Source organism: Poeciliopsis prolifica, unplaced genomic scaffold (assembly GCF_027474105.1).
Source record: "Poeciliopsis prolifica strain line A6 unplaced genomic scaffold, Auburn_PproV2 SCAFFOLD004, whole genome shotgun sequence".
Taxonomy (NCBI): domain Eukaryota; kingdom Metazoa; phylum Chordata; class Actinopteri; order Cyprinodontiformes; family Poeciliidae; genus Poeciliopsis; species Poeciliopsis prolifica.
Window position 1 is genome coordinate 11,517,378 of NW_026562379.1, and position 144,179 is coordinate 11,661,556.

A 144,179-nucleotide genomic window follows, 5' to 3' on the forward strand; every position below is an offset into this window, starting at 1 on the left:
TGTTTACTTCGTCACATCTGTCTGCTGAATAGAGAAAAGGACAACACAGAGTCCCATTTATGTCTAACATTGTTCCCATCCCCCCCCCAAAAAATAAAAAATTCAGATGGCTTGTTTCAATTTATTTCCTCCAGACATTGTTGTACATGAGTTCAAATCCTTAATTGTGCTGCGTTTTTGTCTATTTTTCGTCCCTGTTCAGATGAAAATAGGGAGCCCACTGTAGATCAAAAATAATTTGTATATGCACAGGAGCATGAGTCACTCTGACTCTCTGAGCAGAATGCAGCAGAACCAATTAAGGCACTTTAGCTTCTTATGGAAATCAAAATGAAATGGACCGGATTTGTGTCACGCATAAAGAATTGCAAGAGGACCTAGGGCTTAAAATCATCCTCTACAAACAGGATGTGAAAGTTTAACCAGGTTCTGTTCCTCTCCACACCTGCTTTTATTTTACTATTTACAGCTGCAGCAATATAACATAACACCAGGTTGTAAAAAAATATACATTTTGATTTGGTGGGCAAGGCAAAAAAGTAATTAATTGCATTTACCTTTTCATGCTGTAACACTTTGCTTATTTTTAGACTTAAATGTCAATTTCACACACACACTATCTTCAAGTGACAGTTTATGTCAATATCTTTTTATGTTACCTTTCATGGTGTTTTATTACATAAAGCATCATTTTTTAAATTTTTTTGGCACTAGAGTGACATTGTCACTTTCACTTCTCCTCACTTGTCAACTATCCACACGCGCCCATCAGCAGCTACTTCCTGTTAGCCAGAGAGCTGTGTTAACTCATCTATGAGCTTGCAAACTTGTAAGCAAAGCCCACAGTGCAAGAGAACAAAGGTGCTTTTTAGGGCCCCCAAAACACCAGGGGCCTCCCATAAATATTAAAATTTTAAGACCATTAAATGTTTACATTTGTTTATTGAGGATGTGGATACAAATAGATTTGATTTGAAGGACCTCACCAAGCAGCTGAAGCGAACAGTCAATAATCTTGATGTTTACATATAGTATCAAGATCAAGTTACCTATAGGTTAATATAGCTATAGATTAATATGAACAGGGCTTGCAGTGAAGAAGAACTCTGAAGTGTGCTGAAACACGTACCACTCTGGGATGCACAAAGATCACTTGTTGAGAGACTGAAAAGTTGTGAATTTTGAAGCTGCAGCGTGAAAATTATGTTTTCCACACTGTCAAAAGTAAGTCTTATCGTTGTATTCACCAGGACAGGAAGAGGAAGAAGAAAACGTGAGCCGCAGCTCATAGCAACCAATAAAAACTTTCTTATCTAAAAGTAAATATGCAAGTTTGTGAGAAAGTTATAGGATGGACTGGAAAGGTCATATTTTATCACGGAAGATTTGGAGCAACCCTCTAAAGGAAAGTTAGTTTATCCCCAGAGCCTGAAACAGAAAGATGAATTTCAAGGTTTATCCTGCTAGAACCTGCAGAACTGCTGTACACTCACTATTGGACCCGACGTACCTCCACTCACCTTACACCCTATGTAATGTCACAAAGAGAGCTGCTAACTCGGTAAGGCTGAGTTGGAGTTCATTGTATTTAACTCACAAAGTGAGTTTGTCTGCTCTGTGAACTGCATTGGATGTGCAAACAGTCCCAAGCTGCACACAGAATAAGAAAATGAGGCCAAGAGGAAGACCAAAAATTAGATTTATGGATGTGGATAATGAGGGCATGAAGTTAGTTGGTGTGAGGATTCAGAGGACATGACTAAATGAAGACAATTGGTTCATTGTAACAGCAAGAGAAAATATAAAAGAGAAGAAGAAGGACTACAATACTATGTTAGAAAATATATCATAAAAAGTTTAACTCTTGACTGTAGGATGAGGGAAGTGACCCTGAGCAATTGAAGAATACAAACTATTCACCTCAAACTTTATTGTTTTGCATTGATTTTTGCCACCTCCCTTCAAGTCACGAACCTGAATACAAACTAAATCAAAGTTGCAAATGTTTTAAAATTTAAAGAAATAATTTTATATTTCTGAATTCCTGCAGTGGATATCCATTTTTAAACAGTCAGTATTGTTGAAAAGTTGTTTGTGAAAAGGAATACACACCTCCGGTCATGAATTTTAATGCATACAGAACAGATCTCAGATCAATATTTGCTAAGTTAGAGCAAAAACTGTGTGAAAAAAGTTACTTCCCTGTTGAGGTGAATTACAGAAAAACCGAGCCACTGAAATACCTGAACTGGGGGTTGATTTTTTAGGTCTCCCAACTTCCCTCAAACAGCTCATGACTTCTTCCTCATAAACAGATAAATCAGCGTATAACCTGCACACATATACTTAAATTTAATCTTCTGACTTTGCCAACTCTACTTGTGTCATGATTCATCATTGCCATCTGCACAGAAACATTTTCAAAGTATCACCTGCTGCACTCTTATTTGTTTTGTGCCTCGTGCCTCCTTTTTAAATGTCTTTTACACATTTCTTGACGGAAATTAAATTAAAGATTTTGAGCTACAAGTGTAAAGATGACAGAAAATTCAAAGTTGTAAAAATGATCAAACACATTTTTAATTACACCTCTGAACCAATGTTCCACTCACATCACTAAACAGCACGGCTTTACCACAGTAATAGCACAGTGGTGCATGATCTTTGCTTCTTAATGTGTTCTACATCTTTTCCTCTCTTTGCTTTTCTTGCCTAAGGCAGCTAATACGATTCATAAAAAGAGGGAAGCTGGAAAAATGTGATGAAAGGAAGTTGTCTGAACGGATTATCAAAGGGAGGACAGTTTCTCCTTAGCTTTGCTTCATACTCTGCTAAACTTAACGCATAAGCAGCTTCCTAAATATAACAGTGCAGAGTTGCTAGATTCACTTATTTTGTTTCATAAGCAAATTGTTGCTTATGAAAGCAGCCCAGTTCTTTTGCATCCAGTTGTCTTGTTATGTCACTGCTTTCAAAAAAACTTTAAGTCAGAAATCAGCTTTCCTCTTGACATGTAAGGAAGTATTTTTATTTAACTCTCTCTGATGTGCAAAAATAAATTTGACCTCGTTTCTTCCTCTCAGACAGGATTTGTGTTGTTACACGTCTGAAAATGCTCTGGATGATTGTAAAACTCACCAGTAGTGAAGTTTCACTTTGCAACATTTTCAAAAAGGAAAGGCAGATGGAATAGAGTAGTTTTTCTCCAATGAGGTCCATTTCTTTTAAAGCTGGATTCCACCTTTTGCAACAAAATCAGCAACAGGATTTCATAACAGACTGTATAAAAATTAATGGGGTCCAAAGCTCCAAATGACTAGGAAATCGCTCAGTTACATTATTTTGTGCTCTCAAGCTTCATGTTATTCTTGCATCCTGAGCTGTTCAGCTAAATTTCCTATTCCATATACACACTATCTATATAAAAATACATTGCTCCCAGTGCCTTGGGAAGAGAAACAGGAAGTCATGCATTACTAAATAGAAACCTCTGGAAACTTTGATCTGTTTAAGAAATGCATATAATGCAAAATGCGACTGTTACATTTATTTTGAGTTTTAACATAAACATGCTCAAATTAATGATTGGATTTTTCTAGCAAGTCCAATGCAAAGCTCTGGTACTATAATAAATTTGGTTTATTTTAAGGCTTTTTTCACTTAATTTCCTGGGACGCTAATAATTTTGGCTGACACTGAGTACAATTGTGAAATGTATCTATTGCTCATCCAATGTTAAGGTTTTACTTGGAAGTAGAAATGTAAATGTCGAAGCTCATGCCTTATTGAGGTATCCTTGAACCACAGGAAGAGCTATAATGATTGAAAAACTTACAATTTCAACTTTCTGGTGAAACTATCAATGAAACAATGGATGCTGCAATGTGGCTTTACCAGGCCTGAGGGGTTGCTACGCTATAATTGGCAAGATAATTAGTGAGCTTTGATTGTGTGACCATTTGTTGGAAGGTAGCCCTCAACAACCTGCTGTTTTCCTGTAAAATCTAAGCTCTGCCCTCCCTCACTGTCCCTGTGTAGTAAAAAAAAATTCCAATTTAATAAGGTCAAACGTCATGTCCAGTTAGCACATCTGCTGCTGTTTGTCCTTCCATCTGGCAGGTGGGTTATATCAGATACAGGACTCTGATACCTTCACCTAATATTTACCTCTTGTCTCTACATTGCCCTCAATTAACATGGAGAAGATCACAGTTTCCTCACAGATACCATGGGGTGTCTGTAAGTTGCAGGTCTTTGCTTCTCTTGCTCGCCAATAAAATGTTAACAAAAAGCAGAAAAGAATCATTTTCAACCCAAAAACATCCTCCTAGGGATTATTTGTGTGGAGTTTCCTTATTCTTCCTGTGGTTGTATGGATTTTATCCTGGCTTTTCCCACACAGTCCAAAAAGATGTGTTTTAGTTTAGCTGGTGATTCTAAATTGTAGGTGTGATTATGAGAATGCACTTTTTTTTTTTACTTTGTCATGTACTGTTTGTGTGAGCCGAAACAATAATAACAGTTATGCAATTTATCTGGGTAGCACTTATAACTACTTAAAGACACTTTACAGGAGTACAAAAATATAAAATCAAGCAATGCAACATAAGAGAAAAACACACAAAATGAGCAGATTATACATTAAAAGTAATTTACAAGGTATACCCAACTCCTGTTTAGATTCATTTAATCTTCCAAAGATTTTATAAACCCTGAACATACAGCCAGAGCTACAGTGAAATGGTACCTCTGACCTCAAACCACTTCTGATTTAGCAGGAAGAAAACTGGTGTCCTTAAATGCTCTCCACCGACTTGATAAAAAACTGGAACACTGATGTGTCAAAATGTGAAAGTCTGAGGGGAATAATTACTTTTTTGAAGCTCTGTTCACAGTACAGTTAACAATAATAGCTGCTTTGCAAGGGTGTCAGTCACTTGCACCAAAGAGCCATTTTCACTCTAAGCAAACACTTTTACCCCTTATTTCACACCTTTTCTCTCCAGGCCTGAGGTATTATTGACAGAAGACCACTTTGTTTTGGTTTATCTGCTCCTGGTCCTCGTCCACGATGACAAATTGGTCCTTTAATTGCTGGTTGAGCTCCCCCCAGTTAGCCGAGCGGTTGCTTAGTGCCCAGCGAGAGACAGGAAGGAGCATTAGACTGCGGCTGTCTGCTGCATCCATCTGTAACATCCAGTGTGTTAGAAACACAGAGAGAGACAAAGAGGGGCGTCTGGTAGCAGAGTCAGGATGACTCATAGGTCAGATTTTCGTGAGCGAATGTGAAAAGCGCGTTCCTGTGAGCGGATGTGAAATTACATTTATGCCTGTGCACATTATGCAAAGTTGAGCTTCATTGTGAGGGAGTTTGTTTATGAGAGGAAAATGGAGAGCATTAAGGCTTGTTCCTCCAGCTGTGGGTTGAAAACCCTGATTAAAAAATACATTAGAGACGTTTCTCTTTGATGCAACATTAGCTTTTTAAACATGTCTCTCTAATCTGAGTCTCTTATCGGCACCCATTGCCACTTAGAGTGACTTGACAGACTTGAATGTTATGATTATGTAGCTGTGTGAATTAGACCACAAGAAAATTTACAACAGGGCCAGCTGAGTAAACAGTGCCTGCAGCTTCCTCTCAGTTATTCACCACTTCCTGCGGAGGTCACACACTGGATATGTGACCTTTTTGTGCCTCTTCCTCAAGCTTTTGCCTGTTTACTGTATGATTTTAACATCACAGAAACATGGGCCTATATTGTCTTGCGTGAATAATGCTCCTGCATAATGTTTCTTTCAACAACGTGTCAAACAGATTGATCCAAAATGGCCGACTTCCTGTTTGGTTTGGGCCATGGCTCCAAGAAACACTTTTGTACGTCTTGGGAAGTTACACCTGCACCAAATTTCATAATCCTCGATTAAAGCTGGCTTGAGCTGATTATTTTATGGCGCAGTAAATAACTTTTACAAAAATATGTCTTATGCATGTTTCTTAAAACTGTCACAATGTCCTGCAGCACAACACAAGACAGTCAGACGTCTGCAGAAAGGCAACGCTCAGATTTGTGGAGGGTCCAACTTACAGTTCTCCTGTCAGATTCTCCCACCTGACTTTAACAGTTCTTGGGTGTTTTGCTTTGATTAGTGCTCTTTGTAAGTTTACATTTGAGCAATACTTTGGCCATTTTCAGATAACACATTGAACAGAGCTGAGTGCAATTTTCAAAGTTTTTTATAATGCTTTATAACATGAAACTCTGCTTTAAAATTAAAATCTGTCCACTGTCCCTGGTCTTTATGAAGCTCTTTGTTCAATGATAACCTCTAACAAATCTTTGAAGCCTATATTACTTCCTTCCACTTCATAACTACACACTTCTTTGTGTTGGTCAGTCACATAAGATCCCAATACAATACATCATTATTTGTGATAGAGCAGTGGAAGATAGTAAGTGATATCTTTAATCATTTCTTTCCTTGCTGCCTTCATTCAAGCTTTTATTGAACTTAATTACTTGCATTAAAAGTGTCTAAAACAAGAAGCAAAGCTGATTAAAACAGTGACCAGAACTGAATATTACAATCCCCTTTACTTCAACCAAACCACAAACTTTAATGGCTGACTTTTGCCCACCAAAGAAGAAGCTTATCATGATGAATAGCCTTTTCAGGAAACACTGGAACCTTTACAAAAACTATTATGGCTCATCTAGCGGAAGGACAGCAGCTCCTCTCTGCAGAAGGAAAATGATAATTAGAGTGGTGGCCCTAACCCACCACTGAATGGATCAGCCTTCAATACCAAAACAAGGAAACGAAAGATGAAACACTGAATAGATCTGAGACCCTGAGTGAAAGATATGGGTGGTTTGTGTTTGTGGCTCGATCAGAGAGACGAGACCTGCCACTGAACACAAGCTTTCCCCTGGAGTAATAATTATTGTTATTGAATAATTATGACTTTGATAATAATTATTGATCATATCAAAAAATAGTAATGAACAATTAAAATAAACACAAAGTATATGAAGCTGTTTCGAGAAAAATATGTTTTGAATGGAGTAAGGTGAAGATGTTATAAACTGGTTTGTTTTCTCACACAAAAGCTGACAGGTGTGGAAAAAGTACCACAACTCATAGTGTGACTGTCAAACACAGAATCTCTTTATTGCTTTTATGCTTTATCCCACTGTTGTCCCTTCATGTGATGTGTGATATAAAAGCTGTCAAGCACTTGCCTTCTCTTTCATGTTAGTCAAAATAAGCTTTTTTTATAAATACCAGGGAGAATTTGACGCGGCCATGCAGCATGACAAAGAGGCTGAGAGATCCCTAGAGTTGTGTGAAATTGGTGTCCATACAAGATAGATGGCAAAATGGAGACATAAATACACAATACACCAAGGCGAATACTTAATTTGAGGAAATTACATTTAATTAATTCTGTCAGTTTGAATGGATTTTGCTTTGAAAACCTAACCCTAATCTGTCTGTGATGATGCTTTACTTCTTGGTTTGCTGTTTGTTCACTGACATTCTCTAATAAAAAACAGTTGAACTAAGACTAAACCTAAGATTAAAAGTGAACTCTGTTTACTAATTAGAAGGCAATTGGTTACACGGGATTTTGATTGAGGGTGTCACAGTAAAAGAGGTCGAAAACTAATGTATATGCCAGAAATGTTATTTGCAGAAACAATTCAATTCACAAATCCCTTTTTGCCCCCCCTTGTCAATCTCACGTCGATTTGTGCACGTCTGAAAAAGATAAGAACTGAATTCAATAAAGATTAAAACACAAAATGGACACTAACCTCTGTTGACAACGCAAAATGTTTCCTGGTCCTGTCAGGACTCTTAATGAATTGAAACTGGAGGCTAAAATCAATCTGTCCTCCATATCACTCAGCTGTCTCCTACTGAACAGAAAAGGTAGAGGAGGATCTCTGTTCAAACATTACATTTAGATTAAGACGTTTGTTTACAATAAAGAGAGAGAATTATCTCTTAATGTGCTTTAGAGGCACAGATGATCATGTTTGCAAGCTCTGTATTACTTTTGTTCTTTATATCAAAGCACACCATTTTGGAAGAGGTGTCAAACTAAATGAAATAATCAAATGATGTGAAAAATAAATCTGACTAATAGCATTTCTTTAGTGCCATATGAACAATTGTAAGAATGCCTGTTATGACTCTGCCCCCCTGCCGTGTTGATGCTCATCTCAGTGATTAAGTAGGTTAGCAGATGGCTAATAGAAACTTCAGCTGAGGGCATCTGGGCAACTAAGATGAGACTGAGGTGTGAAGTGGGAGGGCCACAGGATGACACAACAGTGTCTTCTTTAGAAGAGTTGAAAGAAAAGGCTTCAAAGACTCAATAGTTCAAAAAACATGAGAAGGAAAAACACTGGGGAGAAGTAATAAAAAAAAAAAACGATAAATTTAACCAGAATGGTTTGTCACGATAAGAATATAAGCTGCAGAATTACAGCATGAATCTTATACAATGAGCTCTCACTCATTCTACAGAAACATTGTCACAACAGCTATAAATAAATTATCACTAAAGATAAAAATTTGAGAAAATATGGTGGTAAAGTTCAATGATCCATAATACAGGCTATTAATTAATTCTTTATAACGATCCTTGCAGCTTATGTTCTGGTTGACATGTTGCTGAAGTGGAAAAGAGAAATAAAACACCTCTCATTCTTAGACATTTATTTTTACGAGTTAAATTACAACAACAAAACAGCATAATTTTTTCTGAAGTAATGTCACTGAATGCTTGGATTGTTTATTGATCTGAACCTTTTCCTTACGGATGAGTCAGAAATGTGAAGATGGATGATTTGCTGCGTCTCAGATTCTGATTCTCTGACTCATCCTGTGTCTGCCTTTAAGTTTAAAAACAGAGTTTCTTTTCCTCTCTTCCCCTACTTGTTCCCTGAACCTCAGATTGGGAGAAATTATGGTTGGCTAGAAAATTAGGTATACTACCCATGTTGTTATATACATCAGCCAGTAAAGTATTTCTTTTGAGCATTCAGCTCAAGATTGTACAAGCAATCTTAACAAGGGAAGGTTGTTGGCAGTGCATACATGAGCTTAATTGTCAGAGCTGAAGCCCTCCTTCTGTCTCTGATTGGTTGTTTCTAATGGTGTATTTCTGCAGATGCCAGGAAGATCACAGGGATTAGCCTGAGAAGCTTGATTTTTTTTCTCTCTCTAATTATCTGTCTCATTTTCTACTGTCATGACATGGAGACAGTTTTAACAAATATCTAACAGACTATACATATTTATAAAAAGTTACAACTGCAGTTTCATGTATGTTAAACTAAAAACAGTTCATGTGGAGGTTCAACAATAGAGTGTCATGTCCTCTGATTACCAGTACAACAGACACATGTTTCAAAGCAATGGCTTGTTCTTTAAGTTCTGACTTTAAAAGTAAATTTTTTATCCTGGGAAAAGTATGATTCCAATAAATCAATAAAAGTCAGAATGTGACTTTGATCTCATGCAAAATGTGTGCAAAAAGTGAATGTTTCTTCAGTCAGACTCCCACAAAAGGCATTGATAACTTTGTTTTGCACATCAATGTTTGTATAGCAGATGCTATGTGAAAAGACTCAGTTGTGATAATTGATCTTTAAAAAATTATTATACAGACGAGTCCACCCTTCATGGGATTCAAATGATATTTTGCTGCTTTTGTGGAATATGGTAATTACTCATGCCGCTTTCACCTGCACCTCTGAACCTTGTCCATATTTCTCCAATACAGAAATACAGACAGTCAAAGACTTCCTTTCTCTTCACGGGTTGAAAGCGAGTCTCCTGTGTCTCATATGGCACGCATAGTATTATTACTGGTGTGCTCAAATTGTGACTCAGACAGTTGACACGTCACCCCAGATAGCCGCAGGATCAGCCTGAAACTGCAGCACGAGAACCGCTTTCTTGTTTACAGCCGTTATGTTTACCAGCAGCATCGACCGTGTCCGGCTATCATAAACGTAATAATGGGGTTTGGTGTGTGGTTGCCATGGAGACACATCTATAGGGACACGCTATTTGAGAGCAATTAGCCTGTAGAGCTCTATTCACAGAACAGGTGTGTTGAAGCTGTCCTGCTTTTCTTCCGCCCGCTTTGTGTGTCTCGCCGCGGTGTGTGACGCCCGTCTTTGTTCCAGCAAGACCAACAAAGAGACATTTTCTAACTTCCCAGTCCACTCACCAGTGATGTTGACTGGTGGAGATCTGGGCACAACCTGGCAGGAGTCAGCAACACCTCCCACAGGCTAAACGAAGACTCACTCACGGTGTGAAGTGGCGAGCTTTTTCAGACCTGAACTCCCCACGCCTGGTCCGCCGTCTCGTGTGTCACCGTGTCCACACACTCGTAATATCTCCTGTTAGTCACGGTCCTCTGACAGGACCAGTTCGTTCAGTGGGTGAGATTATATTATTTCAGAAAGGTCCTCATTATTTGAAAAGGTGGTGGAAAAAAAAAAAGTACATGAATATTTTAAGTTCTGCCTAATTAAGAGACTTTGCTGCCCTCCACTATCCTGGGAGGTTGTTTCACTTTCTGGTTCATTCTTTAAGATGATGGGTGGAAATCACAAATCAATAAGACACATTACCAACAAAGATTTAAAGATATTTGGCTTTTAGGTAAAATTTTAGGGTGAACCTAAAATGCACTTCAAACTTCACAAGTGAACTTAATGTTATTTTTTCTGAACTTTTAAATTCACTTGTCCAACTGTTTAATGTTTCAGTACTTTTTCTCTGAGTTTTGACAGAGTTTGATCCATGGTTAATGTGCCAATGAATCAATAATAGATGGGTTTTTTTATTTTATTTTCTGGAACAGTTATTTTTTTATATATAATGCATAATTTTTGCACTGATTAAATGTACTCAAATGAAAGTATGCCACCTCAAGAAAAGAACAACTTGTTTCAGGTTTTTTGCACATGCTCACTAAGATTGCAGATTTACATGAAGCACTGTACCGAGCGCTCTTTGTTTTTTGTTTTTCTTACAAAACAAGTAAAAAGTAAACACAATTGAAAATGAAGTTAATAATCAGAAGAAGCATCATTACATCATAACTGACCTGTTTGCTGAAATGTGTTCCTTTGAAATCAAAAGCCGCAGCTTTGTATGGAAATCAGCATAAAACATATCCATTGCACTGTTTTTGAACTTGTGCTGTGAAGTTAGAGTTTTGTGCTGTGTAGCTGTGTTTCTAATGCTACCAGATTAGTTTTATTTATGTGACAAGATGCCATTTCTTTACCCAGAGATCTCATCAGAAAAATAGTTGAGGTGCCTTCCTCAAGTCATGCTGGGAATGACGCAGCTAAATCTGAACCTCTCCCGAGAAAAGCCTTTGGGAGGGTAAGGAGGATCATGTGCATTTTTATGTTTCCTGTGAACATTAGTGAAATTAATTAACTGAATGGCTTGAATTTTCAAGTTGGCAATGGCCACAGTTCTTCGTCTCTAAATGCAGACTCTGTGAATTCATCCTCGTTTCTGTCTTTTCCAACTTGTTTAAACGCTAAGGTTCATCTCTTTCTCTACTTTTAGCAGTAATTCTTCCAGACAATCTGCACAGATGCAAATTAGCTTTGGGCTTACGTTTCCATAGTAACACTTATAAGGTAAAGGCTTAACTCCAGAGTATTTGAGAAGAAGAAAAAGTAAAAAAAGAAAACTGTCCACAGTGAAAGAACCAACAATCGGGCCAATTTTCTGCTTCTATTGTTGGTGCTGACAGATTGTGTGAGCGTATTTACTGACTGACTGTTGACAAGATGTATCTGACACCCAACTGGTAATAACCGTGGAATAACAGAAAATGCTGGAGGAAAGCCTCGTGATAACAGCGCAGGGGTTGCAACAGAAATAATTCTTGGAGTCTGGCACTTTATACAAGCAACATATAATGAGAAGCTGCTGGAGATCAGATACTAATGGTCTCTGAGATGAAGCTGAAAAAGGTCAGAATCAATATCAAAACACAGAAGAAAGTTGTGTTTTTTGTATTAAGCTTCAGCAGAGTTTGATAGTATCTCTAACTCATTTTCTGCATGTTTGATTCTTGAGCCTCGGTTATTATAGAATAGAATATTAGATGTGCAGTCACAAAACATCTAATAAACCTCTAGTTTCTGCTGTTAAAGTTTTACTTTGCATCACCACACAAAGTGCTTTTACATCAGTTCTTGTGTTTCTTTTCTGTTTATGCTCTTTCTCAAATCCCCAGTTGGTCGTTGTTGATGTACTTGTACTGAGCCAGGTTCTGCTTGAGATTTCTTCCTGTTAAAGAGGAATTTTCCTCTCCACTGTCATCACATCCTTGCACAGTAAGACAGATTGCTGTAAAGTCAATGCAAACGATTACATGCCCGTTCAGGAATAATCGGTTTCCTTGGACAGAAAACGTTTTGTTTAAACAATAAACCAAGCTTATTGCGATGTTTGATGATTAGGTTCAATTGGAATGTATGTGTGATTGAAATGAAATTACTTGTTTGTGACATTTGTATTCCTCTGACTTTCAGACATAAAAATGCTTTGAACTAAACCAATTCACTGAAGTTCTATGCTTAGAGCCACCAATAGTGATGGATGATGTTTCTCTCACTCAGAGTTTATTTTTGCTTAAAACAATAATCTGACAGGTAGCTGAAAAAGACCAATGTAGGAGTCTTAAACCTTCTTATATGTCTGTTGGATCAGACATATAAAACCTCATGTGACATAAAGATGCTAAATGAAACATAGGAGAGGGGAAGACATGGGTGTGAGGATGAATACAGGCAGATAGATGGTGGTTTTTGACGTGACTCATTTCCACATTCATTTGTGTGCGTGTGCGTGTGTGTGTGAGCCCTGGGGCTGCACACAGAACCCACCACCGACTCCCACAGGGGGACATTAATGACAAACATCCTGCTCCACAGTGAAAGAGATGCTCCATGCATCGCATTTGCTCCTCACTCCGCCCCCCGCTCCAACACATCTGCACTTACCCTGCTCCCATTTCACAGCAAAACAGAACAAGGCGGCGCGAAAGCATTTTTCATGCTCCTCGCAAACAACACAGCAGTGTATCCTCTTCAGCTTCCTCGTTGATAACAAATGAATGGTTCTCAGTGTGATTTGCTGCACTTCTTGCTTGTAAATTATTCAGGGTTGGGTGTTTTTGTTGTGTAGGAAATTAGATTTAAAATGCGTCAACAAGCCTGTATCTGTGTCAATTTGTCTGGGAGATTGGAAGAAAAAGTCTTCCTCTGATGCTCGTCTTGTTAGAGTCATTCCCATTTATTTAATCCCTGGGGTAGCAAAGCAACAGATGACCTATATAAGCCTTCATGTTGAAGAGGATGTTTTCCTTAAGGACTCGGGGCAATAAACATGTTAGATAGATAGACAGACAGAAACAGACAGAGAGACAGATAGATAGATAGATAGATAGATAGATAGATAGATAGATAGATAGATAGATAGATAGATAGATAGATAGATAGATAGATAGATAGATAGATAGATAGATAGATAGATAGATAGATAGATAGATAGATAGATAGATAGATAGATAGATAGATAGATAGATAGATAGATAGATAGATAGATAGTAGATAGATAGATAGATAGATAGATAGATAGATAGATAGATAGATAGATAGATAGATAGATAGATAGATAGATAGATAGATAGATAGATAGATAGATAGATAGATAGATAGATAGATAGATAGATAGATAGATAGATAGATAGATAGATAGATAGATAGATAGATAGATAGATAGATAGATAGATAGATAGATAGATAGATAGATAGATAGATAGATAGATAGATAGATAGATAGATAGATAGATAGATAGAATAGCATTTATTTTCTTTACCAGGGTTTCTTCCAGTGTATTATAAGCCTTGCCAGACTCAGCCATGATTGGTCAGACCAAAGAATATTTCTCAGTTGGTCGACACTGCATACCATGCATTCAGCAGCTCAGCCATCCTACTAAGCTCTTTAAAGACGGTTGTTCAAAACTAATCTAGAGCTGTGAACTTGGCAGAAACTCAGTGCTCTGTACGCCTCAGCATCCAGGGACATCCCTCTGTGTTTGGCTTAATACTTTGCAGATGAGTTCTCCTTTTCAAACCACTGACAGCTGACTGTGGAATATTTAGTTGAGAGGATATTTCACTGCAGTAACTATTCTTTATAGCTTATTTATAGAAGCAGTCTGCATGCCTTGCTGTTGGTTGGAAGTCATTTGAACACCAGAACTGAACTCAATGTCTACATTGTCATTTAACATTTAAACGCAGGACATGAAGAGAATAAGATTGTATTATCCCAGGTCACTCAGGGCAACAGTTTTTCAACTCCTACTGGTTTTTCTTCTTGGAGTCTGAACACGGTGTAGAATGTTATGGCAGATTCTGGAAATCTCTACCTGAAAAGTCAGAGTTTAGAGCTGAGAATAGCAGAAATGAGTTCACTCCTTGATCCTAGTACTCATTCTTATCTAATTCCAAAAAAACAGGCTTGGAGGCAGCTAACTATTTAATGTTCTCAGCATTTTATGCAGTCAAACACTAGAGCTGTTTCTTCATAAATAAATGTCTTTCTCTGCAGTGCTAAAGGTGTAATTATTATTGATTTATCAATATACAAAATGTCAGAAGTGCAAATAAACAACTTACTGTATTTCTGCAACCTTGGCAACAGTTTAAGTGCTGCAAAATCAAGTGTCTTTAGCTCGAGGAAGCGATCCTGCTGAACTGGGAGATTCAGATTTCTGAGGTAACTAGGGATCTCACTTCCCAAATCCCAGTTGGATGTTCAGAGGCAGACTGTTCAGAAAGTAAAGGAAATGGCCATCACGAGTTTTCTATTCTGAGAGACAAGGTAGCGAAATGGGAAGTTTTCAAGTTTTGTCACATTACATCCACTGACTTCAGTGTAATTTTTCAGCATTTTCAACTGTTTTTACAAATGCAAATGTGCAAAGTGTGACATGCTTTTGCATTCAGCTCCCTGACTCAATGTGTCGTAGAATCACATTTCACTGTGATCACAGCTGCATGCGCCAAAGGCCTCTACCAGCCTTGAGCATCTAACAGAGAGCAACTTTTTTTCAAATTAAATTCAGTCAGATTATATGTGTCTGAAGGTCAATTTTCAATTCTTTGCAGATTAAAGTCTAGACTTTGACTAGACCATTTTAACACACGAGTATAATAGGATTTAAACCATTCCATTGTTGGTCTAGTTGCGGGGAGTGAAGGTCAAGCCATTTTAGACATTCTTAACTCTGATTGGAAAAGTATGTATCGAGTTCAATGAATTACCTCAGATGGTAAGTAAACACCAGCTTCAATGCCAAATTTCCTCCTTTCTTCTGACACTTCTGTTTAGTCCTTTTCCTGTTTAGTCCAGCTCTCTCGCGTCTCAAAGAAACCAAGCTCTAGCAAATTTGGACAAGCGAGGAGTGCTGAAGTAAAGCCCATGAACATTGTTCACGTCAAAGCCCCAGAAGCTCATTAACTAAAGCCAAACAGATTTTTATGGTGTAAAGCGAATGAAACAAATGAAGATACGAGTTGTACACCCTCGTGAATCCCCAGGCAGGCTGTAGCAGACACCGCTGGGATTGTGGGGGCTACTACGCTGTCAATAAATGTACGTCACAAAGTCTGTGCATGTGTTCCCAGAAGCCATTAATGTCATCGATGATGGTGTGGCGAGCTGTCGTCTCACTGGTTTGTGGGATTGAGAGCCTGCGGCACTGCTTTTGTATACATGTGTGCGTGTTAGAGAACGACAGAGAGAGCGAGAAAGAAAAAAAGAGTGTGAGGCAGGGCTCAGTCTCGCAGATGGGGAAAAAAATGTAAAGATTGGACATCAATAAAAATAATCCTAAAGCTGCCTGTTGGCAAACTGTCGCTTTTCAGACGGGATGGAAGCTGATTAAAAGCGAAAAGGAAAACATGTTGGTGAATCGCTGCTGTGGTCTGCTGGGTTTGCATCAAATCAACATGTTCTAATAGAGACTGATGGGTTTCTAAATGCTGTCCACGATCCCTTAAGGTTTGTTTATTTTTATAAACTAAAAGGCATCAGCAAGTACAAGATAAAGTACTTGAGTCGACCTTATTTGTGAATAGGCTCATCCAAGAAATAGAACATTCCTGGGTTATTTTAATGATTTACCAGATTTCCAATTTTGTCTCCCATTCATTTGCCTCTTTCTGAGCAACTACAAAATGCCCATCAACACTGCCCTCTACTGGTGAAGCAACAAAGTTAAATTCAAATAAAAGAACAAAGAGAAACTGCTTCCATTTCACACACATTTATTGTTTACATGAACACTCCAAAAGTCTCCATTTTAAATTAAAACTGTAGAAGTGACAAATACAAACATTTATATATCCTACAGTGCGTTGCGTTCATCAAGTAAACCTAATCTAGTGCTTGTTTGTGAACAGTTATTTGTCCACCATGAAGCTACAATTAACAGACGCTTTCCATTTCGGACAGAACTTTCAAGTGGGTTCCAGGTATGTTTCAGTACTTGAGACCTGTGTCGGCCGGAACAGGTCAAGTTCTGCTCAAGAACAAAACACAAAACCAGTCTTCCATGCAAGCCTCCTGCAGGATGAGTCATCAGCCCAAACCAGTGAGGTGGCAGCAGCAGGGAGGGGTGAGGAGGTTTAACAGCAAGGAGGGAGGCACCGCAAAAAGAGCCCATCATTCACACACTAAAATATTAACTAGTCAAAAAGAACCGCCTTTAATATCTAACAAAAATCTGGTATATTGTCCATTGCAAGTTATTCTGATTTTTGACTGAGTTGGAAACTTGCAGCTGATACGGCCTGTGTGTGTTAAGGTGTGGCGTTGTGCTGAACTTGTCATAAGGCTGAAAGCCGCAATTGACGTTTGGTACATGCAAAATAAAATAAAATTTAAAAAATGTGGATCTGTGATCTAGAGACCCTCGTCGTTTCTCTCCCATGCATATGATAATGATTTGACTTTCACTAACAAAATTAGGGCTTCACAGCTGCCCACTGTCCCCTTCAGGGTCCCAATAATAACGCGTTTGAGGCCATTTTGATATTCCCTCAAGTTGTCCTTTTCGCCATCTTTTGTCCTGCAGTCGAATTTGAGTTTTCGGGTCGGAAGTTCAGCCTGAATCGTCTCCGCTGTGCTCCGCTTGCGCTGCCTTCGGGCTCGCCTGCGGCTCCTCCGCCGCGCCGCTGTCGGCCTCCTCCTCCTCTATGGTCAGGCGCGTATCTGCGGAGGAGCCCAGGGAGCTGACGCTGCTCTGCTCCGCGCACAGCGCGCAAGCCAGCGGAGACGGCAGAAAGCCCTCGTGGCGCAGGGCCCCGGAGTGGTTGCCGCAGAACGGCAGGGAAACCTGCGTGGCCCGCAGCCCCGAGACGGTGGCCGGGAAGGGGGCGCTGTGCTTCTTGGGCAGAGCCCCCCACTCCCTCCGCTCCTCCTCGTGCACCAGGCGCGTGAAGATGTTGATCCTCCTCTTTTCCTTCCTCTTGGAGCGAAAGTAGCCCAGCATGATGCCGCAGAGGAACACTCCATAGAAAGACATGACTATCAGGATGTAGAGGTATGCGTTCCCGTTGCCTTCTCTGGCGGCCTCTGCATCCGAGAAGAGGCGCTCTGATGCTGCCGTGGAGTTTTCCAGGCGATCCATTTCTTTGAGGAGTTCGCGGTGAAAGCCTACAAATGACAGAAGAAGATGCACAGAATGGACGAAAGTAAATCAATAGTGTTTATTAATCGATAAGCATACTTTTTTTTTTACCATCATTTCCGCGCGTTTTACGCACGGACACTGACTTCCAATTAGATGTTTTGTATGCATTTTATCGAAATAGCCTATATACACGCAGACTTTATATAATTGTTTTGTTTGGGTTGATTGTGCAACTCAAATTTAAATGTATGTTTTATCAAATCCAAATAAACCAAACAAAATGAAATAAAAATAAAAATGATCGTTGCACCTTTTGATGTGTAAATTCAATAAATTCAGCCTGATTAAATATGAATGTTTATCCTATTTAATTTGACTTAAAGTGTTTCCACTTTTTGTTTTCTAGAGATTGATTTTCAGCTACTTATAAAAGTTTTAAAAAGTTTATCCAAACTGTAGGGAAAAAAACTAAAAAAAGTTTAAATAAATAAATAAAAAAAGAACTCACCGAGCTGCGGATCCGTGTCTGCTGTGAGACTCTGCTGTCTCCGCTGAGGTTTGGGCAGAACTCTGACACAGATGAAGTTATTTATGCAAAGTCCTTTTAGCGTCATCAGGAATCACATGGCCTGGTCCGATTGTAAGATGAACCCTGAGCAGACCCACTTAGGAATCATAGGGTTACAAAAAAAAAAAAAAAAAAAATCAAAGCACAACTTTAAGAGGATTCACAACACTTGGGGATTCTTCTAAAACTGTGAGCTCATTCATACATCAGATTCTTACTGAAGAAATCTCCAGGGTCTAGAGGAAAGTAGTCCAGAGGGGATGTAATGGAAAAATATTTTTACAGAGTAATGGAAGTCCTAAAAAGTGTTCACACCCCCTGAAGCTTGTTACATTCTGTTACAAGGAAAAAGTTCAACATTCATTATTTTGATAGCCCAACGTACTGTGAAAGTAATGCATAATTTTAAGCCAGAAAAATGCATAAAAATATTTTTTGCAATTAAAAACGGGAAAAGTGATCTAATAATCATTACTTTCTAGGTACTCATTTTGCTGAGATTACAATTTTTAAATGTGCCTCCAGCTTGACTCATCTGGAGACTGAACCTCTCAGTTTCCAAAGAAGTAATTATGCAACTCAATGACAGAACCTAAACGATCAAGAGCTTTGACATCTTGTTTAAGTAAATCACTGACAAAAGTAAAATTTCCATTGAACTGTGACTCAGCTGTAACTAACGAAGCAATTACCATTACCAAATGCCAGTTGGATCTTATTTTACACTTTTATGAGTTGAACTGTTTCTAATACAAGTTTATCAAGAAAATAATGTCCAGTGCACGCAAAATGTCTTCAGCTGTATTTCGACAATGATTATGTCTACTTAGATTTGAGATCTGAGATTTTTGAAGATTTCTTACATATTTTTTTTCATGCTTACTGAACAAAAACATAATTTACAAATATCTGACAATCATTAGAGTAACATAATAATCTAATTTCAGTCTTCATGATTTATTAACCTGTAGATCAAATCTTAGCAAAAATTCTGTATGACCAGATCTCTTACTTATATTTCCATCAAAGAACAATGTATCAAACGTTTTTTGTAAAAAATATATTTCAGCTCATTGTGTTTGACAATTAGAATGACATGCTTGTGTTTTCTCCAAATGTGATGAGGTGCAGCGGTCCAAAACTCTTGTATTAGTTTCACATGTGTTGAGCTCCATAGAAAACATTTTTAAAATTGATTTTATACAATCATTCACAAAAATGACATTCAATCAAATTTAGATTCAACACAAACTTTATTTAATTCATTTGATTTCTTTTTTCCAACAGCAAAATGGCAAATAAATAATAGGATGTGCTCATGTTATCAGGCAGACCTCATACAAAGAGGGAGTGGAGGAGCTACAGCAGCCATTTGCTTTCTTTATCTATGTATCCACAAATCTGCATGTGTGATCAAGTATGATTCAAGAATCAGTTCAAAACAGCAAAGGCATGTTTAGAATAACCAAAAGGCAACATGTGACAATCTGTGAGGAACACTGAAGTTGGGTCTGTGCGATCCTCTCTATGTTGACAAATTTGGAAAACGGCTTCAGTCTGAAGGCAAGCATGGCACACTGTGTGCTCCTCTGACTCAGGGTTTACACTGCTGCCTTGTTTGACTGCTCTACCACAGTACTGTTGACATGCACATCACATCTCCAGATGCAGAATTGCCTGGTTTTCTGTACACATATCTCATGATCACAGCAAGGCTATAAACCTTGAAGTGGTTTTTATAGGTAACACCGTCACTATTTTAAACCTGTATTATGAACCCTATTATCTGCTGCTCACAGTCTACATTTTCCATATGTGCTACAGGTTGAAAAACTCACAACTTCTCTTAGCCCCTCATTGCAGCTACCCGTCTTGCCTAATTTTTGGTTTACTTCAAAAACACAAAATCTAACCAAATATTTTTGGTCGAGTTTCTAGAGCAAATAATTTAGTACACTTGGAATAAAAAAGTCAATATTGACGACCTTACTTCTTAAAAACCATTCGAAAATTTACTAGTTTTGTCTCATTTCAAGTGTACTCAGATGTTGGCACTACAAACCAGACTAAAAATACTTGGGGGAATTTAGGAATGTTTCTGTGTTTAATGCAGGAGGAGTCATTAAAAATGCTTGCTGTTATTCTTTTCGTTCCAGTCAGAGCAGCAGTGGGACGCTAAAGAGCGTTATGATAACCTAGTTGGAGTGCTGCCAGCCTGATGTAGATATGGTGATATTGGTGTAGCCATTCATGCTCAAATTCTCAGTTGACCATCACGGTGGTGCTGCTGCTACCACACTCCTTCACTCTGGACCCTGATATGTTGCCATGGCATCACAGAAACAACACAATCACATCACAGAAGCCTTGTGCTATTTAAAACAGTTTTTTGCTCCATCTTAATGAGACGCGCATTGCTCCTGCTCTCTTCAAGTCCAGAAAAACAATCTGACTTCTGGTTTATAATATTTATAATATCTCTATTTTGTATTAGTCTGATGTAAGGTGTGACCTTACGTGACAATGAATCCAAATTTCTCTCACCCACATAAGACATAATTCTGTTGGAATGCTTGAGACACGATAAACCATGGAAGGAAAAAGCTCTACTTTTACTAGTGTGTTTACACTCCAACCACTTCTCCACGCATACTGGGAAAGCTTGAATCTTTCATAGTCCTGTTTGAAATCAGCTGCCTTACTTGGGCAGAAATAACATTTTCCTGTTGCGATCAATTTTTCAAATACAGCGACAACTAAACATTAATTTACTCTGTTATGCAAGCATTTTCTTTACACTCCTGAAAGTTGCTTTCAATAACTGTAAGAAAACTCAGGAGATTAAACAAATGTGTCTTGTGTTTCTTTAAATTATGTAAGTTCTCTAATAAAACTTGTCAGGTCAGACACGGTCATTATACAAGAAGAATGCTTCTGAGTTTTTACCAACCTACTCACATTTGCCCGAAAAAGACCTTGCGCTTTCTGTGTCAGAACGTTCTGTTGTCCCACGATCAGGCGGAGCCACAGTCGGACTGTGGGTGGGAGACAAAATAAACCAAGACAAGAAATCCAAACAACGTGGAGACAAAAGGAAAATGAACAAAAACGTTAACTGCCTCCTGACCTGCAGGATACACAAAGTCAACGTTGGAGGAAGCTTAATTATTAAGTTAAAATGAATATAATTAAAATAAAGCAATTTTATGAAGCAGCAGACATGAATATATTTATATCAGAGTTCAACACCTGCTCTGTTTCATACCTCTCATATGCAAGAATAAAAATTTCACTGAAAAAGATTTTTTTTTTTTGGAATTAAAAAAAAATCAGTTGCCAAGATCAGAATCTGCAGATTTCCTCATCAGCACTTGACTCGTAACACAATCATAAAGCTATTTCTATGGTTCAATTAAGTCATTGAGAGCTCAGAAACATTATGATTCTGTGACTGCAGGTGAAGGAGTGAGAAGTAGCAGAGAGAGCTACTGAGTCAACTGGTGATCTGCTGCTCCCGGTTGTTATTTTCCACCATACATTCTCTCAATATCGTCTTTGTAATGAGTCTTCAGCTCCTTGCGTTTGAGCTTGAACGCGTCGGTCACCAACCCCGTCTCAGGCGTCCAGGGGTCTGGGCTCAGGCAGATCTTGCGAGGAATCTCAAAGCGCTCCAGTTGGGCTACATTGAAAGGAAGATCATGTTAGCTCGCAACCTGGTTAGGTCCAGCCCTTATCGGAGGAAGTCTTCAGGTTGCTCTCACCTGTCAGTGCAGCCTCAGTGATGACCTTAAGAACCAGCTCCTCCATGGCCTTACTGTTGCACAGCTCCTCCCATGACCCACGGATACTGTACTGGCCAGCCAGAGCCAGCAGCTGCTTCTGATTGGGCACCACAAAGCCAATCACGTATGTTTCATCACTGCAAAGCAGAAGGGTCACATGAAACAGAGTTGAAGGGAGATGGAAAAAACCCCCACAACAAACGAAAAAGGCCTTCAGCAACAGTATAGTGGGCCAAATAAAGTGATGGAACCACAAAGATATGCATGCATGTGCATTATTCCAGTGAATATGTAACCTTATAAGGAGCTGGGAGCCACACATGCCTGAATTGAATGTGAACAAATTGTTGAAACTTCAAAATCTAAAGGCAACATTGTTACAGAGCTTAATACACACTGAAGCAACAGAAATATGCTCAGAATCAGAGAAGCTAATCATCATGTTCCTGTTGTGCTTTGCAAAACTATTCAGACCCTCTAACTTTTTCATGTTTTGTCACCCAAAACTAAAAACTTCAATGCAGTTCATGGTTACTCTGCTACTCTAGGGTAAAATCTGTGTTTGATTTTATTTTAGTAGAAATTCAGTTGTTCACTGAAAGCCTCGTCACTGTTAAACAGACAGCATTATGAAGGCAAAGGATCACAACATTTAACGGCCTAGTTAAGGTCCACTTTTAACTCTCTGTCTCAAAACATAAAAAGTTGCTCTCAGATGGTCCCCACCCAATCTGACTGACTCTATACCACCTGCAATGACAATCACCAAAAAATGCAGATGCACTTTCACTGTATATTAATTAAAATATCAAAACTGGCATGTGATATCTTATGACCTGTGATATTTTGATCAATTTATTATTTTATTACAATAATGTTTTTATTAACACTATAATGTTTCATCAACACAAACCTGTTGGCATAAACACAAATGTTGTCAACCAGAGGGCAGTTCTTCAGCGCGGCCTCCACCTTTCCCAGGGAGACGTACTCTCCTGCCTGCAGCTTCACCAGGTCCTTCTTACGATCTGGAGCGCAGCACAGGGAGCAGCTTGTAAGATGTGCACAAAGAAACTGAGAGGTATGGGTCAAATTAACAAATAATTTGAACATTCTTGGCAGAATAATGAAATCTGATTGGTTAAAAGCTTTACCACCGCTCCTCTAACTGTGGTGGTAAAGCTATAAAGTATGTGTTCAGTTCTTTTATAAGGAGAGTCTAATCAATTCCTCGTCTTCGCCGTACTCCCCAACTGTCAGGCATGACTTCTCACCAATAATCTTGAGACATCCATCTTCATGAATCTCTCCAATGTCCCCAGTGTAGAACCACCGCTGGCCGTTTTCATCGACAAAAAAGTCCTCCTGTTTTTTTGCCTCGCAGTTGTAATATCCCATGGTGATATTAGGTCCACCAACAAGAATCTCTCCCCTGGGATGAGGCTTGTCAGTACTCCGGTAACCGCCTAAGGACAAGGTGAAAAGTCAGCAGATTTGACATCAGGACTGTTTGAGGCAAAACATTTCCTATGACAGTGATGAAGATCATGCTAGCTTTAAATTTTCATTTTGTTTGGCGTGCAAAGAGAGCAGTAAACTCCAGTTGATGCACATCGAGATTTAGCAGAGCACCATAAAAATAAGTTATGAACCCTGACATAAAATGATGAAAGTGGGAAGAGAAGTGCGCTGTGGCTTCCTTATAAGGTTTTGGAAAGACTGCAGGGAGCTTTCCTACAAGACTAACAGCCAAACCAACCTTGTAAATTTGGAAAGGAGTGCTGGAGAGACTGATAGTATAATACAATCTGCGTAAAAGACAGGATGGACGATAAAGAATCATAAGGACAGTCTTGTCAGTCCCTCTTACCTTCCACCCAGTCTTTGAGCTTGATCTCACAGCAAACCAGCGGCCCTCCCACTCTACCAGTGCTGTAATCCCAGTCTGGAATAGACAACAGGCAAACAAACATAATCAGAAAGCCAACAAGCATCAAAGTCCTGCATTTATTGCCATGGCAACAAGACCTCACTTGCCATGGAAACCTCCTCCCAAAGGAGCTGTTACAGTGTAGTGCTTTCCTGACTCAGATGACCACAGATAATTGGAGTGGCAGTGGGCTGCTTTGTTGATTTAGTCTTCCTGGGAAAGCCTGATGAAATGTATGTGCTGAAAACCAAAACACTGCTGTTTCTTTGAGAACAGATCTGATGTATAACTGGTTATGGAAATTAAAGAGAGTTATTTTGTGTTTATATGAACCTTTGAGATATGTCTGGATTTTCACAAACAGGATGGACATTTTAGCACTAAAAACCTAAGAAAACATCAACCCTTTCACTGCAGCTCCAGATCGTACTAGGTCCAGTGTTTTGTTTTCTCTTGTCAGTATAGAGTATCTGTTGAAAAGAATTTAGCTTTTATGAAATAGTGACAGAAAAAAATACATCTGCAGAATGTTGCATCTGTAGTTCACCGCTAACTGCATAGAAGAAACTGTAATGAACAGCAATAAAATGTTTTAAATCAGAGCATTTTCTTCTGCTAGAGTGATCTAGTTAAAGTCCAATGGAGAATATGTTGCAGAACTGTTGATCATTTGGTGTAACTTTATGAGTAAATGGTTGCAAGTCCTTATGTTGGACTTATTCCACCTGGTTAAGATCCCGTCAGTGTCCTCTGATTATAGACATCAAGCCATCACTGACCCTGAGTGATCAGTTGTAGCTGATCTAAAGTAATAAGAACCCATTTTCCAAAGGTCAATATAAGAAAAATATATGTAATATGAGAATATAACCTTTGCCAGTCATCTACCAGAATAAACCATGAACACTAAGATGAGAACTTATTAAGCTAATTACAAGGCACTGTGTGGAATGCAAGCAGTCGGAGCAGAATATGAAGAGAAACTTAATGTTTTTATACGTTTTATACATTTGTGCCTTGTTACATAACTTCAAAAGAATAATTTAGCTTGAGAGTGGAAGTTATCTTCCGAGGTAAGGGAAGAACAAACCCTCATATCCCCTCTGTGTTGTTCTATTTCATAACAAATGCTTAACAGATCTAAAGTAATATGAGGTAAATGTGTGAATAAACAGTTTGGACACCAAAAGTCACTTCAGCTTACATTCGCATATCGTCCCTGCACCACAGGTCTCTGTCAGGCCATATCCCTGACCCACTGGGCAACATAAACACACATTCATGAAACGCTGTGTGGCGGCAGAAAGTGGAGCTCCGCCTGATAACAAGACTCGTGTTCGACCCCCGAGCAGAGAACGAACTTTCCTGAACACAAGCCTGTTGAAAACAGAAAGTAAAAAGCTCATTGATCTCTGCTGACATTAAACTTACATTTCCAACAACTTTCAGCGGGACTAGAAATCAACACCTCTGCTACTCACCTGTCACACAGTGGTGTGCTGTGTCCTTTTGAAAGCTGTTCCAGTTTGTAGTTATATGCTAAAATGAAGAGAGTTCGCTGGAAACTGTTCATCTCCTCCACCTTAGTCATCACATTCTTGTAGATGCGATCCATAATTTCCTGTATTTACGAGACAGCAAGGAGGGGAAAGAAATAAAAGAGACAATATAAAGCAGCACAACGAGAAATTGCAACAAGACCCAAAAGTCCAGTTTTATATTGAGTCCAGGTTTTCATCCTGTTTATGCACAGATAGCAGCCAACAGAACATTTTGTTCCCTCCTTACATTAATTATGCAGGAGAAACTTTGTAGGCTAGTTATTGTAATGCTTCAGATATGGTCATGATATATATTATGCTACATTGCTACAAGTTAAAATGAAAAAAATTAAGCTGTAGACAGTTTGTGTCGTTATAGCAGCAGTATTTCTTTTTAAACAGGAAAGCCAATGAATGCTTGCTTTTTTTTCTTCCACATACAATGCTTTAAGATACTTATTCTGTCTCTGGGCTTTTTTGCAAAAATAACTGGGTCCCTCAGTGGATGAGAAATAGTATCCACTGATCACGAGAAAAAGAGAACAAACAAAGTTTCAAGAGAGAATTGTAAAATTAAAATCATGAGAACTTAAGTGTTTTTCTAGCACTGACTAACCTCAACCTAAGTCATAAAGTTTTACAACCTGACCAAATTGTTAACGAAGTAATATTTAAGAAATGATGAAAGGATAAATTGCACTCTTTAGGAAAAGGTTTGAGGTCTTAGAAGCAATTGTTCAATTTGACGAGTCAACAGTATTTGCATATTAAATGTGTGTGTAGCTGCCATGTCTGGAGCAGAAACCACATGGGAAAATCGGTGGCATCATAAATGGATGAATGTATGTGTCAGGCAGCTGCCACAGATTAATGAGATGTCATCATTAGGACTTGGCAGATTTTTATGTGCGTCTCAGAGTGGGATGCATGTGCCCAGGTTGTCGCATTGTGCAACTGCATGGCTTGCTGTTCAAATGTAAATCACACATGCCCGATGGTGAAACCCATCTTGATTCACAAGTTGACCTGAGGAGAACACATGGAGCGAGAATTGTTGTGCTGCTCAACAAGCATTACAGAAGCCCATGACATCTGTACTTTTCATTTAAAGATGTGTTGGACTCTTTACATCTAATGACATCTTGTGAGGAATCTCAATAACGGACATAAACCAAAATCAGAGCTTCACAATCCAAAACCAAACAAATCGTCAAATTAATCAAGAACAGGTGGGATTGTGATCACTGCTTAATTCTGCACAGCTACTGATGATCACTTTCTGCAGATTTCTCCACTCCATATATTTTTTAAAAGGACATTGCTTTCATTCAAAAATACAACATTATTTTGCAACAATGGCTGAGACTGATTTGTTTGAATGTTTTTTGACCCACCCAAAGGTCAGTACAACAGTACAGACCTCAAGATGGTAAAAACACAAGAAAAACCTGTTTATTTAAACTATTACTACTTGTTTTTTAGCCAAGGGGATAGCTTAGGGAGCTTAAGATAGCTTGAGAAGTCCAAAAAAAGTGCCCTTTTAGTGAAATGGTAAAGAAACAGTAGTGTCCCGAAAAGAAGTTCACAGAGTAATTGGGGGAAAGGATACCAATAAAAAGCAATAAAAAGCAGCTGGTCCTGGTGGTTGTTTACATGTGTGTGTACAGCTAAGGAATTGAGAGAGGAAGTAGATGCAGGATCCATGCAGTGGCTAGTTGTCGTAACACAGCAAACAGTTTGGATGTGTGTGCGTGCCGTGGGGAAAACCACATGGGGCTTTCTCACGTTCTGTTTACAGATGTGAACGCTTCCATAGACTGGGACCCTGTGGCCTTTACACCACAACCGCTGGGATATGCGGGCTGGTGGGATGCGTCCTCCTGACATGAGAGAGAGGGTGATGCAGTACAACAGCAAAATGGATTCACCAAAATGGATGGTCAGCTTTAAATAAGATAAGATGAGAAATTCAAGCAAACAACATGAGGGTCAATTTTTTTCCTGTCCTCATGCAGTTTGGTATTTCATCCATCATATGAGTAAAAATGTGTATTTAACAGCAGCTCCACTCATTTATTCTTTTATATGTAAAACACTGAAAGACCCTTAATGCAAGGTTTTGCTTTTAATCCACATTGCGTTCCCCATAGATCTTTATCTTAACATAAACATTCTATCTAAACGACAATATACTTAACTAGTATATTACCTTTTATAAGACTTAACCAAACTAGTCATGCTCATTGAGAAGCACATGAAACGTAAACAAGTATCCACAGTCATTCTTAATATAAAATATTTAACTCGATAAATAATGAAAGGAATTAACTCTACATTCGAATCAATTTTGATTTCATTTGCTTCTTCACTCTGAGTTAAATGTAGGTTTTCATAACACTGCTCCTGCTCCTTGTTTTCCTTTCTGTCTCCGTACATTTTGTTCAGTTCAATGGTTTAATCAACATTTTTTTCTTCAGAAGAATCTTAAAAATCTTACCAACAATATCATCTGGTATCTTAAAACTGCTTTGTTAATCACTGCAAGTCTCTCGGCACATGGGAATTTATGACATTTGTTCAAGCCAGAGAAAACAGTTCACTAGCATAATTAGTGCAATTCTTCAAATGTTGAAAGAAGTGCAGCAAATTTGATTAATTGAATAATAAAATGTACCAAAGCAAAGCATCACTGACTATAATAGGTTTCAGACTATTTACGTCATGTTTAGATAGACCCAGCAGATTCAGGCCAGCAGGGCTTTGGACACTAATATTTCTCTGTGGGTTAATGAACAAAGTCTGAGAGAAATCAGAACTTCTTGTCCATGAAGTCAAACTTAATCAATAATTTCAGGAAGAGTAAATAAAGGGGTCCTCCAAAAAACGTAAGGCTTCCCATGTATGGAGCCAGATTCATGACATACCGGGACGGCTGCCATCAGAGTGGGCTTTAGGACACTGGTGTCTCCCCTGCTTCCTTTCTTGATCTTGGTTGACTGAGGAAAAAACAAATCCAGAAATGTTACAATAGGACCTGATCACAGTAGATTTACTGAGTCTGAGCTAAAACAAGGCGAGCATTTAGCTCCATGGATACTTTTTTTGAATAGCAGTGTTTTGTTTTTTTATCAGAGATGTTTCTTATTATATATTCTTATTTTCAAAATGCATTGATTTACATGAATACATATGTATGTCTCTGAAATCAAGTTTTCTTAAAATGTGACTGTTTCTTACAGGTTAAAAAGCTGAAAAACATCCAACTCTCAATGGGAATAAAAACAAATATTTATTGTGAATATTTAGGCGAGTCTTTCAGCTTTTTTTTTAAAGCAAAGGTTGAGCGCTGTCATGGAAACAAACAGCAAGCCGCAGTTCTTGAAAAGTAACACGTCTTATTAAAGCCTATCTAATTAAAGCCTATTAATAAGAAAGAAAATGATTTGCATTTGGTTTATTCACATATCTGAGCTGCGATGCACAAGCCATTTATTTAGCACATGATGGGAGAAACTTTAATGAGGACCCTTTTGACGAGCTAGAATGTTGATTTTCATAGCTTTAATTATAATGAGATGGTTGTTATAATCTGTTACATCTAGCTTTGCACAGAAGGTTGTCGTAAAAGTGCAGTCTACATCAGTATCAAACAAAGCAAATATATAACTAGTGTAAAATCAACCCCTAATTTAGCATTGCATTTTGCTTAATGCTAAAAAAAGAACATTTTCCATCATTGAGTGATGCAGGTTACTTCATCATTAGTGCTAGATGGTGTTACCTGGTCAGCAAGTGTTTGAGGTGAGGAATAGCCAATTCGGCAGCCATGACAAATGCAGACAAGCTCTGCACACAACTCAAGCACATGAGCAAGAGGGAGGTACCCGATGTAGGTATCCTCTTCACTGTAAACACAGAGACAGTGTTCTCCTTTAGAAAGTGATGTTAATTAAAGAAACTGACTTCATTAAGTCATTTAAAGTAAACATATTCAAAGTCAATTGTGAATTCTCACATACTGCTTTGTCTTACTAATGAAATGGCAAATCTAGTAGTGAATCTATTCAAAGCTTTTTTCTTCTATGAACTCGGGCTGACAGATATGACTAAAAAATTGATCACGACATAAGTATTCCATATATGTCAATATGTTATTGATATTGACCATATGATAATTATTTTTTAGTTTTTATGTTTTAAATATTTGAAATACTCCTAAAACGGTGGCATGACCTTACCTGTTTTATCCAGTTGTTTGTTTTTTCATTATTATTATTTTTAAGCAGTTATAAGGCATGGCAGTGAAACATGAAACTGCTGTTGTGCAGGTTACTCAGCAGGTTGTTTAGATGTTCAAGGTGAGGTGCAGGATTGGTTTATTCCCACACACAGTGTTTCACATGCACAGCAAAAAAAAAAAAAATATTTTTTTGACTTCATGCAAACTTTAAGCAAGACTTTATAAAAACGTTTTTCTTCGCCATGTTTTTTTTCTGCTGTTGTTTCTTTAAGGCTTGACTATTAATTGTTGTCGTGTTGGCTGTTTATTTGGTGAATAAATTTTTTTTACAGTGTGCCAAAAAATGTTAAACCAATGTATTTTCCTTCTTCTTCACAGCTATGCAGTACTTTCTGTTTGTTCTTCACGTAAAATCTTAATAAAATACATTGATGTTTGTGGTTGTGATGTGACAAATGGGGAAAAGTTCACGGGGTAGGTTCAACTTTGCAAAGTGCTGTACATGATTTGAATCAGGAGGGCGTTATCACTGCAAATTTATTTTATTTTCATACAAAAATGTCTATGATATTGAGAATGTAAACTCTTTAATCTTTATACACTTAAGTCTGACTCCCTTTCACCAGATTGTTCCTCCATTCGCCTCCATTTCCTCTGGACTCCTATCAGTCCCAGGAGAAAATACTTGGTTTATCTTTTATTGTAAACAATAGAGCTGCAACATAGTTCTGGTTGCTGAATAGTTTTTTTTTCTCCAGCATACCTCTTTAAAATAAGCAACTGCAATATGTCAACGGTGGCATTTGCTACGTGTTTAGTAGATCAACGGTTAGATTCCCGATCTTGGTGTTTTGAAAAATAACTTGTTTTATCATTGAAAATATTACTTCCAATAATTACCAATAATTTCTATTCCAGCAACTCAACTGAATTATTTAAATATATTTCAGAATTGATAATCAGTAAATCTGCATTTCTGATTCCTGATCTGCTAAATGACGTATGATAGTAGATCATGATAGTATTAGTACCTCAGGTTGGGTATCCTCTCTGCCATCCCTGTAATGCTGGCGATGATGTTGCTATGGGAGATCATGACGCCCTTTGGAATGCCTGTGGAACCACTGGTGTACATGATGACTGCAATGTCTGAAGACAGAGGCTGCTTACGCTCAAATGTTGCTGCAATGACAGTGGAAACACAGGAACATGACAGATTTGTATTATGAAACAGTGACTATGTGTGAAACATTATTTAAATCATCCTTTTTAATTCAAACCATCAACTAACCCCTGGAAGATAGCCACATTTAGCAAGAAAAACAGCTTTCTCCACACAAATCAGAGCTTGTCTAACTGTGGAACAAACTGTATTTGTACTTTCTTCTTGCTCATTTGAGATAAAATCAAGTCCAGAGAACTTGCCAGAGATTCTGAGTAGAGTTGATTAATGGCTTCCTCCTTGTGAGCAGCAGTCTCCTGTTCCATTTAAGGATGCAAGAGATTGTGTTCAAAGACTTTACTGATCATCCTCCTAACTGTCTGAGCAGACTTAGCGCCATCTCACTTATCCTTTTTTTGTCCTTCTTTTTATCTCTGTGATGATTTTTTTTGTCACATCTCTGCCGACTTAACCACCTTCAATCTTCTATTAGTTTCACTCAACAGTCTGTCCACAGCAACTGTATTAAGTATTTCTTTTTTCTGATCTAATCATTTGGTGTTAAATTCTGTATTATTATCAACATATTCATTCACTAAATTGTGAGTAAAATCTAGTTGTTTCTGCATTCTTGTCAAATGCATACAAAAATATTTAGATCTTAAAAGAACAAAAAAACTTGATTAGTTTTAGCACACTAACATATTATATGAATAGAAACTTTGTGGGTGAAAAAATGTATGCATGCAATTCAAAAACATCAAAAAACATTTAGGAGATAACGTCTTACAATTCTAATTGTCAATAAATACATAAATCTTGAATTTTTTTATTTTATTTAAGTAATGTCATGAAACTGTTTTTTTCCATATCTCTTTATCTGCAAAGTTTAATGTAAATCAAAATAAAAAGCTAAGTTGTCAAACAATCAAAGAGAGGACAAACATAAAAGAAGTATCAAAAAGCAACAACCATCTTTCTTCTTACTCCCATCATCAACATCTGATGTCATGTGAAGTTAACAGCGCTGTGTGTAAACATGACTCTCCCCCAGATCCCAGTGTTCCCAACTCCCTTTCTAGTCCTACCTCTTTCTCCCTTCATCTGTCCATGACAGTAGCAGCTGGTCATGTTGTGGGTCAGCTGGCTCAAAGGGCTTCAATAAAAGCCGAGCAGGGTGAGGGAAAGGGTGGGGAGGCAATGAGTCTCACATCCATCCGCTAGTACAGGACATATGGTATCAAACTGAATCTGACACAGATGTCAGGACTTCCTCATTCACATGACCTCACATGACTTCTACCAGTTCACCCGCACCCCAATGCCCATTAGAAACCCCATGGTGTTTCATGTGTTACATGAGCAACCGCGTCTGTAAATTGTCAAGATATTTTGAAAATGTTACCCAAGCAATGCAGATTAGAGGGATTAAGAAGGATATGCAGAAGTTTTTAGATGGGTAACATTATATATTTGTAGAGAAAACTTTTTCATATTGTTTAACGCACTGGAAACTTGTTAAGACGCCTTTTTAGGAACAAGATCTCCATAAGACAAAAAGCCCTCGTTTTACTAGTTTGGTGGATGAAGTTTAACAGTTTGAAGCAGCTTCATGTTGTTCCTTGGAATGAATCATGTTTACACATCTGTACGAGGAATAGAGTAGAATAGACTAGACTAGAATAGAATAGAAATAACCTTTATTGTCTGCTAGTAGGACAATTCAGTCAAATCATGCAGATTCACAGAAAAGTGTGCAGAAATCCATATTTGCTATGACTTTAAAGTCTTTTTTTTGTCAAAAATTATGAATTTTGTGGACCGTGATTGATTTGTTGAAACAATAAAAAGGAAAAAAAAAAACATCCATAAGGTGAGTACTTTTTTATAAACACTGTACACAATCACACGGTGTACCTTTATCTGGTCTGGCTCCCAGCTTCTGAACAGTGGCCATGTTGCAGATGCTGATGCCCCGTGGAAAGCCGGGCCATGTGGTTGGTGTGTTGTCCACTACGAAGATGTGTTGCAGCCGCGGAACTTCAGCTAAGATCGCCTGACACACACATACAAAGCAACAACAAAGAAATGCAACAACATAACTATAAAAGCTCAAAGGTCCGCTCCAATACACCACCAATATTACTTCAATTTAGTAATTTCTGCACAAAGCAGTGAAGCAAATTCTTAGACAAAGATTAAAGGATCTGTGATTAGAAACATATGCAGATATGGAATAATTGCCACTATTTATAATTTTTGAAAATATCAATATCCGCATTGCAGAGTTACACAGCAAAATCGGAATAGCAGTACATGCTGCTTGCTGTAGTTCTGCTCTGTCACAAGGTGTCACTGCAACTAAGCCCAAACTGAAGCCCTATATCAGTCATCATCACTGTCATAGAGGCTTTATTCCTATGTGTTATGAGATCTAATAAAAATGTTCTCATCTCTTGAAGCTCTAACCTTCAGTCTGGTCTCCAGGAGCTCTCTGCTGGTGATAATGTGGGTGACTTGAGCCTCATTCAGCCCATGAGCGATGGCTGGACCTCCCAGGGTGGAGTACAATGTAACCACTGAAACATAAATGAACACCTAAAAAGTTAAACTGACCAAAAAACAGTAAGCACACTTAAATCAGCTAAACAAATGAAGGAAGTTTATGTATCTTCAGCACTTTCAGAAAGTGCATGTGGACCAATGCAGAAATAAAACCCTTGACTGGAAGATACGTGACGATGCACAATGTACGTGCGCTGAGTCAACAGAGCTCAGAGGATTTGATTTGACCTCTTGCCGTCTAGAAGCAACTGAGCTGAAGGACCACAAGCTCCCACTGTCTGATAAGCAGTCTGTTGTTTAGTGTATGTGTGAGGGGGCCTGATGTCTTAACTAAGAGCACACATAAGACAGAATAATGGAATTAGCTGATGGCTCATGCCCCGTATGTGTCTTCATGACCGCAGTCGCCTAACAGTGCAACTCAAAAATCTGCATACCCTATTTTTGTAATGTAAATAAAGAGAAGTTGAAAAATAATATTTATTAATAATATTTTTTACACATATTATGTGACATATATGCTGTACAAATGAGATGAAAAACTAATTAATCTGTAGGAGGGAAGAGATAGGAAAAACGTATGCGATAAGAAAGATGCTTAGTTTTTTTCACTAAAACTTTGTCAAATCATTATTTGAGGCAGCTTAAGTACCAAACCTTTTTGATTAGAGCGTGTCAACTTGTTTTGAAACATCTGCCTCCTCTGCCTTACAAAACAATTCAAATCATTTTTGGAGTCTTGTTAGAATCCACCAAAACATATATTTATCTTTCATAACGTAATTTTTTTCTGATTTGGAAGGATACTTTGACCTTCTGAGATGAGTGAATATAAAATCCTCTTATGGTTTTTCACTGAAAACTAATGATTTTTGTATATAAACAAAAACAAAATATAATTCAAAATGTTCTATAAATCATTTATAGATAACTTGCAAAGGATGACAGAATTGGTGAGAGGAATCCAGGCTCTGTTAGAGAGAGGAGAGAGCAGCAGCTTGTAAAGTCTGTCAATAATATCAGAACAATATCAGTTAAATTATTACTTTAACTCTGGCTTCTCCCCCAGCTGGGGAGAAGGAGACAAAAGAAGAAAATTGAAAGCAAAAGAGTAAAAGTGATTGGAGGAATCAACAGAAGACATAGAGGAAGTCAGTCTGACACACTGTAATACTCTCTAACCCTGTGTCCCTCCTCTGACACGCAGCAGTTTGGGAGGCAGAACTTTCTGACTTCACATTTTTGCGTCATGGAGTCTTCTGCTTCCTGCGCTGTTACTTCGCCTGTGTCTGTGTGTATGTTTGCATGTGTGTCTGAACGAAGGCCGTGACACCTCCAGCCGTGAGATCTAAACACTCAAATGGACCCCAGATTAACATGGTTGCTCACAACCACACACCACTTAGAAAATTCTTGTAATGCAGGAAGCAAACAGCAAGAAACATAGAAGCACACACTGCAAATCAGAGCTCAGTAAGATCTCAAGTATGCAAAACTGATTTTCTCCTTTTTTTAAGCTGTGCATGTCTTGCAGGCTGTATGTCGGCCGTTTAACACATGTGTGGAATGCACACACACAGACACACACACACACACATCCAGTGACTGAGTTCACTGGGGGCATTGGCTGACTCCGTGGTGCCTCTGTCAACATCAGATGCTCACGTAGGCCCTCTCACCCCCGTTCTGACGCCATCACCCCTCACTTGCCTTGTCCTGTTTTCTCCCCACTGTTGCTCTTTCCGACCCTTGACTCCTCTCTGTTCTCCTCGCCATGTATTATAGACTGCCTCTGGCTTTTTCCACAGTCCCTGCGTTTGTTTGTAAAGAGAGCAGGGTCCTTTACAAAGATGCTTTCTGTCCTCATACAGACACCATATTTTAAAGGAAGCATGACAGTTTAATGGAGCCTAAACCACAGTGCATGGACAAAATGAAAGTCACTTTGTGGACAATCAAAACAATTTAATGAAGTGCTGCTAACACATAAACTGAGCACATAAACTAAAAGGCACATTATTCTTTAATACAGAACATATTAAAGAATAAATCTGCCCAGCGTCCCTAAGGGGAGAAATTCACTGAGTGAAAAAGTTTCTTATTTTAAAAAAAAATGGAACCAAATGTTAAATGATTACTTAACCTGACAAAACAAACCATTTCCGGTTACTAAAGAAATTATTGTGTTTGGACATTTATAGGATTTTGCATCTATGCAGTATAGCCACAGCTGTCCGAGCCAGGCTGCTATACAATCAGCACCAACTTACCACCACCAGCTGGTCAGGACATACATATTCATCTGTTTTTATGCTAAAGATTAATTCTACTAAACATTTGCAAAGGATGAAAGAACCATGTATTATTTTTTTCTGCTGCCCATTTAAGCACTACTTTGTCCTGCTCTATAACAAAAAACCCCACAAAATTTCAATGAGGTTTTTGATTGCAGGGTGAACAGATAAGTTCAAGGAGTATGAGTGCTTTTGTGAGGCACTGTACATTCTAGAGACTCTGTGTTTAAAAAGTTACTTAGAGGAAGAAATATATGAGAGAGCGCGCAAAAGAGGAAAAGTAGAATATTTATGTAACAGTGAAACAGAAAGGACAGACTGGTCTCCTACTGTTTCAGCTGGGCCACTGATGTTATATTCTTTGCAGTGGAAACAATAACATGTGCAGATGTACAACCACACAAACGCAACAGAGTTCAGATGCTGTACTCTGGAAAGCTGGTAAGTGAACACAAGAGAAAATACAGATACTCTGAAAATGTTAGTTAAAGGATTCTCAATGTGAGTAAAAATGAAACTCTATTGGCAGGTGCTCATTGTTTGGTTTGGACTCATTTTAATTCATTAAAGCCAAAACCTAATTCAAACTCAAACATCATTAAATTGATAAGAACAGAGGGAGGGGGAACACATACAAAAAAAATAGAAACAGTAGATTCACTTCTTTACTTTTTAGACAGTTTGGATAATTGTCTTTACATTCTTAAATGCACAGAAAAGAGTTTTTCTTCTTGTTTAACATTCAAAACTGAAACTAAGCAAAAATAAATAAATGTGACTGTCTAAACATTATCGGGGGGAAAGGAAAACAAGACACACTATGATCATTAGAGAATAAACTATTTCATTATTGTGTTAAAAAAAGTTGTAGTAGAAACAAGAGCAATTCAATAAAGTAGATTATTACTGAAAAGCTATTTTAAACTTTATTACTAAGTGAAACATATTATATAGGTTAATTACACACAGATGGATGTTTTTAAGCCCAATAAAAGTTCATTTTAAAAACAGAAATGAGGGCTTAATGAAAAGCATATTTAATACTTGTTTAAAGTTATTGTTTTCAAAAGGTGTTTTTAATATGACCGTAGAATAAACCTTTACATTTCTCCATTTTAACCATCAGTGAGTAGATTTTTCAATCTTGAAACCTGGAATTACATTTATGACATCTTCCAGGTAAGGCTAATTTACAATGAAGGTAAGTTATCTCTAAAACATCTGATAACATTGGTATTTTTTGTTTTAGAAATAAAAACCTTATGACTTACTGAAATCTCAGCATTCAGAGTGGACTTACATGGGAAGTTGTACGCAAAGCAGGCCTGGGCAGCTATCAGCCACTCCGCTCGGGTCTCACAAAAGATAGCAATGTTGGTTTTCGGCCGCTGACCCAAAGATGCCAAACCACTGCCCAGTTGAGTTGCTGCTGTCAGAGCCTCTTTATAGGAGAGCCAGCGGTACTCTCCAAGGACTACCTGCAGGTACCATACATGGAAGCAACAATGGAAAGTAATGAAAAGTTACACTGTGTTAAACTCCACACAGCATAGGCAAATTAAATGTAACACATTGCATAAGACATAAAATATCTCAGACATAAAATTGACAGCAAATTCCTCCTAATTCTGATAGTCTGTCCTTTAGAGTGGGGATTGAACAGGGTAAAAAAGCTAGCTAGTTTGCAGCTGTGCAGCCAAATCCCTAACCTTGAAGGAACAAAAACTGGGTCAGATAGTCACCTTTCAACATGACACCGACCTCAAGGTTGCAGCTGAAACAACAATGCATGTAAGAGGTTTTGTTTAAAATGCTTTATTTATTTTTTTTTGTGTGTAAATATTTTTTCTTATTTAATATGCAGGTCTAAAATATATCTTTGACTTAAAGTAATGGGATTGGCAGAGTTTTCAGGAAACTGCAGAATGCAATTTACTGACAAAAATCAATGATCCAAAGATCAATAATGTATTTTTAATAAAGCTTTTAGATTCTGCATATTTCTATAAATTGAAATTTAAAAAAAAATTGTTTTATTTTATTTGATCTTTAAGAAAGTTTCAGCAAGTAAACTTGGAAAAAGCCATTCATTTGATAGGTGCTATTAACAGAAAAATTAAAGCCAAAATAGTTTCACTCTTTTTGCACCGAGTTATGTTCTTCCTCAAAAACTCACATTACAGAAGCAAACTATTTTGGATGACTAATCTTCTGTTTTCTGTTATCCCCATGCCCTTACTCTGGACATTGCCTTTAAATACTCACACTAAATGCTCACAGCAAACACCAGAGATTCCTGCAAGTTTAGTGAGGTTATACTGACTCCTTTTGGTTCATAAATGCTAGTGCAGAGACAGACAGAATGTTTACTCATTAGAACAGATTTACACTTGCTGGATGGATTCAATACTTGAGAAATAAATAGCTAAGGCATTTAGACTTGCAAAACCAAGTGAGTATTAGCTGGATTAAAAGGATCAGGCTGGTGGGATTAGTGTTGGAATTTAGGGGCAAATCCCTGAATGTCAAAGTTGGGAAACCTCTGATTTGTGCTCACTCCACTGCACACAAAAACAATATAAGTATGCCTCCTCACTAATTTCTCTTAATATTTTAAATTTCAGTATGAGCGACATTAACAACAACATGTTTGACATAGTAGAGCAGCAAAATCTGTGATCATCTCAATAGATTAAACAAAAACAAACATTGTGCAAGAGATACTGTCTGTTTAGGGAGTCTGTGCCTCTCAACTCACAATGTAAACAGTTTAGAGTTTCTTTATCACATAATTCGACTAAAATCCATAAGATAATATTTCACCTGTGTACTTTTAACAATTCAAACTCTGTTTCTCCCTGGCACCTCTCCTTGTAATCAACAACTCTGTTCACTTTTACATTTTCTTCCTGTCATGTCTGTTTTCAGCCATCCTTCTCAATACTAAATAAATGTACTACTTTATGTGTTACATACGCTGAAATAACCTGAGAGTTTTCCAACCCAATCTGCAGCTGGGACTTGTTCAATGAAAAATAAAAATTTAAGTTAATTACAGCTCTATTAATTACTACCTGAGGCCCTATATGAAGTCAGGGGTAACTAGCTGTGATAATGATTCTAATGAAACCTGAAGGACTGTCTGTACAGGATGGATGTTGAGCTGTCAACACTTCCTGCGTTTGTGTGAAGTTTTCCGCATCTGTGCTTGGTTTTTTCTGATACTCTGATTTCCTCTCCCCATCTAAAGTCGTTCATGTCTTCTTAATTTCTGTCTCTAACCTGATCTGAAGTGTCTGTCAGCGCTGAGCTAGTCTGTCTCTGGTTCCTCACAGTGACGGGCCATTGGCTGATTCAAAGTGCATCAGTGTCTTGCTGGAACATAATCTTTATCAAGGGGCTTTTAGACATGTCCATTATATGGATGAATAACATCCTCAATATGCATTAAAGTTCCCCAGTGTCAATCTAATAACCTGAATATCTGACTCAGGAGTTGAAGCAGAGGCACAGCTAAAAGTTGTGGACATGCTGCTGAAGTTTCAGAAAATAAAAACGAGCAATAAACCTTCAAGGTAAGTGGAGAAAACTTATGAGACGTTTGAATGTTTAAAAATCCAAAACTAAACCACGTTTTTGCATTTTACAGAGAAAAATAGTTCAATGTTTAATTCAGATTTAAAAACACAACTCAAAAAAGTTTTGATTAATATAAATGTGAAAGAAGAGGATGACTCCTCAGTACAGTTTTGAGATTTGCAACTTTAAATTGAGATGTTATCAGACAAATATATGGTTAAAAAAACTGAATTGCAACTATCTTTACATTTAATTTAATAAAATGTTTTTTCCATATACCTCCATCTACTTTCATTACGCTGCAATTTTAAGAAGTTACTGTTGCAACCACCTTCAGATTACCTTCTTGAACACCTTCCCGTTGCTCTGTCGCTCATCTTCCTCTGTAACCACTTCCCTCGTTCCAAGACAGTTTCTCTGCGGGAACCTCATGGCTGCGTACTCAAACATCTTATCCAGCGTATCCACTCCAGGGTGTAGCGATGAAAGGAGCCTTTTGGTGGCGCTGACTGCTCTGTAGGGTCCCTCTGAGCGTCCTAGAACTGAACAAGCCTTTGGTCTCTTGGCCCGTTCCTCCTCTGACCCGTAAAAATTCTCATGGGATCTGGAGATCCAGCTGAGGAGGTAGGAAGGCAGGAATATAATTGCAGTGTAGATCCACACCATTAGGTGGAAGAGGAGCAGAAGCATGGGATTCAGGTCCTCTTTGAGCCTCATTTTGGTGGAGATGAGGGATGACGAGGAGAGGAGGAAGACACTATTCCTGCTGTTGAAGTTCTCTAGCTTTTTGTTGTTAACTTTGACTTTTCTTTTAGAGTTTCAGATTCTTTTACTGGAAGATAATGTCCACTCAACCTGGAGAAAAAAAACATCAAAGATGATATTAATGCACAACTCAAGTAGTAAAAGGCTGTCTGGTTTTATTATTAAGTAGGTTTTAAAAAATCTTGACATAGACAAGATCTTCAGACATAAGACAATCATTCATACCATGTGCACACAATTATTAGAAAAATTGTGATTTTTACAATAAATTCAATCACTGAAGAACTATAGGGCAGTCAGTTAAACCAAAATAATAATAAGCCAGAATATTTAAGAAAGTAAAAGTGAGATTTTTTGCCTTGGAGTTTGGAGTCCTAGTGATTGAGGAAAGTACCTTCAACCTTGGGAAATGAAGTTTGATGGGAATTAATTTCTAGTTAATTACTACTACTTTCCATAGTATCAGTACCTACAGCTATCCTTCCCAAGCATTTGAGTAATCACTCTCATCTCAGTCCATAAAAGTCATGAAAAGGCCTGTCTCCAAATATCTCTTGGTATTCAGCTTATGTTTCATTCTGTGGTCATGTTTCACCCTGCAAATCATGGTCTTGATTCAAATGAAGCTTATTTTTGAAAAATATGCATGATATGATACTTGCCATGTAAATATGCAAACCGTTTACATCATGCAGTGATTGTAGAGTACAGATATATTAATTTTCACAAAGTTTGAAAAGTCTTTTTTTGTAAGGAGAAAAAACGCATCATTACAGTTACAGTATGTCGAGATGACCATTTGCACACTTCTATCCCGGCCTTGGTAAATGCTCTATCAGAAGCTGTGGCACCAGCCAATCTGTTCTAATGTATGCACTGTCTGCAACCAAGGTTACTGAGCAGAGATCATGGTGTTTTTCTCATTTCTTCAGCTTCATCCTCACTGGGGACAAAAACACAATCATTGGTTTTGAGTCTTGCTTTATTTGACTTTATCTGTAGGTAACATTTAATTAATCAGCACAAAAACATACTCTGCAACATTTGCATGAAGTATTCCTTCACTGATGGACACCAGCTGCTTATCAGTGTCACTCACCATGAACATCAAACCCAAAATAGATGAGTGAGAAAGTGAAAAAGGTTGAGAAGAGTAAGAAGATGTATTTAGGTTGTAAAATGTACCAGGTTTATAAATGCATATGTAGAAGATGCAGCGGCTTCCCATATATAGCCATTTTTGACCACTTCTGAAAGTTAATTTTTTCTAGTTATTTATTTATTTATTCATTTAAAGAGAGATAAATACAAAGGCATGCAACATGATTCTTTGACAATATATAGATACGTTTATTTTTTACTATGACCCATAAACACCCCGTCTCCCTGGAGGACCTGGGGAGCTGTCCATAGTCCTGAACAAAGACAATGGTTAACTTTACATCTTAAGGCTTGTGACCTACATTGCCTAGCAGACGCATAAATGGACCTTGAACTATTGGTACATTTTGTCATCTTACAATCACAAAATATAAGGAATTTCTTTGGGATTTTAAGTGCCAGACCAACACGAAGTGGTGAACAATTGTGAAGTGGAAGGAAAAAGATGTATGATTTTAAAAATGTTACAAATACAAGTCTCACAAGTAAGCTTTGCATTTGTTTCTTGATTGCATGAGTAAATACTTGTAGAATCACCTAATGCTACAGTTAAGGCTTCATCCTGTTTCGCATTTAACCATTATACACAACTCTTTATCATCACATTAAATCACAATAGGATACACTGATGTTCGTTGGATGTAATGTAGCAAAATTCAGAAAAAAAGCCCCAATGAATTCCAAAACATGAGTATTACCACTTTAAAGTCCCCAAGCAGTCCATTTTAAGAACAGTAATTCATTATTCATGAGGGAGCGGCTCATCTAGCTTCTCTGAAGTGTCACATTGTTTTCCAAAAAAAAAACTGCTCACTGACACATCCTGCCTCTGTCTCTCTCCTGCATACAGTCATCTTTCAAGTGTCTCTAAGGTTGGTACAGACAGATTTTATCATTGCTTTTCCATAATTCCATTATTTTGCAACTAGATGATTTTCAGTGAATCATAATGCCTTTTTACAGTTCAGATTCTTGAAGCAAGCATGTGCCTACTGAATCTCAGGAGCACAGAATTTACAACATTACCTCATCAGTGCTCAGTTTCTTTTTGTTCAGAAAGCATTTGTTAACCCAGAAAAGATGTTAATCTGAGACAATACAGAAAAGCTAAGCAGAGTTGACAAACTTTTTTTCACGTCTCTGAAAACCACAAACAAAACTGCTGAAGACCTGCTGTGAAAAATGAACCTCTTGAAACTGAAGGATAGCTTAATGTGCAACCAGCATTTATTTTACACCATAAAAACTCACTTGACTAAATCAAAGCAAAACAGAATAAATACATCTTCTACAAACTGGCTCCTTATTTAATACCTTGTCTCATAAGAGTTTAAAACTTTTTGAATAAACAAATGATAAAGTATTTGCAATAATAATTATTTTAGAATGTTAATTTTGTAAAGATGAAATTTCATTTTGCATTACAGATCCTTATAATAAGTAAGTGCAGCACTATTTAGTAAAAAAAAAAAAAAAAAACACTTAAACATGGTTGAAATTTTCCACCATTCATTTGTGCCTTGTAGTTGCTCAATGGCTGATTTTATGTAACTAACAGGAGCTTTGCAGTGAGCCTCCTTTCTCTGGATTAACTGAATAATATTGTGTTATGTTCTACGTAGTGGTGGGGAGAGCAGGCAGTGTGTGTGTGTGTGTGTGTGTGTGTGTGTGTGTGTGTGTGTGTGTGTGTGTGTGTGTGTGTGTGTGTGTGTGTGTGTGTTGGGGTGTGTGTGACGGCTTGTGCATGTGTATGTGTGAGAGGGAATCATTGCTTCCTTGAGAGAACGACTGAATGAGGTCTTTTGTGTGCAGACCTCCTGGTGCTGACACCCTCTCAGCTGAGCTGGGCAGGCGGATGTCTCGCAGAAACTTTGACATAGCCCTTGGAGAGAGGACGACGCAGTGACACAGTCTGTGTTTGCGCTTCTATGTAGGTGTGTGAAGAGAAAGAGGACTTTATGTGGGGTTAGTTTGTATGTGTAGGCATGGAGCATTGGTGTTGCAGGACAGATTTACTCTTTTGAAGTAATGACATAACCAAAAGCTTGCAAAACAACTTAACTGAGTTTGGAGGGATTTCATTTTAATTATTTAGATTGTGTGGATTAGACTGCAGCTTTACTCTACTTTTGTAAGCAGATTTTTTGTTCAAACTGTTGGCAGACATACAGGTCACAAACTTTCCTTTGCTACAAGCTTTCCAAAAGTTTCAGAACCTGATCTGGACATGTTATAAAACCATGTTAGATGTGTATTCATATTTAAAAGACGTAGGCGAATAAATAAAAAATGCTTCCACTTTTAAAATATTAACGTTAGATATGTTTTATAAAGTTACATCAGAACAGGCATGTCTTTTTTTCAGAGAAATCTACCATATAAGGAGAAAGAGTTTGCCTGTGTGATTTATATTCACATCAAACCATCCTAGAACAAACAAACTTCAAGCATTTCTGGCTCAGGCCAGTGCACACTGTCAAGCAGCTTGTGGTTTAAACTCACAGTCAGTGTTTTTTGGGGACAGTTTGGATTTGTTAAAGTAGGTGTGATTATAAAAATTTGAAACATTAGGGAGAGATGTGAGTATTGCTCAAAGTTCCAACCAATACATTTTAAAAGACAACTCCAGAACTAAACTCTCAAATCAACTGTTTGTGATTTTTTTTTAAATCGCACTTCCAAACTCACATTTTGTGCAACCAAGATTTTGAGGTTCTTTTAAAATTAACCTATTTTAGCTACACAACTGCTGTTTATGTTCAAGACTTCAAAAATGGCAGCCAAAACAACAACTTAAAATGTGTATGTTCAAACCAAAAAGTTAAAGTTTATGTAGCAGAGGAAACATATATTTCTATCTGAAACACACATGATCAACTGGAATCATATTGAAGTATATCACAAGTCAAAATATCAATAAGTCATATCAAAGCACAGTGTAAAAATGCTAACTTTAGCACTTTAGTTATTTTTTTAGTTTACTGTTGACTAACTGTATTTTTTGAGTTGTGAAACATATATAGAGGTGTCAAGTTGGTACAAAATGTTTTTTTTTTTAAGAAAAACAGATAATGAGATGTCTGAAACATGATGAGAAAGTTAAGTAGGATGCAAACCTCATAAGACATGAGTTGGTTATGGGGGACAGGGTTCTCTTTTAAAGTTACCCAGCAAAAATTTAACAGCAGTAATCTGAGTTATTTACACTCTCGTAAGAGAAAAATTGGGAGGTGGAAAGGGTTATTCATGTTCTTCATTCATTTATAAATGTCCCAATTTCACACTTAATATTTAGTTAGCATTTTTAATATTTAGTTTATAAATTAAATATGTGTGTCTTGTTTTGTTTTATTTTTGTGAACCAAAAATAAAACAATTACACATGATCACTGTGATCCGGTGATTTATTGTTTTACTTAAAGTTGTGACATCATGTGAATCTCAATCCTGCTCAGGTCTACTCACAACTCTAACACAGACCATGTAACAGGAATAAAATGTGTTATTCTTTTGCATTTTATAGCTCCTGATTTGGCAGTGATTTTAAATCGGCATCAGACTGGGACACTGTCTTGCAAGCACATGCAGATATATTAGGGGCAAGAAAAAAAAAAGATCTCCAATATAAATTATTCCTATTTTATCCACATCAGAAACTCTGCAAAGGTTCACACCTCAAGAAATATGAACTTGTGCGTTAAAGTTTTCTAAAGGTTGTGCTTTAACACCTCAGAGAGCCTAAACGCATGCGCGTGTGATTGAGATCCAATTACCACAGTGGTCTCAGCAGAGGGCCTCGGATGTTTCAGCTGGAACAACATCCAAAAGCACCGAGAAGCGTCATGCACATGCTTTTACTCACAACTTCCGGTGTTATGAATATAAAAATAAACAGCGGGTTGGGAATTGAAATAAATGCTCACGGTATCTATCTTGTTTAGTTCACCGACATAGTTGAAAATAAGAAAATCGCATTTGACACATAACGACGTAAGGTGAAGGACTTTATCTGTGTTTTGCTGTCGTCAATTATTGATAAGGCTGCCAAACCCGTTTTGCAGTGTGTCGCTCCCTCTAATATTCAAATGACATTCTCAGTTTGTTACATTACATGCGATTGAAGCTCAAACGAAGACATATGTATTAATATTTTCAAAAAGTATAACATGCGTTACTTTAATAGGTTTCTGTCATTTATTAGTAACTTGACGTAAGTCGACAAAATCAAGAGGAAACTCACCGGTGCAGGTTTCCTGTGCCCAGGCTTGAAACCGTTAACCCACTGGTTCTTTGCGTCGGTCTGTGGATGCTGTGAGCCCAGTGAGGTCGGAGAGTGCCCACGCGCGTTCGCGTTGTTGTATATGGAACGCGCGTGTGGATGGCAGGTCGCGTGGGGAGGAAGAAGGAGATAGGGAGGGGGGCTTCTCTCTGCTTTGTGATTGGACTCGTGAAGGTGGCGCGTGCGAGAGACCGACCAGCGATAGACAGAAGAAGGTCTCGAGGTGACTACACGGGTTACTGGCGGTCACAAGAAAGACAAGGCCATGCGCACGACAGTCACGCGCACGCGCAACTTGCGACTTTTTAAAATAATCATCCACAAATATGGTGTATGAGAGAGGCTACAGCAGCACACTGGCAGCTCGTTTAGATTGTTTTAGGGTTATTTAAGATAAACAAATAGATACATAAAGCTTATTTTATCTTTTTATGCGTTTTGTCGTTGACAGAGCCTGCCCGAGGAATAAATAAACTTTGGACTCTTTTTGCCTGCTTGCCTGGAAACTTCAGAATATGAATCAATACCAGTTATGTTGACAAACGTATCAGTTCAAGTTTCTTATACAGCCTGGAAAACCATCGGATTAAAATATTTTCTACTGGGATAAGAATGGAAAAGAAAGTGAATAGAAAAATGATTTTATTTCCAGAAGTAGCCTAATTGTTTCTTGTTTAACAATGTCATCCATCCATCCATCCATCCATCCATCCATCCATCCATCCATCCATCCATCCATCCATCCATCCATCCATCCATCCATCCATCCATCCATCCATTCATCCATCCATCCATCCATCGAAGCAGTTCTCCATTTCTCCACTTGTTCTACCTAAGAATAACAAACTATTTATTGTTGTCTTTTTTCCTTCTTCTCCTTTCAGAATTTTGAATTTAATTCTTTTTGGGAAAGGAAAGGGTGAATCAAAAGTATACTATAAATTGTTGACCTGCTAGTTTACACCTGAAAGAGCATAAAATAAATAATGAGAACTGAAGGAAAAAAAAGACAACAATTATATATTTAGGAAAGCATTACGTGTTTATTTTCATGGCAAAAACTAAATAAAAAAACTAAACCGATTGCGTGGACATATATATCACACAGTCATGTACCGTAGATGGCGGTATAGACTCCAATAGCTTGCGATCCGATTTTGAATCAGGCACTGCAGCAGACAGCTTTATTCGACAAGTAGGGTCCTTTCATTCCTGAGCTAACTAGGATTAGCAGCTAAACATGCCGACTGTCGGAGTTAAAAGGGACTTTCTCTTCAAAGCTTTGGGCAGAACATACAGTAAGTTTTGCCGTTTTCTTTCATAATTAACTGATAAATTATCTGTCTTTGAGTCTATGAGCCTTTTAGACTTTGAAAGAAGTAAGAAAGCATAATAACAGAGGCTGAACTTGCTACCTGTCAGCTCATTGATTGAGTGCTAACAGCTAATTTTAGCTAACCATCAAGTTTTTTCCCCATAACTTTTTTAGCTTGTGAAAAACATACGTGAGGGCAGATTTATGTTTATTTAAACATGAGTTAATTGTCACTAGTGTTTGTGTTAGTTTAATAAACTACAACGCCTCATGTCTCTTCAGCTTATGTCTGTATGGTTGCATCATTTCCTCTCCAAGCTGTAGACACATCATCGGATGGCTGATGAACTGGTTATACATTATTATTGACAGTTTTTCTCTTGTTGTAGCTGATGAGGAGTTTGACGAGTTATGCTTTGAGTTCGGGCTGGAGTTGGATGAAATTGTAAGTGATTTATTTTGGTCACATAAACCCAAAATGCTTGTTCATATTTGACAAACAAAAACATTGTAGCTTTACTGGCATAACTGCCTACATGCACTTACAAGGAATCTGGAATTTTCTTTCAACAAAAAGTAAAACATAAAGTAATAGATGATTACTAAATACAACAACAAAAGAAAATTATAAACCATCATTTCTCTGTTTCTATCCCAGACCTCAGAAAGGGAGATAATCAGCAAGGAGCAGGGTGACTCTAAAGCTTCAGATGCATCTGATGTTATTCTGTATAAGATCGATGTGCCAGCTAACCGCTACGACCTGCTCTGTCTGGAAGGGCTTGTCCGTGGTTTACAGGTCTTCAAGAATAAGTGAGTCACACTCTGCTTCATTGAATGAGAATCTTATCAAGTATGATCAAATGGTTTTTTGGGGGAAAGAATTGCAAAATTTCTAACTTAAATACAAACATTTATTGTTGTTAAAAGCATCTTTTTTTTCTTGAATTGTTTTACTTTTGATGCAAATAAAAACATTGTTTCAGGCTCGAGGCGCCTCGATACAGACGCTTGAGCCCAGGCAGTGGGGAGCCGCAGAGGTTGATCATCACTAAAGAGGTGTGTGAGAAGAGATTTGTTTTGCTGTCTGAAGTTGCCTTTGCAACTAATTTTAAATTTTGTAGAGAATAAAGTGTTTTTGATGTGTTTTTTTCCAGACAGCAGCAGTGCGACCCCATGCAGTGGCAGCAGTGTTGAGGAACATCACTTTCACTCAGCAGCGCTATGACAGTTTCATTGAGCTGCAGGAGAAGCTACATCAGAACATCTGCAGGTCAGTGCAGAAGAATAATAAAGTATGATCACCAGGTGGAGGTTTCTATCACTTCTGTAGTGTTTTACTGAGCTGATCCACTCACAACATAGACTGTTGGCCAGCGCTAAGCTGCTATAGAAATTGTCACAATATCTTTTAGTACTTTTATGATAACAGTAAAAATGTTACTGTTATTACGTTTTTGTCTTGTAACTCCCCAGCTCTGATTACATAGCACAGCAATCATAGCCCCACACAGATACAGCTTTTGAAAACCATATGCATTTGCATTATCCTTCTTTACGACATTAGGCACAAAGAAGTGTGGTTTGTACCACCGAACTGCTCACACATTTGCATATTGGTCTTTATTCATACTTTAGTTGAAAAAATTATGGAAAAAATAGTAGAAGTAACAGACCTGACATTAGGGACTGTGTTTTTTGTTTGTTTGTTTTTTACATCATTAGAATTTATTGTGACACAGCTAATTCAAAATTATAATAAGAAATTTGTCACAATAACTGATAAATGATGCATGGTTATTTTTGTTCTCCATGTTTTTAGTTTTTATTTAATTTTAATGTAGAGAAATTATCATTTTATATTAATATTGAGGAAAGGATTCAACATAACGGCTTAATAAATCGGACTACGCAGATGAATTCAAAGTGCTGACATAGAGCAACGAGTTAGGCTTTTCCAAAGACAATAACCAATAAAACTTATTGACAGAGACAGAAAAAACATTTATCCTTTTCATTTATTCCAATTGAGTGAAGTATTCAATCAATCAATCAATCAATCAATCAATCAATCAATCAATCAATCAATCAATCAATCAATCAATCAATCAATCAAATTTTATTTGTATAGCACATTTCAGCAAGGCATTTCAAAGTGCTTTACATCATAAACACAAGAACACAAAGTCATGCATCATGGAATAAACAATACATTGTTACATATTACATTTCAAATACAATTCTAAACAGGTGTGTTTTTAATTAACAATATTAACTGTGTTTATCCAGGAAGAGGAGCCTGGTTGCCATTGGCACTCATGACCTGGACACCATCTCAGGCCCGTTCACCTACACAGCCAAAGCTCCTGGAGACATCTGCTTCAGACCGCTGAACCAGACCAAAGAGTACACGGCTACCCAGCTCATGAGCCTCTACAAGGTAAACGGCTGATTTAGATAAGTGGATTTTAGTCCTCACAGCAGCTCATTATGCTAACAGCTAACCCAATCGTAATCATGTTGTTCACACAGTCAGACAGTCACTTGAGACATTATCTCCCTATTATTGAAGACAAGCCTGTGTATCCAGTCATTTATGACAGCAACGGCATGGTACTGTCGATGCCTCCTATAATCAATGGTGAGATTGTTTTTTTTCGTTTTGTGGTCACTTAAACTTATAAATAAACATAGCTACTGTACAGTTTAGACAAAACTGAGTTAGAAAGTTTGCTTTGGTTCCAGGGGACCATTCAAGAATCAATTTAAAGACAAAGAATGTCTTTATCGAGTGCACAGCAACTGATCTTACTAAGGTAATACCGAGACAAGACAAATACAAACTCATCACCTCTTATTGTTGCCATTAGACCCTCGCCATGTTCTTCCCTGCAGGCAAAGATTGTGTTGGACATGATTGTGACCATGTTCAGCGAGTATTGTGCTCAGCCTTTCACGTAAGTCTCTGTTCCTTCATCCACCTCTGATTGCTGAAATAGATTCTCACTTCTAGTTTTTGCCAAATAATTCACACCCCTCAAACTTTCGGACATAAACCTGCATGAAAATCACAAATATGTTACTACGATTTGCTGTGATAGATCAGCACAAAGTAGAAAATAATGAGGACATAAAATGAAAAAAGTTGGAAAATTAAAATTTCTTTGAATGTTTAAAAATCTAAAAAGTGTGTTTTTGTATTTAGCTTGGTCCTTGTAGCCATCCATAGAATTTCTGTTTTTTCTGTTTTTCTAAATAGTGTGAGCTCAGTCACACTGGACGAAGAGCATCTTTGAACAGCAGCTTTTAAGACTTGCCACAGATTCAGTTGTAGTTGAATTTATATGAATACTTTTCCAAGGCTGTGTACATTTTATAAAGTTGTTGCAAAATCTGTTGAAAAGTAGGGCTGCAACTAACAATTATTTTAGAAATTGATTGTTGTATTAATTTTTCTGATAATTGTTTAGATTAAAAAGTTAGTAATTCTACTTTTTTTTATTTTAACAATATGAGATCTACATTAAAGATTCAAATAAAAATAATTCAATTTTATGATAAGTATATCGCAGCCAATGGCCTTTTTCATCATCATTAATCCGATTAATTATTTCAGCCTATTGAAACATAACAAAATTCTGTTGCTAGAAAGTTTTTTATTAACATTGATATTGTAACAATCTCCTAGTGCAATCTTAAATTTTCTCCAGGTTTAAGCTGTTGGATGACTTCGTTTGCGCTTGCTTTGTTTTGTTAAGGTCACACTCACTGGCTTCACAACAAAAGCTCATTAATTCATTGAAAAAATTAAAATTTCTCATTTATTATGAATTTAATTTTTTTCTTCTCTGCAGGGTGGAGCAGGCTGAAGTGGTGTGCCCAGATGGAAAGATCTGCATATACCCCGTACTGTTTCTACTTCTGTTCTTCTTCTTTTGAACAATAATCACTTTACTGACATGGTTTCAAAGTTTTTGCTGTTTCCTGGTTTGTGTTGCAGGAATTAGCTTACAGGAAGGAGAAGCTGTCTGGCGAGTTCATCAACAGAAAAGTTGGCATTAGGTGACTCATTTGGATTACTTAATGTGTTAAAATATGCAAGTTATATACATTCAAACCAGCATTTATGCAGTTTCAAGGTTTTCAAGTAAATATTGAATCTTCTCAGATGTTGATTTGGTGAAGAATCAGTGTAGGTACTCTTAGAATGCTTTAGCAGTAATTATTGTACTTCATCCATTTGTTTTCAACAAACACAAAGATTTTTTTGTGGATATTTTTCCTTCATTCCTGCTCCCATCAGGGAATCAACAGAGAGAGTTGCTCAGCTCCTGACCCGGATGTGCCTCCTCTCCCAACCCACCGGCGTCGGTGATGAGATTGAGGTGGAGATCCCCCCGACCCGTCCAGACGTCATCCATGCCTGTGACATCATGGAGGACGCCGCCATCGCCTACGGGTTTAATAATATCACCCGCACGACACCACGCACCTACACAGTAGCCAACCAGGTGCCATGCTTTGGTTTCCTATTTTCATCTTTAGAAGCACCAGAAAATGTTGCATCTTGTGAAACTTGTTTTTGTTTGTTTGCAGTTTCCTCTCAATAAACTGACAGAGCTGCTGAGACAAGACCTGGCAGCTGCTGGATTCACAGAGGCTCTCAACTTTGCTCTGGTGAAAAGCCATAAAATTACGTTAATATAAACCTTAGCATGCTATTTTTGTCTCTGTAAACCTAAAAATTCTCATTATTTGACTTTTTGTAGTGTTCTCAAGAAGATATAGCAGACAAGCTTGGAAAAAAGATCTCGGAAACCCGAGCTATTCACATTTCCAACCCCAAGACTGCAGAGTTTCAGGTGAGATACAGTTTGACAGAAACAGAATAATTACGTACAAACTTTCTGAGCACAGACTCGCTCTGAGGTAAAGGATGAAGCAGATTACTTGTCTAATAAAAACGAATCTATCAGAATTTTCTTACTTTCTACCATCTGTCCTCTACTGTAATGTTAAGTCTCTCAAAACTGTTTTATATGTAACTTTAACATGAGTACTGTACAGATTTTACTATTTGACTGGAGATGCATTAATATATATATATTTTTTTTTCATTTCAACTGTACTTGACCGGAAGCATAAAATAGTTTTCTGATTAATGTTCACACCCCTACAATTTATTCTGAAAATGCTTTTATATGAACATGCTGTAACGGTGTTCAAAGCAATGTAAGAGGAAGCGCATTTAAAGCTATTTAAAAATGTGAAAGCTGTTTATAAAATTAATTGCTAGTTGGAGATGCTGCAGAAAGTTTAAAATGTCAATTCTGGAATCATTTTTCCTTGGCTTAAAATTATATTTTAAAATATTTTATATTTTTTGCAGTGAATCTCATCCCTTCATCTGATCTTGTAACGGAATAAGAAGTCAAACTTTTCAAACCATGTCGATCCGACTTGTACTGTTATTCTTCCACTAGGTGGTGCCCTTGTCCTCTTTAATAAATTGCCGCCATGCTTTCGACTTTTCCCATGTTTTTTTCTTTTCGTCCTCCACCAGGTGGCGCGCACCACTTTACTTCCTGGCCTGCTGAAAACCATAGCTGCCAACAGGAAGATGCCCCTTCCTCTCAAATTGTTTGAGATATCTGATGTGGTGCTGAAGGACGAGAGCAAAGGTGTGAACATGCGTGAGCGTGAAACGATGTGTGAACATGCGTGAGCGTGAAACGATGTATGACACTTTGCCCATTTGGGGGTTGATGTTGCCTGAGTAAAATCAGATATTTCTTTTTTTAGAGGACATTTATTTTGCGAGAAGATCTTTTAGGTGCACAAATACACTGTGTCAACAAATTTGAGCATCGTTACATTAAATCTTTTCATTCACCCAGATGTTGGGGCAAGGAACAGTCGGCGTTTTTGTGCCATTTATTACAACAAGACTCCGGGCTTTGAGGTGATCCACGGCCTGCTGGACCGAACCATGCAGCTGCTGGAGGTGAAAGCAGCTCGTGGAGAGGGATACCACATCCAGGCTGCAGACGGTAAGCAATCTGGACTCAACTAGGACTGGACATCAACAAGAAGTGTGCTCTGTTGGCTCAGAGTCCATTGAAACAGAAAAACACTGTTTTTATGGGGGGGATTTTTATTTTTATTTTAATGATCAGAAATGTGACATAAGGCAGGTTTTGTTGGGGATTATGTAAATCCCTAAACAGCATTGGTTGTTAGGAAAGGGCTGTTTCCATGGTAAATTGTGGAGTTAATGTCGGTGAAATCTGATGGGGTTTGAGGTGCAAAGGGAAGCAGTTTAGTGAGCATGTCTACTTTGTAAATGCAGCCAAAAATCTGGATGGTTACATAAATTACAAACAAAATTCCTAATGACTCATTCAGTTTGATTTTAAGATTTAAGTAGCAACACGGGGGCAGTAATGTTATTTTGACCAAATGATGTCATGAGCCGGATATAGTCATTTAGCTACAAAAAGAGCTTTTATGAAAAGCTCTGTGTTTAAGAAGCAAAGATGGGCAGAGGATCTACAAGTTGGCATCCAGTTGTTTAAAAATCAGTCCCGGTACAAAGGGGGAAGCACTTGATTCACCTCCTCCTAGTTCCAACCCCATGTGGTCACAAGATATGGCTCAGGATCAAAGAATTAAGAACCTGGATAAAAGTGAGTTCCCTGTATACACTCTCTGGAAGACTTGGCGAGTGTTTCTCCAGAGGGGGATCCCTGAGTTTCCCTACTGATGTCACAGGACTCCAGCACAGATGAGTGGAGAATAATGGTGGATGGTCAAATGGAAGCTCAACTCGTTCAGGAAGGAGCCTCCACAGCTCTTTACACGCCATTGCTTTCTGACCTCAGCTTGCTCTAAGAGATACATAGCATTATTCAGGCTAAAAATGTTTTTGTCTGAACCAATTAATGATTTAACGCGTTAATCCAAGGCAATAAATTTGATTCTGGAAAAGGATGGAATATTGACGCCACCCTCTTTGAGATTGTTCTGAATACATGATATCAGGGCTGAAATGATTAATACTATTAAGTGGGTTCAATTGATGATTGCACTAATCATCAACTAATTGAGTAATAATCGTCTTTCTTGAATAAGATTTTACTCTGTTGATTGGATAAAATGTAGGAACCCTGTGAATAAAAATCAGTACTGTGTAAGGGCTGTGGTTAGAACAAAACGAAACAAAAATTATAATATTTTAAGAAAGTTAGCAACTTTTCAGTATCAAGGAACTCCAGTTAGAATAAAAAATGTTACTTCTGGCTGCGTTATATGTTTTCACATCATTTTGCAAAAACAGGTCTCATTTTGTCCACCGTCCAATGCAGCAGTTGGATCAGTTTGTCAAATAAACTGGAACAACATTGGACTTTGTTTGTGCTATCATTTACTCAAACTTGTAAGATGAGACTCAGTGTTTATGAGGTTGTGGGCCAAAATGCAACCTTCTCCTTTTGTGATGAAATCTATCAGAATGACCTTCAAAAGGCTGTCTGTCACAATGAGAGATGAAGTAAGAAACTCAGAACCACAAGATTTTTCAAACCCCTGACCACAGTTCTGCATTGCAGAGGATGAATGTTATCAATGTGGAGGTGGAACAATAATATATGAGGAAGAATGTTAACTTAAAAAGCAGAAGAATGAGTCAGGCTGATTTTGTCTTCCATCTCTGTGACATTAGCAATTAGAGAGGTTTGTGTTTGTCTTGGCTTCTGTTTGCACTGCGATGGAGAAATCCATCGAAGTGTTGGATTTCTCACTCATCTGCTTTTCTCTATCTCTACCTACCGTTTACTCCCTTCATCCCTTGGCTTGCCTGCCTCCAAGGTCGTCCTCTCAGAGATCCTTCCGGTCTCAGACGGCCCATTCAGACTGCAAATCAATGCGCTTGAGTATCACTGGATAAGAGATGAGATCAGAGAGGATAAAGGGAGAGGTGGAGGAAAATAAGAGAGGAGACCAAAGAGTGTGACAGTGCGACGTAAACCTGGAGGAGTGTGCACCGCCTGCAGTGTAGAGATCGGGCATGGGAGTCACGTCAGCCACTGCAGTGCTCAGCAGAGGGACAGAAACACAGCACACAATTTTCTTTCTCACTTTTCCACACGCACTCTGCACCTTTTAATGCCTCATATACACATATGCCAGTGTGTCCTTAGCCCCATTACAAGGTCATGACCCCAGCTAATCTTTCAGGCATCCTCATGATATGTCCATCCAAAGGGCGAGGCAGGACCCCTCCAGGGGAGTCCATGTCAGGTTAGCTTCCGCTTCTAAATCTGGAGAAAGGGGATGACGTGACGAGCCGAGGGATCCACAGTCAGACGAGTCACTTAGGAGACAGATGCCCATGTTTCACCTAACAACTGTGTCCAATGCAAAGACCCGGTCCATTTGTCAAGGCAGGGACTTCTACCTCTTATTTGTTCAGATATCAATTTGATGTTGTCACACTTTGTGTGATTAAAATGTGGATGACTTCCATTATTTGAAATATATCCAGAACATAAAAGGTTTATATTCAAACTCAAATAGAATTTAAAATAATAAAAAAAAAGGTTAATCTCACCAAAGAAACGATTGTTGAACATATCTGTCATGCTCACTCAAGCCTAAGATATGTTATTCTTCATATCGGTGTTTCTCAAATTGTGGTACAAGTATCACTGTTGGTACTTATTTCTGTTCAGCTGGTAAAAGTTATGGCACACCCATGCATTTATTTGTTCTAAGCAACTGTTCAATTCCTGGATTGGCTCAGTTGCCTGGTGATAATGTAATGTACAGCTGTGCATCATCTGCATAACTATGGTAATTTATCTCATTTGTTAAATAGCAGGGACCCCAAGCTGGAACCTTGGGGTACACCGCATGGGATTTTTGTCAACTTTGATGAAAACTTGCACACTGGCTCAAACTTTCTTTCTTAAATAAGACTTGAACCAGAAAGTCTGAACAAGCTTAGAAACATGCAGAGGCAAATTACATCATATATTGTGTTCAATTCTTTCCATTTTATTTTTTTTAGAACTACTAATTTTGAGTGAATGCAAATTATGGCTGCTAGGAATGATGCTAGAGTTGTTCTAAAGTGAAAATAGGAATTTTGTTTAATACTCTCAAATCCAACAGCGGGGAAATAATCGATCCGCCTGCCGTTTCTGCTCCTGAAAGATGGAGAAGTGTGTGGAATGTTGGCAGGCTCCTGCGGAGGATTTTCATTGACTGATAAGTTATTTAGGATATACCCAGTGCTATTTAAATAGTTGCTATGGCTTCCCATTTATGGTGCAAGCTAATGACGTGTTTGCCAACGCAAGCAACCCCACTGATATAGTCTTGTTAATGGACACGGGGCTGAAGTGAGAGGGAGAATTACCCTGCCGTGGTGTCGTCCCCTCTCGCTCTGGTCCTCTTATTATTCCCCCACGGTGATGAGAGAACGTCCAGGCTGTGGGCTCTGGAACCCATTAGCAAGACAGCGTGGGAAGAAGCTAGGCATTATGGGAGCATGCCACGTTCGTGTATGTGTGTGGAAAAGGGGGCCGGGGGGTTGGTTACTGTAGTAACCACTGCTTCCTGTAATTTCCTGACAAGTCTGTTTGCCAGTCTGTTTGTGAAAAAATTGAGCATTCAGGTTTGAATATGATTAGAGTCTATGAGGACTTATGGAGTACGCCGATTTTTATCTGGGAGTTTTGTGGCACACAGGAAGTTGTGCCTCGTTCTGGGATCCGGAAGAGCTGAGAGCTGATGACGAACGTGGGTGAACAAATGATGATCATTAAGCCTGAACCGAGCAGTTTCACCCACACTCTGTGATTTACTCACACATCTGTGATGTGGAAGAAATCCTTGTTTTTCAAAGGGAAAATAATCTAAGGGAGACAAATGACAGCAGTAAAATCTGGCAGATAATAGAGACTACAGATGGTGGATTAGATAAATATACATAATAACCATGCTTTTGGTTCTTATTTTCCCATTCTTTTTAAGGGCTGAACTTCAGACATTCTTAAAAACAAGGAGAGAGGTTTTATGATAAAGATGGAGTTGATTGGCCACTGTGTCAAGAACAATCTCTTAGCGACTGAAAGTGTTGCTTTTGAACCAGTGGTGGCCGAAACCAGTTTCTAAAATTTACATTAAATCTAAACCTTATCGTTGAAACTTGGAAATATTTTGCTGCTCCACCAGGACAATAATCCGAAGCACACCTCAAGGCTATTCTTGGACAAGATGAAGCCAGCAGACAATGAGAACTCTGCCTTTCACGATTCTCATCTGCCTTCAGTGTTCTGTCTGAAATTTCTCCCATTGAGCTGGATTTCTTTGAGCTGCTTTTATACAAAAATGAGTTGTTACTATACACCTGTAGAAGCTTTTGGTCTTTTTCTGATGTTTTTCCAAGCTTACATTTTTTAAAAAAATGTTTCTTTCAGATTCCACCTTCTTCCCGGGTCGCTGTGCTGAGATCTTTGTCCGCGGGACGAGTGTAGGGCGTCTGGGAGTCCTTCACCCCGACGTCATCAGCCGCTTCGAGCTGACCATGCCCTGCTCTGCCTTGGAGATGGACCTCGAACCTTTCCTGTGATTTCACCTTCTTAAACGTCTACCAAACATTCATGAGTTGATAAGTCAACCATATATGTAGTTTGGTTTTGTGTTTATGGGATGTGATTTTGGTCAACTATGTAATTGGTGCACGAACCAACCGGTGTGTACAGCTTTGTAGTGTTGATCCAGTGGTTTTTAAATAACACGCCTGTTTTCACTAAATTAAAAATTAACAAGACTTCCTTGTCTTTGTGAGTCTATGTGTGGGTTTTGCATGCATGCATGCCCTTAATTTTGGCTTCTCATGCATTTATAGGTGCATGGTAAATAAACTCAGTGACTTATTATGTGTTGCTTTGATTCTTTCAGTGGCCACACTGCTGAAATCCTCCTCACACATGACGTTCCCATGCAGGAAACCTTCAAGCACCCGTTTCCAGCTTCCAGCCAATCCCAGCCAATTCTGCCATCTCACCTGCATTCAACTAAAACGGTGTTTGGCGATTTGAGCTCACAGGCAGGCCTCAAGGCACTTAATGACTTCCTGACAGACAAAAGCTACATAGAGGGTTTCACGGCGTCCCAAGCTGACGCCGCAGTGTTCGACGCCATCCCCTCTCCGCCCTCGCAGGCTTTTTGCCACCTCCGGCGCTGGTACTGCCACATCAAGTCCTTCCAGACGGAAAGAGCGCGTCTCCCGTCAGCCAGGAGTCGGTTTGTTCTCCCACCCACTCTGCCTGCCTCCCCAAACAACACGAGCGAAGATGACATCGACCTTTTTGGTTCAGATGATGACGACGAAGAGAGCACAGAGGCAGCTCGGCTCCGAGAGCAGCGCCTGGCCGAGTATGCCGCCAAGAGGGCTAAGAAGCCGACACTCGTTGCCAAGTCCTCCATCCTCCTCGATGTCAAGCCGTGGGACGACGAGACGGACATGGCCAAGATGGAAGAGTGCGTCCGTAGCGTCACTATGGAGGGCTTGCTGTGGGGGCAGTCCAAGCTGGTACCAGTCGGCTATGGAATCAAGAAGCTGCAGATAGGGTGCGTAGTGGAGGACGATAAAGTGGGCACGGATCTGCTGGAGGAAGCCATCACTGCTTTCGAAGAATACGTTCAATCTGTGGATGTGGCTGCCTTCAATAAGATCTGAATCGAACAGAATTAATCAACTGAATGATATTGCCTAATGTAACCTGGTCCCGGCTGTAGTCGGTGTGCTAGCTTTCCGTTGAAATTCAGGTGCGTCAAAGACTCAATATTCTTTGATCCGTTGCCTTGAAGCTTCAAATAAAAGCATTTTGATGTTTGGCTGAGTTCTCTTCTGAGTGCATCTTTTCATACGGCCTAATTCAGCATTTTCACTGAATCTGTTGATGTTTTATTGACTTCTCAAAGGGAAACTTGCAGTCAGTGAAGCTTTAAATTAAAGTAACCTGTGCAGAAGGCAATACATCTTGAAAATAAAGTCTGACAGGTGTGCCGGCATTCCTTCTTACTCGACTGCAGCAAAGCTTAACACTTACCATGCGATGAAGCAACAGATGGTCTGAACCAACCAGCAGATGGAGAGTCTGAATGTTGGAGGAAAGTAGACTACAGTATTCATACCCACTGAATTTTTTCACATTTCAAACGTTAGTTCTTTGGAGTGCTTTCATGTGACAGACCAACACAAAGTGCATACAGTGAACCCTGAATGATTCATATCGCTTTGTGTACGTTTTTCTGATAAGTTCCTTTTAACTGGAAGTGTTGATGTGATGTTGACCGAGCTTGAAACCTGATTTCAATCTGATAGAGAATCTGTAGAAAGGAGGTCTCCCAACAAATAAAAAGTGTTGCATTAATCACAAAGAAATGATTTAATCAAACTTTTTCTTCAAACTGATATTCTCAAAAATGTAACTGTTTGGTTAGTTGGTCTTTATGAATTGTTCTTAGGTGCTGGTGTGTATACACACGTTTTTTATGTTCTCCTGTGATGGACTGGCGACGTGTCAACAGGTTTTAGCTGCATAGGTCTTCTTTTCACTGTCATTGCATAATTTTCTTGTTTAATTTCAACGTACATTGTTTGTCTGGCAAACTGTAAGAAGGTTCAAGGCTATAAAGTAAAGTGAAGTTGCTACAGTTCAGTTTGAAACATAAATAACTGCACTCTAACCTTTGATTCAAACAATCAAATTTAGAACCATGAAAGCTTTATTTCTGCGTGAACAAGTTTGTTTTATTTACAGTTAAGCTCAAGATCAGTCACAAGTCATATATACAGTCTTATATACAGTCTTATACGTCAACATTGACTTGTTTTTCTGTTTATAAAAGCTCAATAATGTACAGTAAGATAAATATGAAGTTCATTGTTGAGGTAATTACAGGTCAGTCTTACTGGTCATAGAAGCCCAATCAGAGCAAAGACTCTGTTGACCAATATAGAGTTAACCAGTCCAACAGCTGTGTATGTTGCAAACTTGGATGGTACTTCTATCTCCTTCCTCCTGGCATTTTTATCCGTTTTCGGAGCACTGTACCAAGAATACAACACGTCCAAACTCAGTTTCTTCACTATCTGCCGAGTTCCCACCAGGGCAACCACTCCCAGCAGGCTGCGTCCAGCCCCTCTCGCCACAGACAGTGCCGTTACGGTGGGTAGAGGGACAGGTAACGGCCCCCGGGGTTCAAAAGCGTCGCCCAGCTGCACATTGGCCCAGTATCCTACTGAGCAACCAGCGCACACGCCGAGAATGGTGGTGGTGTCTCCTCGTGTGGTGCTGTAATGGTCCAGCTCTGGGTATGTGTAGCTTAGGAAGAGCAGCAGTGACAGAGCGATGATGGGGGACAGTGGGCTAGTCAGCTGGAAGCTGTCGAAGGATTCCCAGAAAGGGTAGGTGAGCAGAATCAGGACGGCAGTGATCAAAACGCCACAAACCACATCCTGAAAGCACAGCAATGGCAGGATTTAGTCAGCATGTTAGATGACGTAGTGTCATTAGGTTCGATTCTTAACTAAAATCCAACAATTCTACAAATCTGAGATGTATGAGACTGTTATAATTTGTGGCTATAGGCATAATTGTTGTCCAAATCAAAGGTTTTGCATCGATGCCACCTCCTGACATTCATTAGTTGGCAGCTGAGTTACATTTTTTGTAAAGACAAGACAGAGTAGATTTAAAAGTGCATCATTAATGATCCAGGCTTTTGTGATAAAGCAAATGATGGTTGTAGTTTTTCAATGGCAGCGGAGGAAGTGAACGAAACTGTTCAGCTGGACCGGCTTCCAAATATTGCATAGATTTTGTTGACTTATATTTGTCGTTTTTGAAGATCCTCTATATGAGTATTTCCCTGTGGATTGTTGAGTTTTCTTTTTTGTTGAAAGAAATATGTACCACAAAAAAGCACAACCTAATAAGACCAGTTGGTTGAGGATATTTCTGCTAAATCAGTAGTATAGCTACAAGCCTGCATTTGTTATGTTTATATTTCTATCGCCTATGTGTGTGTGTGTGTGTGTGTGTGTGTGTGTGTGTGTGTGTAGGTGGTGACTGGCTCACCAGAACTGAGTGCATGCCAGTGTAGAGCCGGCTCAGAGACACCAGAGACGAGAGCGTCACAGCGATCAGCAGGCCTGTCTGGAAGCAGAACTGACACAGAAACACACATTTACCACCAAGCATCACTTTGACACAATCACAAGTTAATTCTAAGGAAAAATGACACACTTTCCCCCAGATATTCATGCTTTCATCAAATCTTTGCATATTCACATGTAATTCCTCTCTGCGTCAGCCTGCCTGTCAACAACGCACTGCTCCTTTGTCTTGCTAGTGTTTCTCTCTTCCTGCTCCCTAGACTCCCCTCCGGCCCCCGCACACACTTTTACCTATGGTGGCAGCTTTTATCCCCCATTCCCATTTAAATAACAGTGAGAAGAGAAGCCTCCTGTATTCATCCACCTCAGCGCCTTTTTTAGTCTTTTCCTGTCCTTTGCAGCTGGAAGCCTATTCAGTGGTAGTTCATAAAGAGGGAGGGGTTTTATTTCTGAATGGCCACAAAGGATACCAGGGACAGGAGGGGGTTGGGGGGTTCGGGAGTCAGTCTGTGATTGACTGCCGTGACCTCCGACCTGCTTTGGGAAAAGGCTGAGTTGCCCCGAGGACTTGAGCAGCAGCCTGCTTCTCATCTATATTTGTGCGTGCTCTTCTCTGTCAGGGGATTCCTGGAGGAATTTTAGGGCACAGTTAAACGCTCTACTGTACTTTGGTGTCTCAGTTGTTGGTCCAATTTCTCTGACCCTCTGAGCAGAGATCAAGTGGAAATGATCTGACCACAAATCAGTCTGACAGCTCCAGAGCCCGCTTAAAACCTCCCGGCTGAGGCGATTTCTCGTTCGTCCTGGTCTTCACCACAATACAGAGCTTGATTAAGACAGCTAATAATTGGCTCCTTGAGTGTTTTATTGACTTGGCAGTAGAGATGGAGAGATAAAAAGAGGAAGAGTGAAGAGGAGGGAGGCGGAGAAGTGGTCTGACAGTCATTGACTCATTGCAGTCTATCAGAGGATGAAGCAGCAGCTCGATGGGTGTGGCTGATATGTGACTGATGGTGACGGCTGCGCCTGCCTTTCACGGCCCATTGTCCAGCAGGCAGGACAGCATGTGATGGACAGCAGGACCACTCCCTTCATTTCAATCTGCTACCCCATGGCTCAAAGTAATGCAAGTCGGGAAGGATGCTGATTTAACACTATTCCCTGCCTTTTTGATTATAGAAGGTGATTCATTTGCAGCCAGAATAGTGGTAATGACACAACAAATATTTAAAGTAAGGACCTTTTATGAATTAAGCTGATTTAAATAGTTTGCAACGTTGAAACTAGTTACATTCATTCAACTGCTTTTACTTGAGCAATGTTTTGATTAACTATTGCTGCTCTTACTTGAGTAAAATTTCAGAATATTCCGTCCAACTTCCATGAAGAAAGAACAACTATATTTTAACCAAGAATATAAGAGACAGAGTCACACACTTATCTCTGGTAGGAAATACATTTTTAGGAATTGATGCGAGATCTTCAAAACGAAGTACATGGTGGTGGTGTTATGCTGTGGGCTGTTTTTCTGTCTGTGTAATGCTACATTGTGCATAGTTGATATGATCATAAGGATTGACTTCAAATCCACAGATTAATACATTTAGACAAAATGTGATCGTATTTGTGGACTGGAGGAGCCATTTATCCTCTCCTGTGTTTGTCGCCACCAGGGGGCATATTTTATTTTGAGTTCTGAGTGTCTGACAGGGGACGGGGTTATTTAAGGTCAACCATGACCTCTTCATGGTTGTTAAGGGGAAGAGGCAACAGTTTTCTCCTGTGCTTGGTTTGATGTCGAATTTGTGGTTTTCAATGGAAATAGTAGAAAAATGGACATAGTCCAGACAATAAATTACTTTATTGTAAGTCAAACTAAAGATTGGCATCCTGAATCTTACTTGAGCGCGCGTAAAACCAACGCCTTTCAGGAACAACAATCAGTAGCGTAAAATACAGGATTTAAGCCGCCACATGGACGATGCTTCCACACATTCACCAAAACTTGTCTTATAAATGAAAAAGCCCCAGAATAAATAAATCCCAGCAGGCACAAACTGTGTGGTGCCTGCTTGAGCTCTGAGGAGGATGGATCCTGTGTTTTATGATCTGATTGCTCTTAGGTTTTGATTGCTACTAAATGTGTGCAATCAAAGTGCAGCTTACTGAGAGACTCTTCACTAAATGTTGGTGCGGCGCCTGCAAACATTTCAGCCAGTGTAACTGAAATAGATCCAGAATTAATATAACTTGTGCACCCATTGTTTTTTTGTTTTACAACACTTTGAACACATGTAGTTTTGAACTGGGTTTCAAAACAACAATTCAAATAGGTTCTTAAAAGCCCAAAATGAAAGATTAATTTACACGATGAGAGTATGGGAACTTCTCAAAGGAGCTGTGAAAGACTCTAATGGAGGCTGATAAAGCCATTCTGAATTGTGTGGTTTTAGAAACACTTTAACTCTCTGCTTTCTATTAACAGTGACATAGAGAAGATGCTCCTAATTTGGACTTCTTAGTCATAAAGACTCATCCAAAGTCAATTATGTGCATTCCAATTCAGTCACAGTAATTAAACAGTTCAATCAAGTTAAGTTTAGCAGGTCTAGTGGTGAAACGTTTTCTAAGAAAACCCAGCCAACATCATAGAGTCACTGAGCCATCCTCCTCCTGAATCAATGTGGAGACGGTGCAATGGACTTCTTCAAAGCGTTTGTCTCCAGGTGTTTGTCACCCCTTTACCACAACGGCACGCCTTGTGAACTGCTTCCTTTCTTACTTCAAAATAAGAGCCTATTTCAGCTGAAAAAGTCACCTGCAGACTGCAGGTGGATAGCACTCTGAAACAGACTCCACTTTGACAACAGATGTTGGATAGGATTTGCGACTTTGAAAGTGAGTTTGATCATATTTTATAATGAAGTCTTTCTGACAACGTTAAAATGAATTAGTTTGTATTTCAAAGAAAAGTAAAATCAACTATAAAAAGACATAAATTGCTTTTATCGGTCGCACTCTGATACATATCCACTATATTTGTTTTCCAGTTAACCTGTGGAAGTACTAGTCCATGATGTTTCACTGCAAACAAACATGTACGCTTACCTGTACTCTGGAGGGAGCGCTCAGTAAAAGTGTGAAGGAGATGGCAGTGGCGGCCATGGCGTGGGTGGACGGCAGTCCGTACTCCGCGTCCACGCGTGTCTCAAGCTTGACCACAGGCGGTGAGGGCGGGCGAGGAAGCTTCAGCAGGTCCTTCATCAACTGGCCAACGTACATCACCAACTGGAGCAGAGATGAATAGATATTTTTAGTGTTTTTATTAATGCTTAATGGCAGCAGTTCATGTACTGAGGTACAAACCATCCTAATGAGCCAGTTATAAGATAACACAAACAGCTTCAAAAAAACATGACATGCTTTATTCTTTTATGCTTAATTTTTTAATCTTTCTAATCATTTTGGCAATATAAAGTCAAAAAAAATACATTTTAATTGTTCTTTAAAATGTAAAAAACTAACAAACAGAAAAGCCTTCAAGTGGAGAATAAATTGGGTCAAACTTTTTCTCCCACTTACAATGACTAAAATCAGACACATCATGTATCACATCAGTTCCTTATGAGTATTTTTGCTTTTCTACTCTTCACTGATTATCTCCTGTGAGGATAGCAGGGTGATATCGGCTGGCTGATAGTCTGAGCTCTCTGCTTGTTTTGCGTCTGTAGTTCTCTGTGCTCTCTTTGCTTCCTGCCATGACTTCTTATGTGGTTTGAAAATTTAAATATTTCCAAAAACAAACTGTCTGCCTCATATACAAGAGAAGAAAAAGCCTTTATTTATCCAGCTGACCAGCAGTGCAGAAGGGGCACTGCTTTGTTCCTCTATGATCCATATTATGATGGAAAAACTTAGGTAATGTGAAGCCCTATTTTTTTCAAAAACCTTGGTATATTCTGATACTTGTTACCAACCACTAACTTGCACATTTCAGTTACTTATACCTCCATATTTCTCTTACAATTAACCTTTCTGGCTAGTGACCAGAAAGGAGTAAAATGAAACAAAGAAACACACAAATGAAGGAAGAACGATTTTTGAAAAAGTAAAAATCCTGATGACCATTTGCTTTGAAACTAACCTCCAGTTCTCATAAATATCTAATCAGCATCCCAACTCAAGGATCAAGCTGCACAAAAGTGCAGATCCCACACAGTATAAAGTGACAATGCTGCAAATGTGCAGTAACTAAATCTATTATAAGAAACAGAGTTGAAGACAGCAGACTTTGCTGATGCACTGTTTTCAGCATCTTTAGGTGAGACTTTGCTATTCATCTGACAAAAGACCAGAGCAAGGTGAATTCACACGTGGGTGGGTGTGGGTGTACGTCTCTGCATCTGCGCCCAGCCAAATATGCTGCATATTCTCTTTCATGAGAATATGCGACGGGATAGGCAGGCCCGCTCCGGCTCCAGGTTTATTTAAAGCCAGGCCTTGTATATTTAATGAATGGCTGTCTTAGTGAGGAGCAGGAAGGCAGTGAGTACAGAGGGAGCAGGACAGTAATGTATGTGTTTAAGGAGAAGAACAGAGAGGTTGTTATTACAATCCCATTTGATACAGCAATCAGTGAGATTTTGTTACCATGGCAAAGGAGACATTAAAGTACCTCGACTGATCCATTGTTTCTGCTCATGTGGAGACACAGTGAGCTTTTTAGGACTTGAGGCAGACACTGAACAGGAGGAAAGCAGGCTGCAGAGATTCATTCTGTTTTAGCCACAAGGGCAATATTGAGGGTAAGCGATGATGATACGAAACAAAACCTGAAAAATAGCTTGACTCCTCACATAAATACTAGATGGGACTGCAGCCAGATTTTTTTTGTTTTGTTTTCACAAACCAATCTACTTCTTTTATAACTATAAAAATCTTATCATGCAGGGTCAGTGCTAGAAATTGAAGTCAGAAGAGGGGGTAACATTTTGACCATTGGAGTTTACAGTTATGACATAGCCAAAGTCAGCTAAAAAATAAATTATCACAAAACCTAACAATGGAAAATCAGAGCCTGAGTTTTACAGTTTCCATAAACTGGAAAACAAAATTGCCTGTGTTGGACCTTATGAAGAGAAGTTTCAGGAAGGAAACTCATGTCATGGGCAGCATAAAGTGCTTTGGAGTCCTCTGACTTAATAATGTGCTACCTTATTAAGCAGATAACAAATGCAGGATGATTTACCATTCACCATGTAAAATGACTCAGATTAAAGCCCATTCCTGGTACCTTAATGCTTTGCAACATTTTATTTTGATGTGTCATGTGAAATATTAATAAAACACAAATCTCTTTGTGGCAAAATGTGAACAAAAGTAAAAATATTTCTGAGACTAAGTGTCTTCTCCATTTGTTTTTAAGTATATGCTTTTCCGCTCTCCTTCTAGTCTGTTACTGTGTAGTGGTGTGTGTAATTATATATATGTAAAGCAGTGTGTGGCAACAATACAGATTCTGGCGGCCAAAATGACTTCACCCTCAAATTTGATGGTGACAGCTGTTGTTACAACACCAATCTAAACTTATGACACTATAGCTAACTCCTACAAATCTTATACGGAACGACAATGACCATAAATTTGCAGTAAAATCACAACACTGACAATCTAACTGTAACTAAAGGGGAAAAAACAATGTTGCACTTTTATTCACTGCAGCCTTGTTATGTACAGATGCTGTTTTCCATTTTATGTTGCCCTTGGGTCATTTCTGAATATAAAATGTGCTATTACCATATTCATCTGGACTTTACATGCACAACTCCTAACAGAAAACAGACAATAAACAAGGGACAGACAATGGCAAGCTCATTCAGTACACACGCTGTATTCATACAGTAATCCATACGACAGTGTGTCTCTGTCCTCACACACTGAATCTGTCGTCCAGCTCGAGTAAGAGCATGATGCGACACCCTTATCTTCTACACAGACATCACATTGAGCTGCCTCATTGATGGCTCTGTGACATTCACATCAAAAGGCCTGACCCCACAGACACACTCCGCACATTAAGGGAAGAGTTAAAGATTGTCTGACTTTGTGAATAAGTATATTGATCGAGCCGAGAGCAGATTCAGACTTTGATCTTTCCACGTTTGGGTAGGACTGTCGGGTGTGAGCATTTTGAGACGGTGGGCTGGTGCACAGGTTGTTGTCTGTAAGGCCGGAGACACGCTATGTGTGATGAGTATCTTTTTCTTCCACAGTGTCATGACTACAGTTTTTTTCAGCTGTTTTTGTGTATTTCTGCAATACTCCTCAACATCTGTAAAACAATAAGTGCCTTTCTTTTAACAACTGATACAAAAAGCAAAACACTATGGGTTACTCCAGAAAACACGCTTTCTTTCTCAAAGTTCTGAGTTTGTCTCTTAAAAGTCCGACCAAGTCATTGTGATATAGAAAGAAAAAGACAGCACTGCAAAGCAAAAAAAAAAAAAAAACATAAAAGTAGAAATAGGAGCATAAAACAATCTGCTTAAGAAAAATTTGACATGGAGTGCTAAAGGAAATACGGTGACGTTTTCCGACATTTTCGGACCGTTATGGTAAAACCAAAGTTATTCTAGCAAGTTTATTGTAACTTGTGTTTTACCGTAACATCTGACCGTTGTGGCTTTTTATTTTTGTTGGCCCTTCTGGGCCACTGTATAAAAAAAATACACTATCTATAAATCATATTTATATAACCCCTCAGATTTGCTTAGAACTGTTTTTATTTTTTAAATACACCAGAATCCTGGATTAGTGCTTGCTTTTATTAATATATTTGGCTTCTAGTGTTACTACCTGCAAGCATATGTTGAAATATTCTCTCTGGCAGAATATTTGCATAATATCCAATGTACTATGCTAAAGTTTTGCAAAACTATCATGCAATTCCTGACCATATAGTTTCGCATGACTACTGTTTTCTAAGTCAATCAAAGTCGATCTGCGATGAAAACCAAGAAAGAACATTAAAGGACAGTAGTGAAGCATGTGTGTGTTTATGTCTGTAGCTCAGCTTTATCCTTAGATAACTCCAACATCACAATGGCAAGGCGCTGTAGCGAGTGAGAGGTGCAGGGTGATGAGCCCCCAGGGCAGACAGACCAAATGGCTGGTTCAGAGAGAGAAAGCTCAAACGCTGATGAGGCCAATAAAACACTCTACAGAGTGAGGCTGGTAATGCCTAACTCGAGGGAGGGCAATGAGTGTGTTTAGCAGGCGACAGAGAGATTGCAAGTATGTGTGTGTTGGAGTTTATGTGTGTGTTTGAAATGGAGTTCACACGGGGCCGTGGCGCACCAGAAGAATAGTCTCTCTTCTTCCTGGGGGGCCAAACAAGGGGTTCAGATACAGGGCACCCACCGAGCGCTTGAGGCAGGGACATGAAGGGCACAAAAACACGCTGCCCATCACACACTCTGAGGGAGTGAGGCGGTATGACTGCCTGTGTGTCATGAAGGTTTCATTTGACATGTTTCCTGTCATACAGGGCAGGACACTGTCTCAATAAACATCTAAAAGAGGGAGGCAAGCTGTCTTTTGGCGCTGAGATGTCCTCTTATGTGTCGTCTTGCTATGTCAGGGGCCGTAGACTAGCTAGCCCTTGTGTCCCTGCCTGTTGGCCTGAGGATATAATGGCCTTGGTGGTGTCAGAGACAGGTCACTGGAAGGAGGTCAAACGATGAAAGGAGGTTGAAAGGTGAAGAGAAGGAGACAGAGCAACATGACAAGAAAGGCGGTATTGTGAAGGAGGAGAACATCATCCTGACAGTTTGTGTTTGTGCCTGCTAAGGTTATCTCACAGATATACACGGCCAGAGGTGATCTCTCTTTGGCTGAAACTTACGGTCCACATGTTGACAAGGCGGCGGCAGAGGAACGGGTCCAGATTCCAGTGTATGCAGGGCAGGCAGGTGATGTAAAACACTTCATGACCTAGACCAGCTGAGAACAGGAAGAGGAAGTGGAGCAGCCAGTTTCTTACCTCATACTGAGGCTTTTTGCAGTCCTACACAGAGGAAACATTATTATTATTTAATCTGGCTGCCAATGTCTACTATGTTGATGTGTTTGTTAAAGAAAAGCAAACACTTACTAGATTTATCAAACAAAACTAGCCCTCAATAGTTGCAATACTGTGACATGATCTGACTCCAAGAAAAGTTGCCTACTAAAAATGGTTTTTTTCCTGTATGTAATTCTTACACAACTTCAATCTGACTGCGCACTGCCAGTCAGCTCGTTGAAAGACACATGCCACACTTTTCTCTCAAAAGAAAGACACTTTTGGGCATTAAGGAATATTTCTGTATTGAAAATAAAAGACCATCATCAGCTGTGGTGTCCGAACAGAAAAGTCACCTGTTATAACACTTTTACGAGTATGGCAGAGAAGATATGTCATTTTGATTGGGTCTATGTAGCCCAATCAAAATCACATTGTATGCAAGTTTTACACACCATTATATACCAGTGAAGTCAACAATGTCCTTTAAACTTAGCCACATAAAAAATATATTCTTTTAAATTGCAGTGTTAATACAGTGATTTTGTAAAACTGCAATATGTGTTACACCAGGAGAAACTCAAACGTGGCCCTGCCTGCACAGACCGACATAAAACATAATAGAACTCTGCAGCTAAAGCCAGCAGAGGAATCATTGGAATAAGATTAGATCCATTAATCCAATTTTGCAACCGGCCCACTGTCTGGTGGCTACACCCTTTTCCTTTATCCTCATTTTGTACACACACCACAAAAATGAATTTACCACAGTGTTTAATTCAACAATTCATTCAAATGATTTCAATTTCTATCACATTAATGTTTATAACAGAGTATCAATTTCAAAAGATATATACAACAATCATAAAATTTGTGTTTTCTTATTTCCATTCAGTTCATCTGAACATTATTGGAACTATAATCGGTGTTATTTTAGTAAGCAGAGTTTTAAAATCTCATTAACTCATCCTACTTAAGTGTCTACTCAGAAAATCCCCAGAAAATCTGCCCAAGTAAAATCTATACACCTAATACATGAGTTCTATTGATTCAATTCTAAAAGTTTGTTTAATATAGCTAATATAGACCATTTAGCCTTTTATATGAAAGTAAAAAAGCATAAACATCCTGTACACGACTTGTCTTGCTGCGCAGGAAGAGCAGACCTGACAGACAAGAAAAGCCAGTCAAACTTTGGATCTGACGCTTTGATTAAGCATGTGCTCTCCAGTTGGTTTATCCTTTTTTTTATTCTAATGTATCTGATGCAGGATCTACGTGTAAACCAACTCCAGCTCTCTTCTTGTTCTAAACATATTAGCAGGGATATCTAGAGACCTTGTATTCATAGTTTGAGTTGCTGTCCTGCCGGTCCCTGCTTCCCTCCAGCTGCCCTCCTGGTTTCTCCCGCCTGATCGGGGCTCCGTTCGCAGATCGGCTCCCTCCGGGGCCTGGATGGGACCCTTCGACCAAGTACAGCCCGCATCTTCTCTGGAACCGGGCCACAAGCTCCGGATCCTGGAGGTAGGCCATCAGTTCCTGCATGTCGGGTGAGCAGGCCGACGGAGCAGGAAGTGTCGGTGAGCGATGCGGCTGATCTGCCTTCCGTAGAAGAAATCACGGAGAATGAGAGCGAACATCCCGGCAAGGTGCGGCTGCTGTGTCACAGGTGAGCTCAGCGGGGGCGGGGCTACAACAGGGATCAACCAGTAGCTGTGAGTCTGTGGTGGCGATTCTGTGACCTTTATACCAGACATAGCAAGTGGAAAGTATTTATAGCCTAATATTGCTGCAAGGATTCGTGAGGATTCGTAAACATACGTCAATGACTGATAGAGAGAAAGAGACAGAGGAGCTTGGGGAAGGAATTACCTGCAGATTAGTTTATGTTTCTACCAGCGTTGCACAATAAATTTGATCAAATTTGCTTTGCAAAAAAAAAAAAAAAAAAAAAAAAAAGGAAGCTCAATCAGACTACAAAGAGAGTGGCTGTAAGTTACAAGTTTTGCTGCAAATTCGTAATTGGATTTAGGTCTGAACTTTGACTATTCCATTCTAAGACATGATGATGCTTCACTCTTAAGCTATCCCATTGCAGCCGTGATTGTTTGTTTTCGGTTGTAATGCAGGAATGTGTTCTATCAACCCAGCCTTTGTTTTTTTGCAAACCTCTATAATGATTGCTTTGTATTTTATTTCCCATCCATCCATAACCACTGCATGCCTTCATACCACACTTCCAGAAAAGGAAAGATTTATTGCATGCATAACTCACAGTTGTCCTTAGGACAGATGCAGTGGGTCTGCGCAACACTTCCAACGTCACCATGTGCCTCTCAGCCTTCTCCAATAAATACAAACCCATCCAAAAATCAAAGCATCAAAAAACAGATCCACCAGAACAGGTCTGTAGTTTAGGCTGTTACACAACTGAAGTACTGTCAGGATTAAATGTTACTCTTTTTAAAGTTTTTTTTTTTTGCTTTTTATGCATGTGCTATCACAACAGCATGCTGCATATACTAAAGGAAATTATTTTTATTTCATTAATTATTTCATTTTTTTAAACTATCAGCAACAGAACTACTCTAACCCTTTTCTGGCTTTATATTAGCAAAGAACTTTAACCTCAGAGTGTGAAGCCTCATATCAGACACAAAAAACTATTTATAACCCTTCTTCTCTGTCCCCAAGAATGGACGTCAGCATGAACAGCTGGGCGTGCACACGCTACGCACAGCTGTTTACCACAACATAAGTTATGACTCGATATTATTTTGGAGGACAGTTTAATCGGATCAGACCACAAACTCAGTTCCTGTAGAACAATAAGCTTCTGTAGCTTCTAAAGTGGCTGCAGTGTTCCTTCGAGTCATCATCCATTTGTCCTTTTGGATTTGCTTGGCTGTATTTCTTCTGTCCCTAAACAGATCAGAATTCATCTGAGCTGCAGCTGTCCTTTGCTCCAGCATCTGTCAACCCCCAGAGGTGTTGTTGTAAGCCATGGTCCTTTGAAAAAGTGTTTGTACCCTTGCACTTTTTCACACCTTCAGTCTACAACCACAAACTTCTGTGTGTTTTATAGGGATTTTATGAGACAGACTAATTAAAGGGGAGATAATGAAGTACAGAAAAAATGATCATCTATTTTCTTTTTTTTTTTGTAAAATGTAAATCTGAAAAATGGTACACATTTATTCAAACCCTTTCAGTCTGATACCTTCAAATAAAACCTAGTTTACCGAGTCGCTAATGTTTACCAGTGACCTGAAGCCCCAGCTTGACCGTGAAAGAAGCTAAGATATAAAGCTTATTGCAAATTGCAGTAAAATGCATACAAATTCACACCACACTTTTCAGATGTTCACTGCAAGAAAAAAATACTTTGAAAATAATGCATACATATCCGTGTACTTCTCAATAATGTGCTTCTTGCCTGTCATAAAATTCCTTTGAAATATTTTAGAAATTTCTGTACTGGGACAAAATATGAAAACATTAAAGGGGTTTCTTTGCCATGTAAGGCATATAATATTTAGGCTTCATGGCTTTAAAGACTGGGATGTTTACATATTCAGTCATATGAATTATTCGAACGCAATAAACAATTTGATTAATCGTTTTCAGTTGGTGTTCAACACAGTAAACAGAGGCACGCTGACAGTCAAAGGTCAGAGAAAGTGAGAAGGTCTCGGAGAAACAGCTGGCCGGAGCTGACGTTCTGCTGCCATATACAGTCGGGTGAGTTTTGACGCTCTTTGTTCCAGGAAACAATGAAGTGGCTCCCACCTCCCACCCCCAAATGAGCGCATCCCACTGTACGCAGCGTCTACGTAATCTGGCTGCTGGAGCTCTGAGAACAACAACACGCTCTCGAGACTGAGAGATGCTGCTGGGACCCAGTGGATGATGCGCCCCGCGCTCCGCAGGAGTCACCGCCATTACATCATCGTCCCCCGCTCGAGAGCCGTTTGATCAGCGCCTCTCACTGGGATCCCGGCCGTTTGGATCGAGCAGCGGGGATTAATGAAACGCGCAACGATGGCGTTTCAATGAGAGCAGTGGAGGGGAGGGGGAGAGCAGGAGAGACGTGCACCGTCATCAGCATCTGTCCGCCAGCTCCCTTTGTTTTCACCGGAGAACGTGAATGGCGAGAGATGACATGGCAGAGGTAGACTTGCCGTCAAACGGAGCGGAGCCCCCCGGTGAGGCCTCCCCGGCGTTCCCCTATGAGGAGTACGAATGTAAAATCTGTTACAATTACTTCGACCTTGACCGGCGGGCTCCGAAGATCTTGGAGTGTTTGCACACGTTCTGCGAGGAGTGCCTGAACACGCTTCACCTCCGGGAGGAGCGGCCATGGCGCATCAGCTGCCCGGTGTGTCGCCACCGGACGCCCGTCCCGGACTACCGGATCCAGAACCTGCCCAACAACACCAAGGTGACGGAGGATTTCCCGCTCTACATCGACTCGGACCCCTTGCCGCAGGACGCTCTGCCGCCGTACCCTCCGCCTCTGCACCCGGCTCTGGTCGCCCTCCGCCGTGAGGAGGCGTCGGGCGCGTCCGGCGCCAGCCAGGCGACCCCTTCCACCACAGTGTCCACGGCCACTACCCTCTCTCAGGACTCGGTGCGCTACGACAGCTGTCAGAGCTGCAAGAGGGTGGCGTTGACCACCGGCTGCGTGTGCGTGATTTTCTCGTTCCTGTCCATGCTGGTGCTGCTGTTCATGGGCCTGATTTTTGTGCACAGCCACAGCATCCCCCCTTCTCCGGCCGGACCCATCTGCTTGTCTGTCGCCAGTATCCTGGCCATGTTCTCGGTGGTCGTTACGTGGCTTATCTGCTGGCTCAAATACAGACCTGACCACGAGACAGGCCGCGCGTCAGCTACCAGTAACTCCAGGAGGAACGCCTGATTGGCTGCTGGCTCTGATGTACCAGGGCTGTGTGTGTGGGTGTGTGTGTGTGTTTGTGAGACCATGTACATAGGAACCTCCTGGCAACTGATTTGTCTTCTTGCTCCCTTTACTTTTTATTTTTAGGGGAAATGGCCTTTTATCAGTATAGCAAACACCTAAAGGCCTTCATGTTGTTTGGAGCAATATAGGCCAACTTGATCCTTGATAATCTTTTTCCTAAACTTATGCACTGGACTTTGAGGTGGTCGCTGACTGGACGTGTTGCTGCGTGAACTTCTTGCTTTGATTAGATTTTTGGGGTGTATTTGGTTTGATAAAGAAACATGATGTACTTAGCTTTGGGTTTGGTACCCTGCCCTTCACTGTCTAGCTATATAATATGCATTTACCCCCACTGTGCCACTCACTGTATGATAACTGTCCACAGTGATTCAATCACATCTCAGAAACACCCACCAGTGTTATTGTACAGATATGCTCACTTTTGGGGTTTTGGTTGAAAGGGTTTGGTTTTGATGGATGCTTACTGTGTGTTTATGTGGTGAATCTTTAAATCGGATCCCAGCTAAGCTGCATCCACAATGGAATCATGTAAATAGGTCAGAGGTATGGACAACTGCTGCAAGGATGTTTGGCGTGATCAGCCTTTTTTTAGAGACCTTCCTTTGTGCTTTACCTTTATCTTGCAGGATGGTACTGTTTTTACTGCCCACTTCTTCCAAGCAAAGGAATACGAAGAGACAACTTGTGATTTTGAACTCGTGTTTTGCTACTTTAGTGCATGTGAGGTCATTCTATTCGTTTCTTTACTTTATGATGAAAGAGACAGGTTGTCTCCTGACTTTTGTGCCTCACCGTGTTTCTAAATGAAGGTAAACTTCACTGCTATCCGAATCAGACAGCGTCGAAGCTCTGGTGTAAATGGGGATTCCCTCATCTGCTCTCATCTGTTACTCACACTCTGGAAGTTAAAGACAGGGTTTTCCGACGTATAGCACCTTTTTGTATGTTAGAATAATGTAAAAGCTTTTGCATGTTGATTCCGAGGAGAGAAATGTTGGGCAGGTGCAGTCCAGATTCCCACTTCAGCTGCTTCCAAGTTCACCTCTCTTCTTTTTCTCCAAAGCCATAATTAAGAATTGTGTCACCTTTACAGGTGCAGTGAGCCATTTTTGAATTGGTTCATTTCCCATTAGGCCTGGAAACCAATTAGCTATACTCAAACAACAGACTGTCAGAATACAACTGATAACTTTTAGTTCAACGGGCTTAATTTTTGTGGTTACAAAAATACTCTTCAATTTGTTAAATTACGTCTTTAAATGTTAGAATGAATTTCTTTGAATTTGTCTGAAAACAAAGAGATTTGCCAACCTGACCCTCATGTCTGTGCTAGCTAGAAGATTTTTTTCTATCTCCAAATTATCAAACAAAAATCAATTTTTGAAATACTTTTATTGAACTGTATTAGCAAAATTTTAACTGATAATTAAGCTAATCTTGTTTAACTGGCAGGTCCTCCTTTCCCTTGACCACCCCAGCAAAGACCAGGCTTTTGTTGACAGTGCCTGCCTCAAGGTTAGAAAGCTCAGCTTACAAGTTGGACTTTATCATCAGCATAATCATAGTAGCTAAGATAAAAAAAAAGCTCTTAACTTTTAAAAAATTGATGGTTTGTGTTCTAAATATTTATCCATAACACGGATCATATTATCATAGTAGCCACTTTGTTCTGTATTAAGGGAGCCTAATCACCTACACTGTTAACATTGAAATTAATTGAACAATTTGTAAACAATTTGGGTAATAGAGTATTTCTGAGTAGAAATCATGTAAGTTCTACTGCTAAAAAACAACAACTTCCAAACATGTTCTAAAATTTGATTAGTTGTAACTGATTGCTTAGATTGTTTTGCTCTTCTGGTTTGTCCACTTTGCTAACAAGGAAGCACACATAACAATACTTTTTTCTATTAAGGCATAAAATGGTAATAAACATTTTGAATCTGTTCTTGTGATATATATAAATCTAAATGAATATTTCTGAGTAGACGTCACGTAGACTGAAAATGTAGTCGATTCATTAAATGAGTTGCATTCTAACCAGTTACATCGTTTCACTCCCCTTTTTTGTTCTCCAGTTTTAAAAAGAAGCTTACAAATAAATTGAGTTATGGAATGGAAATCGGACTTATTTTAGCAAGACGTTCAGAGACGCTTTACATGAAATCAGTCATTTCCATTCACACACGTTCACATTAATATAATTTTAACACATCAATATAAGATTGAGGCATGAAATGTTATTGAAGTAGTGATACATTTTAAATGTATTCAAACACTTGAATAGGCTACATTGTAAACGCTGTGGTTTTCACTTACAACCACACCTCACTGTCACTCATTGGCAAAGACTGTTTCAAGACTGACTTCATCTTGCTAGCTAACATAGCTTAAGCATTAGCACTGTAGCTGACCTAGTTTAGCTGGATGCAATCTTTAATTCTTGTTCCAACACAAAAACCACCAGTCTCTTTGTAGTTTTTAACATTTAATTGACAACACAATTTGTAACGCCCTTCCAGATAGGTGTCTTCTGGATACTGAACCAGATGAAGAAGAAGAGTTTGCTTAAGCAACATATTTAGTAAAATTAAGTTTAAAATGATTTTGTAGGCTTTGCCACCAAAATAAAGTAGATAATGTTAGCACTTTGCTACTATTGTCCATTACATTTACAAAGGTATTTCCTTCATTAAACTATAACTATATATTATATAAAATGTAATAGGTAATACCTTTCTAAAACATTTTTATTTTGAATGTGGCCGAGTTTAGGTAAATGCAGTAGGATTATGGATGTTGAAAGCTGGTAGGTAACTATACAAACACCCTGCAGATGATGTAATGAAAATATTTCCACCTTAAATGTTTGCATGCTGGAATACACTCCACGGAATTCAACAGAATCAGGATCAGACAGTGTAGTGTGATAGAAGGTGACTAAACTGGAGGGTGTTATTTTTGTGATTGTACAATTCTGATGCTTCATAATCTAAAACAAAATGTCAACATGAACTGTATTAATGTAAAACTGAGAAATTGTGAAGCTAACATGTTTTCCTCTGAGCGGTTCTGCTTGAAAGTATTCCTGGCTGCAGTGGAGGAGGGAAACAGCAAAGCCAGTTTCCCCTGGTTATTGATGGTTATGGAGCTAGAGCCCTGCCAGTCCCATTGCTCCAATCATCCTGCTCGACCTTTCCCCAACAAGTACGATGCACTTTCACCCTCTTATTTTACACAAGTAATGGGGTAAAAACCTTTGACCAATGTAAGCATAATGTATTTATTTCTGAGGACCTAGAAAACGTTGTCAGTTTTTATGAGAGTCTGTGGTTGTCGTTCAAGTTCCAAATGTATTTGCACAGAGAAATGTTCTTTATGTGCTGATTTACATGCATAAACACGTTTCAGTAATAAAGGAAACATGCATACCAGTCCCATTGGTTTCATTTGTCTCTCCGCAGAATGAAAGCAACAGCTGTTAGAGAGGCCTGTTACTTAGGCAGTTTTTTTTCTCTCATCTTAGCTCTTACATAATGTGGTTCACAATGAACTGAGTATGATCCAACTTGACACATTAAGCTCCCTGCTGTGCATCAAATATGCCCCCTACTGGATGACTAAGGATGTTACATGCTAGTGAACAAAAAAAAAAAAAAAAAAAAAAAAAAAAAGTGAAATCTCTTTCTAGTGTCAGGCAACAGGGTGGTTGCATTTTTCATGCAGAGTAAACTTCTGGTGGTTCAAGCTTGATGAAGTGCAAATAGATTTTTTTCAGAGTGAGCTAAATGCTAATTTTCCATTAATATCTCTTAGATTAGTCATACTAGTTCATACAAGGCCTCCCTGTTGGCTGAAATAAAACAAGCTTTTCATGAGCAGGACAGATAAAAGCCTGGGTGGACTACTCAGCAGTTAACTGCGGATGCATTCATGCGTCACATCACGGGCTTAACCGAAAAGTTCCAAAACCGACATGACGCATTTATTAAAGATGCCACATTCATGATATATCAACAGTGTATAAACAAGTTTGTATTTACTGGAAGTGAGGGCTGTTGTATCCAGGTATGTTTACAAGAAAATCATGTGTGATCAGTTTCTCAAACTGTGGTGCAAGTAAGGCTGCCATTTTCGAAATACGCGAAACAAAATGTTGTTGAAGGCGATTAAGAAAATAAATAGCAAACAAATTATTCACTATTTGGACTTGATATTCATTAAAAAAAAAGATGAGTTGTTCAAGCATATCAATCTTTGCTACAAAAAAAAAACCAAATATAAGAGAATGTTTTGGAAGATCTTTGGAGAACTCTCAGAAGAAAACGAAGCAAACTACTGTGAATTTAGAAGAAAAGGAATTTCTTGACAACATGGTCATACTTTGAAAAACATATCAGACGACGATGTAATACTTAAGACACATGGTTTAAAGTATTGCCTTTTTTCCTGTGGAGTCCCCCAAGGTTTTATTCTAAGCCCTGTCATGTTGGACCTCTGACATGTAAAACCATTAACTTTTGATATCCATCCATCCATCCATCCATCCATCCATCCATCCATCCATCCATCCATCCATCCATCCATCCATCCATCCATCCATTCATCCATCCATCCATCCATCCATCCATCCATCCATCCATCCATCCATCCATCCATCCATCCATCCATCCATCCATCCATCCATCCATCCATCCATCCATCCATCCATCATGTTAATTACATGTTTTTATGTATCTAAAAACATAGATAGCTAGCTAGCTAGCTATATATGTTAGCTAGCTAACATAGATACATGAAACATGAAATTAGTTTTTCTGCAGAATAGTCAACAAAACTTTTTTAAAAAATGTATTTAATAAAATTATATAATCACCTCCAGAAGCAAATTAAGTGTGTCCATCTTCAACTACTCTGACACCTCCCACAACTAGTAAGTATATCAACTTTGATACGTTTTAAAAAGCAAATATTTAGTCTCTTCCAACCCAACGTTTTACTTATGTGCTTATTTAACATTGTCTTGTTAATTAGTTTTCTTTTGTCAAAAATAAATTGGACAACAAAGTTGATCTGTTTGGTTGAAACAGCACCTTCTGCAGTCAAAATGAAAGTGGGATGTGAAAAGAATGCTAATTGTTTCTCGTTGCAGTTTTTTATGAAAATGTCCTAATTATCTTCAAATTAAGTTAAAATTAAATTGCATTCTACTTATTTGTCTTGGTCCCAAAATATAAAACTATTTGATAAATTTCTTTTAATAATAATAATAAGATCACATAACCAATCCTGTTTTTTATATATAATGAGGTTCTCATGATCCAAATACTAAAACATGCTGAGAGAGGAAATTAAGCAGATTTGACTGAAGCAGCTAAATAATTTTTTTTCTAGGATTCAGACTGAAAAAAGCATAACATTATAATAATAAGAAGTAGTGAAATTGTTACATTTGTAAAGTGTTAATATGCTCGTTGAACTGAAAGCATGTCAATTCTACTAATATATGAAATAATATATTTACTGACTTACCTACTGTTCACATTCAATTGAATGTAATCCCTTGTTTAGGGATTACAAGTCTCAACATGTAATCCATATGAAATTGAAATTAACTTGTTGCCTCCACTTCTAACTTTGGTTGGCAAAGTATATATGGTAGATGTGAGAGCCTCATGGCTCACAGTGCAACAAATAAACTTGGGATTTATTTAACGCTTTGTCAAAAATCATCATAGTTCTAGATTTGAGTATCTTTTCTATGTTGTTGTTCAATAATTTTTTGTAGGGGCGACATGTACGAGAAACAGCTGACTTGAACATGTTTTAGTGAGTTAATCTAAAGACATTATATTATACGCTGGGTGATTTATAGTTTTTAGACCATTGTGTTGTGCTTTGATATATTACCCATATTCGTTTCTTACTTTTAAAAACGTAAAACGCATTATGGGTAGCATTAACAGGCCAAAAAATTAGAAAAGCACAATTATCGTCCTCTAAGAGAGACAGAGAGAGAGAGAGAAATATTTTTAGGTACATTTTAAGAAGTTACAGTTTTATGACATCCGTTTCCTGTCTTTTTTTTGTGAATTATTATTAGCATGTGTAAAAGAAATTGATTTATTCAATCAGCACTCTTTGAATGTCCTCCTCCGCAGCATGTGATGCAACTCATTTATTTCTCATCAGGAGAGATTTCTGACTTTGAGTTTTCTTCCCCCGGTAATGGATTGGACACGGAGATTCAGTGTCGCTTTTTAAAAGAGCATCAAGCCTCTATCTCTGTTTTCTATTTGCCCCCTTTTGGATGTGCGTGTTTCTGAGTTCGTACAATATCTAGTTTCAGTCAAATCCCTCTCAGATAGCCACATTCGTCAGCCTACACAGTCACGGTTCCCTCTTTTTGTAATATTAAAATCATTTAGAAAATTTCTCTTTGATTTGTTTGATTTATTTATGTATTTTTTGAAAACCATTCTTAACATTTGGCCTTTAAATGTTGCGTTTAATCGTTCGTTCAAAAGGTTAAACAAAAATGTGAAGTTAAAATCAAGTGCACGCGCTGAAACACTCCACCCGTGAAAATAAAACGCGACGAGATTCCCTTCAGCAGATGGAGAGCGCCTGTTTAGTCCTGTTTAGGTTCAACTCGCCTTCCACTATCCGCGCAGGTCTTTGACAGCGAACGCAACGTGTTAAAAGTTGCTCTCCGTCCATGCAGATCCAACAAACCGGGGCTGTGTTGACTGATGGGGGGACTCTACCTCCTCCAGGTAAATGACAGAGTCTCCACAGGTGAGCGGAGAGACTCGGTCAGGTGTTCGGGTTTTGCAGGGACTCACCACACAACGTGCATAAATAACTATGGCTATTCAGGGAAGATTGCCACTGAACAAATCAGCGGATTGCAAAAATTAAAACTTGTCATCAGTTGTTGAAGATATGCTTCGGTGTATAAGATGACATCGCTGAACGGGGTAATAGATGCATTTAATTTATAGTTTTCTACAGGGGGCAGACGTCTCAACACATCAGTGGCATCGTCAAAAGGGCCCCGGGGGGGCCAATAGCCTCAGTCTCAGTGAACGCATGTTTCATTAATTTGGAATAGCCTATTGCTTATTTCATTTATTTTCTTATTTATTTATAATGTAATAACATGCAACTTTTAAAGTCCTGGCTCTGGACTATATATGAATTGTGTGGCTGATGTTACTTTTTTGGTTATAAACTGTATTATGTAGGAACGTCCGAACATGGATTGAATGAAATACAACTGCGGTGCGGGGTAACTGACGGACGGTGAAACAAAATTATGACCAAGTTCCAGACAGCTTTGGACCGGCTCTGTCAAAACAAACAGTTTTCATGAAAGATGTTGGTTAATAAGCTCATTGCTAAGTAAGCTTGAACCTTTATTTCTATTTTTTATTTTTTTTATTGGTGTTCATAAAGCTGCCTTTTTGTGAATTAAAGCAAGCCTTTGTGCCAGTGCAGAGCATGAAACGCACTCCACTGCATCAGTCAGATCCCGCGAAAGATACAGGATGCTGTGACCCGTGACCCCGTCAAAACGCAAGACAACGTCTTTGTTTGTGACGATATTGATTATTAGACATCTTTCGGGGGCAAGGAGTAAGGGCGTAAAAATAAATCCTCCCTTCCAAAGTGGCACTGCGCCAGACAGGCTTTACGGCCGCCCTGGCGTCATACCCTGCTGAGGCGCACGGCCCCCATCAGACTGTTCCTCGCTGGTTGGTGCTGCACTCTGAAGAACCACAATAAATTCCTTGAAGTGCACGCTCTTTGTCGCCATTTGTGTCATATATGTGAGGCCACGGGGAGGAAACAAATTAGAGGTCGCGGGCAATAGCACGCGTAAACACTTCGGAGATGATATTACGCACAGATTGGCGGCATGGCATTCTAATTGACTTTTTTCTCTCTCTCCTTTTTTCGCGTTTATAAATCAGTTCACAAAGCTATGTGGCATTCAATGACTATATATTGCAATTTACGCTCATGTCAATGTATATAAATAGTTTTCAGCGGTAATTGTTGGACTAAATGTTGACCCTGGGACTAAGCCATTCATTTTGTTGGACTTTAAAACGTTGATCTGTTTCAATTTTTAGTTAATTCCACACATGACCCATAAGTGTAGTATCAGGGTTAGAGACAAAATTCACAAAATAAGACACGTATCCTATCATTCTTTGTAAATTAATAAAAAAATAGTTTTCAATGATTATTGCTTTTCACCATAAAGCAATTACATAAAAAAAGATCAATTCACATCTAAACTGAGTAAAAAATTACTCTACGACACTTAAGACACTATTTTACTTATTTAAACAAACATTTAACTGATTTATCATCTCTTGAGCTGTATCATTTCACACACCACAAACCTAATGTCGTTTTTCTAGTATCTCAGTGCCTTGAAAAGTTAACTTTATGTACAGATCTGCGCTCTGTGAATTGTCGCCCCTTTCCTGCCAGCGCAACTACGACTGCGTTTCTGATAGGACAAAAAAGTTTCATGCCTCAGCCAATCCTAGCATTCCCCCTGCGTAACGTTCGTAAGCCTCTCAGCCAATCACAACCGGGAGCGCTGGACAAGCAGGGGAGAACCTCCACTACTTTTGATTGCCCACTCTCACTTCGAACCGGTGTCAACAAACAACAACAACATCCCCGAAATAGAAACGACGCCCTGGTTGCCGTGCTCTTTAAAAACAAAACCCGTTGAGCTGAAAAACACAAGCCCTTGTCAAGTCCCTTAAAACCAAATTTCATCTTTTTGACGTCAGTTTTTGACTCCTCCGGGGGCTGCTGCTGTCCCGGGATACTCCGGTGCTTTGCTGTAGCCCGTTGCTCAGCTAAGCCCTACCGAGGCTAACCGGTGCTAACTTCTCACAAGGACGGAGATTTTTCCATTTACCGACCGACTCCTGCTGCTGTTCGCCACAGGAGAGAACCCTCCCCGGGAAAAGAGGAGGTCGGTGCAGACGGTGGGGGTGGTGGAGGTATGACTGCGTTGGCGGGGTCAGTACCCAGGATGATGCGACCCACGCTGGCTCAGAACTACCCCCGCAGCGGCTTCCCACTGGAAGGTAAAGCACGTCAAAATGTGGATTTGGTGACGTCGGGGAAAAAAAAAACGACTTTGAAAAACTTTCTATTGAAAAGTCAGTCCTGGACTCTGTGCCTAAATGGTTATATAAAGGCTAAAAGAAGGATTTAAGTGAACTAAAACGTGTCGGTTAAGTCGATTCTTTATTTCTTAAATACACTTTTTCAGTTCAGTATAAATGTGGAAACTTCGTGCCTTTCTGTCCACCTTTCACAGTTTGATTTGATGAGGTTTTAGATAAGCTGCGTTTTTACAGACTAATGAAATATCTATTAGCTACTCCTATTCCAAATAAATAGATTTTTGTTAAGAGATTCCGAAGAGCCCGGGCTCTGTCCTGAGAAGTTCCCCCCTCACATTTTTAATATTTAAACCTTACAGTGTCTACCCCGCTGGGTCAAGGCCGAGTCAACCAGCTCGGAGGGGTTTTCATCAACGGCAGACCTCTGCCCAACCACATCCGACACAAGATCGTGGAGATGGCCCACCACGGGATCAGGCCGTGCGTCATCTCCCGACAGCTCCGGGTCTCCCACGGCTGCGTGTCCAAAATCCTGTGCAGGTACCAGGAGACGGGCTCTATCAGACCCGGAGCCATCGGAGGCAGCAAACCCAAGGTGATTTAATTTAGATTTTCTTACATCCAGTCCATCAAAGTAAAACCTATGCATGCACTTACTTGTTGATGCGTCATCGTGACCTGTTGATTTTGTAAGACGGCTTACTTGTTTGGTCAGTAAATGAAAGAACTCTTGTGTTTAAAGCAGGGAACAACGCCGGACGTCGAGAGGAGAATAGAGGAATACAAGCGGGAAAACCCGGGTATGTTTAGCTGGGAGATTCGGGATAAATTACTGAAGGATGGGATATGTGACCGCAACAACGTCCCTTCAGGTAAAAAGGGAAAAAGGAGAAGAATTTCACGTAATTTTTGGCAGAATTTTAAAAGTTATGCAGCCTATTTATTTATTTTTTCATAATTTAATCACTTGTTTTTATTTTGCTTTTTTGTTTTTTTAATCTGTTTCAAAAATAATAATACAAATAAAACGGTAAAATACTGAAATGATCGTTTTTTGCATAAATATATTCCAGTTTTAGATCATTTTTCATCAGTGTAAATCCAATTGTCAGCACAATTCTTAGCTTTTGCATACATTTTCACATGATCTTCATTTTCATGGTGACACCATCAATTTGTTTGAACCCTCCACTTTTGCAGTGAGCTCCATCAGTCGCATCATGAGGACTAAGTTTGGGGGGAAAGGCGAGGAAGAAGAAGAGGAAGACGAGTTGGAGAAGAAGGAGCTGGAGGACAGTGAACGGAGAGCCAAACACAGCATTGAAGGCATCTTGGGAGACAGATGTGAGTTTACTTCTTGAGTTTATATTTCGGCTTGGCGAAATGTTCACATTCATTTTGCAATTGAATTATTGGAGAGGCTTCTGTGAAAAATTCACCACTTTAAGCAAAACAGCTTGAAGAAGAATATTTGACTTGTAAAAGCTGTGGCTTAAAGTTGCTGGATGTTGGTAAAGAGTATGGGTCAACCTTTGTGAGGAATTCTTTATCGACCATTTCTTTCCACTAATGCTTTTCCCATGAGGCCCTATACCGTAAATCAAACAGCAGGCGATGGCTCTGTGCGGGAAGGAGAAGAATGCATGTGTGTGATTGTCTGTGTGAGTGTGTGGAGCAGTGGTTTAAAAGCAGTAAATGAATGGCCTTTACAGTAAGTCCGTATAACCTTTCAGCATATATTCTGTAATGCTCTAGTGTGGCATTATAAACCCATCAACCATTTAATTTCTTCATTCATTATTAAAACTAATCACACTGCTCTTGATTGCTGTGCTGATATAGTTTGAACTCCATATTAAAGACCAGATCAATTTTTATTAGGGCTGCAAACTGCTTCAAGCAGTGGAAAAGGTCTTAAAGGCAGGACACAGGCAGAATCTGTGCTAAAGCATTAGCACAGATTTTCATGAAAGAAAATCTGTGCTAATGCTTTAGTGACTCTAAGTAGTAAGTTTTCATGAGGAGTAAAAAATTAATGAGTGAAATGCCAGGTAAATTGCAGATTGAACCTTTTGCTGAATACTTTTATAGATATTTCCAGATTTGTGGGATATTTTGACGTTTTGCACTCATTTCGTCAAACTTTGCTACATAAGGGCAAATTATATTGTTTTTGAATGTCATCACGTTGTTTTTTTTATGCTTGGTTTGCACCACTTGAGTGGAAATTTGCGTTGCATGGCGGCATTCTGTAATTTCATATTATGTTCCACAAACATATCTTTTAACATGTAGACCTTTCTGTGACTGACAGAGGGAAAAACTGTTAGGGTAATGAGTCTGTCAGAGTTTGCTAGCTTAAAATAATTTAATTTGGTTTATATCCAGGTGGGAGGTGGGGGGAATCAGCTCTGTGAAATTTAAGCAAGATTATGACACTATTTAAATATTAGTTTGTAAATGTTTTGTTAAGTAATGATTTAGCTTTCACCGGTATTAACTTCTTTATTTTGATAACAGGTCCTACTTAAATATTTTGAATTTCACTCAAGTTAAATATAATTTTTCAAATGATGTGTATAGAACAGTAAGGCTTTTATATTTCTGTGAATATGTCAGTTTAGAAAGCCGCAGTGCTAAAACTTGCTATCAGGTTTAAAGTATACATTTTAGAATACGTTTAAATAGTTTATCACTATTTCACTGACAGTTTTGCATCTTGGTGAAATTGTCAATGATATGTGATGGTTTCACATCCAGTATTAATTCTGTTTTCAACAAGATAAATGAAAACAATTGCCTTGATAGAATTTGTCAAACTTTTACTAGTTTCTGGTAAGAGTCACATTTCCTCTTTTTTCCATTCTGAAATATTGATGTACTTCATTCTCAAATAAGACACATGCAAATTTCCCACAGTTTTGTTAAACTGCAACCCTGGTTTATTTATTGTATGGCTAGCAGCTTAGAAAACAAACTTTTAAGCCATTGCTTAATAAGCTTTTAACCCATTGTAGATTCCCCTGTCAGCAACAAAGTGAAGACTATATTGTTCCCAAAATATTGATCTGTTGGTCAAATATGGTTAAGGCGCCAAATGTCAGCGTTTGCTGCCACTTGCTCCTGCGTCAGTAGGGGAGGAGAGATAAAAGTCCCTGGATCGAAGAGACAAAATGTCCCCCAGATGAGTTGATCAAACATTTGTTCAACGGTCTCCATCTCCTCACAAAGACACGCCTCGCGCGCACAACGGGACGCTCGCGGATGAACTTGAGAGACAAAGGCTCGCGAGTCCATTTGAGGCTCACGCTTGGGCTGCGCGCGGACAAAAGGCCAGCTTGGAAACAGCTTTGGCCGCCGCTAAAGTAGAAGAAGAAGAAGGCGACCTGCTTAAAATTCAGCTGAGGAATAGAAAGGAAAAGGAGAGTTTCACAGAAAAAGGGAGAAAAAAAAAACAGACGCAAGACATTATGAAGCCGCAATGAAGGATGAATTATTCAGGAAGCGCTCCGGCTGCCCCGGCACGGCTCGGAGGGCCCGTTCACCGGCTATTTTCATCTACAAAATGTTTTCTTTTAGGGTTCGCCTTAAGAAGCCCGCTCCATTCAGTCAGGCAATTCAGTCTTGTGAAAGCCACCTACAGCCGGAGGATGCGCGCTCACCCCCTAAAACAGTGGCGCGCATGAAAATCCCAGCTGGTGAAATTAGCCACAAAGCTTTAACAAGAAGAAGGTCTGTTTCTCTGAACACGAACTTATTTAGAGTGTATAGGCTATAATTCATTGTGAGACACAAATAAAATTTGATAAAATAAAGTCATGACACTGCAGAAGCAAAAAGACAATATTGGCCTAATAACGTGGCCTTTAATAAACACTATAATTGCACAGTTAGCCATTCTCAAACTAGAACTGGTCCACAAAACAAAGAGAACTTCTCCAGCCTGATGTAACTCGTGAGCTATCATTGATCCTTTGACGATGCCCTGGCCTTGGCCTCTCAAACATTAATAATGTCCTCTAAATGATGTCGATATTGTGCCATGTCTCGTTTTAATGACCGAGGGGGGGGGGGGGGGGGCATTACCGAGTGTTTCGGTGAATAGGGAGCAATGTTCTCCCGGGGAGAACCCCCAGTCTGGCCCGTAGCACAGCTTGACAATGGGGGCCCCGGGCAGCCCGTCCTCTGCGCTGCATGCGCACAGCTCCGAAAACTCAGCCGCTTGCCCTCCCCTCTCCTCCGAGCCGCTTCTTTCCCCCTTCTACCCCCACTTGCTCTCCTAAATCTCTTCAAGCAGATTAAATCGACTCTTTTATTTCATCGCACTTTCATCTGGAGAGCGAGACCGCCCCTCTCCCTCTGTTTCTTTCGCTCTCCGTGTGTCTCTCGGAGCCTGCGGCGCACAGCTCGGGTTATATCTGCGCTGCATCCTCCACGGCGCACAAAGCAAAGTCAATCTAGTTTGTAAAGGAACCTTATTAGGACGTGTATTGTCAATTTGCGGGTTAATTATGCATTTGTTTTGTTTCACTGGGACTGATTTTACATCGAGAGCTCAAACTGTTTACTTTGGAACAAGGAGCCTATTATCTTCTCAGATGATAACTACCATATTCCCTGCTTTAGGCAATGGAAATACCAGCTGTACACAATTAAAGAGATACACAGTGGCCTAAATAGTCATCAGAATGTGTAAACATCATGGTCTGAAAGTCACTTGTTGTTTTTTTTTTATTATTAGAATTTATGATTAGTTAAAAAAAATCTAAATAATAAAAAGTTTGCTTTTATATTTAAATAATATAAATGTATTTAACAGTAGCATCTTACAAATTCTTTAAACGTTAAACAAGAAGTCTTTAGTTCTCAAAAACCTATATACCCCGCTTCATTTTTAGATTTATTTGACAACAGTTTTGGCCCGCAGGCCCATTTTTAGGGCCCTGGCAAACTGTTAACATCATGGTAATTAACCCTGAAGACAAAGTTAATGATTAAAACAGACATGGTGTACCCGCCTCCACCCTCCTCCTGCTTCACATATTCACAGTGTATCTTTGAGAGTTCGAACTTGCTTAGGTGAAATTAGCTCGATAATACAGAGGAGCCTTGTCGAAGGCCAATACACTTACGTTTACCCCAGCCGTTTGTATGCACACACATGTTCACGCATTCCACTCTGCAATGCAAACAGTCAAAGGGATAACTTTATTTTGGTGAAAGAGGATCCTGGAAAGGGCTAATTGAATAAGCCCAGGATCTTTGAAAAACCCCTACCATGGTGAGCGCAGTCATCATGTCATAATTAGGTTTATTGAGGCACATTCCTTCAATCTGCCTCCATTCTGCCCGCCTCATTGTGTCCACAACCCCAGGCCAGTAGCTCAGGGACAAAAGGGAACCATGCACAGACAATACATGAAAGAGCTATAAAGATTTAGCGAGCTTTGTCACAGAAACAGAGCGGGACTTTGTTTGTGTAAATAATGCAACTGAATGAGGAACTTAGGTTCCTCTGCCACTTGGGGTGTGGGACCTTGAACTGCAAATGGTACGAGGGGGGCACAGCCCACATTGGTGCCACAACAGAGGGGATAAAATAATGAAGAACATGAGGAGGAAGGGGCAGACAAGGAGGCAAAGATTAAGTTTAGAGCTAAGTGAGGAGATTTATTTTAGTGATGAAAAAGTTTAGAGGAGACATTTAAACCTCAATTTTGACTGCTGATATTGCTAATGATTGGTTGTTTTCTGGGAACATTTTTTCCATAGTTTTTGACACAGAAATGATCTATATATAAGAATCATAAACCCAGCCACTCAAGAACATATATATAATGGATGAATTTGTAGATGAATTTGTAGCTGTTATGCAGTAAACAACTAGGTTGAAAATCAAAATTTCCAACTGTATAGCAGTAGGGTAGGGTATAACTGTATTTTACACACTGATTTAATTGCTTTTATTTAAAATAGTAAAGCAATAAATTTTTACTGCTGCTAAAATAGTAATATAACAAGCTGAACAGTGATTATAAGCTTCACTATAACATTTTACTTTGATTCTGATGCAGAAACGTTATAATAAACAAACTATGTTGTACTTTTGAAGTACTTATTTTATTATATATATTACATATATATTTTCTGCTCTTTGTAGTGTAACACAAGTCTTACATCATATCAGCTTTTAGGCTATCTCTTCTGCAGTTTTAGAATAATTCTTTCTTGTTAAGACTCATGGATGGCTCTTTTTAGCTTCCACATAATTTTTTGCAACCTACAATATTTGTAAGAAAATACATGAATTTGACTTTCCTTTAAGTGAGAAAAAAATGAAGCAACCTTTCTGCAGCTATTTAAACAGCAATACTCAGCAACAGGTGGAGGAGGGGAATCACAGCATTAGTCATTTCTCTACAGCTACAAAAGTCAGTTCCCTTCTGCATGTACTTTGTCATATCATCAGAAAAGTTTTTGGGTATAGAATTATAATAATTTAATGTTACAAATTGGAAAGAAAAATGTGGACAGTGGAGGTTTTTGAAATAGAAAAAATATGATAATGGTATACATATTACATTGTCATGCCACCGGGTTTGAAATGGTAAACATATGCAGCTATTCTGGAGTTTTTAACATGTAATAATCCTTTAATTTTTGAACATTTGTTCGGCATGCTGTCGGTCAGTGAAACTGCAGTCCAAGTTTGGAATAAAAAAAAAAAACAAAACAAAATTTTTTTTTAAACAGTTTAATGTGAAATTTGTCAGTCTGAAAAGACATTTGCAGTTTTCTGCCTTTAGCTTTTTTACTGTGAAGCTTTTTTTTAAACAAATTCCAAACTTCATATGTTTGGGTTTCAGACAAGAGTCCAATGTTGCACAGAAAGTTTATTTGACATTTCGAAGCACTTTTCAGACCAATCATTTGTGTAATTGGGACAGCTGTCAGCAAATTAACTTATATTAAAACTGATGGCCCTGAAATTTTCAGTGTTGCTGTTTTTGTCCCATCAAAATTTGACAAAGACAGAAAAAAGAAGATCTTGATGAGTCCTATAATAGCTACTGGGTATCACTGGACTCCGCCAAATGTGTCGTGAAGAGGGCTCTGTCTGTCCAAGGAGCGGATGAATGTGTCACTCAGAGAGTCCCTGGGTACAAGGGCAAGGGGGGCACAGGGGCCAAGTGGCAAGCACCAAATCACTCTCCTCTACCCTGGGGCTGTCTCCGTCTCCCGAGCCCACTGCACCCCTCCCGCTCTTCTAATAAGGCCTTGCATGATGACTATCCAAGCATAAAAACATAGTTATCTGCAAATGAATGGCTGCTCTATGCTTCATTAAAGCCTCTTTTTGCTTTCACACTCTTATTGTGACCTTCTGATATCAATTCAAAGGGCAATTAATGAATGCACACCAACTTTGAAGTTAGGACGATTTTCTGAAAGGGCGGGGCCCAGAGAGGTTGCGTGTGTTTAGGCGCATGTGCGTGTTTGAGGGGGTATTTGGGGGCATCTCCTCCCAAATAAATTTGCAATAGTGCCCCCAGCCTTCACCCGCGACGGACTGAGCCACATTGAGCGGCAAGCGCGCCCCAAAGATGGTTTGAAGGGAGTGAAAGAGTGAAAAGGCTCAGCGAAGGTCAAGTAGAATGGCTGGCTTTCGAATAAGGCCCCTCTTTATCTGCTGCAAGTATGCACCATCGGCCCAACAGTTGAGTTGGGAGGTGGGCGGGGGAGAGAGGTTGTTTTTAAATCTGGGTGAGTGTGTGTTTCTGAGAAAGTAAGGCAGAATCTCTCTTGCATGTATCTGTTTGCTTGTTTGTGAGCCCAATTGTTTCTAACGTGTGTGAACGTGCAAGTGAGCTTACTGGGGTCAGGGTTGAGTGTCAAGTGTTTGCAGAGGCCAACGAGGGGGCAGTAAACGCAGCATCCATGTAGGTGATGGGGGGACAGGCACCTGTCAATCATCTGACTGATGAAGCCTGACTTTCTTTCAGAGCTTTGTTAACTAATTAGCCTAAAGCCTTCTGAGGGTGTGGGAGAAGGGTGCTTTTAAAGCATGTTTACGTAGTAGTCATCCCATGTGGGAATATCTTCTCCGATAACTCATAGGTGTACTCTCATACAGTCATATCAATGCCATTATCTGTTTATAAACCTAGGTACAAAATACTGTGAAGAAAAATTAATTCAGTTGAATCTAGAGTTTCACCACCCTCTGAAACTTGATAACAGGAACTTCCTTGTTCCAACATTTGTTGCCAAATCAGGAGTTTCTTGGTAATATTTACCATCTGAGACCTGAGGTAGAAAAAAATAGAAACATCAGATTTCCCCTCACCCACATGAAATGAATGCACCACTATGCAGCACATTGCTCTGTTTCAAGTATGTTGCTGTTCAGGCAAATCCCTGTGGGAGATAACTCTGCCGCACAAAAAAGAGTGCCTAGGCTCTGGAATAAAGGGAGAAAAACATCCTTTATATCTGTTAACAAATAAAAATGGCAGTGATAGCAAACCAGATTTATGACATGTTCCCCACTGACTGCTGCTGGGAGTTTTTTTTTTTTTTTTGTAGTAGTTTAGACAGAAGAAGTGCAGGGTCATTGGGTCCCAGTAAGGTCACTCTCCCCCAGTGCTGCACAGGAAATAGGGTTAGAAACACATTTAGCTACAAATGACAGGTAACCACCTCCTCATACCCTTCAACATCTCCAACCACGCTCCCTGAAGTCCCCTAACAGCAGCAGACTCTTTAAGACTGTCGTCATGTCATGACTGAGCATAACAAGGCTTTGATTGATGAGAGTTTGCCTTTGTGTGTGTGAGAACGTGCAGGATTTTCCAAGCATTTGTCCTACATGAACTTTTCCAAATTTTGTCACATGTCAACCACAAACATTTTCTTAAATTTTAAATCAACACAAAGTAGTGCATTACTCTGAAAAAGATGGAAATTATTCATTACTTTTATAATTTCTACAGAGGGAAATCTGAAAAGTGTGGCCATAGTTGTATTCATCCATCCAACATCCCAGCCCCTCAACATGAAGCTTTCATGTGACATTAGGTGCAGCCCTGGTTCAAGTTGATGTGCACTGTTTATTTTTCACCATTTAAGGTATTTGATCTTGGTCGATTTGTTATTGTGCCATCCTGTTTTAATTTCAGCTGGGTAGATTGAACGAGCTCTCTCTTTTAAAAGCTTCAGATATGATTTTACAACATAACCCTGATTTCAACTTCACAGCTATCCTGTGTATTGGTCTGTCACATGAAATCCTAACAAAGCACTCTGAGGTTTCTGGTTGTAAAGTGAGAAAGCATAAAAAAGCCTCAAAGTTATGAAAACTGTTCTCTGCATATTCATCTTCCATGCCGGACGCATATTCTCTCATTTGCAGCGCAGCTGTCAATGTAGCAACTTCTTAGCAAGTCAAGTGAGTTTACCATCCCACCACTCCTCCTCCCACACACCCACTCACACACAATAATTCATTTAGACCCACACGCACCATGTTTTTCTTAACCCGGGAGAAAGCGTCACAGATGGGTCCGTAAGCTGTCAGGAAAGCCATTATCCAGGCCAGCATCTGCCTGCCTTGACTTCTATGTACTGTTTAATGCAGTCGACCAGTCACTTAGTCCCACAGCTCCTGAATGGAGGCAGCATGGTCGTCTCCGCCCAAATAAATGCTGCGTTTGTCTCCTCTGCCTTTTGTTTTCTGTGTTTTTTGAGAGGAGTAGGTGGAGAGAAGGGGGAGATGTGTCAGAAGCTTGATTTACCCTCACTATTAACCAAGATACCCCCCACCCACCACCACCAACTCCAACCCCTACCTCTGATGAGTTAGCCGTACATCCAAACTGTGGTGTAAATAACACACATATGGTCGGCCAATTCCCAGCGGCCCCACAATCATGCACACATGCATTTATGCTCGGTGTGTACTGTCCTGTGTCTCAGTGGACATATTTAAGCCTTTGTGTCCCCGTCCGACCCCTCCACTCTGCCTCTCAGAAATTTGTCAATGCTGAAAGTCTTTCCAATAGACTGTTGCAGCTAAATCCTCGCCTCTGCTTTCTCCTCCTTGTTTTCCTCTCCTTTGGGATGGCGTAGCATGGTGGGAGCCATTTTGGGCTTCCTTGGCTCAGGAGAGGTTGTTTTGGCTCAGAGCCCCTCGTGCTGTGTGCCTCTCAGGTCCTCAGTTTGGTTAAATTAAACAGTTTTCTTTTCTCCTCCAACCCCCAACACAACTTCCCTTCCATCGCTCCTCTCTTATTTTGCAGCTTAATGCTCAGCAGCTCACCCGGGCCGGCTCTCCAGGCCCTTTCGTACTCAGCTGTGTAAATACAGCATTTTAAGATTTAGGTGTATAAACATGCAGGAAGTGATATAAACTATAGTGATATAAACTATCCACTATAGAGTGGATAATTTGATTGTCAATGGCTATGTGGCAGTGCCAAAGTGATACAATAAGATCTCGGGGATAGCGAGGCGATGATGGCGTACAGGCCTCTGTGAAACCAGAAGTTAGAAAAGCTTTCACCACAATTTCTTTAGCTAAACGTCATCCCCTCCATATTGGAGTAAGCAGGCTAATGTACTGTTGCTGATTCAGCAGCACATTCCATTATCAATAAAAGTAAAGATGTGTTCAAAAGGGAAAGACTTAATTGATAGCAGAAGCCTCAGGGCTGACATGATTACCATAGCCCTAAAGTGCATGCAGGATGAGGGGGAAACTGTTGCATGCTGTATTGCGAAATAGATGTGGAGTATTGCACTCCTTGTGTTTTTTACCCGTTTAAGCAAATTGTAGAGAACTTCAAACTTTTAGGTTGGCTATTCCTATAGTTTTCATAAGGTACAACCAAAATTTTCATAGTGATAAACCAACATCAAGTGATGAATAATCGCGAAGGCACAATTATTTTACAAATTATAATTTAAAATGTGTTGTTTGTAATTTCCAATGGCCCAAAAGAGTCAACAAAATGCAAAAGCCGCATAACAAGAACTAAAGCCACAACAGAAGGTTTGCAGAAATTGTGCTTGCAAGTTTATCATAACTACCATTTTTGCATAAACTTCTTTTTAGCAGGAATTCTATATTAATATCAACTCCTTTTGATCAAAATGACATTTGTCATAACCTCTGTTTAGCATAAATTCCATTTTCCAGGAATTGTTTGATATAAATTTCACTTTAGTATAAATTCTGTTTTAGCAAAATTTGTTTAGCATAAATAGAGATTTAGTATACATTCTCTGTATTAGCATGAATTCCATATAGCTTATTTTCAGAATTAGCATAAATTATGTTTAAGACACAAAGCATTGCTTCCGTCTTAACATAAATTTAGTTTTTGCAAAAAAGATTTATTTTTTTGCATAAATTCAGTTTTGCATAAATTCATTTAGCATAAATTCTGTTTTAGCATACATTCCTCTTTAGTGTTAATTTTGATTGAGCATAAATTCCCATTCTATCTTTGGTTGTGGCTTTGGCATTATGTTGAGCCTTATAGCTAATCATAATATTCAGCACAATGTGTGGTTTAAAGCTAGTCATTCATATCGTACTGAATACATAGTTCCTTTAGTGTAGCATGACGGTGGCAGCATCATGCTGCATCGATGCTTTCCTTCAGTAGGAAGGGAGAATCTGTTCAGAATTGACTGGAATGTAGATAGAGGAAATAAAGAGCAATCCTGGGGAAAAAACCTGCAGGTGGCCTGAAAGACCTGAAACTGGGGCAAAGAACCAACTTCATATTCATGTCATGCATCCAAAGTTGTAATGGAAAGCCTTATAAATGCATTTTTATGTATCAGACTGGATCAGTCAACTACCAGATCTAATTCCATCACATTTGAAAGTCAGTGACAAGACTGCATTGAAGATGTTCACAGATGTTCTCAGTCCAATCTTACTGAGCATCAGCTATTTTGTAACCTAGAGTTTGTCAAATTACATTTTAGTTTTACTTTCACTGTGTTTATTGAAATTGCACAAACTCTGTGAAAGATGTGTATTTTTGGTGTGTTTTCTTAATTTCCTTCATGGGCCATTTGAACTAATGTCGACCTTTGTCCGTGCAGTATTTTTTGTAGTTTTTGACTCCCATTCAAATGCAGTTGCTTTTATTTTATGTATTTGTCATTATGATGCAAAAAATATTTTCTGTATTTTTTAATTGGCATTTAGGGTGTTGAAAATTCTGAATATTTAGAATTACTTGTTATGTGTGGGCTTAAGCTGTTTTTTTTGTTCTCATGAAAAAATTAGATTTTTTTTTGTTTGATTCTATGTTTATTTCTGGAGCACTGTTTAACAGATGATTTTTTTCTGTCTTAGCAATTGCAGCCAAAATTGCTCCTAAAGAAAATGAACTGAATGGAGCTAAATAGAAATGTCACTCTTTAATTTTCTCACATAAATATTATCGCAAAATTTCAATGAAAAGCACAGGAGTTAGTTGGTGTAATGTGACAAAAATTAGGAAAGACTCAAGGGGTATTAATGCACATTTAAGCTAACATGTACCAATGTTTTATTTTAACACTGAAAGATAAATATTTGGAATTTTTAAAGAAAATACGCAATGTATAGCTTCTCCCTATTTAGTGTCTAAATGCTCGACTAAAACCAACACAGATGCCCTGACAGTCTATCCTCATGGGTACATTTACAACCATAACAACACCCCCTCTTACCCAACAACCCCCCACCCCCTGCCCCTCAGGTGCTCTTACTGTTCCCTTTACTAGCAGAGAATTTTCTCTTTTCTGGGTGGGGTGGGGGGCAGTAAGGCAGGGGTTTCAATGCCCCAGGCTATGCCCCCATCTACCCCACCCCAACCCTCTTTGCGAAGCCTCTTTATGTCTCTCCCCCGAACCCCCTCCAACACCTCCCAGGCTCCCCCATGGGGCAGGTGACAGGCCTCCACTGTGAAGGGCTGAGGGAGCCATGACGGATTCCACAGATGGAGCGTGGAAATCGACGGCAAAGACCTCGGCTCTGTGGAGCAACAAAGAGCCCGAGAGTCGGAGAGAGAAATATGGGTGGAAAGAGGGAGATTGAGGGGGGACAAAGACAGGGTGACAAGGAGGGGGAGAATAAGGGAGGAGAAGGTGGTGCTTGTTTAAGGAGGGTTGTGCGCCAAAGCACATAAAGTGTTTGTCCGGTGAATGTGATACTGCTCCGATTCTTTTTCTGTTTGTTTTGCAGTATTTGTTGTGTCTGCTGCTCGGCTTCCTGCCACAGATCGTTTTCGTTTCAGCTCAGTCTCTTGTATAAATACTGCCTCTTGACATCACATGATGCAGCAATCCAAAGTCAAGTGAAATGAAACTAATGAGCCTGCTTTGGTTCTCCCTAAAGCACTTTATCACTGCTAGTCTCCCAAGACTTGAGAGGTGCCACTCTGTCGCTTCTTTTGAAAAGTTCTAGAAACCCCGGTAGCTGTCATAACCAAATGGGTAATTCCAAAGTGATTAAGGATTTTCCTGGGCTGCCTCGGCTTTCCCAAGGCCCAAATCCCTGTGAAATGCTGAGGGACGTGCATGCTGGGGTGGGATTGGGGGAGGAGGAGGAGTAGGACAGGGTGGACATTCCTTGCGGCCTTCCTCTATGCAGGAACTGGAGGGGGAGGCTTCAAAAGGCCTCATCTCTTGTTTTTCGGTCGTCCTGTCCAAAACTCCACACCCCGAATTCCTTCCTCACCATCTAAAGCACAAAGCCCAGTTACTCAGAAGTCGAGGAAAAATGTGGCCCCCACACATCAGAGGTTTTAAAGGCGCTCTGTGATGACCACATCTGAAACAGATCCAGAAACAGCTGATAGTGTACAGAGGAAACCCTAAACCGCTGCAGCGATTTCAAATTGTCTTTTCTTTGCACCTGTTGGAGACGCTGCTCATTTGTCCTTCCTGTTAAAATGCCGGCATGTTCAAGCAGCACAACACAGCTAAAACCACAACAAAAACATCCTGCAGGAGGCTTAAGCCAATGTCTCAATTTTGTCCCCCTTCCCACCTCAAAAATATTTTATGTATTGGACCGCTCATGCTTGGAAAGTTTCTTTACCAATTTGCTCCTAATACAAGTTAAGTTGACTCCCACAGCTTTTGGTGTTGTGAGGAGAAAATCGCCAAAGGGGAAGAGAGGATCAGTTTCACATGAGGGGCCCCGAGCTATTTGGATTCTCTTGTATTTTATTGTCACTTCCAAGGGGGGAACTAATACAGTGTTGCACACAAAACTTCCCCTGTGCTGAGGGGGAATTAATTAAGTGTAGCACAAAAAGTGGGCGCTTTGGCCACAGTGAGCTGAGAAGGAAGCCAATGGAGTGTTTGAAGTAGTTAAAAACCAAACTGCTGGATTACAGAGAAGATCTCACAATAGTGTTAACACAGATCTGAGGCAGAAATGAAAAGAAACAAAACACAAAAGCTGCTAAAGCACATTACATCACCAAACCTCAGGTTATATTGCATCTGATAATTATTATTTTTTTAATCATCCATAAATTAGAAGTTCTGTTTAGTGACAATCTTTTGTTTTAAAATTTGGTATAAAGTTTTTGTTTTGGTAAAAAATAAAATAAATGTAACAGCGGTCATGAAGCCTAGGCGTAAATTCAAACTGGAAGACTCTTTAGCCCCACCTGCATCATCCAATCGGCGCATCCCACTAATCAACGACGACCTATCATCGCTGGACCAAGCCAAGTCACGGCCAATCCATGTCCTATGTTAATCTGACAAGATTAACATAGGACATGGAATATAAGATGTGTTCCTTATGTCAAATAATCTGCCAATAGAACCAGTACTTTTTCATCAATATTAAGAAATTATTTCTTTAAAACAAGAGCCTATATCTTTCTGAAAGATAAAGGCTTTAGATCATAAACCCCTAAATATTTAAATCACAGTTTTATTCCTGTATAGCTACAGGATTTAAATAATTTGTCTTTTTGTAAGGTATTCAGTCCACCTGTTGTGCTGACATTACTTGAGGTGGAAATATACAGTATTTTTATCAAGTGTGTGTGCATGTGTGTAATACAGAACAAATTATTTTTTTATTGCACGAGATTAGTTTTAAGTCCCAACTACCAAAAGCGAGAGTGAATGCATATTGAAATGTTTTTTTTATTTTATTTATTTATTTTTTGAAGTGAGGAGCACTAAATGTGGGACCAGTTCAGAAGCTTCTGCTCATTAAACATCCGATATTTAAGAAATAATCCCTGTTTTCCTCTCTCCTGAACAGCGAGTCACTCAGACGAAGGCTCGGACGTGGAGTCAGAACCAGATTTGCCACTGAAGAGGAAACAGCGGCGCAGTCGAACCACCTTCACAGCCGAGCAGCTGGAGGAGCTGGAGAGGGCCTTTGAGAGAACCCACTACCCAGACATCTACACCAGGGAGGAGCTGGCTCAGAGGGCCAAGCTCACTGAAGCCAGGGTACAGGTAGGAACTTTTCTAGCTATTTCTGGGACAGTAAGACACATCTAAACTCAGAAGTCATAAAATGTATATGAATATTTCTAGTATAAACCCATAGATTGCAAATATATCTCCAATTTTTAGCACCAACGCACACTTGTTGATGGCAGGCATCCCTCTCACAGACATTCAGACAATGTGGCTTTATTTACTCAGCATTTAAGGACAACCTGCTGCGCTCCATCACATCACATCTATGTGCTCCATCACATTAAATCACAGTCAGGTTCTGGTCCCGATGTCTCAGGGGCCCAATCTGGACCTTCCTATTTATGATCTAGGGTCCAGAAAATTCTCCTCCACAGGCTCCATATGGGAAACATAAACAGGCCCAGCAGGAGCTACACCCATATGGGCTCAGCATGTCAGTCAGTGCAGCCAGCCATGATACACTCTTTCTCTCTCACACTGTCTAACATTTTCTCTTTCAACTTCTCTCTCTGACAAGTATGAAAGGATTACACACTCAGCAGCAAATAAAACTCAAATATAAGTGAAATAACTGCCCGTCCTTTCCAGGTATGGTTCAGCAACAGGCGAGCGCGGTGGAGGAAGCAAGCTGGAGCCAATCAGCTGATGGCATTCAACCACCTGATCCCAGGTGGATTCCCCCCCACAGCCATGTCCAGCATCCCGCCGTACCAGCTCTCTGACAGCACGTACTCGCCGTCATCTATAGCACAGGGTACGGGACAACTGTTAACAATCACTGGCTTTTGATTTTTGTGTAAAGTTTCACACTCCATAAACTTTTTCATAATTTGTGGTTCTTATAGACCAACACAAAATAATGACAGTTTTTTATAGTGTTTTAGAATTTGTATGATGCTGCATGTAGCCCATGTGGATGTTGTGTTCAGGGTGATATGCAGTGTCAGTTTTTTGCCTTTCTAAAATGTGCAAAAATATTGTTGAATTTGAACAGTTTTCTTAGCAAAAGTATTGTTACAATATTATAACAAGTTGAAAGAGGCTAATAAAAAGACTAATAACTAATATCGATGACTTTTTGAGTAGTATTGACAAGTAATGATTGACAAATCAGCAATTAATCAATTAATCACACAATAAATTAAAACAAGCTCAATAATTTCCATTCTGATAATTAATAGTTTTTGAAGAGCAATTTTGTTTGCAGAAATGGATTTTGTCATAATCCATTTAGTTTATGTTTACAGTTGTGTGAAACCATAATTTATGTGGTAATTCATTACAAAAAAAATTGTTTAATTTATTTTTTTGGTTATGTTTTATTCTGGATATTTAAAATGTCGTCCAGTTCCAGTATTATGTGGGTTATTTCCAAAATTATAATTTATTGGTCTTTGAGAGGGCAAACTAGCATTACAATGCTATATTCAATATATTGTCTGAAAATGGATCAAAACAATATTATAGCTTATTGCAAGAATGTCAGGAACAATTTCTCATCCAGTAAAATTTGTTATCTTGGCAGGCCTAGTATTGACTGCAACGTATGTTGAGATGTCTATTTGTGATGTGATTTACTTGAATGAAATTTTCATAATTATAATTTTCAACCAGTGTTAACTTCTAGATTCACTGCGTCTGGCTTCTTCAGAAGCAGAATTGTGACATGTCTCAATAACATAAAAGTCGGATGAAATGTGAGTTGACTGTTCAGACTGCAGACACTTTGAAAACTATGTACGTATTGAATTTAGTACCACATATGGAAGTGGCTGAAGTCAGGTTTTTTTTGAGTGAAAAAATCTGAATTGAGCTGGTCAGATTGGACGGATATGGGTTGCATACGGGCAAAAAAAGCGTATTTGGGCTGAATTTGCCTGTTTTGTGAACGTAGCCTCTCATATGTCTGCTGCGTGGCATTATGGGATGCCAGAACAGTGGCCAGACTGCAGCTGGGGAAAACGTTTTCTTTTTAATATCCTTTGGGCTCCCTGTAGACACCTGACTAATCTCTCAGATCCTGTGGCAGTCTGGACTACTGAAAACTGTTCTGAAGAGCTGCTGCTGCGTCATTGCATCTTTATTTAATTTTGAAGCTGTGTTATATATTTTTTATCTGCACTGTTTTAATTAGCAAGATAGACAAGAAAGTGCATGTTTTTCCAAAATCCTTACAGTTATTCTCTGATTGCAGTGTCTGAGCCTCCCAGCACGGTGCACCGTCCCCAGCCCCTGCCTCCTTCCTCTGGCCATCAGGCCTCCGCTGGTGGAGGGCAGGCAGATGCTAGCTCTGCCTACTGCCTCGCCTCCGGACGCCACTCCTTCTCAGGCTACTCGGACAACTTCGTGAGCCCAGGAGGGCCGACGAATCACATGAACTCCGCAATAGGAAACGGCCTCTCTCCACAGGTGAGACACCAGGTACAAATATGTGTGAGCTGCTTCATGTCATAAAACGAAAAATGTCTTGCTCAATAGTTTTAAAGAATAATCTGAGGTTGAAAGCACATAAAAGATTTATGTTGGGTGTTTTTCCGGACTTGTGATGGTGTCACACAACAAGTTAGCAGAGTAAGTCCTGAACTCAGTGACGGATTAGCACTTCCCCTGTGGAGGAGAAAAGTACAATGACTCTTATAGGATAGAGGACAAATCAGTGTGTGACAAATGAGAACTGAAAAGACAATTACAGTCAATTATCCAGGCATGAAGTCCCAAGGTCTCGGCACCTAGACGAGGGGGGCAGCAGAGAAGGCAGAGAGGTTGGGACCCTAACAGGCAGAAAATGAGATTTCAGCTCGGCGCGGTCTGACTCCACAGAGTTTGAGGACAGCGACACACTCATGCAGTGCGGCATAGTTACAAGGACAAACATCCACATTCTGGGGATAATTGATCATCTCCATAACAGTCACAGGATCCGTTAAGGATTTCACAACATCTCTAACACAAATAATACACGACATGGTTGAGCGCCACGGCTGAGACTACTTTTCAGCAACAGACTACTGTTTTTTTTAATATGCCAACAAGTCAAGCAAATTTTGTTCAAAGATTTGATAATGTGAGTGTTTCTGCATGCTTATAAAATATTCTCCTCTTCATTGGAAAAGTATCTACATACGTTAATTTTCCCTCAAGCTTCAAAATTTTTTTGCTGGATTTTCGATTACAAAAAAGCAGTGCATAATTGTTACGAGGTATCAAAACATGGATTTCAAATGTTTTTACAAATAAAACCAATCATACATGAATAGATTAGTTTAAAAAGTAGTTTGTTTCCATGTATTTCTGCTTGTTCAGAAATGTTTATTCAGCATTTTCAGTGCCTTAAAAAACACCTGTTGGAAGTAGTGAAAACATGAGCAAAGACAATTCTACAAACGAGCTGAAGGAGACAGAAAAATACTCCAAATGGACAACGCTATGGACCATTTTCCTTCCACTTCACAATTAACTACTATTTTGTTGGTATTGATGACACATAATCTCAAGAAAATACATCGGAGCATTAGCTTGCGGTGTGTAATCTGACAACCGTAAGTATAAAACATTCAAGGCACTGTAAGAGCTTGAAGGCCATGTTGTGAATGGACAAACAGCTGAACATTTTCTGCAGCCTCAAGGGAAAGTTCTCCTGATGGCATTCTTAGAATTTTTGCCTCAGCATTTTTCCTCGTGAAAGCAGAAAGTTCTAATTTATTTGTATATGTTTCATACAGCAAAGAAGGAATATCCTGTCTCCGATATTTTCCCCCTCCATACCGACATTCTTCCCTGCTAAGCTGTGTCGATTTAGGCCGCTGGCAACGGCATCGTTCCAAAACGAAACACCCTGAATGTTGGGAGAGAGAGAGATCGAGGCTCACAGGTAGAATGGCATGATGGGTACGGGTGTAGCCAGAGAAAGATAAATCGAAAGGCAGCATACAAGCACCCATCGTTTTAAGTAGCACTTTTCCTGCTGGCTTTTTGCTTAAACAAACCCTTCAAAATTTTGGTAATTTTTAAGGAAAATGTTAGCAGGCATGGGAGGAAACACAACTCTGCTCTCAAAATCAACATGAACTGCTCCACTCACCTCCCCTGCTAGGGAAATGATTTAAGCAGGACCATGTGTGTGTGTGGATGTTGAATAATGTGTCACTTAGAGGGGCTGAGAGGACGCAAAGAGCAGCGTACCTGCTTCTCATTAGGTCAGCCTGGAGGCCTTTGCTTTGCTAGAAAAAGGTGGGATATTTTACATTTGAAGGTAGCAGATTCAGTTTTAAATAAGACAGAGTTGGTCTCACTTCCTTAATAATGGTACACAGAGCGCCTTAATGAAGGACAGGTATATTCGATAAGTGACACTGGGTCATTGGTGGTTTTTCAGGTCTGTTTTGAAGCAGCTGTAATGCTCTGACCCACGGCTATTTTCCGTCCTTTGCGGGCCAAGGACTGGTTCCTTAAATTTGATTATCTGCTTGCTAATAAAGACCAGGTCAAGAGCTAAAGCATTTCTCCAAACTGCAAATCTATTCTTTGGTTTAACAAAGCCCAGGTCACACAGATCTTTGCTTTTGTCTTATCTCTCCTAGCGTATCTCTCTGAGAGATAAGTCCCTATCTTGTGCCACGGCTTTTTGGAGCAGTGTCAAAAAGGAATGTTAGAATAAGTGGAGCCATGGATCAGAGACAAATTGTTTAATTCCTCCTCTCTAGTGCGATCTCTGTCTGGAACTGACTCACTGGGTGTCTTTTGATGTCCTCAGCGGGGGGATTTCCTTTGTGTATCCAAGTGCTTATGATACGTCCGTTCACGTCTGTGCTTATATATTTAGAAATAAATATATTAAGTGTATCAGAACCATCAAAACCAGTAAAAAAAAAAGCAGTTTATTTCTTTATGTCTCGTAATATTGTTCTCTCTGTAAATCAGGTGATGGGTCTGCTGAACCCAGGCGGCGTGCCACACCAGCCCCAAAGCGACTACGCCATCTCCCCCCTGACAGGCGGCCTGGAGCCCCCCAGTGGCATGGCCGCCAGCTGCAGCCAACGCATGGACCACATCAAGGGTCTTGAGGGTCTCTCCAGTGTTCCCTCCATGTCAGCACTGCCCCAGTTCCAGTCCACACCTGTCCTACAGTTCACCAGGCTACACTGTGGACCACGTCGCGTCCTACCAGTACAGCCAGTACGGGCAAAGTAAGGTCAATAAACGTCCCCTTTTTTAACTCTACATACCTTGACATCTGCACTGGCAAATTCAAATAAATACATAATCAACATATTAGAAGATTTTCTTGTACATTCATTGATGTGTAAAAAAAAAAAAAAAGAAAGAGGAAAAAAGATGCAAGCAAAGTTTGCCTTAAAGTACTGATATAAGAATCCTGTATTCAGGTTGGAAATTTATGTGATAAACTAACACAAAGTAATTGATTCTTGTGAAGCAGAAGAAAAATGAAACATGGATTAAAAAATGTGGAGAAATTATTTATTTTCTACTTAGGTGAATCATTAGTATATAATGAATTTTAATTGACTAATTTGGTTGTATTAAAAACTTATTTTTTCATCCAGTCCTATGCAATTTTACAGTTAGCATTTTTTATTGCAATATCAATATGTGTCAAGAAAAGTGGGCTAATTATAATCAGTTTTTCCTTTGCAATATTCAGCAATAAATTATCAATTACAAGATTCCCTGATATGATGCAGTTCTTGTTCCTTGTAAGTTTGTGGAAATACATAAAACAATCACAAATCCAGCTTTCATAATGCAATATAAGGACTACTTCAAGAATGCTTCTTTCTTAAAATAAAATAAAATATTTGAAGCAAGATATCAGTTTCAGTGACAGATGTTAACTGACGTTCCTGTGAGGAGGAACAGAAAACTCTGCAAACCTTAAAATCCTTCTGGCGAGGAAAAGAAGCTTAACTTCTTCAAAAGCAATAAAAAGTAAAAATTAAACCTGTTGAGTTCTTTGTTTAGGCCAATGCTTGAATCACTTTGTTCCATGGCGAATCTGAAAATTGTAAACTGATAAAAGCAGATTTTTAATTTTCCTTCTGTAGTCTAGTTTATTGGAGAAAATCACAACTTCTTCAACCAAAATCAGACTTGGTTTTGTTTGATGATCAGATTATTTCCTCTTTTTCTTCTACAAAAGACTGAAATGTAACTTTTAGAAATATGAAAGTAAAACAAAGCTTGGTAAAATTGTATGCCAAACTTGTATATTTATTTATAGTAAACATGCTAATTTAACAGCTAAATTAAATTAGGTCGAAATGAATGCTGCGCTTAGTTCTTTCCATCCATGTTGATTAAGTACATGAAATGTAGCCTAATTTTATTGAAATTTACATGGAGAAAGCAGAACCAATGACAAAATGTACGCAGTGCCATAATAACATACACTGTTTCATTTTTAATCAGATTTATTTTTTGTAGACCAGTTACTGCAGTGAATGGTGAATTTTGATGTCTTGAATATACAAACTACAAACTACAATCGATCTAATTTATGTTTGTGTTTCCACAAACATAAATTAACAAAGTACTTTTCTCAGTCCTCAGGGATTATGTAACAACGTCAATATTTAGCCAATTTTTTGTGTTTTTATGATGCTCTGGTCCAGCTTTCTGCTGGAATCTGCAGCTCTTGAAAATAAAATATTTGAAGCAAACCAGCCAGAGGAGTCTGTGATCATGTGCCTCAGTTCTAACGTCTCCATCCACCGCGCTGCCTGTCCCTCTTCCTCCGCTCTGTCATGTGCTCTCAAGTGTTGGGGTTAATTGTGCAGAGCTGATTCAATATAAGCTGTAAACGTCCCGGCGCTGTTAGTGAGCTCCATGCTCGGTTACACGGCAGAGTCAGCTCCCATCAGGGTGAAGCGAGGCAGCAGCTCTGTCTGCTGGCCCCCCTCAGAGCGTTTCCCCCTAGGGAATCTCTGCAGCCAGAGGCTCCCTCACATCACATTACCCACATGCTAAAGGACTCAAATCAACTTCAAACATGCCTCCGTCTAACTTCGAAGGACAACGTCACTCTCCGTCACAGTATGATTACAACGGCCGGCGTTTCCAATTGTGGTCCGCAGGGGGTTGGCCAATCAGGTTCATCCACTGACCCCATAGCAACCTCAACAGAACCGGGACCTTCAAAGAGAGCGGGGAGCTTGCCTCCGCCTGCCTCCGCCTGCCTCCATGTGGCTGCAGGTATCAAATGAATAACTAACTTAATATCCGAGAACAGCAAACGTCTAATGAAATATCTCGGTCAGATATCTTAATGTGGACAGAAGAAAGAGAATGAAAGTGTGGCCGTGTGTGCTTAACGGACAGCACACACACTCGCACACTTCTCCGCAGCGTTGCATGGGTGAACGGTCCATCTTGATGTGATTAATCAGTGCGACTGGATAGCTGGTGCGCGGCTGGGTTTGGAGCTGCGTTGGAAAAGGTCTTTTCTGGGGGTGGACAGATCCTAACAGCCTCTGGCAGGTCGACTATTGGAAACAGGTGGTCGTACTGAGGTCAGCTGGGGAAGCAGCGCCGCTCCAGGTTCCAATACTCCGTCAGAAACTGGACCATAACTGAGCTCTCACCGGACTGCCTCATGGAAAACACAGCGGCAATCCATGAAACACTCGTTTGTTTTTAGTCGGGCAATGTCACTGTTGCCAAGGAGATGTCCTTTTTTTCCTCAACAGTGAGTCTTTTGAAAAGGTTACCTTCCTGTCAGGGCATCATTAGATATTTTGTCTTTGCTTAATTTGTGAAGTTGTGCAATTTTCATAAAGCAATGACCCAAATTATCAAACAAGATTTTCGAACCAGTCATTTGAGACATCTCTTCTACAACTCATGAGGTATATGTGTATTTTATTACATTAAATAAATCAGTCAATATTTTGTTCTAATAAAATTATAAAAACAAAACCTGGACCTGAACAAATTAGCAGACAGTTTTCTATGTATTCATACAAACTGTAGAATTGAACTTAGTATCAAATATTTTGAATGTACAGATGAACATTTCCACCAAACTAGTTTGTAGTGCATATTTCAGCTATACAAACGTCAAAGTACTTTACAAGATGGAAACATTAGAGAAAACATAGCACTGTATTGCATAATATGGAAAAGTAATGAAAAATTGGCATACAGATTAAATCAATGACGTTTCAGTCATGTATATGAGGTCTGGTGTTATTGGACATCGCTATTGCTTTCAGTGTTGGAAAAACCAGCAACAGGTTTGCTACATACTTTATGTCTTCTGCCACATGTGTGGCCTCGCGCAGCCCTTACTGAATAACCTAATTACTGTATTCTATTAGTAGAATTTAAATATATGCGCCAGGATTAATAAATGATGATGCATTAAATTTAATATTTAATTTATTTATTCTACATAAAACGAACCCAACCTGTATCTGAAACAGTTTTCACACTGTTTGAAGTTCCTCATAGTTGATGCTTTAATTATAACCACAAACTTTAATTCTAAACACAAATTTTCGGCAAAAACAGCTCAAATGTGTGAAGTGGGGAAAAAAGGTTACATGGTTTCCAAACATTTGTACAAATATAGAATTGAAAAGTGAGGCTTGTGTTTCTATTTAGTCCTTTGTGTTGTTTTAGCTCCACTTTTTGAACTGCTTTGTGTTGGTGTGTCATGTAAAACCCAAATAAAATACATTGAAGGTTCTGGGTGTAACTTAGCAAAACGTGGATGTGAATACTTTATGCAAGGTGCTGTCCTGTCTATTTTTCCCTCTTCCATCACCCTGCTCTGACCTTCCCCTCCAAATCAAATTTGTCAGATGCTATGCTAACAACAGCCACATGTCAGCGGAACTAAAACACATGCCCAGAATTTATGGCAGCCATATATCTCTTTTATCATCTTTCCACCTAATATTTCTTTCGCACAGGGAATACTTTAACACTTGCTTTCTCCATTCTCTTTCACAGATGCCCTTCCTTATTTGAGGCCTGAGATCACCTGATCAGCCGCTTCACAGAGGGACAGGTCCGCGGGTGTCTGTGTACAGCGACTGAAAAGCCTTAACATTTGGACCAAAAACTGCTTTCGTTTATTAGGACACATTCCCTGCTGCAGGATCTTCTCTGTGGAGCGACAGACTATTTTATAAACGTAAAAGAAGGGATCTTAAGATAGAATATTAGAGCAAAGACTGCACACTGATAGTAGACATTCCTGCATCTACCGCAGAGAGGCACTTTCCACTGACATTAGCAAAGATCACAAAGTGTCTCTGCTTGTGGCATCTTTGGAAAGACCCCAAACCCGACTCTGTACGGCAGCCTACCTTAATGGGAACTGTTTACATAGCTGAACGTTGCATCATCACTTGTAAAATTCCACATATCATCTTCAAATCAGTCAATCCCAGTCGTAGCAGGAAAAGAAAGGGGCTCAGTTGATTTTTGTTACATTCACTCATTTGAGATGTCCACACCCCACACATGGAGAGAAATTCCTGAGAGAACAAAAACAAACACAAGCTAATGAATCTGGGGCTTTTTTTTTTTTCTCTACAGTATCAGACGCCCTAATGTACACTCCAGCTGTACAACAGGCAGAGTTCGGTCAAGCGTCCCCCCTGCATCCCCAAATCCCCCGTCTCTCCCTGTCTCTGCTTCCATCCGTCCCTCTGTCTTGCTGGTGTTTTTGGACGCCAAGGCGAAAATCCCAGTCTTTTGTAGTTTTTCAGATCAGCTCGGAGGAGGTCAAAGGGTGACTTAGACGAGAGTGACAGATGAGAGAGCTGGCAGTGGAGGGCAGCAAAAGAAGTAGCTTTAAAGAATAGTGGGGAGGGGTGGAGAGGACAAGCAAGATCGATCACAGCGTAAAAGAAAACCTTTAAAGGTCCCGAAGTGCTCAGAGAAAGCCAATGGGTCACAAGTCACGACTGAGGGACATTTGAGAAACAGAAAGAGTTAAAGACTGAAGGCAGCAGTTTGCCCAGCTGACCAAAAGTGCAATATCACATATCTTAGAGACCACCCTCCCATTAAAAGTTGTTTGAAGACAAATACATGCATAAGATACATGTCTGGAAGTCTTAAGAAACACTTTGGATTCATACCTTGGATCAAATTTTGAACACGTGTGCCTTAAAAGCTTTTGGGTCCAAAACAAATAGGCAACACTTCTAACACTGAAGAGCAACGTTTCAAAAAGGACTAAGGGATAACATGGAAGAAACACAAAGCCAAAATTCTTCAGTTTATTGCTTTGTGTTGCTTCTGATCTATTTGTTTTCTTGCAGTTTGCAAAGGAAATAAATGCAGATTTGATTTGATGCATAAAGTCCTAGTCTTAAAGCTGCAGCATATAACTTTTATAAAAAGGTATTCTTTATGCATTTGTTAAAACTGTCATTTTGTCATGACTATGAGACAGATGATCTGTGGATAAAAATGAAGCTCCTCTGCCTCCTCCCTGTGGTTCAACTGCCATCTGCAGAAATACACATCTTGGTCAGAAACAACCAGTTAGAGCCAGGAGGAAAATCTTACCGATGTCAAGCTCGCTAGTGTATGCGGCTGCGCTACTGGCGGAAAAACAATCTAACATTACAGAAATATTGTTTATTCGCTGTCATTGGAGGGCCCCCTGTGGAGAAAGAGCTGTGGCCTAGCAGAGAGCAAGATGGAAGAGCATGATTGACAGCTCTAAGACCCTTCACCTGGCTCTGATTAGTTGTTTCTGACCAAGCAGTGTATTTCTGCAGATGGCAGTAGTGCCACACAGCGAGGATGCAGATTAGATCAGTATTTTTCTAAGATTGCCTTAACTCACATTTTACTGTCGATACATGGTGACAGTTTTAACAACATAAGTATAAATAAATATATTTTTAGTAAAGTTGCCTACTGTAGCTTCACAAATGCACTTGTTGTGGATATGAATGTCAGATTCATTTTGGGAAACTGAACTGTTCACAAGAACTGGGTGCACTACTTTGAATTTATTTTCTTCAATCCAAACTGGGTCAAAAATATACATGAAGGCCCCAGTTGTATGTCCAACCTAACATTTGGTCATAGTCCCATAACAGGTTGCAGAGAAACCAGAGAAATATCTTCTACTTCCAGCTACAACACAGACTGGGAACTTGACCACTCTTCTAATGGTAATGGTCATTTAAGTTGGCGCAGACTCGGCTTTTCATCGTAGTTCATACTTTCTCTGGACTTAAGGCAGCACCATCACACAAGCCTAGTATTTGCTGCCTTTATTCAGAAGCCAATGGGATGTTTGTTTAATTTCATTGCCCTGTTGTGTCAAACTTTCATTGAGTGTTTGAATTGAAGGAAATTTTTAGACTCCAGGAATAACCGTGCATATTCATTACTCCACCCAGTTTGTGGTATCCACTGCTACCACTGGAATAATAACAGTACCTCATAATGATGACATCACCATGCTTTGATACCAAATAGTTACCAAACAAGTGAAACTTGGACACAAACAACAGGACAATGATACCTTTGTTTTTAAAGGGGGGTCTCTTATGTAATATCAGCATACCTCCCCAAAATTGCTTTGATTCTGTCATGCATTTTTAACAAATCCTTGAATCTCCTATGGCAGCCATTTGGGAAAGTCTAAACAACTCTAAAAAAAAATTTCTAATACTCCTTCAGACTAGCGGCAGCAACAATTAGCAAACACCTGGTGTAACAGCACGTCTGCTGAGCTAAGACTGGTTGTTAACATCATGGAGAAGTATTGCAGTGATGTCATACTGAAAGCAGTGTCGGAAAGAGTTGGAGCTTCTTGAAGAGACGGAGACCCATTTTAAGGTGTCAGAATCAGTTATAACACAAAGTCAAATTTCTATACTCCATTTTCATAAGAGCTGAAGGTAGCGTAGTGACTTGATTGTGCTATGAAATTAAGCAGAATTAGAAGAGTGGCCAAATATTCAGCCTCATGTAAGCGGGGAGTTTTTTGGTGGGTATAAAAAGTGTTTGGTTTCTCTGCATCCCATTAAGAGAAATATTTCTTTCCTGAAAAAAACAAAAAAAAAAAAAAAAAAAGATTAAACTGGATCACGAAAAAAACCCCAAACTAAAATGATATTCATCTCCTGATAAGTTGATGCACATTTTTAAGCAGAGCTGTACATATCTATTGTTATTATGTGGTGTGTGACAGCAGTGTTATAGAAAACTATTCACCGCGGTCCAACAAACTGGCGGCTTCAAAAGTACTTCAACCATAAAACTTCCAGAAGCGCTTTTGTTTTTGTCCTTCAGTCTGCACAGACTGATGCAGCCTTTTCATTCCCATGATATATATTTTTTGTATTACTTGACAAAGCGATGTGACGTCATGTCATGTGTACAAAAGCATTATAATTTCTATTTATAATAAAAGAAAACCCCTGAAAATAGCTGATGTTTTGATCTTCTTTGCTAAATGGATGCTTTGTGCTATTTTCGTTTCCTGCTGCAGCAGAGGAAGAAGAAAGGCGAGCGAATGAGATTCCCCTGTAAGGACGAATGAAAGTGCACTCAGAGATAAATGTGTACTTTTGAAGGCGGCTAATGTGAAGCTTTCAAACCAAAATAGGCCTGTGGATCAGCAGACATTGGAGTTGACACGGAACACAGCAGGCTTTCCCACAGATGCAGACATCTGCATTGCTGTTTATTAATACCCCTCTCCCCATACTTACTGTAACAAACTAACTTTTGTTTAGCAGCCTTTCGATGCAGAGAGCAAGCCTTAAAGCATATTGTACAAACAGCCACCCTCCGAAACTCCCCAAAAGCCCCATGCACAGTGCTCACATCCACAAGGTCCCCTCTGTGTGTGTTTGTGCTCCACATGCATTCATACTTTCTATTCACTTATAGTGTTGTTTCTGTGAGCGCATGTGCTCATGCAGCCCTAGGGTGTTCAGCCTAATTATAACATTCTTCTGATTAATCGCGTCTGCTCGCCGGCCGGCCGGCCTCGGAGGGGCGGCGCCGCCGCGCGCAGCTTGTGCAGCAGGACCACACACTCTATAAATAAAGTCTGAGTCAATAACAACGCCGAGGATCACTCATAGTCTTGTCAGCTCTGTTTGCTGAGCCTGAGTAATTCAGCTAATGTGAGAACACTTGAGGCACACACACGCACTGGAAAAGCACAAGCAGCAATGCTCAGATCGCCCAGTAGACACACACACACACACACACACAACACTATTTGCTTTCTTAATCAGTCCATACCATTAAAGATGAAGACAAATCACACCTGTTGGGTTCCTAAATTGAGACATTATTTTAATTAATGAACACTTCCCTGCACTGAGAAGCCCATTATTTCATTAATGCACCCCCGGGTGGTTTGAGACGTATTTTAATGACGTCTCAAACCGCCACGTGATGATAAATATTTTAGACACAAATCCAAATCAAACAAACTAAATTTCCCCTTTCATTAGATCTTAATATCAATATTGTGAAACAACACATGCTCTGTCCCAAAGGCTGTTTCGTACATTTGTGTGTATTTTTTTTTATTTTTTAGGAAATTCCACAAAGAAAAACAAATTGTAGTTGGTAAACTCTATGAGCTATTTACTGTTTGCTTGACTGATTTATCACTGTCTGAGTTTGTATGTCTGAGATGTAAACAAACAGACAGATGTGTTGGCACCCCTTCAACAACGTGTAAATATTTTCGCAGTACATTGTATTCCAGTGCCATAATCTCAGATTGAAAAATTGCTGAAAAATACATCTTTTTGTTCGAGTTTATTTCATTCAGCTAGGAAACAATCCCAGGTTGAGAAAATAATCCTTGTTTTGCTGCAGGCACACTTGTTGGTACCCCTTCTACACTTTTGTATTGGTATGAAGGCTTACAGAGGGATCTGCAGACAATCTCTGGAGATCCTGAGTCCTGCCTTTTTCCTCTCCTCTCTTCAACTCACCCAGCAGCTTTTCTATGGCCAGGGGAAGAGTGTTGGCAAGGTGTTTTGGGTCATTATCCTGTTGAAAGACCCAGAGGAAAATACATTTTCATTTTCCTGGAATATTTAAAATCACCAGGTATGTGAAAGAGCTCATGCACACTCTCTCTCTTCCCGTTGCTCCTTCACAGGCTCAACGGTGATTTTCCAAAAATCTTTTGGTTCAAATCAAACTCAACAGGAGCATTTATTGCTTAAAGCTTAATCTTATTTTTATCTGACTGAAGAAGGCAGTTCCAGTTAAGAACCCAGCAGTTTAGCTAACTACAAGTTTACGTTTATGTAACAGAAAAGTGACAAACGTTTCTGGGCCTTCTTGGGGTTAATTTTTACTTGAAAAATATTAAAAAGACTACTGTTATTTGCTAAAAGGAGATAGCCTATTAGTAAAGCCCTTCAAGCCTAAAATACTTCCCCAACAATAAACATCTTTGTTCTCATGTTCATGTGCCTGTAAATCTAATGATTTAGCTGTGTAAGGGGCTTTTGAATTCAAACTGTTGCGTACTTTGTCGATGTATGGTTTTCGATTAAGTTTCGATTAATTCATTACTGACGATCCACTTGATTAAAAATTTAAATCGAGTTCCACCAATATTCAAAATATTCAGATCAGTTTTTGACACTTTGTTATTGTACTCATTGTGTTGCTGCAACAAGAAGACAGATTTGAATCTGCAGAACTCTCTGCAGAAATCAGAGAAACAAAATATTTGATATGAAAAGCCTGACACACTCTGGCTTTTGTTCTCAGCCAGCCAGATAGTCCGGGAAGCTCTCACAGCCGCGTCGCGCCAAGCGATCCAGTGTTTCACATCGCAGCAGACAGGCCCCCGGGTTAAAGAATTTGTTTTTCTCTCAGTGTTGTGATCCGACATGACCTCCAAATGAGGCTAGCAGCTGCCTCTGTCATTCCCACCATGTTGGATGTGTGTGATGACTGGTTCTGATGGCCCAGGTTTCTCCATACGTTTCTGACCAGCTGCTGCTTGGACGGTTTCTCTCTCTGCTTGTGTGGATTTAGCCCAGATGTTCTGGTCTCCTTCCTGGGCACAGCAACTCTCACATTTACACGGGAAAATCATCATCACGCACCCTCCTCTTTAAAGTGGCAATATGACTAAGTTTAATTTAAAACATACAGAATTGATTTGTCTTCATTTTCTGGTTTTGTCATATCTAAATGAACATTACCTTAAGGCACCTCTTCCTGTCTTTATTTATTTGTTCTCCTCAACCGCATTGAATCCTCATTCCGGTTCTGCGTCTGCACCAGGTGGAAGGAAGTACAGGGACACGTCCTCCAGCTTTACCCCTGTACACACACTTAACCCCTGACAGCCCCCCTGCATTCACACACTCTGTCATCGCAGGTCCCAGCTGCTGTTGACCTGAGCACTAACACATGCTGGGGACAACTTAACCCCTGGACCTCCAGACAGAAAAACAGATTGACAGAGGACAGGGCAGGAGGAGGAGGAGAGGGGATCAGGCAGAGAAAGAGATGCTGGAGCAAAGGCAGAGTACTGGTGTCCGTGTTATCATCTGATTTTATTTCATCCATCAGTAGAAAATCTCAACATCTGTTGTCCAAACTCCTCACATACAAATGTACCAGCCAAAATATTGAGTTTCTAACTTGTATTTTCTGTAACTGGTCAAAGATTTTTTGTAGTTTTTGTAATTTTGTAAAAGTATTGTTAAAGGAGAAGAAATAAAGAGGTTTGCACAATTAGTGATTATAAGTTTAGGAATGGGGAAATTATGAATAATTACTTTTAGAATGTTTGCCTCTCGCTGAATAAAGACAGATAAGGATGAGTTTCCTTCAAGCATTTTACAACAAAACCCTGTGGCGTCTAATGCTTTCTATCCCTAGTAGATGGAAGAACAGGCTGGAGATTAGTCAGGAAGTCAAGCTTTGGCCAAAAAGCTGTCAGAGCTGAAGAAAACTAACAGCAGCAATCCAGAAGAATAAAATGAGTCCAGCAGAGGTTGCTGTAGCTGAAATTCACCCATCATTATCTGGAGGAACTTCAGAGAAATTGACTTAGTTCATAGTGAGGAGCAGGAAAATCAACTGGTAGGTTTCATCATCACATGTTTGTTTTGGTCTCTCTTTTGTCATTTCATTAAAGATAAAGATGAAAAAAATAATTGATACTGTGAGGACACTACCGTTAAATCAGGTTCAACTAAAATCTCAGAAAAACGACTGAACAGGATGTAATGTAATGTACAAACATTACACTAACAACTGTAATGTTTGTTCCAACTCTTAAAAGTCTGATATTTATGGCTTAAAAGAAACAATTGAGCTTTATTTATTGGTTTCTTATTGAAACTAGTGAATCCTTTTAAACTGGCAGCTTCTGGTGTGAACCTTTACATCAGTTGCTGCTGTTTTTATTCTATTCTATTCTATTCTATTCTATTCTATTCTATTCTGTCAATGGTTCAAAAACCTAACTACCAGAATAATGTCAATTTTCATAATCTATTTATGATCTCGTCCTGCTTTAGACATACTAAAACTATTTCTCCACCACAGATTTTCACTAAAAGTTCACCAACTTTTAATGAACTTTTAGATTTCTGTCTTGCAGGAAGACAGAAATTAATGTTTTAACCTCTCCTTTAATGGTATATTATTATCTCAACCCACCACTGAGCTTCAGAGTTCTGATCAAATTTGAGGAGAAAGTCTCATTATCCCTTTTTACTGGGAATTCATAAAATATTAAGTGCTGGTGTTTTCCCTGTGGGCTTAAGCAAAGCTTCAGCATGAAATAGGTTTTAAAAAATTTAAAAAAAATATGATGGCTCTTTTATAGGGATGACCAAAGCTGAGACAATGGACTTATTGCACTTTTACCTTTTGCCTTTGAGTGCCCAGGATAACCTGCAGCTGTAAAAGCCTCTGTTTTACTTTCTGACTCCTCTGATGAAAAACGATCACATATTTTATTTTATTTATTTATTTTGTTTGCAATTTCAACATGTCACCAAACAACATCACACAGACAATATTAATTCAGACTGGGCCAGTCTCCGTTTCTGCATGAAACAAACAACAAAAATCCATTATTTATGATTCTTTTTTTCATGAAAAGCTCAATGCGTTATGGGACACATCTGTGCCACTGGCATTACAGAAGCAACCATGCAGTTTCCTAAATAACTTGCTTGAATCCAATCTGGACCTGATGAACCTGCAGATACTCTCATTTACGACCCAGTCCAAAAGTAAAGTGGTTCCATATCACCTTGTTTATGGCTGGTTTCTGGATTTACAACCTGCTAAACCTCAAAGGACTTCTTCCTCTTTTTTGACTTTTTTCCTTTATTTTCTCTCCAAATTCATTCCCCAGATTTCTTTCTTTCTATCTATCTATCTATCTATCTATCTATCTATCTATCTATCTATCTATCTATCTATCTATCTATCTATCTATCTATCTATCTATCTATCTATCTATCTATCTATCTATCTATCTATCTATCTATCTATCTATCTATCTATCTATCTATCTATCTATCTATCTATCTATCTATCTATCTATCTATCTCTATCTATCTATCTATCTATCTATCTATCTATCTATCTATCTATCTATCTATCTATCTATCTATCTATCTATCTATCTATCTATCTATCTATCTATCTATCTATCTATCTATCTATCTATCTATCTATCTATCTATCTATCTATATCTATCTATCTATCTATCTATCTATCTATCTATCTATCTATCTATCTATCTGTCTATCTATCTATCTATCTATCTATCTATCTATCTATCTATCTATCTATCTATCTATCTATCTATCTATCTATCTATCTATCTATCTGTCTGTCTGGAACACAGACTTTAACACAGACTTTAACACAGACTTTAACACATACTGCTCTTGATACACTGAAGTTGTCATCCAACATTTATGTCAGGAAGCCTGACTGGTCCAGGTATAAGTTTTGCTGTCACACTCCAATGCTTTCTGACCTTATTCCTGAAGCACCAACAGCTAGTGAATGTTGATAAGTATAGATAGACATAGTGAATATTGACTCTCAATAATTGACCTCTTCTTGTTTTGTGAAAGGAAGAGTGCCTTGATTCATTTTTTATGGTCTCACATGATGCAGTGAGTCAATGAGAAAACAGGAGAAGAGGTTTGTGGACAATATGCACAGTGTCTTGTAACTGTCTCAGCGGAAGCTCAAATGCAACTTGCACGTGTTTCTCTGCAGAGGAAGGAGGCAATTTGGGGATGGTGACGCATATTGAGAGGAAGAGCTGGAGGAATGAAGTCGGCTCAGAAAGACAAGATTCTGGTTAGCAAAGCAAGAGCCACGTGACTCCAAGAACACAAACACAGTCGCTCTTCAGGTCCGAAATGAACAGCTTTGGGCCCGCTCAGATGAAACATTGTCAAGAGCTCTAGCCTCCTTTCTGCAACATCTTCCAACTTTCAGAGTGTTATTATCGCAACACAATAACATGCCACAAAGCAAACAGAGTTTTGCCTGCAGGCCTGGACATTACAGCACCAAAAAGTTTCAACAGGTCTTGAATTCATGTCTAACGTCTCCTCACAGTCATTTAGACCAACATGGAGGCATCTGTCGGCAGACCCGGCTCATGTGGACTCTCTCATTTCAGACTTTTACTTAGCTTGAGCAAACATTGGCAATTACATTATTTCCCCTGCTTTTTTTTTTTTTTTAGAAAAAAATTCACCATACATTTGATTCACTTTTGAAGATTAAACCAGCTCTGGCAGCAGCAAAAATGGCTCGATAGACAATATTTATGTAAAACATACATACATCACACAGATAAGCCAATTGGGTAAAAGAAAAGTTTAAATCATAAAAGTGGAATAAAATAAATATGCTCAACAAAATGAACAGTAAAAGAACAATAGCAAAGCTTTCCCCCCCGAGAGTCAACAGTCTTGCTGCCTCCATCATCACTTATCCCTCCTGAAATTTTCTTTACAGAAAAAAGTTGCATAACTCTCCTCCTTTTAACAGCAAAATGACAACCATTAGGAGTGATATTACTACATCACTGCTTTGACATCAAATAATAAATTCACAAACTGCTTGTTCAGCAACAAAGCCTGATGTATGCCTCATGCTGAGCCACTTAACCTTATCCAGCTGTCAAGATAGATAAGGTTTTCTTGTTACAATTTTCCAATGGTTGCGCTTTTTGGCAGCAACATTCGGGACTTTAACAGTTCTTATACAAACAGGGTGTGTTTAGTAGAGTGGACTCACTTCAGCTATTCCAACCTTTTAATATAAATCACTAAGACTCTTTTAAGATATCCGATATTTACAATATAAATGTATAAATCTTCATCTAAAAGTTGACATGAAGTTCTCCTTAGCAGAAACAGAAAGCAGTTCAATGGAGAAGTTATGGTTTTTATTAATTGACAACCACAACCTTGTGGCATAACGCTTTACCCAATGAAATGCTGATAAATCAATTAAATTTATGTTTCCAAAAGAAGCACACTTGATTTAATTTCCGATTTTCAGAGTGCAAAAGAAGCTACAAAAACAAGACTTACATTTTAAAGTTACACAAGTTTTGATGCCACAACTGCCGGTTTTACAAGAAAAAAAAAAATGTGATTTAAAATCTTGCAAAAAAGGATAAAAGATGCTGATTTAAAGAATATTACCTTGGAGGAGTTTAACTGGTTCCAATCAAGGAACCATAATGTTCCACAAATTGTGTTTTGCCTTTATAATGGGGAGAATTGACGTGGCTCTCTGCCCAGAGCGGCTCCATTAGCTCAAAAAAAGCTCGTCAGTTGGAACCAAAACGTCATTTTTATTTGTTGTCCAATCAGTAAAGCCCCCCCCCTTCCAACATTTGCACTGTGAGACAAAATGGCTCAAAACAATTGCTTGGAAATGATGCTGAAGTTGACGTGTGATTTGAAGATGCCATAAAGGATTATTCCACTGTTTGTTTTTATTGTCTCAAATTCAAAACTTCTAAATATCTAAACAGGTTAAACCTAAACTGGATCTTTTAATAGTGGACAGAGGTTTCTCAACAAAAAAACAAACAAAACAAAAACAACAAAAAAACCAAACAAAGTTAAAATGTATTCTAAGGAGCATTTATAATGATTCCTTTGTGTGTCATCTGTACAAGCACAAGACTTGCTTTGCCCAGATCAAATCCTTTTTAGTTCTTCATGTTATAAAAAGAGACTGTTGTTTGTGGACTGGAGTTCCTCATGGGAGGGGGAGTGTGTGTGTGTGTGCGTGTGTGTGCATGTGTGCATGTGTGTTTGCTTATATTTGGTGTGTAAAAAGACATTAGCATCCTTAGCAGGAATCATGGAAGAACCAACACTTCCTGCTTGGAGTAAGTAGAGGTAATGAAGTTCATAGGTCATTGAGTGATTACACTACCACATCAAGAGGGAAGATGAATCCAGTCAATATCTGTTCATAATTTATGTAACTTCTTTTCTTTCTGTCTTTTCATAAGCTTTGTGGCATTGCTGTGTTACTGACAGCAGCGCTCCACTCAGTGCATATGTTGAACTTCATGAGAGCCTCGTGGCTCCCGATCGTGCATCGGAATCGCCCAAACTCCACACAGTCAGCACTGTGAGGCTTGGCCCGCAGTATGAGAACAACATTACGGCGCTGCAATTGTGGTTACATCACGGTGATGAGTGTGAAAGCCGAAAAGACAGGGATAGAAAATGAGTAATAAAGATGCGGGGCGAATTAGGAAGGAGAGAAAGGCAAAGCAACACACACAGGGAAGGTGGTTGTGAGCGCCACTACATCACAGAGGGGTATTTACAGCATGCAGGGGTAAATTGGTAATCCCTGAGAGAAAGGGGGGCGGCGGGGTGGAGGGAAGAGAAAACCCCAAGATGGAGAACAGATTGACAGAGACAGATGTAAACAGCGGCCAACATTTTTTTCCTTTAGGATTTTGCCCACTTAGAGAAATATTGTGTCTCGGCACAGTTTGTCGAGCTGTGGGAGAGCGGAGAGAGCTGGGAGGTATGCCGAGTGTTTTTCTGGACAAGCATGGGATGTAAAACTCTGGAAGTGGGATAGCAGCTGAAGCTGTCCATCGAGCAATGAATCAGGATGAGGTACCGTGAAGCGGAGGCCCTTACAGGAGCCAGATGGGCCCCTGGCTCGACCCAGCTTAGGCTGAAACCCTACACACACACACAAACAAGATGGAAACGATGGGTTCTTAAGTTTTGTGCAGAAAAACAGACAAAAGCATACAAAAAGACTTGCATCAAATACTTTTATTAGGTGTATGATACACAAATAAAAGGAAAGCAGCAGAAATAAATACAAGAGGTCTAAATAATCTGTGTGAAAACTAAAAAGGATTTAATAATTAATAAGATTTATATATTGTGCTCCATGTTTCATCAAAATGCTCTGGATTTTTGTATTTTTCAGCTTTTATGCTCAGTTGAAAATGCTCCTATAAAACACTGCAGATGGACTTATGATCAGTTTTTAAAGATCTCTGCTCGATCTTTTAAGTTGGAGAATTTCAGTTTCTCCTTTCACAACCAAACTTATGTCTGTAGTTCTAGAATTTGAAATATTTCATTTGTCTCTGAGAACTGGTTATCAGCAGTTTTCAACAGCAATAAGAATTCAACAAACTTACAACCCCTAGCAAAGTTTTAGAGCTGCTTCTTTTGTACGATGCTTAGTCTATTCTTTTGTTTCAATGTGTAGAAGAAAAGGTTAAATTGGCAGAAACTGTTCTTGAAATAATACAGCTAAAAAATATTAAATTACCTTGTTGTAAATACTGGAATGCTGTTTTAGTTTTTTTGTGTTTTTTCAGAATTCAGAGTGAGAAAAAAATAAGTTTGTTACATCTTCTACTGTTGCTTAGCCAGAATTCAAACATAAAACATTATCTTGCTCATCTTGCAACAGCAGCACCCTGGCCCTTGTCATTGGCTCAGTCTAGCTTTTCTTAAGATTATTTATCAGTTATTAATCTTTTTCTTATGTGGAAAATGCAAAATTGTAAAAAAAAATAAAAATAAAATAATGATTGCTTTATCTGCAAATAGTTTAATCTTCATCACACACCAATGTATTATAAGATAAGATAAAATATAAAATGTAAGAATAGCGCTAATTTTCCGTCAGCCTTGCTCCTTTACCTGACTTGTAGTTCTAAATCACTGATCAGTAAAGATTTTTGTAGATCTTTTTTTAACCAGATACCTTTATGTGGTTTTGTTGGGATGAGAAAAAAACAAAACAAAAAACCAGCCAATGCAACATCAACTCTTTCAAACAGCACAGGTTTAGGTTTCATCCTACTTCCATTCAATCAAGGAAACACACACACACATGCACACGCACACAAACACACACACATTGACTTGCGTTTACCTTTCTTAATTGATCATTATGCGAGCAAACAGCCAAAGTCATTGCTCAGTCATTGTGTTTTACTGATGCGGCTGGTGATTTTGACAGATGGCGTTGTGGTCAGGGTTTTGTCAGGGTTGAGCAGCAGGATAGAAATATCTTGACAGCATCCACAGATTAATGCTCTGATTTTATTGAGAATTTGAGTGAATAATGAGAGAGCAGAGAGCTGAGAAAACAGAAAAGCGTTGACATGAATGAACTGCTGTCTTACAACGCTATTATTTTTTAATCCTAGTAGGTTATGTTATCCTAAGGTATGTTATCCTAAGGTATAACATAACCAATACATATTAATGCCTTGATAATATAGGAGTTACATATATCAGATTAAAATACACAAATATACACATAAAAATATAAAAAGTTAAAAAAAAATGTTTTTGACACATGTCAATCTACATATAGACTTAAGGTTAAATGGGCATTAGTGGAATTTCAAAATTCATATAATTTTGAACTTGAAATAATGAAAAATATGTGAACTTATGGTGGCAGCAATTTTATTTAATGGCCTTTTTTCAATATTTTAACACAACTTAAAATAGGTTTTATTTAATGATTTTAAAAACACATAAAATGTTGAAGTGGTAGTTCCTTGATGACACAATAACGTCTTCAAATAGAAGACACATTAGAAACATTTTCTAACTGATTTAGATAAATGATCTGAATGGGGCGATGGCCTCCAACACTCTTACAGAAGGAAAAAAAAAAGATCACGTTCCTAACTAATGCTCAGTTTTGCAAATATTCATAAAAACTGTCTCAAAACCCTAGATCAAACCCCAGTTAAACACAGCAACGCCTGATGGATTAAACCTACGTACATAAGTTATAATATGACTATAACTTGGTGGAGTGATATAATTGCCGAGTTTAACATCGCTCTTTTGATGAGGCATTTAGTGTCATTTAATTTGTCTTGCTTTTTCTGAGGTGTTCATAGCCACTATTTTCACAAAATAAGTTGAATAAGTGGCTTTATTCATTTTTCCTCAGGGACTAATAATAAAGGATCCTGATTTACATCGAAATAAAGAAAAGACAAATGATATTAGCTAAAACAAATTTATGAATAAGAATTCTACAATAAAAAATGATGCTTGAAGTGCTTCTCTGTTGAATATAGTGAATTATTTTTCATTTGTTTAGCATTTCCTCTGATCAACAATAATCGGAACTTAGATTAATTCATCCCTGGATTACAACATTTTATTGTTTCTCTTTATTGTGTCTCTATAATGTAATGTTTACTTTTTTATTTGTTGATGTTATGATTTTTCATTCATGAAAAGCCTTCAGAACTGCCTTGTTGCTGAAACGTGCCGTGTACACGTTCTTGACTTGACTGCTCAACACTGCCCTCTGCTGGATAAATGGTGTCATTTTTTCATGTATAAGAAAAATATGGAGTCTAAGAGGAATTTTAGTTGACTTTTCCCCAGAAAGAAAGGTAATGTGATACTTTAAAATTTGTTTTAAGTGTTGCGTGAAAAGGTGAGGAAATAACATTATATTAAAATATACATTTATTAAAAATAATTGTAATAATTTCATGAAAGAATGAAAGAAGTAAATAAATAGCCACATTGTACGTTTCTCAGCCGTGGGGACAGCGCCCTCTAGTGTAGATAAAAAAATAAGCGCAGTCGGCATTGCTTTAACATTTCTATTAACAGACTTCATCTGTTCCGTCTGCTTTCTCTCATTAGAGGGAAAAAATGATGCGCTACCTCCAGGATATCATCACTTGTTCCAGATAAGTTTTAAATGCATTTTGTAACAACACGAATCCCTTTCTATCATCATGCTTTGATTTGGTTACATTTTTAACCCATCTCTATTTCTAAAGAGACTTTGATTCCCTGGATATTCCTCAAAACACCTTGCTTCGCCATCACCATCATCACAGTTTCTTCTCAATACGTCCACCAGATGGCAGTGCTGACCCGGGGTTGGTCTGGGCCGATGAACCCGTTAACCCATTTGCTCCCCCTCGCCGCAGCCCCCCAGTTCCAAAAATCCTCAGCCTCTCAGCGCAGCAACGGAAATATGAGACTAGCCTATGCTGTTTCAAGCCTGAGCTGGGAGACTGACATGCGCAGTGGTCATGGATGTGTACGGATATCTGTATTTTTGTGAATATTGCCTACTCAGATTCCAAGATGGTTTGCTTTGCCCAATTTCCCTCCTTAAAGTATGCATAGACGTTCACCTGCTTTCTGCTTTGCGATGCATAGATGTGTGTGTTGCCCATGTCTGGTGGGTGTCCAGACTGCTAATGCCTCACCTTCACCTGATTAATCTGAGTTCAGCCATCTGCCCCAGCTGGTCTGAAAACCCTCTGATGTCAGGGACTGCATCAGAGAACTGCAAAGCAGAAAGAGCTTTTTGCTTTGAGGTTTTTTTTTTTTTTAAAAAAGAAATATGAGCAAATATTTTAGTTTTTATCTACTAGGCTGGCAGGGTTGGGATGGCATGAAGTGAGGGATGTTCTCACAGGTGAGAGAAATCTGAGCAGTCTGAGACATGGCTGATTTGTCCTGGCAGATGCTTCGACAGAAAGTGGAATACTTTTCTGAACTGGTGACAAACAGAGAAGCCAAACTTGGTTGGTTGAATGTGCAGAATTTCTTCCTGCCACACAAATTCAGCATCTCAAAAACCTATCTGGTTGTCTAAAGAGCTAATATGGATAACCAACACAAAAAGAGTGAACTATAATTTAATAAGACCTGGCCAGTTTATATCAAAAGACACACATTGGAATGTAAACCTAAGCCTCGACACTGAAATGTTTTTCCCAAAATTTCCTACAAAATGGCTCAAACTCTGCCGGGCTAATGGAGATCTCTTTAGAACATACATTTTTAGGCTTTGCTGAGCATTCAAATTGCATTTCAATATTAACCTTTACTGAAAAACTCTAACACTTACATATATATATTGATCCATATCAATCAGACATATCTTTGTGTGATATGTTGTGCAATTGGCCTGAAGCTTGTTGTCGTGTTTTATGTGGAAATGACAGCAGTGTTGATGTTTCTCTTCAACTGGTCCACTTCTACTATTTGGTTTTTGTGTTCGCATGTGAGATGGATACTCTTGAAGAACGGTTATCAAATGCGGTGAGGAGATAGTGCTTTACATGGAGACAAAAAAAAAAAAAAAATGAGGTTCTACCTGACCAGAACCTCTTCCTCCATGGTGAAGGAACATGGAGGAAGAGAATTATGACTTATTCTGGTTTTCCTTAATAATAGTTTTCTTCTTGCCACTGTTCCATAACATCCAGATTTGCAGAGTGTGTGACTTTCCATTGTCCTGTTAGCACCATAGCTGTAGATCCACAACTCCTCCAGAGAAACCATCAGCCTCTTGGCTGCTTTTCTGTTAGACACTTAGTAGTTAGTTGTGCCTTACTGGGAGTTGATGAGACCCAATGCTTTTGTGAATGACCCGTCACTATTCCTTGTGTTGTGTGAAGTCACTCTACTTTGTATAAAAAGCTGTTATAATCCAACCTAACCTGCAGGACATGTTGGCTGATGTTGCCTTTAGTTTTCAGTAAGTGGAATAAATGTGTTCAGAAAGACTGGATGAGCAGGAGCAGGCTGACTCACTGCTGAGCTAATCCCTCTTCTAAACTCTTCATCCATCTCTCGTTAAAAGCCTCCCTCTCCCTCAGATTCATGGCTTCATCTTTTCCTAGTTTTTGCCAGACCTTCACGAACTCTAAGTTTTAAACGAGCAGACAGGAGGACGATGAGGAGTGTTGGGATTCAGCTCTTTAAGCGCAGTAATGGCTGCTCCTCCATCACGCGGAGCCTCTCAGGGCCCTGCATCAGAACAACGCGGTGTGCAAGTGGTCCACAGAAACACAAAGATAAATTAATCATCCGCTGTGTGCATCCATGCACCCCTTTATTCCTCCTTGTCTGCTTCTTCTCACAGTCTCCTGCAAAATCTCCTGTTTCTTTGCGAGCATTCCTTTACTTTTGCACCCTCTTGCAGCTCCGCTCATTGCCCCCCCATCTGTCTGTCTCAACTGCAGCCCTCCCCTCCAGCGTGTTTTACTGATGTGTAACGCTGACCCACTTTAACTAAAGGCAAGCGAGGATGAAGGAAACAGCGACTGGGGGAGGATGGAGAGACTTCACATCTCTCCTCCTCTCCCCGCTGCTCACGTCCCATAGTGCTATGTTTAAGGTAAATATTTTTACAGCATCGCTCATCACAAGGACTTCTGAGACGGGCCCCCGCCCTCGCCACGAGTTCAAATATTCATCATCTCGCTCCTCATCTCCATGTTGCTCGGTGTGTTTAACCCCCACAGGTTGTCATTTTCGGTTGTGTCACTCCCACTCTCGCTGCCTTCGCCCCTGCTGCTCACGTTTCACTTCTCCCTGCCTCAGCTCCTGTATCCCCCTGCGTCCATATGCTCGTAGAGCGCCGCTCCGAGGGAAGCGGCGGCAGCATATGCGTGTCATGTTTGGGTCTCACTTCACATGCAGTTAACACATCAGGTGGGAGCCATATGCGCAGCAGTGGCTCACTTGTATTTCAGTAGGATTAGAGAATAAAGGAGCAGTGCAACAATATACCCCCTCCATCATGACACATGTGTGACGGCACCGAGACTTCTTGCTGGAAGATTAAAGAGTAAATCTTATCTTCCACTCAATGTTTCATGGTGCTGCAGTAGCTTAAGTTGAACTTAGTGCCCGTTTTATTGAGAACTGAGCTGTTGAATTAACAGAAAATGTTCAGCCTCCTTGAATCTGATATCTTTCAGTAAAATTCAGTGAGACAATGTGGCTCCAGAAATGACCTATAGTAAACCGAGATCACATGTAGACTTAAGAAGACTCCGTCATGAACTGAAAGCCATCATGAGGCCAGTGAAAACTCTGGAGGAGCTGCAGGAATTCACAGCTTAGGTGGAAGAATATGTCTTCAGGCTAACTATTAGTCCTCCACAAAGCTGGTCTTTATGAAAGAGAAGAAAATTATTATTGAAAGAAAGTGAAAAAAAAAAAAAAAAAAGTATGTGCTCTGGTTAGATGAATCCAACAGTGATCTGGAGCATCATCTTCCTTTTCTTCAGTAGATTCAAGAAGGTTTGTCAGAAATGACTGACGGACGGATGGAGCTGAATGCAAAATATATCTGAAAAAAGAAAAGCATTTTTGATGAATTCTTGGATCTCCATTTGGAGGTACCTAAGTGTTTGCTCCTACATATTTTTCTCCTTGAAGCTGCTAAGCTAAGTGATTTTCTGTATTTGAGCAACAACTGAAGATCTCGGTAGTCCCGTCAATAATCAGTGGGCCTGAAAATGAGAAGTTAAAACATTCCTGAGTCTACATTAGTCAATTCTTTGAACAAAGACCTGCTTGGTAGCAAGTTCACTTGATCCAATTTGTGGCATTTGTTATAGCACTGCTGTTCTACAGGAAGGTAAACTCTCTTTTACCTATGTCACTTGTATATGATAAAACCAGAACATTACAATCACTGTGCGACGGCATATCTGGCATATTTCAGGCATATTTCAGGCATGCCGTCTCGCCCCCGTTAAGGAGCGTCCAACTCATGACAGATTCAAGTTTGCAGGTGGACAACAGCAGATGATGACAACCAGATGAGAAGAAAAGATTAAAGGAAGCATCTGGAGAGATGGATGGAATGAAAGTCACATGGATGGAGGATAGAAGAGCACGTGGCAAACCTGCCTCTCTGGTCTCTCGCTCAATAAATATTTCATGCAGGAGACTAAAACCAGCGCTGTGAACTCTGAGGAAGTGTGACAGCTGGAAATGCTCTGAAGACGGCGGCTTACAGCATCCATCTAGGAGCAAAATGATGGGAGAGCTGCGACATAGGAGAGTTGTTTTGGGTGATGGGAAGGAGAAGACAGCGTGAGTTCGTGGATGATTGACATATAAACGTGACGTGTAACAGAACAAGATGATAGTTTTCTTTGAAAAATTCATCGAACAACTCCACTCTTTACATTTGCCATCAATCCTTATCTCAAAAGCAAAATCTCAAGGATTTTTCAAGGATTTGTCTGAGATTTTGTCACACACACACACACACCACACACACACACACACACGCACACACACACACACACACACACACACACACACACCCCCACACACACACACACACACACACACACACACACACGCACACACACACACACACACACACACACACACACACACACACACACACACACACACACACATCTTGTGGGCAAGAAGGAGTGCTGAAATATTGATGTGGGCCCTCCTGTTGCCCGTAATGAAAAATCGTCATCCAATAAATGTTTCATTCCAGATGCATCACCTTCCCATTTTTAACAGATGAGGCAATTCGCTGCAGAAATACAAAGACTGGGAAAATGGGCCTTGTCGCATTTGTTGCCCTCAGCACTCAGCTTGGAGGAAAGGCCTGAGGGAGAGTTTGCTGCTGGAAGAAGCAGATCAGCTTCTGACTCATACATGTGGAGTTTCAACCATTTGATACAGTAGCAACAGACCACAGAAACAAAGCTCTCCTTCTCTGTTCACACTGTCTGTCTCTGATTTGGTTATCTGTCGCGGCAGGATAACAATAGAACAACGATATTGTGGGACAAGGACACAACTCCCCCACTTAGCACCACATTCACTACATTTACAGCTATGTCACTTTTCTGTCAAGTCTACATTTCATACAGGAGCTTAAATGTTTTACCGTAGTCTTAACGGAACAACAAAAACATTTTCTTCTAGTAGTTTTTAGACATTAACATTAAAACATTTATGTAATAACATTTTTGGTGGAACTGAGAATCTACATTGAGGTTTCACAAATTGCAAAATAGTTTAGGATGCGTCCATAATCAGAGTGGAATAATTCAGTTCAGGTCTACCTGTGGTGCACAGCACTATCTCTTACAATCCTTTCACTCTGAAAAACCCAGTCAGACACTCAGCGCTTTTGGACTGGACGTGCTACACTAATGGAAAAATGGGAAGCTTGTTTGCACTATCAAAATATCTCTGCTATTGTCACCGATAACAAAACTTCCCAAAGCAAATTACATAGCAACACAACTCCTTTTAAGGTTTTTTTTATATCATTATTATTATTATTTATATAACATTAGGAGCTTTACATTTCATGAATAGTTGTAAAAAAACATCTTCTAGTTCTTTTTCATGACTCACCAGTCAAGCAGCACTTGAAAGGTTGCCACTGTTAAGAGTTGCACAACTAATTAAAATAGCACAAACGTAACAAAGCTAATAACGGATACCTGCAGCTAATTAATAATGACATTGATAAGGGATACTGGTGAGTATAAAAGCTTTATTTTTTGACTCGCAAACTCAAAGTTTACAGCTGTTAACCGCCGAGACTAAGAGCTCGTCTATTGGAATGCTTTATGTTTTCTGCGCATCTCGGATGACGCATGTCATGACTGCTAAGGTGCTCATTTAGAGTTTGCACCCTGGAATGTTCCACCATGGAGACATTAAAAATAAGAAGCATAATGGAGGAAATAAACTGAAAAAACAGGAATCATTTTTAGCGGCACGCTGTCTTGCTTACACAGGGACTTCTGTTGATATGGCAGTGATTTATCATCCCAAGCTTGTAATGCCATCCAAAGCATGAAAAACAACATGAGTGTTTTGATTGTTTGCTAGGCGGGGCCGCTCCGGGTCAGATTACTGCAGACATGTGTTTGGAGCTTATTTTCCTCCTCAGTGACCATAATTAGACAAGCCTCTCTGCTCCCTCTCTCGTACAAGTGAATGTGTCCTGTAACTGGAACTCCACTGTGCTGTTTCCCCTAAACTTTTTCCAGACTGTGAATGACCTAGAACCAGTGTGATTGGCAGTGCATGAAAGTTGAAATGCAAACGCAGTCTTACGTACACAGCTGCTCATATTAAAATGCATCCAAACTTATTAAGATTCACAAAGGAAAGTCGGATTCTGCCTTTATGGTGTTCTCTGCCTCTTCATTGTTATTGAGTAAAAACCCATTAAAACTGGGCTAAGACTTGGCAAGCTTGCAGAATGATGCCAATACAACTCAGCTGACATTGTCTGTGCCCTTGGTGCCTCTGCTGTTTGTGAGTCTTGAAGGGCTGGAATATTGGAATTCAGCTGATTTCCTCTGGCAAAGACACCATGCTCCTCCAGCTGGAGTTTGACACAACGCGGGGGTGAAACAGTGAAATTGAAATGATAAAATTCATTCAACTTGCATTCTTAGAAACAATAGTAGTAATCAGGATGGTCTGAAAGTCATGAATAGCAAAAAATATACTAATGGATTCAATACTAAGAGGCTGAGAGCAGAAAAATGTCCTTAAAGAACTCTTTTTTTTTTTTACAACAAGGTTAGCATAATAATCTGTCACTTCTGAAAGGTCAATATGACACGCGCTCCAGGGAGCATCACATGGGCCTCTAGCCTCCAAAGGGCTCAAAAGGCTAACTCTTAGCTATGGTGCATTAGCAATATTCTTGCACATCTGTTTCTTTTTTCATAGTAAAACGGAATGAGCTGCTCTTTGGCTGATCTCTGTTGCTCTGTAGTTCATTTAGATCCAGGTTACCATCAGACAGGCTGAACCAAACAACTTCTGGAACCTCCTTGAAAGTGGGGACTGATGTCTCTATCTGAGAACCACATGACTGAAATGATTTTTCACTGTTTCCTTCCAGTTGAAAAACTTCAGCCAAAGAATAGCCAGAGGGGGATTAGCATACAAGTCAAACGCACTTGTCTTCTAGTATACATAATAAGAGAGAATGCTTTTTGCAAGGTAAAACAAAGCTTTTCCAAGGTGTGAATGCATTCATACCCCTTGAACATTTTCATATATTGTTACATTACAATATGTAAGTCTATAAAGTATTTTGGGGGGAATTTAATATAATCACCAAAACCAACCAGATTTAGATTTTTTATGACTATTCACTGCATCTATGGCTGCATCTCTTTGGAATACGCCTCTCAAAGCTTTGCACATCTGGAGATATTTGCACAAAAAGTTATGTCTGCATGCTTTGTGTCATGTCCAAACTGGTTTTCTTCTAGGACTGCCCTGTGTTTTGGATCCGAGTGCTTCTCTGTCAGCGGATCTGCCTTCCTGTCCATGCTGATGATTTCAATGTGGTTTGTCTTATTGATGCAGGTTTGTTGTGGAGAATCATCCTTCCACTTTAACAATTTTTAATGTTTGTTTATATATTTAAACGTTTCAGAAAACTTGTGTTTGAATTTTCCTGGTTTCTTATCCAATGCTATCGCCTCTGATCTGCCTTGAGATCTTGTTATGATTGCGCTAGTCACCACTAAGCCAGTGGGGCTGTACACTGAATGGTCTGTCATACCAATGGTACATATATTGAATACATGAGATGGCTAAAGTGCAGTGAATTCAACACGGTCATTAACATGACTCCTTGAGGATATGGTAGAACTTTAAAGAAAAGATAATGCTCAAATAACTATGTTTCTGAAGGCATTTTATTTAATTAAGGAAAACATTATTTTTTAGGTCTATTACGTATGGTCATGGCAAATCCATAAAATGTTACAAGCTGTAAATGAAAGAAAAAAAAATCTCTCTAAAAACTTCAAAGTGTTCTTCAAAGCCCCATTAAGTCTGAAAGGACAAGATACCTGGGCTGTGGCATGAGGGATTAATGTAGCCCTGAGTTTCAAGCTGTCCTCAGGAGGAGAGGAGGTGAGAGCCACTGAGACTAAACTGATCTGCAAAGCCACATTTCTATTCCTGTACATCTGCAAACCTCTTTCCTTTTAAGATTAGTCCTTAGCCCAGACCAGTGCTGATGAGGAAAATTACTCAAATTAAACAGTGAATTAAAAATGTTTCTTTCAATATAAGAATAAATCCAGACTTCAAAAAAGACAAGGAAAGTAACCCTCAAGAATTATTAAGGTCATATACTTTTTAAGATATGTATTTGACATCTAACTGTAAAACAATAGGCTAGAATAACTCAAGACAGTGGTCATTTCTTATTGTGCATTATTGGAGAAGCAGAAAAGCCAATCTTTTACAGCACCTTTAGCATTTGCATCCTCATTAAACAATCCTCTTGCTTATTGCTTACTCCGAGTGCAAAACTTAAAGATCTTTTCAGATTCATTCTGTTTCGTGTCCAAACTAAAAACTTCCAGAAAACCAATCAGTGTGTAAGCAGACCAAACAGGCCTCCAGAGGGTGACAGATGACCAGAACTGAGGGGGAAGCGAGAACTGGGGCTGGGCATACAAACCGAATATGAGTGAGCTGGATATAAAACTAACTCCACAGTAAAATGGCTAAAATGGGTAAAATGATAGTGTTTTTTTGTTTTCATGGACTAAATGATGTAATTCTAGATGTGAATAAAGATGAAAATCTTTGCTTGTTCATATTGAGCTTAATCTCCTGAAGAAACTACCATGACATTGTCTTACACAATTATTTTTGAACAAGAAGAATGTGTATATATTTGTAGTTCCTACAAAATGTAAGTCAAGTGTAGAATGATAATAAAACATGCTAAGTGGCTAGAGGTCACTGAATTGATTATCTATAAGCTGGTTCATGGTAGTAAAATATGTTTTTATGAAACTTAGAACATTGTGCTATAGCATATACATTTCCTCTTAGATATACTGAAAAAGGGAAGGCGGCACTGACAATGCTGTTTATGCCATTTGATTACCTAATTTACATTTCCTGTCAAGAGTCAATTGAATGAGTGTACCTCATAAAATAGCAGGTGAGCACATGTCATAAAATTCAATGGTGGGTCATGTTCCAACATAATCAGAAAACGTATGGCATCCCGGCTTGGTTTGTGATACAGAATCAGATGAATTCAGAGGTCATAATGGAGTGTTATTTACTCACAGCAGCAAATCTTCATAATCCACTGAAACACAAGGCAGATATGTAATAGCCAGGGATGTATAAATACTATGCATTGCTTACAATAATCACAGCGGCAGAAGGTTAAGGTAACTCAAACTTTATTTTGCTCCTCTCCCTTTATAAATCTTGTTTTGCTTTATGCCATTCCCTAGCCTGGTTTTCAGCATTTTTGTTTTGTTTATTTGATCAACTCGTGTGATGAAGTCCTATCAGACAGAGAAATGAAGCTTCCTTGTAAAACAAATGCTTGTTTTTACCCAACAGTATAAAATTGATCTGGTGTTCATTTTACCTATGCATAAAATAAACCCCTTTAGAGACAAAAATGTCAATAATGTAAATCTGATTATATCTCTTCATTCTGTTTTGCATTTTTTCCCCCTTTATGCAAGACACTTGCTGGCAAACGAATTGGAATGAATAATTACAAGTGGCTGTAACAGCCACCAGCATTCCCAGAGGGCTCCTACAGCCTGAAAGCACTGTTGTGTGACAGCATCAGACAGCAGCCGTGCATCACAACAATATGGCGCTGGCACTCTCTGGACACATTGACACAACAGATAGCCGGGTTGGCAAAGTGGTAATCATGCCCACCCTCTGCTATGCCTGGCAAAAACATGATCTGAAAGAGTAGCAGAGCGGCGCTTCGGGCATGGCTGTTGGCTTGCTTTGGCATTTTTAGCAATGGTGTAATGAATATGTGATTGATTGGAACCACAATAGGGATTCATGTACTCAGAGCTGTAGACAGAACACACCAGGCACTCTCGGATTACAGGCCTCGTGGGTTCTCACCAGATTAAACGGTTACATTGAACAGCATGAATAAAAGATTGAAATTATTCTCTTTAGAGCACAGCCACAGGAGAAAACACTGATGTGTTTCCAGTGGGGATTGTTAGGAGGAATGCTTGATGTGGTCCTGTTTCCTCTCTAAAACCCACATGCTTGCAAGAATTGTTTCTCCCTTAGACTACTTGTGCATCCCTGCATCGGCAGAATCTAAATATATAATTAACAGCCACAAATTGTACAAATGAGACATCCGGAACATGATTATGCCAATGTTAAAGGCTGTCTTAGTCATTTGGATAATTGCATTTACATGCCTGAGGCGAGATTCTCCTTGATGTGGAGAGGGCACTGCCACCTGAACTGATTCAGAGCATCTAGGAGTCCACTATTATCATGTTTTAATAAGGACTTTTGCAACACTGGTCATTAAACCTTTAAACAAAGAGTGACCTCAGACTTCTTTTACGGTTCTAATTTGTCTAATTGGGCCTAAAGTTCATGAGCTCATGGGTATGAGGCATCTTATTAAACTACACACTGGGATGGTGGGCAAAACTAGTGGGCAGCAGTGGTGCCAGGCAGGAACCCTCACACCCCACCCTCCCATTACATCTTCATCTGATCACTTAGCAAAATGAACTGGCTGCTCACATGGCGTGGCAATATTTCACACGTTTTTACCAGCATCATAAATTGTACAACCATTTTTCCAAACACTTCCTCTTGCTTTGCTTGTTTTTATTTATCAACATTACTGCTCAGGAAAGGTTTTACAATTTTCTGTTCTTTTTATGTTTGTAACCCAGTCTTGCCAAGATACAAGACTCAAAGAAAGAAAAAAAAAAGCCTGCAGCCTACAAAAGGTTATATTTATTGCTACATCAAGGAGAATTAGGAAATAAAATCAGCATCCGGTGGTGGTATCCCTACTGGGGATTTATCAAACTGTCCCTATTGATCTTTAATTCATCACTTGATCCTGGCCAACAGGCTAACGCAAGCGGAACAAGAAGTTGGCTCGGGCTTCAGATGATGACTCGTACAAATCAGTGCCCGGCAATCAAGAGGCCTTCCTTAATATTTACAATCACAGTAAAGCTTTCCTTATTTATTCACACAAGGGTCAGTTAAAGCCAGCCCTACCTCCGACTCAGACTGGTCAGTTGGTTAGAGCAAGCTGTGGTCTCAGAAGGCTGTAGAGGTGAAAGGGTCACAAGTTCAGGGATTTAGGGACTCTCGAGGCACAGCAACACATAATTGTTCTTTTCTAAGCTGTGAGGGATACGATTGGGGAAAGAGTTACTTATCAGTCAGTTCATCAGCCAACAGCCACAGAATCACAGGTGCAGCTTGGTGGGGGATTGGCTTAGAGCGAAGCAACTTAATCAACTTACAAGACGAGGCAAGGACAGTGTCTCCTGTCTAAATTTATCCACAGATTCATTCAGTGTTTGGATACTTTCGGGTCTGATGTGTACAGAATTGTAAACCTTGTGAAACTGAGGCATTCGAGGCAATTTGTGAGGGAAAGTACAATTTTATGGTTTATCACAAGCATTTGACATTTCTTTGTCTCCGTCTGGAAAACAAAGAGTTCAGTTTGTTTCTCTCTTACACTAAAAAAATTTTGGTTGATACTTGGTCCTAAGTCAGACAATTAGGTTATTATCAGCAGTTAACCCAGCTGATTGTTTGGAGTCATTACTTATGGCATTCACTCCTCCGGACCAGCAGGGGGCGGTAGCAAATCGCTCGTGTTGAGTTGTCTTTACTGCAGTCCCTCATGCAGAGCGTGCATGCTGTGACAATGGAGAGAAAGAACTTCCCTCTAACAGTAACAAACCAACAGCAGAACCAGAACCGGGCTTGGTGCCAGCAGCCATTTGCTATGTTCAACTGGAGCTGAGAGAAGACAGAGCAGAGACTCAAGAACAGGTCAACTGATCCAGGAGAACTTTCCATGTTCATGGAAGTGAAATTGAGAAGGAGATGATGGCAGCATCATATCAGCCAATGCCCTTTTCCAGGAAGCAATCACAGCTAATCGACTACAGCATAATGATGCAGAAACTCATTCTCAAGGATCAATAAACTTTAAATTGCAATGAACATTTAATACTAGAACTGAAAGACATTTTAAATATCTAAAATACATTTTAATGTCTTCTTCACTTTGGTCCTCCACTCACCAGCTTCTTTCTTCTCAGTTGGGTTTTCATTTTCCATCACAACAACATAATAAATTTTGATCAAAATTATTCATCTGAGCTCCTGCTTCTCCCGCTGCTCAGTGGGAGAGTTTCATCAGGTTTCCCACAGTAGCTTGTTGGAATCAGACTTCAACAAGCATTACCGTCAGCAATGAGGTAATGAGCCGAACGGGTCGGTGGTGTGTCGCTAGGACTCACTCATCTGACTCAGTGTTTAACATTGTTTGTATTGTTTTGGGTATTGTAGTAAATAACATACTGTACAACATGACATTGTACGATTCACCTCAAGGGACTTTAAATGTGATTTTGTTTGCCATTCAGTCTTGAGGACCTCTTCCTGAGAAAGATCTGTGCTGAAACTGAACTTCGACTTCAAATGCATCCTAACCTGGGCTGCCAGAACAGCAGGAAGCCATTTTGAAGGTTGCTCTTTGTTTTAAGGCCCAATCATGCTGGATTTCTCAATCACTTTGGATTACATAAAAATATTTGACTGCTGTGACATCTAGAGATGATGTTACAAGGAGTGTCACATTATAGTAGTTTTTAAGATAAAACATTTTTGTGCATGCAACATAAAATAAGTAAATGGCTAAGTGTTGCAGAAAATAATTGCATTCAGGCTTTTCCTCTCATCTGACTAAAAGTTGCTATCAATTACTGCAATTTATGTTTCCTCTTGGTTTTTGTGTTGATGGTGTTAAATCGATTAACTGGGATGTAATCCGGTTTTCTGACGGGTTGCATTTCTGTCCCATTTCAATGATTTATTCCAGCATAAGCAATAATGTCACCTTTCACATTCAACCTGTCAACCTCTAATTACCTCTCTGGGATACAAAGCGCAGGGTGCAGACAGAAAAGCAGCAATCAATCTCGCCTCTGCAGCCACACGTGTAAATGTTTAGATGTTCAGCCGTGTTACTTCTCATGTTAACTCGCATCCATTAGCGAAAGCCAGCATGTCTATCTATACTCCTCCTGACCTGATGGGCCTTTATCAGTGGGAGACTCTGCACCTGGCTGCTTGATTCTTGTGTGTGTTGGTGTGTGTGGGAACGGATCAATCTTATGTGTGAACATTCACATGCTTTTCAGACATGGATGTCGGAGTGCAAGTGTGACTTCCTGAGGAGAGCTTGTGATTGTTTACGTGCAACAGGTCAGAAAGGGAGACACTGAAACGTTGATGAGATTGTGACATCATAACCAAAACATAATCCCTCCCCCCCAAAAACACACACTCCTGTCGCTGTGGAATGCCATTTTTCAGCCAGCGTGACTCCTGTTTGAATTGGAGAAGGAAACATCAGTCTGCCTTGATAAATGATGTTGATCCAGGGCCAAAGGATCAAGGCGACTGTAATGTGATGTAAACTAATGAAGAAACAAAGACAGGCACAAAGGAGGGTAGAAAAAAAGAGATAAAGTTGGCAGTAAAGTCACAATGGAAGAGGGGCAGGAGGGAAAGGACAAAGACTGGATGTGAAGCAGAAATAATGGGATTGATAGATTTTAAGATGGCCTAAAACGGAACAAGGCAGGAGGGGGAATCAAGAATGTCTGGAGGCCACACTTATCTCTTTGAATGAAAGGAATGCACACACATACACATACAAACACAAGCTAAATTAAGATTTGCACCAAGGGAGAGCAACAGAAAATCAATGAGCAGTTTAACACCCATCCTCCAGGAGGTGGAAGAACACCTTCAGGCTATGACACAAGCATGTGTCCATGTCGATCAGTGCACACATGTACATGTGTGGGGACTCCCATGTGATTTTTAGCTCCAGGGTGGAATTTGAGTGTGGACATACACCCACACACATCCTCAATCAACTTCCCCTCCTTCCTCCTTCCACTGCTGAACCCCCAGCAGGCATGTCCACCCGGTTGCCTGGAACGTCAATTATTTAAAGAAAAAAACAAAACGAATGTGTTCTGTGGCAGGGCGGTCAATGACTGAGCAGTGGGGTGTACATACCTGAAAGAAGAAGAAATGTGCATTCTTGGAAAAGACATAAAAAGAGGCACAGCAGCAGATGCAGGTGTCTTGCATGAGCAGTAAATAAATGACCTCATGTGGAGGGACCATTTTCACCAGTTCTGTCATTGTTTCCTTCTTTGTTTTATTGTCAATCACAGATAAGGTATACTACCCCCAAAATTTTGATCTGCAAGCTTCTTGATGGTGGACTAAAATGTGCTCAGTGATCCCAGATGATGGACAGAAATCACCATTCTTATGTGTCTGCATATCTACCGATCAGTGCAAATGGGTCTTGAGGAGCCTGGGGAGGAGACGGAAAGTATCGATGTTGGTGTTTCTTTTTTCTGTTGGATTGATTTCTAGATTATGCTTGTAGTGATGACCAGACAGGTTGGTAAATGCAGATAAGAGAAGCAGACCATTCTTCTACAATTAAGCCTTACAGGTTGGCTGATCCTTTTTATATCTTTGTGAATGAAGACTAAAGATAAATTGTCAGTCAAAATCTCGACCAAAACCTTTGATGTCATATATGTCTAAGAATTTCATAAAGTCTAACATTCCTTTACAGAGAATACAGATAAATGGATGTTCATAGTGGGCTTGGCATCATCGAGTACTGGCTCACAGTGCACAGGCATTATCAGGACTCACCTCACAATTACATCCATGCATTGTGACTCAGTTCACTTGTTTAGAGCTTATAATGGATTTTTTTATAGTGGAAATGCAGAGGTGGGGGTATCTGATGGGTGTACACAGTGTGTGTGTAGGGGTGGGAGTTTGGGGGTATGGATATAGGTGTACTGCCAGAAAACACCAGGCACATGCTGGGGTGCCTCCAGGCTCATGGTGTGAACGACTCATAAAGCATTATTTGATTCAGGTGTGTTGAACCAAGAATAGAACTACAGCAGGTTGTGGCCATTGAAGACTGTCTTTTGACACCATGGATCTAAGCACACAGAGAGAAGCAGCACAACAGATTATGGATGAGTTAAGCAACTTGGAGGCTTGATTTCTGCAGCTGAAACAATTGAGTAATGTTTAGAGGCTTCAACTCGTGTCCTCAGGGGCCAGTGTCCTTCAACTTTTTGATGTGTTCCTGGTCCAATACACCTGAGTCAAATGGCTTAACTTTCTCCTCAGTCTGCAGAAAAGTTATCCAGAGTCCTGATAATGAGCCCTTGATTTGATTCATGTCCACTGAGGAAGAGACGCATCTAAAAGTTGCAAGGCAGCAACTTTTAGCCCTTGAGGTCTGGATTTGAAGACCCCTTGTTTAGAGAGCGCTGGTTTTGTCTACTCACAAAGTTAATGACTCAAATGGGAAACTACCCATTATATTATATAGTCAATAGAGGAATTCGGTGCTGTAAAGAATGCCCCAGAGTGCCCTGGAATGCTGCGCCCTGTTAAATCTTTATTTTTGAAGTAAACATATTTTAGGTGCCGTGCTTCTAAACATTAAAAGCATGCTGACATTTTGTGGAAATCATTTGAAAAACTGAAAAGTAAAGTGAGCATTTATCCCCTGCTTCTTTCTATCTTTTTCGCATCTCTTGTACCCTCCCCCCCCCAACTACACACACACACACACACTCACACACACACTCACATGCACACCGACGCCCTGGCTGACCTTAGTGTTTAATCATCATCCATTAGTAATTAGGAGCTGTTTCCTGAGTGTGTATCCAGAGGCTTGCTGAATAAAGACTTTAGAGGAAATAATAATAAATAATAATCAGACTGAACCAATTAAGACTGATCACCTTCTGTGTCACATTGGGTGCTACACACTGCTCTGGTCTCACACACACATGCTGCACTTGGAGCACTTTGTGCTGACTTGTGAATATTTATATACACCGTTCTTTTGCAGCACTCACACATACCCAAACGCGTGTGCTGCTGGGTTTCGCCCTAAATATAGTGAATACTATGCTCCAGTAAATGGTGTAGCAGTAAATGGGATCCCGTGGAAAACTTCACTCCTCTTGGGGGCTCAATCTAACTCCAACAAAACCAGGGCTCTGTCTCTTAGGATAAGCCCCTTTCAGTCTCAGTCTTAGCTGGAGACAATGGCAATGTGGCAGGGGATGGATTAGTAAAATGGGTGGAGAGGGCCGACATCCCAAAACGTGATTAAGTATTTGGTAAGTGACTCTGAGCGGGACTCGGGAGATTTGAAAGTAAGCGCTGTGGACGCTGACTCTTTTCTGATGGTAAATAAGGCTGAGAGATGCATCTCGGGGGGAAAGCGCGGACGACAGTGGGGAGGAAGACGCACAAGATGTCAATAAGAAATATGTGGCTGCTTTTGTTTCAGCAGATCCCCTCAGGCTGAAACTGGTGAAGGTATCAATCCGCGGATGCTCTCATGAACTCATTGTTCAACACTTTCCCCCATTCGGCACTCGAAATTCACAATGAACTCAGCTTTTTCTGCACATGAACACTTTCGGAGCAATTAAAGCAGAACTATGAGCTCATTTTTTCCTACTTTCTAAAGAAAATAAAAAAATCAGCGTGTTATCACCTCTGCCATTCTATTCTCCCTGACTAGTTTAATGGGTTTTTAATGGTGTGGCGATTGTCATCCGTCAGTAGCCTGTGGGGCTGTCCCCAGTGGCAGATTTGGCTCCAACAGCCACAGCCAGTCCTCTAGGAAGCACCATATGGCGACAGTTAGCACCGACATATAGAAATGTAACACATCCTCCTGGGAGGAGAGTGGCAGTTCCTGTGGATAGAGTGTGAAGTGTGTTTTGTGAGTGAAAGTGAATGAGAGCAATCTCAGAGTAACAGATTGGCTTGCGGAGATATCAGTCTCTGCATTAGATGAGATGATTAGATGAGTGCCTCTGATTTGTCAAGATGAAACCCTTGTAAATTAGAGCGAGGCCATGTAGATTTAAAGTGTTATGGTAATATGTTTGAAATTAGAGTAGAGAGGGGCTGGATGCAGTTGATGAGAACAGTGAAGAACTGGTATAATTAAAAATTCTTGATGGGGGGGAGGAAAAAACTAATCTCATAGTTGGTGCATTAGATTTAAGTCAGAATTTTTTTTTACTCAGAAACAAAATTAGCTCTGATGTCAAACTCTTGCTTCTAAGATTTGCACTTTGAGAAAATGTGTGAAGTGATGAAACTTCAGATTTATAAAATCCTAAATTCTGTCTCAATAGATTAGAAGATTACACAACATAAATAAAACAACAACAACAAAAAACAATATTATAAACAGAAACATCAGGCTTCTGAAAAGTATGTTGCACATAACCCAGCAAATATTCCACTCAACACTTATTGAGTTGAGGCTCTTTTTTCATGAATAACTGCATCAATGTGGCATGGAAACAATCACTGTGGTTCTGCTGATGTGTGATGGAAACTCAGGTTTCTTTTGGGGTCTGGCCTCTCTCATCTTCCTCTCAATAACACTCCAGGTCAGGTTCAGGCCTGCTTGGTGGGCAATTTAACATGATTATAATTCCTGTTGTTGCTGCAGCCCTTTATTACCTCACTGTTTTCCTTCCACTCAACTTTATACAGCACTCAGCTTGTTTAACAATGATATTTTTGCCTACTCTGCTTGTGGATGATGTCAATGACTCTCTTCTGGACATGTACCTCTTTTGTAGTCAACTGATTCAGACTGAGAGACATTATGAGCCTTTAAAGTTCAACATTTTTACAATATGCAAATTTTCTGAGAGACTCAACTCCATTACCCACAAGCTATAATCAACAAAATTACAAGAATTAAAATAGTTGAGGTTGTAATGAATCTATATAAGAAATGAGCTTCACTTTGTGAAGTGAGTGTCAAAAGATATTGAACTTTTGTACTTTGGGAAAAATTTCAAACACTCCCTGTATAAACTTTTATGTACATTCTTTTTTCAGTTTACTAAGCTCAAGTTGACTCTTGTTTGAAACATAAAATTGGACCTACATATATTCCTAATTTTATTTCAGAATTATGGAAGTATCTGCTTGCACTGTGAAGTGAATGTTTTTTGTTTTTGCAATCCAAATATTTCTGTTCCAGCTTGAATACCTTCAAGGAGTCATTTTAAAGTCTTTATTTTGGGAGAAAAGTGTCTCTGAATTGCCATAGAAGTTTTCAATCTTAAAAGAAGTCTCAAAAGACACTTCTTCTTTTATATGGAGATAACCTACCTGTTATTCCACTCGAGCCTCTGTCATCAAAGCTGTTTTTCTTCTCCTCCCATCCCGGTCTCTCTATCCTCTTCTCCATCACTTTCTCTGGCCTGTCAATTTATTAAATAGGCTGAGGCACCGCGGCATTGATGTTGATTTCATACATGTCACGCGACACAATTACTTTAATAGTCCCATGAATAGATTTCATGGAGAGATGGTTGGATTTGTTTGAGAGGCAGTTTAGAGACAAAAGGAGGCTGTCATCTCTGTTTGGCCTTCAGCTCCTGAGCTCCTATTAGCAGATGCGACATTTTGACAGTCCTGCCATGAATAAAGAGATGATGTCTTTACAACTTTTTTCTTCCAAAGACTTTTCTTCCCTATTTTAGTTCATGTTTCTTTGTATACTTTTATTTGAACATTTTTCAGGCACTGTGTATGTGTTGTAGCTAAATATCACAAGAATGAATGAAGGTGGACAAATCTGCAGAAAATCCAAGTACAGACTGATTTATTGTTTGCTCAGACTGCTGTGATTTAAAGTGATCCTGTAGCTGCCAAGGTTGAGGTGTTCTTTTTCTAGCACATTATTCTGGCGCGTAGCAATTACCTATCTTGCTCTTTGCTGTTTTTAAATTTAGTAGCAGCAAAAACTTGCTGTGCTTCTGCCTGGCTATCCGTCAGGATGTTGTTAACGGGGAGGATGGAGGTTTTTTTCTTTTGCTTTCACTCCCCACCATGGCAACCAGAACCGGGTCTCTGCGCTTCAGGGAGTTTCACAGTGGACTGTTTTTCTTGGACACTGTAGTGCCCACTCTGGAGCTGGAGAACCTCTGTGTGAGGATAAAGAAAAAGAAACAACCTCTGCTGTGCTGACAGGATTAGAACAGTTGACACATGTAACCCTATGCTACTACTGCAATCACTCGCTCATTCACTCTTTATTTCCGAAATAATAATCAGGGAACGAGTTGTGACGATTAGAAAATTAGTAGTTTTTCTCCCTTTGTTCAACATATTACAACCATATGGTTTAAGAGAGTGTATATTCATACAAGAAAAAGACGCATACATTGTTTCTGTGGCATTTATTATATTTTTTGTAATATCTATTGTATTAAACCTTCAAACAACTAAATCCGTCTCTTGATTTCATTTGATGGCTTTTTCATGTCTGATCTTGAAAACAGGTTTCAAATTAACTAAAGTCATGCTGGTTCTATAACAGATGACTATGCATGTGTCTGCAGATGACAAAGGTTGGTGTCTGTCCTCATTTTAGATCCCCTTTAATTACTCTCTTGTCCTGAAAGCCAGAGTCCTGGAGAGCCGTTCGCCTCTAAGCGTTAACTCCAGCTGGGACAGTGAGCAGGTTCAGGCTGGACTGAATTAGTGTGATCCCATGTATGTTAATCTAGAAGTGGTAACTAGCATGTCCAGAATGAGCTGGATGTTGTTAAAATGTAGTTATATTATGAGAAAAACCATTTAAACCCTCCAGCAAATATCAGTCTCATAATTCTTTACGTAAATAAAATATAGTTATTAGCAATGCAGTAAAATGTCATGCAAATTAAATCAGTTTGCATGTTAAATGAAATCCAAGAAGGAAGAGGCAGTGCAGTCACGGAGTAGGGAGTCTTTGGCGTTGGTTGGAATATTTGTCTCTCCGGTGACCCCACTCTCATCCGTCATGGTTGGTAAACAGACCTCTGACACGCACTGACACTCCACCAGGACCCTGATCTTCCCCAACGTGCTGAGATACGGGTGGGCTTCTGTGGAAAAACAGACTGTCACCTCAAACGCTGGTATTGAATGTTTATGCTCAGTATTGATATCGCTTTGGTGGATTTCACTTTGTCATGTTACGCAAAGAAAGGCAGTTAAGGTGGAGGTGTGAAAAGAAGCCACAATTGTCAGAATAACACGCATGCATGAATGAAAAGAAAAACACACACTTCCTCCTCAGTGTGGGGTCAGCGCGGGGTGTGAGGTGACTGGCAGTTTGTTGTCACATTCATGACAACAGCAAAGGGGGTTTTCCACCACCTGGCTTAAATTAGCACAGATATATATGTCCTCAGAGGAGGGGGGAAAAAAAACACAGCCGGAGAGCAAGTCTGCATGCCACAGAGCAGTGGCAGCACAGAGGTTGCGCTCAGCAGTCGTGGAGCAGTCCAGTGCGTGACATGCATGATTAAATGAGCAAAGCATCTGCTCTCCTTCTTGGCCTCTTGCAATAACAAAAGCTGATTTGAAAATCCGTTGCCTGAGGCCGTGGTTCACGGCTCATATGTAGCTCAATGCGCCGGAGCTCCGCGCCCTGGACACTCCTCAAGTGCTCCTCTGTGATGAATATAATGAAAATCAAGCCATCTATATGTTCTGCTGTAAAAATCCGTTGTTCAGTTTCTTTTGCTGATTTCTTTATGTAGAAGATTTGGGAAGCAGATTTTTTTTTGAGTCTGTCCATTTTTTACAATGAGATGAAGCCTTCAAATAATGTATAGTTTGTTACTTTTTTTTTTTTTTTACCTGGGTTTTGGTCTTCTTTTGTCATTTAATGTCCTTATAGCAATCAGCTGAAGGCAGACCTGGAGGTGGGACTGTTTAGTCAGCTGCTGTTTTTACAGTAAAGTTAACCGGAGTCATATTTCTGTTCTTGCAGGGTGAAAACAATCCCAAAGACTCATTTCCTGGGATTTGGCTGTAATAACAAAGCAAAATGTAAAAAAAAAAAA

General features: G+C 39.4%; 6 protein-coding genes across 6 annotated transcripts; 3 read left to right on the forward strand and 3 right to left on the reverse strand.

Moving 5' to 3' along the window:
- Window positions 1-16,386: 16,386 nt before the first annotated feature.
- On the reverse strand, window positions 16,387-18,397 carry kcne4 (potassium voltage-gated channel, Isk-related family, member 4). The gene is made up of 2 exons (XM_055028574.1): window positions 18,279-18,397; window positions 16,387-17,793 (listed from the first exon to the last, which is right to left on the reverse strand). The coding sequence occupies exons 1-2, from the start codon at window positions 18,382-18,384 to the stop codon at window positions 17,240-17,242; spliced, it is 660 nt and encodes a 219-aa protein (XP_054884549.1). The 5' UTR covers window positions 18,385-18,397; the 3' UTR covers window positions 16,387-17,239.
- Window positions 18,398-19,578: 1,181 nt separating this feature from the next.
- Window positions 19,579-45,760, reverse strand: acsl3a (acyl-CoA synthetase long chain family member 3a). The gene is made up of 15 exons (XM_055028970.1): window positions 45,598-45,760; window positions 39,774-40,286; window positions 37,153-37,330; window positions 33,463-33,572; window positions 32,911-33,049; window positions 30,863-31,013; window positions 29,373-29,496; window positions 28,516-28,587; window positions 25,532-25,671; window positions 25,255-25,427; window positions 23,991-24,065; window positions 23,395-23,586; window positions 23,034-23,148; window positions 22,100-22,257; window positions 19,579-22,017 (listed from the first exon to the last, which is right to left on the reverse strand). Exons 2-15 carry the CDS (start codon window positions 40,146-40,148, stop codon window positions 21,860-21,862), a joined length of 2,160 nt encoding a protein of 719 aa, XP_054884945.1. The 5' UTR covers window positions 40,149-40,286; window positions 45,598-45,760; the 3' UTR covers window positions 19,579-21,859.
- A 1,058-nt stretch (window positions 45,761-46,818) lies between these two features.
- Window positions 46,819-58,855, forward strand: farsb (phenylalanyl-tRNA synthetase subunit beta). The gene is made up of 18 exons (XM_055028876.1): window positions 46,819-46,934; window positions 47,341-47,396; window positions 47,610-47,764; window positions 47,938-48,010; window positions 48,109-48,224; window positions 49,241-49,391; window positions 49,484-49,592; window positions 49,697-49,767; window positions 49,847-49,908; window positions 50,806-50,857; window positions 50,952-51,013; window positions 51,255-51,462; window positions 51,548-51,628; window positions 51,721-51,813; window positions 52,515-52,632; window positions 52,849-53,001; window positions 57,433-57,580; window positions 57,917-58,855. The coding sequence occupies exons 1-18, from the start codon at window positions 46,877-46,879 to the stop codon at window positions 58,695-58,697; spliced, it is 2,547 nt and encodes an 848-aa protein (XP_054884851.1). The 5' UTR covers window positions 46,819-46,876; the 3' UTR covers window positions 58,698-58,855.
- A 908-nt stretch (window positions 58,856-59,763) lies between these two features.
- On the reverse strand, window positions 59,764-71,009 carry sgpp2 (sphingosine-1-phosphate phosphatase 2). The gene is made up of 5 exons (XM_055027775.1): window positions 70,543-71,009; window positions 69,046-69,207; window positions 64,251-64,430; window positions 61,105-61,194; window positions 59,764-60,482 (listed from the first exon to the last, which is right to left on the reverse strand). Exons 1-5 carry the CDS (start codon window positions 70,747-70,749, stop codon window positions 59,940-59,942), a joined length of 1,182 nt encoding a protein of 393 aa, XP_054883750.1. The 5' UTR covers window positions 70,750-71,009; the 3' UTR covers window positions 59,764-59,939.
- A 1,920-nt stretch (window positions 71,010-72,929) lies between these two features.
- Window positions 72,930-77,624, forward strand: LOC129359309 (E3 ubiquitin-protein ligase rnf152-B). Its single transcript, XM_055028852.1, has one exon. The coding sequence runs from the start codon at window positions 73,352-73,354 to the stop codon at window positions 74,120-74,122; it is 771 nt and encodes a 256-aa protein (XP_054884827.1). The 5' UTR covers window positions 72,930-73,351; the 3' UTR covers window positions 74,123-77,624.
- Window positions 77,625-82,832: 5,208 nt separating this feature from the next.
- pax3b (paired box 3b) lies at window positions 82,833-111,236 on the forward strand. The gene is given in 10 exon segments (XM_055028851.1): window positions 82,833-83,307; window positions 83,709-83,944; window positions 84,092-84,221; window positions 84,550-84,693; window positions 98,645-98,844; window positions 99,400-99,565; window positions 101,006-101,220; window positions 103,732-103,928; window positions 103,930-103,997; window positions 107,782-111,236. Coding segments are annotated over 10 exon segments (1,476 nt in total). The 5' UTR covers window positions 82,833-83,222; the 3' UTR covers window positions 107,817-111,236.
- Window positions 111,237-144,179: the final 32,943 nt, after the last annotated feature.

Excerpts from the sequence above, each read along its gene's own strand:
- kcne4 (XM_055028574.1), bottom strand. The coding sequence starts at position 18,384 with ATGACGCTAAAAGGACTTTGCATAAATAACTTCATCTGTGTCAGAGTT. Across the intron at positions 17,794-18,278 it reads AGACACGGATCCGCAGCTCG|GCTTTCACCGCGAACTCCTC; the intron begins GTGAGTTCTTTT and ends TGTCATTTGTAG.
- acsl3a (XM_055028970.1), bottom strand. The coding sequence starts at position 40,148 with ATGAGGCTCAAAGAGGACCTGAATCCCATGCTTCTGCTCCTCTTCCAC. Across the intron at positions 25,672-28,515 it reads CTCTGATGGCAGCCGTCCCG|GAAATTATGGATCGCATCTA; the intron begins GTATGTCATGAA and ends TCGTAAATACAG. Across the intron at positions 25,428-25,531 it reads AGCACACCACTGTGTGACAG|GCTTGTGTTCAGGAAAGTTC; the intron begins GTGAGTAGCAGA and ends TGTTTTCAACAG.
- farsb (XM_055028876.1), top strand. The coding sequence starts at position 46,877 with ATGCCGACTGTCGGAGTTAAAAGGGACTTTCTCTTCAAAGCTTTGGGC. Across the intron at positions 49,392-49,483 it reads AGCTCATGAGCCTCTACAAG|TCAGACAGTCACTTGAGACA; the intron begins GTAAACGGCTGA and ends TTGTTCACACAG. Across the intron at positions 50,858-50,951 it reads GAAAGATCTGCATATACCCC|GAATTAGCTTACAGGAAGGA; the intron begins GTACTGTTTCTA and ends TTTGTGTTGCAG.
- sgpp2 (XM_055027775.1), bottom strand. The coding sequence starts at position 70,749 with ATGCAGGAACTGATGGCCTACCTCCAGGATCCGGAGCTTGTGGCCCGG. Across the intron at positions 69,208-70,542 it reads ACTCAAACTATGAATACAAG|GACTGCAAAAAGCCTCAGTA; the intron begins GTCTCTAGATAT and ends TCCTCTGTGTAG. Across the intron at positions 64,431-69,045 it reads GCCTTGTCAACATGTGGACC|TTGGTGATGTACGTTGGCCA; the intron begins GTAAGTTTCAGC and ends TCTCTGCTCCAG.
- LOC129359309 (XM_055028852.1), top strand. The coding sequence starts at position 73,352 with ATGGCGAGAGATGACATGGCAGAGGTAGACTTGCCGTCAAACGGAGCG.